The 120,423-nt window shown below is 43.0% G+C and overlaps 2 protein-coding genes across 4 annotated transcripts; one reads left to right on the top strand and one right to left on the bottom strand.

Moving 5' to 3' along the window:
• Nucleotides 1-8,724: 8,724 nt before the first annotated feature.
• LOC138749273 (hyaluronan and proteoglycan link protein 3-like) lies at nucleotides 8,725-34,356 on the top strand. The gene is made up of 5 exons (XM_069910450.1): nucleotides 8,725-8,810; nucleotides 21,256-21,390; nucleotides 22,474-22,839; nucleotides 26,661-26,963; nucleotides 30,266-34,356. The coding sequence occupies exons 2-5, from the start codon at nucleotides 21,285-21,287 to the stop codon at nucleotides 30,550-30,552; spliced, it is 1,062 nt and encodes a 353-aa protein (XP_069766551.1). The 5' UTR covers nucleotides 8,725-8,810; nucleotides 21,256-21,284; the 3' UTR covers nucleotides 30,553-34,356.
• Nucleotides 34,357-42,046: 7,690 nt separating this feature from the next.
• Nucleotides 42,047-96,330, bottom strand: acana (aggrecan a). 3 transcript variants are annotated; one of them, XM_069910219.1, is made up of 17 exons: nucleotides 96,258-96,330; nucleotides 94,108-94,494; nucleotides 92,788-92,962; nucleotides 91,237-91,364; nucleotides 88,915-89,208; nucleotides 84,694-85,323; nucleotides 78,270-78,444; nucleotides 76,087-76,214; nucleotides 73,448-73,741; nucleotides 71,734-72,033; nucleotides 67,358-69,190; nucleotides 54,024-54,137; nucleotides 48,519-48,677; nucleotides 46,966-47,048; nucleotides 45,832-45,976; nucleotides 44,851-45,033; nucleotides 42,047-42,809 (listed from the first exon to the last, which is right to left on the bottom strand). In XM_069910219.1, the coding sequence occupies exons 1-17, from the start codon at nucleotides 96,325-96,327 to the stop codon at nucleotides 42,715-42,717; spliced, it is 5,193 nt and encodes a 1,730-aa protein (XP_069766320.1). In that variant the 5' UTR covers nucleotides 96,328-96,330; the 3' UTR covers nucleotides 42,047-42,714. The 3 variants fall into 3 exon arrangements, with proteins under 3 accessions (XP_069766320.1, XP_069766321.1, XP_069766322.1); XM_069910220.1 differs by lacking the exon at nucleotides 54,024-54,137; XM_069910221.1 differs by lacking the exons at nucleotides 42,047-42,809; nucleotides 44,851-45,033; nucleotides 45,832-45,976; ... (1 more) ...; nucleotides 48,519-48,677; nucleotides 54,024-54,137 and adding an exon at nucleotides 59,054-59,234.
• Nucleotides 96,331-120,423: the final 24,093 nt, after the last annotated feature.

Below are 120,423 nucleotides of genomic sequence, written 5' to 3'. Positions count from 1 at the left end.
CAGACAGAGATTCTCCGGAGCATGCAAACTTCTTAAATCTTCCAGTCATTATAGTTTTCTATGAATGGGCCCCACATCTTTTCAAATTGAAATTTTCTGTCTTTAATATTGTATCTAATTTTCTCCAAACTTATGTAGGACATTACATTGTGTAACCACTGGGTATGGGTAGGTGAAGAGCCATCTTTTCATTTCAGATTTCTCCTGTGATGTGAACACAAAAATATCCGGTTCATGAGAAAAACCAAACAAAGCAACTAAACAGCATGGGTCTATTTTGATCTTAAAATGTTTTAGTGAGATCCCCCCCCCACCTTATTTTCCTAAATTCCAACAAAAACATGAGCCATCAAACATTCCTAACCCTTTCATTCCCGGAATCATACTTGTAAACCTCTTCTGAACTCTTTCTAACATCCGCACATCATTTCTTAAATGAGGGGCCAAAAACTGCTCACAATACTCCACGTGAGGTTTCACCAGTGCCTGATGTAGCTTCTGCATCACATCCCTGCTCTTATATTCTATTCCTCTTGAAATGAAGGTCAGCATTGCATTTGGCTTCTTCACCACCAACTCAACCTAAAAGTTTACCTTCAGGCGATCCTCCATGAGGACTCCCAGGTCCCTCTGCATCTGGGAATTTTCAAAGAAAGAATGGCATTTTGTAGCTCCTTTCATGATGTTGGAATGTCCCAATGTTGCTACCTGTTATTGAAGATATTGAGAAAAACCCAGCAGCCAAATTGCACACAAGATCTCATCAATAGCAATGTGTGAGTGACTTTGTGCTTAATGTAGTGGTGACAATTATTGGTCTGAACATCAGATGGAACTCCTGCTGTTTTATACTTGATATGTTGGAGACCCTTCCTCCACCTTTGAGAGGAAATGGTTTAATGTCGCAACCAAAAAATGGATGAAAGTGCCATAATTTCTGAGTTATTTGACTTTAAATTTCATTGTAATACCAAAACATTCTCAGCTTTGAGATGAGTAAATCTGTCATTATATGGGTTGATCAGAAGCTGGGCAACTCTTCACACAAAGAGACCTACCTTACCCTCATTAACAAACCAAGCTCCAAGTTCTTGGAGGAGTAACCTGGAGAGAACAGCTCAAATGTCCAACCGGGCAGGGGATATTTGAAATATACAAGAGGAACCCATTTAATTTCAAACCCATAATCAAATACAAAAAACAGAGCCTTAACCTATATCATAAAACAAAAAGGGCCAAGTGTTGTTTCATCTCATCTGTGACCATTAGTAGAATTCATTGCATGCCACATAAAAAAAGTCTAAGCATTGAATTATTCCGCCTGTTGGACTTGGCCCAATTTTTGCTTAAAATTGAGTTTACTTCAAATGACTGAAACATCAATTGCACGTTAAAAAAAATCATACACTAAAAAAAGATAAGCACGAGACCCAAAGCAACATCCTGGCATCCTTCATTTAGTTGAGTTCCCACTATACTCTGAATTAGCTCAGAGTGAACCTTAAAGAGTACAAAATATGGTCCCATTTCCCTGCACAGTTTACGTCCAGAACTTCCATTAGAACTGGTGAATTCTTATGAAGCAACTTGAAATGATAATGATTTATCTCTGCACAGGCACTGTTTCCACCATTGAGAAATAGGCCATTCAGCCCATCGAGTCTGCCCATCATTCAATCATGAGTTGAACCATTTCCCCACTCAGCCCCACTGCCCGGCCTTCTCCCCTAATCAAGAACCTATCAATCTCTGCCTTAAATACACCCAATGACCTGGCCTCCACAACTGCCTGCGGCAACAAATTCCACAAAATCAAACCCTCTGGTTGAAGAAATTCCAACACATCTCTGTTCCAAGTAGACACCCTTTAATCCTGAACTTGTGCCCTCTTGAGGGCACAACTTGAGCTACTGGGATTGTTGTGTGAAGAGGGTGCGCAAAATCATTGAGGACCCCTTCTACCCTGCACACAGGGTAGCTGCTCCCATCAGGGAAGAGATACAGGAGGATCAAAGCCAGCACCACCAGGCTGAGGAATAGCTTCTTCCCACGGGCAGTGAGAATGTTGAACGACCAAAGGAACTAACCATGTGAGACTCTCAAATTCACAAAACAATTTATTTATATAGGTGAATACTTGTCCTGCATGTGTATTGTTTGTGTGTGTGTGTTATGTCTGGTTGTGTGTCTGTGTGTTTTGCACTGAGGACTGGAGAATGCTTTTTCGTCAGGTTGTACTTGTGCAATCAGATGACAATAAACTTTACTTGTCCTAGAGACTTTCCCACCATGGATCAGGTCAAGTATAGCAAGGATAAAACATAGTTAACCTTTACTGTAGACCAATCTCTAACAGTCTGATAAATTTATTGTCATACAATGTACATAGGCCGGGAATTCTCATGTGCTGAAACTGAAGTAATACTTGTGAAGAAAAGCTATAATAAGTAATTAAAAACGATAATAATACTAGTCCACTGGTCTCGTGCAAATTTACTGAGACAACTATTCTCATCAATTTCCTCAGTGAAATCAGAAATCAGACAGTTTGAGTTTTGAGGCATTGCTGCTATACTTTACAGTTTGACGGACTGACATGGTGAGCCATTACATGGTGTCCAGTGGGACTGAGCTGTTATAAACTGAATTTGGCAGCAGGGATTTTTGCAGTGCCAAAATGGAAACTGAGAACAGCAGAGATCTTCAATGAACGAATCACACTTACAGCCTTCAGACAATAACATTGCAAACGCTGCACTTCCTGAGAAGGCTGAGGTGGGCAAGGCTACCGGCCACCAACCTGTCAACTTTCTGCAGGAGAGTCCGGTGTGGGTACGGTTGCTGCAGAGAAATGGATTGGAGGCCAATCTACAGGACCATAAGAGCGGCAGAGAGGATCACTGGGGCCTCCCTTTCCCCCATCGACATGATCTACTGGGATTGTTGTTTGAAGAGAGCTTGCAAGATCACTGAGAATCCCTTCCACCCCGCACACAGCATCTTTCAGCTGCTCCTGTTGGTGAAGAGATAGAGGAGGATCAGACCCAGTCCCACCAGGCTGAGGAACAGCTTTTTCCCACGGGCAGTGAGAATGCAGAAATGAACTGCTCATGCACACCCTCTGAGACTACTATTGTTAAACAATGTTTATTTGTGTACACATACTGAATATATGATGTTTGTCTGGATATGTGTTTGCCAGAGAATGCTGTTTCATCGGGTTGTTCTTATACAACCGAATGATAGTAAACTTGAACTTGAAGATACACAGAGTGAAACACAAAAGTCTGCAGATGCTGTGATTGTCATAAGAACCCACTGAAATGCTGCAGGAACTCAGATGGACTTTCAGAGGTGCACAGACGAGTAGATATAATTCTGGTTGTGGATCTGTGTGAGTGAGACGTAGATGATAGGGAACACCAGCCAAGGTATATGACTTTCTAAGACCACACATCATATCCACACAACCTTGCTTTAGGGGAAGTTATTTATGACCTGGGGCAAATTTGGTTCCCTTTCCTAATCCAGGGACTGCTTGATCTGAGGGATATTTAAGCAAATCCTCTAGGAAAATTACTACATTTCTTTCAAGCATTTGAAAAAGAATTGAATGAAGTTAACTTTTATTTTGCAAGATTCATAATCCTTCAATATGGCTCACGATTGGTATCTGGAATGAACTGCCAGAGGAGGTGGCGGCGGCAGGAACAGTAACAACATTTGACCATTACTTAAGTGAGCAAGGTGTAAAGGAATATGGAAGTAATGCAAGGCAAGTGGGGTTAATAGAGATAGGCCAAACACAATGGGCTAAAGGGCCTGTTTCTATGCTGTACAACTGTAGGACTAGTCTATGGACCTCAATGTGTGCTCCTCAGATGTGAGAACACACATCAGGACCAAATGTTAACTCATACCATTTTAATTAGTGTCAAAAGAAATCACAAACTTGGCTTAGCTTGAATGCTTGTTTTGAAATACTTATTCCCCACATTTGGGATCCAGATGTTGCTCCAGTTTAAGCACAGAGGTGAAGGAAAGGTTTCTAAGCTTGCATCATCTGCTTCAAGGAAAGAATTCTTCAAGCTCTGAGTAAAACACAGAAGTCTGCAAACACCGTGGTTGAAGTAAAAACCCAACGCTGGAGAAATTCAGCAGGTCAAACCATGTCCTTTAAAGAGCAAAGGTAAAGATACAGAACTAATGTCTCAGGGTTGAGCCCTTCATCAAGATATGAACAAAATGTGGGCAGGCATCCGAACAAAATGGTGGGTGTCTAGGCAATGTGGCCCAAGTCATCGAATTCATGAGGTAGGTTTTGCGCTGCGATTTACACTTCCCCCGAAAAGTAGTCGGGGCCCTGCAGGATGAATTGCGGTGCACGAATTGACTAGAAGTTCCTGCACTTTCCTTTTTAGACTGCCCACGTAACGACAAATTTCGTTGATTGTGCCGTGACATACCTACAGTCTAAAAACTCTTAAGTGTTTCCATGTTGCCTATACCTACTCTATACCTCCCTCTTCTTTTGAACCAGATCCCCAATATCCATCAAAAACCAACATTCCCTGTGCCTGCTAACCTTGCCTTTAATCCTGACAGGAATATACAAACTCTGTACTCTTAAAATTTCATCTTTGAAGGTCTCCCACTTACCTCGCACGTCCTTGCCCAAAAACAACTTATCCCAATCCACACATTCTAGATCCTTTCTCATTTCCTCGAAATTTGGCCTTTCTCCAGTTTAGAATCTCAATTCAAGGTCCAGACCTATCCTTTTCCATAATTAACAAAGCCAACGGCATTATGATCACTTGGCTCAAATTGACCTCTACACATACTTCTGTCAAGTGTCCTGTCTTGTTCCCTAATAGGAGATCCAGTATTGCACTCTCTCCAGTTGGTACCTCCATATATTGATTTAGAAAACTTTCTTAAACACATTTGACAAACTCCAAGCCATCCAGTCCTTTTACACTATGGGTGTCCCAGTCAATATGTGGAAAATTAAAATCCTCTACTATCACAACCTTATGTTTCCTTCAGCTGTCTATTGTCTCCCTACAGATTTGCTCCTCCAATTCTTGTTGACTATTGGGTGGTCTATAATACAACCTGATGAGTGTGGTCATGCCTTTACCATTCCACAGCTCCACCCATATAGCCCCAGTAGGCGAGCGCTCTGGTCTGAGTGAAACTCAATAGGCTGCAGACGCTGTGATTGTAGTAAAACACTCTGAAATACTGGAGGAACCCGGCCGTCTATTCAGCATCTAAAGGAGACAAAGATATATTGCCCTCTGGTCTGTCCTGCCTGAGCACAGCTGTGATATTTTCACTGACAAGCAATGCCACTCCTCCCCTTGCATCCCTCTGTTCTATTGCGTCTAAAGCAACAGAAACCTGGAACTTTGAGCTGCCAGTCCTGCCCCTCCTGCAACCAAGTTTCATTAATCGCCACAATTTCCCAATTGCTCATCTACAATACTCCGTGGATTGAAATAGATGCTCCTGAGAACAGTTCTCCCATGTACAACCTGTTGACTTCTAACAGTGCATGCAATTTTCACATCACCCTTTCCCTCCACCACTACTCTATTTGATCTGGCACTCCGTCCCCCGCAAATCAGAATCAAAATTTATTGTCATGAACAAGGCAGCATCACAGTACAAACATTCATATTATCACCATCTTATAACATTACCTTAAAAAAATTAAAATAACAGTGCACGAAAAATAAGTCCGTTTCTTTGGTTCATTGATCATTCAGGAATCTGATGGCAGAGGGGAAGATGCTGTCCTTGTGCCGCTGAGTGCTCATCTTCAGGCTCCTGTACCTTTTCCCCGATGGTAGCAGAGTGAAGAGGGTATGGCCTGGATGTTGGGATCTTTGAGGATAGAGGCTGTTTTTAAGACACTGTCTCACTTAGATGTCCTCAGTGGAGTGAAGTCTGGTGCCTGTGATGTCACTGGCCAAGTTAACAACCCTCTGGAGTTTATTCTTGTCCTGAGAGTAGGTACCTCCATACCAGGCAGTGATGCAACTAGCCAGAATGCTCTCCATGGTACACCTAGAGGTTTTTGAAAGATTTTGATGATGTACCAAATCTCCTCAGACACCTCCCTAAGTATAGCTATTGGCGAGCCTTCTTTGTGATTGCATCAACTTGGAGGTTCCAGGACAGATCCTCAGAGATGTTGACACCCAAGAATTTGAAGTCTTGATCCTCTCCACTACTGAGCCCTCGATGAGGACTGGGTCGTGTTCCCCTAACTTCCTCCTGCAGTCCACAATCATCTCCTTGGTTTTGCTGATGTTGGGTGCAAGGTGGTTGTTGTTACACCATTCAAGGAGCTGATCTATCTCCCTCCTGTACACTTCCTCATGGCCGTTTGTGATTCTACTGACAACTGTGGTGTCATCGGCAAACTTGTAGATGGCATTGGAATTGTGCCTGGCCAAACAGTCATGGGTGTATAATGAGTAGAGCAGTGGGCTAAGCCCACATCCTTGGGGTGTGCCTGTGTTGATAATCACTGAGGAGAAGACATCTTTTCCAATTTATACAGGTATACAATCCTTTATCCAGAACCCTTGGGGGAAAGTGTGTTCTGAATTTCGGATTTCAGAACAAAAGCCTGCTGCCCCAGATTTAAGCCCATCCGAATTGTGCTGCCGTATCCACCCCCTTCCAGTTGTACTAGCATCTCTCTCCCCCTCGCCCACCCGAGTCGTAATGCTGTCTCTCTCCCTCTGCTGTACCGACACCAGGAAAAAAAAACCCAGTTTTTGGAACTTTCCGGATTTTAGATGTCCGGATAAAGGATTGTGTACCTGTACTGACTGTGACTTGATGAGAAAGTCAAGGATCCAAGTTGCAGAGGGGGTACAGAGTCCAGGGTTTGGAGCTTCTTGACTAGCACTGAGGGAATAATGGTGTTGAAGGCTGAGCTGTAGTCGATGAAGAGTAGGCATATTTATGAGTTGCTGTTTTCGAAGTAATCCAGAGCTGAGTGGAGAGCCAGTGATATTGCATCTGCTGTGAAGCGATTGTGGCGATAGGCAAATTGCAGCGGGTCCAGATCTTTGCTTAGGTTTGTTAATTCTGGCCATGACCAGCCTCTCAAAGCATTTCATCACAGTAGAAGTTAGTGCTACTGGGCGTTAGTCATTGAGGCAGCTCACATTACTCTTCCTGGGTACCAGGATGATTGATGCCCTTTTGAATCCGGTGGGAACCTCTGACTGCAGCAATGAGAGGTTGAAAATGTACGTGAACCCTCCGGCTAGTTGGTTGGCGCAATTTTTCAGTACCCTGCCAGGTACACTGTCAGGGCCTGACGCCTTGCAAGGGTTCACCCTCTTGAATCCTCATTCTGACATCATCCTCAAGGACAGATATCACAGGTTCCTCAGCGTTTTCAGGAATTCTAGAAGCACTGTTTGGTTCTTCTTCCTAAAGCTGGCATAGAAGGTGTTCAGCTCATCACAATCTAATTTAAACCACTGGAGCAGCACCAGCAAACCTTCCCACAAGATTAGTTCCCTTCCAATTCAGATGTCCGTCTGGGACTGTACACTTTGAGATGAGCTTGGGACTGCGCACTTTGTGCCTGGGACTGCGCACTTTGGGAATGGGTCTGTGCACTTTGGGAATGGGTCTGCGCACTTTGGGCATGGGACTGCACACTTTGTGTCTGGGACTGCGCACTTTGTGTCTGGGACTGCGCACTTTGGGAATGGGGAGTCATGATTGTGCCTGGGATTGTACAATTTCAGGATGTTTTTTAGACTGCAGTTTTTGGGAACTCTGAGATGTATGTTGTACTGTACCTTGGGCAGCTCAGTCTGGAACTGCGGATTGGAAAATTATTGCAAAGCTCTGTCTGGGATCCTGGAATCATTAGTGCCACCTTGTATAAACGGGTCCACAAAACGGGATGATGAAGACTGAAGCTGCAGATTTTGGAATCTTGAGCAAACAAAGACATTGTCAAGGTACGCCCACTTTGAATAGGTTTTGTTGCTCTCTCCAAAGGGAATTCTGTGAAGCTCTCTTGACAGGACTGACCATTTTTACCCTTGGATGCTGTCTGACCTGCTCAATGCCTCCAGCGATTCTTTGCTGACTGAACAGGATGTGTGGGCTACAACATTAGAAATCAGAAAAACTAACCAGTAGGTTGACAAATAACTAGGGATGGATGGGAAAATAGGGGGGTGGGGGGAGGGAGTCAGAGAGGGGAAATAGAGAGAGGGGAGGGATGGAGGAAGAGAGAAATTAATTAGTAATTATACAATTGCTAAGAATTTCTTGTTCTTGACGATAAATTCTCATCCTGAGAGAGATACATTAATTAGCAACTAAGCCGTGATTAAATCCAGGCATATTTTACACAAGGGACCCCTCAAGGGGAGGGTTGTTGAAAAGACACACCAGACTTTAGTCTCTGGATCAGATTGAGGGAAGGTACTTGGTGTTTGATGGGAGTGGATAATCGAGGTACATACGAGGCCCTGAAGCGGACAGACTGACGCGAAGTCTCCTCTGAACACGAGGGAACAGCAGAGTCCGGCCAGGGTGAGTTCAGAGGAGCTGACTAAAAGTTGGAGCGTCACTGGACTGACTGGTGACGTCGAGTTACTTTACCCCCCCCACCCTTTTTTTTATATATAAAGTACAGTTATTGGGTTGAAGCAAGGATTTACTCCAAGCTCTGGGATACAAAGGAACAACTGCATTTGCCAAGGAATTTGGACCCAAAGTTTGCAGAAACTTGAAGCAGGGGAGAAAACTTCAACCTCGTGAGTAACAGGATATTGTCTGCTCGAAGATGCAATTGTGAATTAGTGCTATTTCGGTGCACGATGCTTTTTAGAGGAGCATAAATATCAAATGTATCCGATTTCATCTGAAATTTATGGAAACAAAAATTAATTGGCAATTTCCTTTTCAAGGCCTGCTGCAGATAATAGAGAGAGGAAGGGAGTTGGGCAATGAGGGCAGAGCTGAGTGGAGTTAGCGCAACATTCAGTCAGGTCCAGGGACCACCGTGTTTTGGGGGCAGATAAATTGTGATCTCGTTTTTTAATGTGTGAATTAATGGGAAAATGTTAGCTTCAAGTGAGATCCTTACAAATTCAGAAAACAGAGGGCTGCCTTTTCTAAACAAAATTACAGCCAATATGGGATTAAGACAAGACATTTTTTAAAACGTAACCTCTCTGATCAACCGAGCGTCAATTAGATTGTGTTTGAATTTCGAAATTGCCCTATACTTGTTACTGGGATAAAATTATTGTGAAGCAAACTTCAGATTATAGAGTAAAAGGGAGCACAGGAAGAAAACAAATGCCCTCATTGATCACTGGTGAGCGATGCCACTCAGAGGTTTGTGCGGAAGCGAAATCTCTGAAGTTTCTCAAATTCCCCAAAACTTTACTGGGTAAAGTTTGAAAGAAGCGAACTACTGTCTGCAGCGCCATCTCGTGGCGGCGCAGCGGCGCTGCAGCGGACCCCGCACTGAAAGATGGGGGGGGGGGGGGGTGGAAACTGATACAAGGATGTTAAAAGTAAACTTCACAATCCACCTAGAATTGGCATTTCCAAGAAAATCAACCAATTCTAGGTGCATTCAGGATCCCGGCGTTAATTGATGCACGGGTGGGTGTGTGTGTTTGTGTGTGTATGTGTGTATGTGTGTTTGTGTGTGTATGTGTGTTTGTGTGTGTATGTGTTTTTGTGTGTATGTGTGTTTTTGTGTTTGTGTGTAATGCGTGTGTTTGTGTGTAATGCGTGTGTTTGTGCGTAATGCGTGTGTTTGTGCGTAATGCGTGTGTTTGTGCGTAATGCGTGTGTTTGTGCGTAATGCGTGTGTTTGTGTGTAATGCGTGTGTTTGTGTGTAATGCGTGTGTTTGTGTGTAATGTGTGTGTTTGTGTGTAATGCGTGTGTTTGTGTGTAATGTGTGTGTGTAATGCATGTTTGTGTGTGTATGTGTTTGTGTGTGTATGTGTTTGTGTGTGTATGTGTTTGTGTGTGTATGTGTTTTGTGTGTATGTGTGTGTTTGTATTTGTGTTTGTGTGTAATGCGTGTGTTTATGTGTAATGCGTGTGTTTGTGTGTATGCGAGTGTGTTTGTATGCGTGTGTGTTTGTGTGTATGCGTGTGTGTTTGTGTATGCGTGTGTGTTTGTGTATGCGTGTGTGTAATGTGTGTATATGCGAGTGTGTGTTTGTGTAATGTGTGTATGTGTTTGTGTATGTGTGTATGTATGCGTGCATGCATGCATTTGTGCCTGTGTGTTTGTTTGTGTGTGCGTGCACGTTGTGTATGCGTACATGTGGCATGGGCGTAATTTGCTATTTTAGCTGTGTTGAAATTTGCTGCATTTTGATGTCTGCTATTTTCTCCCAATTGCTCTTGCTGCTGGGTTCCCAATCCACATCGACAAATTGAGAATCTCCCCCCAGTGCAGCATCTTTGTTGGGTTCCACAGTGCACATGCTGACAGCGCGAACAGCGACTTGCAATGAATGACATTAGTGCCTTTAATTTTGCAAAATCCCTCCAGGTATTTTCAAAGAGACGAACAAACAAAAGTTAACCGAGCCAGAATAGAGGGCAAAAGGACAGTGAACATCTGGGAATGATACCAGCAGATTAGCTCTTAATTTGAGTAGGTATGAAAATGCAAATAATACATCATGGGGACAAAAGCAAAGACCAACGAGTGCTAATAAACACCCATCGTAACGGGTGTTGGACTTGAGGTTTTCGCATTATCTGAACTGTCCATCTTGCTGAGAATTTCGGTGCGAACCGGAGACAGAGGCACCCTGTGAGGGGTGAGGGGGAGGGGGGGGGGGCGGCTCCAGAATGCAGGGCGGTGGGTTTTCCAAGCAGACCTCCCGCACGTAACGCAGACTGATGTTGTGAGGGGTGGCAGCCCTCAGAGCTGTGGGCAAGGAAGAGGTTTCGTGATGAGGTGGGGTGTCCCGGAGCCAACTCACCCACTCATCCAGTAAATCCATCCACTAGCTGCTCCATGGACGATGCTCCGCAGAAACGGCGGTGAGTTCCCAACAGGACTAGATGGTAACATTCTTGCAGTAGTGACAGTATTGCTTTCATACACAACTTTATTTCTCTTGCCTTTTATTTTCTCCAGAAATTAGACTTTATTTACAATAAATTATTTACAAAATACAACATGTGGACAGAGTTGCAAAGAAAGCTTTTGGTATAAATTAAAATATTGAGTTCCGGAGTTGGGATATTATGGGGAAGTTGTTTAAGATATTGATGAGGCCAAATTTGAAGTATTGTGTACAGTTCTGGCCACCAGACAGGAAGGATATCAGTAAGATTTGAAAGAGTGCAGAGAAGATTTACTAGGATGTTGCCGAGTCTTCAGGAGTCGAGTTACAGGGAAAGATTAAACGGGTTAGGACTTTATTCCTTGGAGTGTAGAAGAACGAGGGGAGATTTGATTGAGATTTACAAGATTTGGAGATGTATCGACAGAGTAAATGCAAGTAGGCTTTTTCCACTTAGATTGGGGGAGTTAAATATGAGAGGTCACAGGATAAAGCTGAAAGGGGAAGGTTTAAGGGGGAACATTAGGGGGAAGTTCTTCACTCAGAGGGTGGTGGGAGTGTGGAGTGAGCTTCCAGCTGATGTGGTGATCCAGGCTTCATTGTGTTTTAAGAATAAATTGGATAGATACATGGATAGGAGAGGTCTGGAGGGTTATGAAGTGGGAGCAGGTCAGTGGGACTATGGAGATGATGGTCGGCACAGACTAGAGGGGCCGAATGGCCTGTTTTCTGTGCTACGGTTTTAAAAGAGAAAACTATTCAAAGTCTTTTCACACCCATAGTGTCAGTCATATCAAAACATTCCCAACAATGTACGTTGTTGCATTTGTTTTCTAAATATCCCATTACCACCCCTGTCGTTACTTCCCCTCTGTTGTTTGAGGGACTTCCCTTTGGTCTCAGCCTCTCGATGCTGGTAGTGGAATGACTCTAGACTTGGCTGCACCAAGCCTCAGGACGTACCCCTGCAGCCTAGAATGTGCCAGTCAGCAGCGTTCCCTCACCGACATCTCCGTATCCTGAGAGACCAACAGGTTTTAGTCAGACCAAAGTGCATCTTTCACTGACCGAGTTGATGGTCTTCCAGCTGTTCTGGACGTCTAACTCTGTGGGTGTCCCCAGGAACAACCCGTAGATCAGAGAGTCTCTGACACACTGCTGGTGGTGAACTACTAAGTCCTTCTCCACATCCTCTCAGCGAATCTGCATTCAGCAAAGAGGTGTTCACTCCACCGTAGATATCTTGAGGACAATGTGCAAGGTCAATGATATTCTGGTTGTACAGGAAGATTCTGACTGCGAGGTCTCCACTCACCACCAGTCAGGCCAAGTCCTGGTGCTTGTTTCTGTGCCATATTCCGCCAGATGACTTGGACGGTCTGCTCAGGGAACCACCCCACCAGGTCCATCTAGTGTGTGCAAGACATTCTGTGCTGACCACAGCCTGATGGCCTTGTGGTCAAAGGTGAAGGACTGGAAAAACCTTTGCATGAAGGATAGGTGGTGTGGCAAATTCCAGCTGACTGGGACATTGCGTAGCAATGAGATCAGGCCCATCCTTCACAACATCTGGGACAGGTAGAGCCCCATCACATAGCAACACTTGGTGGCCTTGCCTTCTCTCTGGCCTTGTGATGGGGATTATCTGTGGCATTTGTCATAACTTGCTGATATAGACCAACCTTGGGGATGGACATAGACTGGAGAGAGTGCACGTGCTGGGTGAGGCCAAGGGATGATGGGTCCATTGAGGTTGGTATGTTCAAAGGGCAGGATCCAAGGCAACAAATGGGACCATTTCATCATGTTAAATCCAGGGCTTTTTTTTGAGCTAAGGGCTAATCAAGAATTATGGGAATTGGACAGAAACATGGAGGCACAAAATTGCTTTGGCCCTCTGTTTTCTGCCCTCATCCCTGCTCACCTTCTGCTATCTCCATCCATAGCTCCCCTCCCTGACAATCAGTTCCTTCCCACCTAGACTCACCAGTCCTTGCTCCTCCATTCCCCCTCTCCTCTTTACACTGGCTCAAGTTTATTGCCACCTGATTACAAAAGTACAACCCGACGAAACAGTGTTCTCTGGTCCTCGGTGCACAACACACAACCAGACATGACACACATAGAGACACACAATACATGTGCAGGACAAGTATTTTAGGGTGACATGGTTAGTGCAGGGGTTAGTGCTAGGCTGTTACAGCGCCAGCGATCGGGACCGGGGTTCGAATCCTGCGGTGTCTGCAAAGAATTTATATGTTCTCCCCGTGACTGTGTGGGTTTTCTCCGGGTGCTTCAGTTTCCTCCCACCATTCAAAACATAGGAGGGGGTGCATGTTAATTGGGTGTAAATTGGCGGTACGGACTCATGGGCCAAAATGACCTGTTACTGTGCTGTTTGTCTAAATTTATAAAACTTTAACATTTTTCTCTACAAAGAAACAAATAAATAATGATTGTTTTGTATAACTGAGTCCATTCCCCTCCAAGGATGCAGCTTTGACTCACTGAATCACCCCAGCAGTGTATTGTTTGCACTGGTCTCTATTAATTATGTTTTTTTACACAGCCATTTTCCCAGAACAAAGCCTGTGTAAAAAGATTGGAAAGGGATTAAGAAGAAATTTCCTTTCCGATATTTGACCTCCTTGACCTCTAGTAAATTTCTCAGAAAGTTCAAAGTTAACTGCAGGCATTCCGTGAACAATGGGCTAATGAATAGCCCGTATCGCTGACGCACGATTCATGACACACTCGATGTCGCTGCTGTAGTGCTGTACGTCCCACGTATGTCCCACATTGAAGTTGACATTGTTGCAGCGATGTTGGGATTCTAGCCTCCTTAATTACCGCACTTCTGGCATTCTGATTAAACGCGTGATGTCATACGGACATTTCCAGTTTTGGTCGTTCCTGTGTGAACAGCCACTCCCGTAAGGTAGGGAGACACTTCAGAACAGAACAATCATGTAAGTTCTATGTAAAAAAAAAAAATAATAATTGAATGGTGGAACAGACTTGAGGACAGAATGACTTCCCTTTCTCCCTTCTCCAAGGTTCCCCTCAATTGAAATTAACCTCTTCTTATTGTTTGTTCTTTCAGGGGGCGCATGTGCCACAGGCAAGGCCAGCAATCTTTGTCCCCACCCTGCCATTCTCTTGAACTGCTGCGGTCCTTTAGATGAAGGTGTTCTCACAGTTGCACAGGGAGATCACAGGTAGATCACAGCAAGGAATTTCCATCAGGGTGGAGTGTGAGGTAGAACACAAGTCTGCAGACACCGTGGTTTTTTTTTTTTTTTTTTTTTAAATTTTTTTATTTTTCACACCATAAATCACATTAGCCATGATATACACTATTTCTTTTTCACACATATACAGTGACTTTTTCTCCCCCCCCACCTTTCCTCCCAAACCACCCCCCCACCCCCCCCTCTCATCCATTTTAGGTATACAATCTAGGTTGCATTAAGCCAGTCAGACAATGTTGTCATTCAACAAAATTACACCAGAAATTCTACTGAGTCCATTCTTTTCTTTCCTTCTCCTTCCATCAACTTAGGTAATGTTTGTCCCCGGTAGGTTTTCGCTATTGTATTTAATGTAAGGCTCCTATACTTGTTCGAATATTTCAATATTATTTCTTAACCAATATGTTATTTTTTCTAATGGAATACATTTATTCATTTAAATTTGGTAGTTTCTTCCTTTTAATTTGGTTATGTATTCCATTAATATTTAAAGACATATAGTTCAGCGTAGCCCTTTTATATTTTGTTTATCTTCTCTTTCCGTTTTTCCATCATTACCTTTCCTCCTTTTCCATTTCTGTTTTCTTATTTTCAACTCTTTATAAGACAACATTCCTACAACATCTAACATTTTCCTTATTCTCCTATTTCTATCTTATTTATCCCCAATCTCCCCTTCACCTCCTGAGTTGTCCTTTATCCCTTGTCGGACAACCACATCTCCCCTCTCCATTTGGATTTGCGAATCCACTCGCAAGCGTCCACTGATTTTGCAGTGACCGCTATTTCCCCCCACCCCGCCTCCCCCAGAAAAGATTTCACTTTTCATATGTCACAAAGGTCCCTCTTTTAATTCCCTCCTTATTCTCTCTATTCCATTACCTTCCCTTATTAATTCTTGTCTATACTATCTATATTTTCCTCTAAGTACAGATACATTCACGTATGCACATTGTCTCTATTCACTCTTATACCTCTTTACCTGCATACATATCAATCGTGATCATTTTTACTCTCATTACCCGTCTTCATCCCTCAGTCTATTTTTGTCTTTACCCACATACATATCAGTCGTGATCATTTTAACTCTCATTACCCGTCTTCCTCCCTCAGTCTATTTTTGTAATTGTTCTGCAAATTTTCGTGCTTCTTCTGGATCCGAGAATAGTCTGTTTTGTTGTCCTGGAATAAATATTTTCAATACCGCTGGATGCTTTAGTATAAATTTATACCCTTTCTTCCATAAAATCGCCTTTGCTGTATTGAACTCTTTTCTCTTCTTTAGGAGTTCAAAACTTATATCTGGATAAATGAAGATTTTTTGCCCTTTATACTCCAGTGGTTTGTTGCCCTCTCTTACTTTTTCCATTGTCTTCTCCAGTACCTTTTCTCTTGTAGTATATCTTAGGAATTTTACTACAATAGATCTTGGTTTTTGTTGTGGTTGCAGACACCGTGGTTGAAGTAAAAACACAATGCTGGACAGTTTACCTGAGTGTATTTTATAGAGCAAAGATAAAAATACATCACCAAAGTTTTGGCTTCAGCCCTTCATCAAGGTGTGGAAAAATGCCTGAATAAAAGGGTAAAAGGCAGGAGCTAATAGATGGAGACGAGAGGGAGGGCACAGCAGTGAACAAGGGGAAGAGGGATGGCTGGGTAAGAGGGTGGAGAGCTAAAGGGGGGGAGGGGGAAGAGCGGAGCAGGTTAGCAGAAACCGGAAAAGTCATTGTTAATGCCATCTGGATGGAGAGAGCCCAGACGGAAAATCAGTCAGAAAGAGGTAGAAATGTGCCCTGATGGTGGAGGGGTAGCAGCTGTTCCCGAACCTGGTGATGCGAGTCTTGTGGCACCGACACCTCTTTCCTGATGGCAGCAGCGAGAACAGAGTATGTGCTGGGTGGTGTGGATCCTTGATTATTGTTGCTGCTATCCGACGCCAGCATTTCCTGTAGATATTCTCCATAATGGGGAGGGTTTTGCCTGTGATGCCTTGGGCTGTTTCCACTGCCTGTGGTAGGGCTTTACGCTCATGGTGTCCCCAGACCAGATCATGATAAAGCCAGTCAGCACATTTTCCTCCACACCTCTGTAGAAATTTGCCAGGGTTTCTGGTGTCAGGAGAAACCTCTGTAAACTCCTGAGTAGAGGTGCTGACGTGCTTTCTCCATGATGCCATTGGTGTGTTGGGTCTAGAAAAGATCCTCCAAAATAATGATTCCGAAGAACTTAAATTTGCTCACCTTCTCCACCTCTGATTTCCCCCAATGATCACTGGATTGTACACCTCTCTTTTCCTGATCAACAATCAGATCCTTAGTTTTGGTGACATTGAGTGCAAGGTTGTCATTGGTTGCACCATTCAGCCATCCTGCATGCTTTATACAACCCACCTCCATGATATCGTCAGCAAATTTGTAGATGGTGCTGTTGTTGTACTGACCCACGCAGTCATAGATGTAAAGTGAGTAGAGCAGGAGGCGAAGAACACAGATTGTGGGGAAGTTCTTACCAAACCTCACAGATTGTGGTCTGAAGGTGAGGAAATCCAGGATCCAATTACACAGTGGGGTATTGAGTCCCAGGTCTTGGAGTTTGCTGATCAGTTGTGAGGGGATAATGGTGTTAAATGCTGAACTGTGGTTGATAAAGAGCATCTTGATCTAAGCATCTTTGCTGTCCAGGTGTTCCAGGACTTTGTGTAGAGCCAGTGAGATGGTGTTCGCCGTAGACCAGTTACTACGATTTTGTGCGCCCTCTTCAGACAATTAATTGTGGGGCTCGGTGGTGTGTAGGGAATAGAGTTTGTACATTTTCCCCACTCCATTCCAGCGGGAAGGAACCTTGCAGTCAGTGTAGTAAAGTTTTAGAGGGAATCCCCATTCTCATTGGGAGCTGTGATGTATTTCAAGTTCATGGCCCTGGTATCTGCTGCCACCTGCAGTTATAGGGTAGACACAACACCTGCAGCAGCTGGAACGAGCTGACTCGTTAATTGGATGGTTCTGGACACTGGGACTGCAGATTGTCATTTGTCCAAGTGAAAAACGTTCATTTCTTGTTGGTCTAGTTTTGGGCCATTTGTTCTATTGCTGTTGAAGGAACTCCCAACCTGCGCCTCCTGTCCAGGAACCTACTGCTGGCAGGCATCAGTCACAAAGTTCACACTCTCCAATGCTAATTCAGCCTTTAGTCAAATGAGGTAAACACTCGGGTTAGTTACATGACCCTGACCTTGCCTTCCTTCCCTCTCCAACTCTCATTGCAAGTTAAAACTCAGTTCTGAGACGCTAACAGTGTATTTCTTTCTACAATCAATGATCTACTGCAGTGATTTTCAAACTGCCCCCCTAAACTCACATTCCATCTTAAGAATTCCCTACGCCATCAGTGCTCTGTGATTAGTAAGGGATTGCTTAAGGGGGTGTGTGAGTGGGAAGAACAGGTTTGAAACCCACTGTTTTAATCATTGAATTGTTATGTGCAGTTTCAGAACTCCAAAGGAAATGGGCCAAGGACAATTTTTCTCAAGCAAAATATTTCAGTAACAATTGGGTCTAGAACAGTGGTTCTCAACCTTCCCTTCCCACTCACATACCCCCTTAAGCAATCCCTTAATCCTAATCACAGAGCACTGATGGCCTAGGGATTACTGAAGGTGGAATGTGAGTTTGAAAACCACTGATCTACTGTAATACTTATTAACTGAACAAGAGGTTTATATTTTCAAAAATACTACATGTACAGTAAATATTAGCATAAAAATACTACATGCCCAGTAAATATTACCTATCATAAGTATTATGCACATGCCTGTGATACAACAAAAAACACTTGTATTTTTGTGGCAATTTCAAGCGGCAAATATTTGTGCTTCAGAGAACCGTATCAGTGAAAAATCTACACTGAACAATGAGCGTGGGTTAACAGCATCTGATCCAGGGGTCCTTACTCTCAATGCACAGATGATAGAACCGTACAATATCTGTGCTGGACACAATTAAACTAAATCTCTTCTGTCCGTATATGATCCCTCCATTCCCTGTCTGCATCTTTCCAGAAGCTTCTCAGATATTACCATCACAGCCTTTGGAAAGGCTGAGTCAGCAAGTAAGGCAGAAGACGTATAGGGAAGGATTGTACTTAGCCTTTCAGACCAATGAACTTGTGTTAAAATCAGTAGTGAAGAGTCATCATGCAAGAGGCATGCTGAACAACAACTTTCCATTCAACGTCACCAAAACCAAAGAGCTGATTGGGGAGTTCAGGAAGGGAAAACCAGAGGTGTACAATCCAGAGATTATTGGGGGAATCAGAGGGGGAGTTTTAAAATGTAAATGTAGGCACACAACACAGTAACAGGCCATTTTGGCCCACAAGTCCACACTGCCAAATTTAATCTACACCCCCGGGGTGTTTTGGACGGTGGGAGAAAACTGGACCTACCAGGGAAAATCCACGCAGACACGGGGAGAAAGTATAAACTCCTTACAGACAGCGCGGGATTTGAACCCTGGTCCCGATCGCTGGTGCTGTAAAGGCGTTGCGCTACTGCTACATTAACTGTGCCACCCAGAGAGAGCGAGTGAGGCAGTGAGCAAATTTAAATTCCTGGGAGTCACTATCTCGGAGGAAATTTCCTGGACCCAACACACTAATGGCATCATGAAGAAAGCACGTCAGCGCCTCTACTTCCTCAGGAGTTTGCAGAGGTTTGGCATGACACCAGAAACCTTGGCAAACTTTTTCAGAAATATGGTGGAAAGTGTGTTGACTGGCTGCATCACAGCCTCATGTGGGAACACCAATACCTCTGAGCAGAAAACCCTGCAAAAGGTAGTGGACACAGCCCAAGACATCATGGGCAAAACTCTCCTCACTATTGAGAAAATCTATATGGAACACTGCCGTCAGGGAGCAGCAGCAATCATCGAAGACCCACACTACTCAGCACGCGCTCTGTTCTCGCTGCTGCCATCAGGAAAGAGGTGTAGATGCTACAAGACACGCACCACCAGGTTCAGGAACAGCTGCTACCATCAGACTCCTCAACAACAAACTCAATCAGGGATACATTTAAGACTCTTACTTTTGCACTATTTATTACTAAATTTTTTTCTATATTTGTTTATATTTCTTTCTTTGTTTAAATTTTCTTGAGTACAGTGTGCACAGCCAATAAGTAGAAATTCTGTTGCATGTGATGTGGAGTTTGTACTCTTGACAATAAATCTGAACTTTGAATTTGAACTTGATACTTGAAAAATTAGAGACAGAGTAAGTTTTAAAAAGCAAAGGGAAGACCAGGGAGATAACGTTGAGAAAGGGAGTGATAAAGTATCTTTAATAATTCTACCACCAAAGTATTCTTTCTATTGTAAATGAGATTAAGGCTCTCAGCAGCACCACTTGGTGGCTAGAACTAGGCATTACAACAATGCTGAGAGGGCACTCTGGCGCCGCCACCTGGTGAATGTGAGTTCATACAACCACAGGGAAAAGTGGCTTGTCAAATTGCTCAGCCGCAGAGTCCCCGACTTCCGACTGTAATTGGGACCAACAGGTTGGTCGTAACTTGGTGACCCCAAGCTGCCGCTGGGAGCAGGGAGTTCAAAAACAAAATATGTACTTGTACAGAAGTTTTATTTTAAAAAATCAGTCGTATGTGCGGGTGGACGTCTCGTGTAGGTCGGAAGTCTAGGACTATCTGTATATTGTTTTATGAACTAGTTGAAGGAAAGTTGCATTAATAACATGGTAAAATAATCTGAAAGATCCAGCAATATTAGTTGATGCCAACCATATGAAGCTGGAGAGATTCAGGCAGCTTCCATGGAGAGAAATGGTCAGTTACGCTTTGTAGAAGGGATCCCGTACCCCGGCCTGAAATGTTCACTGCCCATTTCTATTCACGGACACGACCTGACCTGCTGAGCACTTCCTCCTCCTCACAGTTTGGGCAAGATTCCAGCACTTACAGGTTATGCAGACTTTCAGGTATCGTTCATTCCAACTACCGTATGTGCCCGTGTAATGGTCAGATTTTGTTGACCGGTTTTTAGGGTAAAATTTAGGGTTTTGACTGTTACACGCATACTACATTTGCTGCAGTAAGTGTCTGCGTCGTTTAGGCATCGGGAGTTCCGATGGGCGTGCGGGACTGGGTGGTAAGTCCATGTTCAGGGCGACAGAAGCTCGGATGGGCAGGTGGCCTGGACCAAAACTTTGCCTTCAAAGTATTTTCCAGCCAATAAAGTAAAGCACAAAACTCCCAAGTGATGTGGACCAGATAAGGAGGTGGCAGAACTGTACAACAAAGGAACAGGCCATTGGTCTGTGATGTCCGTGCAGAAAGTTTTGTGCAGCTCAACCGATTCCATTTATCTGCATTAGGTTCGTAACTTCTGTCCTGGGGATTCAAGTGCCTATTCAGATGCTTCATTGATGTGAGTTCCAGGTGCTGGGTGTGAAAAATTCCACCTCAGATCGCTGCTACCTGCTTTCCTCTCACCTTAAGCCCTTGGCCTTTTGCTGTAGGCACCCTCAACATTGTGGGGAAAATTGAAATATTTGTCAGGACACCAGGGAACCCTGCCCTTTTTTGAAAGAGTCCCAGGGATATTGGAGAGATTGGCGAGTAGGGCAGAGCTTCAGATTAATATCACAGTCAGCAGGCAGCGTCTTGGATCACGCGGAACTCCCTGAGCAATGCAAAAGGACGTCAATCGGGATTTTAGTGGTCGGGATCTGATTTGTGATTGGTGACTGGGTCGGTGGGGGGTTAGAGTGCCACCTACTCAGTTGTGCCTGGATCTTGGATGTGGGTTTCCCAAAAGGCTCCTGAACCCGCGCTTTGTGTCATTCTATCTTTTGGAGCCAGCTGTTTTCTTTCTGTTGCAGGTGGCTGAATCTCACGGGCGCATTCAGCAATGAACCTTGCTCTGTTGGTGGTGCTGCCCCTACAGTTGGCCTGCCTGGCCCTGTGTCTGCCACAGAATGGGGCCTTCTATGTTAACGGTAATGGGAACGGAGAGTGTAAGTATTGCCGCTTTGTTACTGGTAGTATAAGAGTAATGCATTAGCCGCTTTGCTAATGGTTCGATGATATACCTTTACCTCCTCTGGATGCTGTGAGACTGGCTGGGTTCCTCCAGAATTTCTGTGTTTGGACTCTAATCACATCAGCTGCAGACTTCTGTGTTTCACTTCATTGGTATGGTATGGTATGGATGGTGTCCCAGTTGTCCCAGGCTGAGCAGTTTCGATGCATCCATTGAGAGGTGCAGGAATTTGTCGGTACAGATCCACTGAGCTTTCACTGAACCGGACTGGGGGAAACCTCTATTGGCACTAGGTGGAACTTGAATTCACAACAGCTTTGGAATCCCAGGGTCCAACAAGAAACTACTGCATTTGATGTGGACGTTGTTGCGGAGAAAGAATCAACTACCGACACCAGGGGGTTGCTTCGGAAGAGTTTTATTAACAAGATATCTTGGAGAGCATGCCCAGCACCCAGCCTGAGCTTGCTCTGCCCACAGCCAGTTTTAACACTGTTTATATACAATAAATGGCAGTGCATTCCTGGATGTGGACTTCCAGTTGCGGTCAACCTGACAATAGTTTATCATGGTCAACATTGTTTCATAGAATTCCAAAGCTTATCATGTCTGCAGATAAGCAGATAAATCTCAACCTTGAGGTTCCCTGCCTCCTCTTAAGCAATATGCAACTGACTCTTGTATGTTCTTGTAAGCAACTTATGGGTGAACCCTTAATCCTTTGTGTTCAGATTTTCCTCCACATATGTACATGTATTTCTTAATATTTATGTAAAGTTTTTGTAACAAAATGTGCATGTAAGAGTAAATACGTGTAATATTTTTTGATTTCTTGTGGCTTTCAAACATCTGAAGTTTATCATATGTGGCTCTTGCATTAAGCTAGTTTGACCACCCCTAGTGTAGAGGGATAAGGGGAGGCAAATGGAAGTAGGCCATGTAGACAATATGGATGAGTTGGGTTGAAAAACTTCCTTCTGCTCTGTCAAGGACTACGCTTCTCAGCTTGGACTGGGCTTACACGAGAGATGAGTACATTTTGTTGTTTGTTTCACAGATCAGAACGGCATCAAGCTTCACATCGAGGCCCAACAAGACCATCTCTTTGCATACCGAGGCGACAACGTGACCCTGAGCTGCCGCTACCATTATGAGCCGGCGGTCAACACAACTCGGAAGGTCAGGGTGAAATGGTCCAAACTCCACATGGATTCATCCAAAGAGAGCAATGTCATCGTGGCCATTGGGCTGCGCCACCGCAGTTTCGGGGAGTTCAAGGGGCGCGTCTACCTGCAGCAGGGTGACGAGCGAGAGGTGTCGCTGGTCATCACAGATGTCCGGCTGGAGGATTATGGGAAATACAAGTGTGAAGTGATTGATGGCTTGGAAGACGAGAGCAGCATCGTGGAGCTAGAGTTACGGGGTAAATACCAGTGTTAACAGACAAGCTACAATGGCCTCATTGGCCACCATGTTGTGAGTGACCTGGGAACAGAAGCTCCTGTAGGCTCCCAACGCAACCTGCTGCAAGGACAGCATGGTCGGCGTAGCGGTTAGCACAATGCCTTTACAGCAATCGGGACTGAGGTTCAAATCTCGCGCTGTCTGTAAGGAGTTTGTAAATTCTTCCCGTGACTGCGTGGGTTTTACCCGGGGCTTCAATTTCCTCCCACCCTTCAAAATATACCGGGAGTGTAGATCAATTGGGTGTGATATGGTGGCACAGACTGTTGGGCTGAAAGGGCCTGTTACCGTGCTGTGGGTCTAAGTTTAAATTTAAACTCAGCTGGCCAAGCAGCAACGGTGGAGGGAGAGGGATGGGCGACATTTTGGTTTGAGACCCTGAACGAGGATCCATCTGTTCGTCCCTCGCTACCTGTCTCTCTGAGTTCCTCCAGCAGTTGGTTCTTTGATCCAAAGATTCCAACCTCCTGTGTCTCCCTGGAGGCACATCTCCTGATATCATTGATGTCCGATTACGCCGAGAAATCGGCTCCCTGAAGGACAATAAAAACAAGGGATTGGTCAATTGACAAGGGAGTAGTCAACAGATTTTTTTTTGTGTTGGGAAGGAAACCATGATTCCAACCTCCTACATCTCACAGGAGGCTCAACTCCTGATCTCTCTGATGGCCGATTACTCCAATCTAATAGAATGGGGGAGGGGTGGTGGGGGGTGTCTACACAGGTTTTTAAAACTCGGGGAGTAAATAGGCCATATTGGATCCTTGGATAGGACAGGAGGGAAAGAGGATGTACAGTAAAACCCCTGGTATCTGGCACCTATGGGCATTGCTAGATGCCAGATAAGTGCTTGAGATTTACTCTTACAATGTCTAACTAATTAATACACCTGTATTAAGAATAAACAGTTTAAAAGTCAAAAATACTAGACTGTACTTACACTAAACAAACTTCACTTGCAGGAATAAATAAACCGTAAAGCATTTTACTTTATTTTCAGACACATTCTTTGAAAACCTTTAACAGTCGCTGCATCTGCAGGTTCCTCCCCCTCCATGGAGCCATCCAAAGGGTGAACAATAACCTTCTAGGTAATTAATCTGCCCCCACCCCCAAGTTTACAGATAAAGCTTCTGACCGGGGTGACTCTTACTAAGCAGGGATAAGGAGACACTTTAAGAGAGTCACCCCAACATCAAGCGGCGTCAACCAGCTTTTCATCCTGGGTGACGCCATTGCTGTTTCACACAACTTTATTCAAACAGCTGCTACAAGCAAAGCCCGGCCAAGGCCCTCCCTAGGTTGGCTGAATATTTGCTCCCATCTTCATGTGTTACTTCAGAGAACATAATTTTAAACATGTACTTTTTACCTATTATTTCATTTATAGAACATAGAACACTGCAGCAAAGTATAGGCCCTTCAGCCCTTAATGTTGTGCCGAATTATATATTCCTATCAAAAGAAAAGAATCAAAACCCTTCCTGCCTTGTAACCCTCTCTTTATTTCATCTATGTGGCTGTCTAAGAGACTCTTAAATGCCCCCAATATTTCAGCCTCCGCCGCCACCCCTGGAAATTCATTCCAGGCCCCCACAACTCTCTTGTGTAAAACAAAAAAAAAACTTGCCCCTAAACTTCTCTCCCTTCACTTTGTGCAGATGTCCCCTGGTGTTTGCTATTCCTGCCCTGGGAAAAAGGCACTGGGTGTCCACCTTATCCATGCCTCTCAGAATCTTGTAGACATCTATTATTTCTCCACTCATCCTTCGCTCCCAGCTCTGCTCACCTTGCCTCATAAGTCTTATTTTCCAATCCAGGCAATATCCTGGTAAATCTCCTCTCCACCCTCTCCACAGCTTCCACATCCTTCCTATAAAGAGGTGAATATGAGGCTCTAAGTGTGGTTTCAACAGAGATTTGAGGAGTTGCAACATGACCTCTTGATTCTCAAACTCAATTCCACTATTAATGAAGCCCAGCATCCCATAGGCTTTCTTAACTATCCTATCAAGCTGTGCGGCGACCTTGAGAGATGTATGGATTTGAACCCCAAGGTCCCTCTGTTCCTCCACACTGTTAAGTATCCGACCATTAACCCTGTACTCAGCCTTCTGGTTTGACCTTCCAAAATGCATCATCTCACACTTATCTGGATTGAACTACAACTGCCACTTTTCTGTCCAACTCTGCATTCTGTCTATATCGTAAACGACAACCTTCAATGCCATCTACAACTCCTCCAACCTTCCTATCATCTGCAAACTTGTTGACCCATCTTTCTTCATCCGGTATTTTATAAGAATCACAAAGAACCAGAACCTGATCCCTTCAGTGACTTTCCTTCCACTACTTTCTACTTGCAAGCCAATTTTTTTCTGAACAAGCCTCTCATGGGAGGACCTTGTCAAATGCCATACTAAAATCCATATAGACCACATCTACTGCCCTACCCTCATCAATTTCCTTTGTTTACTCCTGAAAAAAACTTAGTAAGGCTTGTGAGGCACGACCTTCCCTTTGTAAAGCCATACTGACTATCCTTGAGTGGACTGTTCTTTTCTAAATGCTCACAAATCCTATCCTAAGAATCATCTTCAATAATTTGCACGTAAAACTAACCAGTCTATAATTCCCAGGATTCTCCCTATAAACTTTTTTAAACACGAGGACGACATTTGCCATTCTCCACTCCTCCTACACCTCTCCTGTGGCCAAGGAGGACTCAAAGATCATAGCCCTATCTCCTGCCTCCCTCAGAAACTTAGGGTACATCGCGTCTGGCCCAGGGACTTGGCAATTTTAATATTTGTAAGAAGATCCAACAGTTCCTTAATCTCATCATTGTCCAGCCATACAGGCCTGTTCTATTGTGACCTCACCCTGATCAAGGTCCTTTTCTCTTGTAAATATTGAAGCAGTATTCATTTAGGACCTCCCCAACCTCCTCCTACAGGCACATGCTGCCTCCCTTATTCTTTAGGGCCCCACCTTCATTCTCATAATCCTTCTATTCACATACACAGAGAACACCTTGCAGTTAACCTTAATCCTACTTGACAAAGCCCTCTCATGCCCCCTTCGAGCTCTCCTACGTCCTTCTTTCCTGGCTACCATATAAGCCCTTCCTGTTTCCAGCTTCCTAAATCTAATGTATGCTTCCTTCTTCCTCTTAATGATTTCCCTCACCTGTTTAGGCAACTACAGTTCCCTTTTCCATGATTCAGTGGGACAAACCCTATCCTGAATCTGGGGCAAGTAGCCCCTAAGCATCCTCCACTTTACTTCTATGTTTTCTCTCATGAAAATCCGTTCGCCATTTACTCTCTCCAGTTCCTGCTTCATCCCTTCCCCAGATGAACACTTTCTTATTTTGTTTGTTATTTATTTTAATTCCCTTGAGTGTTTTGGCCAGTTACCAGGGGTTTCACTGTATTTCTACAGCTCAAATGGCTGAATTCCGCGTGTGGACCTTGTTGAGAGATTAAACAGGGACTTGCTTACCCTTTGCCTCCAGTAATGTGGGAGGTGATCAGGACTTGCCTTCCAATATCAATTGGAGTCCTAGTTTGAAGTAAGTGGAATCAGCTAGGATTTGGGGCGGAGGGGAGGTTGGGTTGATGCTCTAGGATGTAGTGCCTTATTTATCTGATGGTCTAGTTAAGTCACAGCTTCCATTACCTGGTGGCTTTATGGAGGGTATGTGAGCCCATGCAAAGACAATGGAGGTGAAGAGCTGCAGTTCCATGATCCTCAGGTGTGCTGGGCTTTGTCTTTCAGGCGTGGTCTTCCCTTACCAGCCGCATCATGGCCGGTACCAGCTGAACTTCCACGCAGGCAAACGAGCCTGTGAGCAGCAGGATGCCATGATCGCTTCCTTCGAGCAGCTCTTCCAGGCATGGGAGGAGGGGCTGGACTGGTGTAATGCCGGCTGGCTGATGGACGGATCTGTCCAGTACCCCATCACAGCTCCCCGGGGCCCTTGCGGAGGCGAGGACAACTTGGCGGGGTTACGCAGCTACGGCCAGCGCCACAAGGACCTCCACCGATACGACGTCTTCTGCTTTGCCTCCACTCTGAAAGGTGGGGATTCTTGAGGGCCGGGGGTGGGGCGGGGGGGGAACGTGCGGTGGATCGAGCAGATCTTGTCATTGGGAGTAATGCTTTGCCATTGGGTTATATGGAGGACATTGGTGTGGGGGGGGGTGGTGAGGGGCACTGATGGGAGAGTGCAGGGCACTGGTGGAAGGCCACTGGTGGGAGGTAGTGGGGAGCCCAGGAGGAGGAGGGGGTGTGTGGTGTGGCGTGATGGTCTGAGCTGCGTTTGTGTCTGAGCGACAATAACAGAGGCTGGAGTGAAACACTGCGTGAAGTAAAAACACAAAGCTGGAGAAACTCAGCAGGTCAAACAGAGTCCTTTATAAAGAATCATAACCAATGTTACAGGCTGGAGCCCTTCATCAAGGTATGTGGGCAGGCACCCGAACTAAATGGTGGGGGGAAGGGTCGGGGGAGGAGCACAGTCCCACAGGCAGGAGGTAATAGGTGGATAAGGGAGGGAATAGGAAGGCAATGTGGAAGCGAGTCTGAGTGAATACATGGTCATAAATCTTGAGAGCAGCAGAAAGGAACAGAACTCCCTTCCCTCCCTCCCTCCCTCATCCACCTATTATCTCCTGCCTGTGGGACTGTGCTCCTTCACCCTGCCCCTCTCCCTTACCATTTTTTTTTCAGGCTCCTGTCCACATTTTTCTCATACACTGACGAAGAGCTCAAACCCAAAACGTTGGTTATGGACTTTTATCATTGCTACATAAAGTACACGGTTTAACCTGCTGAGTTTCTCCAGCGTCGTGGTTTTAATTCCAGGGGCTGCCTCTGTTCTAAGCTCATGAACTCTTGTGCTGGACTTTTTTTTCCATAACTTTATTTATTCGTTCAACAAAGTTATTACATACAATAAGAAAAATGCATGTTATGAACGATAAAGTTTTTTTCAAAATGAACCCCCCCCCCTCCCTGTAGGAGAGCCAAAGAAAGAAAAAAGAAAACTGAAATATATTTACTAAAATCTAATCAAGGTAAATCTAAATGTAAATATTCTAAATATAAAGATCACTTATTAAAAAAAAGAATAATGATCATGTAAAACATACATGATTTTTTTCCATTACCAAACAAGTTTTCATCTCATTGTGCCATCTATTAATATCAATCAATTAGCATTTTTCCATGTACTTGCTACACATTTTTTTGCAACAGATAAAGCTAAATGTACGAAACAAATCTGAAATTTATCTAATCCTAAATCTTTCAAAGGATTCAACTCACCCAACAAAAATATTGTCGGATCCAGAGATGTTTTGATCTTGTACAAATGTTCCAAAAACAATTGAATTGCTCTCCAAAAAGATTGTATATGTCACATAACCAAAAAGCATGAAAAAAAGTTCCAACCGAATTACCACATCTAAAACAAGTCTGATTCACTAAAACCATGTTTTTAAAAAACTTTTCAGGTGTTAAATACAAATGATGTAAAAAATTGTAATTAACCATTGCATAATAGACAATAGACAATAGGAGCTGGAGTAGGCAATTTGGCCCGTCGGGCCAGCACTGCCATTTTAGATCATGGCTGATCATTACCATCAGTACCCCTTTTCCAGCCTTATCCCCATAACCCTTAACTCCGTTACCCACAAGAGTCTTATCTAACTCTCTTTTGAACATAGTCAGCGAATCCGCCTCTACCACCCTCTGTGGCAGAGCATTCCACAGATTCACACTCCTCTGGGTAAAAAAATGCTTTCTCATCTCCGTCCTAAAGGGCCTACCGTGTATTCTTAAACTATGCCCTCTAGTCCTTGTCTCCCCCATCATTGGGAACAAGTAATCAGACTTCACCTTGTCTATCCCCCTGATGATTTTGTATACCTCAATCATGTCCCCCCTCATCCTTCTAAACTCCATCGGATACAAGTCCAGTTTTTCTAGCCTTGCTGCATATGTCAACCCCGCCATCCCTGGAACTAACCTTGTAAATCTGCGCTGCACACCCTCTATAGCTAGTATGTCCTTCCTCAAGTTTGGAGACCAGAACTGGACGCAATACTCCAGGTGGGGTCTCACCAGGGCCCTGTACAACTGCAGAAGGGCGTCTCTGTTCCTATACTCCAATCCCCTCTTTATGAAAGCCAACATTCCATTTGCCTTCTTCACAGCTTTCTGAACCTGCATGCTAGTCTTCAGTGACCGGTGAACAAGTACTCCCAGATCCATTTGCACTTCCCCACTCCCTAGCTTGTCTCCATTTAAATAATACTCAGCTTTCCTATTACTTCCCCCAAAATGAATAACCTCACATTTGTTCACATTGAAATTCATCTTCCATTTAGCCGCCCACTCCTCCAGCCTGTCCAAGTCCCTCTGCATTTTCCTGACATCCTCCTCACACCCCACACCACCACCCAGTTTAGTGTCATCTGCAAATTTGCTCATGTTATTTATAATCCCCTCATCCAAATCATTAACATAAATTACAAACGTTTATCAATCTTGTAACACGATCACGACAAATATCTAACCAATCACCTTCGGAAAAAGTAAAGTTGATATCTCTTTCCCAATTAATCTTAGATCTATTCCATCCCTTTTTTTCCATACTTTCCTGTAATATTTGATACATCATTGCTGGTCTTAACATAGCTTGGAATGAGATGTTGAACTCGTGGCTTCTTCCCAGAGTCACACACGGGGCTCAGAGGAGCTTGAGAAGCCACTGTCCTGTGGGAGATTATGCTTTTAGCCTCTTCAGGTTGAGAGGTCAGTACAGTAAAACCCTGGAATCCAGCACCTATGGGGATTGGTAGTTGCCAGATAAGTGTATTTTCTGGTTGCTTGAGACTTGCTCTAAAAATGCCTAACTAAAACTTGTCAGCTGCCTCATAATCCACTGATTTCTTCTCACCAGACAAGTCTAATGTATGGATTTTTTTTTGCCGATTGCTTGAGACTGTCAGTTGCTTGAATTTTGGATACCAGGGGATTTACTGTACAGGTTTACTCTTATGAGATCAGCCTAACTTGCCGAATATTGCCTCATATTCCTTGTGTCTCGCTTACAATATTAGGCAAGTTACTGAAATAAAAACAGAAAATGCCGGGAACACTCAAAAGGTCAAGTAACATCTGCAGAAGGAGAAACAGCAAACTATTTTGATCCAGAGGATCATTCCTTGTTCTGACAAAGGGATTGGATCTTAAATATTAACTGATTATCTTTCTACATGTACTCCCTGGGACACCAGACTTGAGCATTGTCAGGTTGGGCAGCTCCTGAGCTGACTGCAGCCCCTCATAAACTTCCTTGTGTCTTGCTCCAGGTGAACTTTACTTCCGACGCCACCCATTGAAGTTCAACTTTGAGGGAGCGGTGAAGGCATGCCAAGACGATGGAGCCAAGATAGCCAAGGTGGGACAGCTCTATGCCGCCTGGAAGTTCCTCAAGTTCGACCGCTGCGAGGCCGGCTGGGTAGCTGACGGCAGCGTCCGCTACCCTATCGCCTTCCCCCGGCCCAAGTGCGGCCCACCCGAGCCTGGGGTCCGTACCTTTGGATTCCCCAGCAAGGAGAGCGGGAGGTTTGGTGTCTTTTGCTTTAAGATGGACTAAAAACTCAAGGGCAGGTGCTGTGTTGATCACAGGAGGACCTTCCTTGTTGTTCATTGAGCCAATGTCATCTTTAAAGGTGAAATCATTTTATTTAAAGCAAAATTAAAAGATGACCTCCCTTGTTACTATCCCAGATATAGAACCATAGAACACTGCAGCACAGAAACAGGCCCTTCAGCCCTTTCAGTCTGTGCTGAACTATTATTCAGCCTAGACCCACTGACCTGCACCCATTCCCTACCCCTCCACATCCATGTACCTGTCCAATTTTTTCTTAAATGTTAAAATTGAGCCTGCATTCACCACCTCAGCTGGCAGCTGGTTCCACACTCCCATCACTCTCTGTGTGAAGAAATTCTCCCTAATTTTCCCTTTAAACTTTTCCCCTTTCACCCTTGTCATCTAGTTTTTAATCTCACATAAACTCAGTGGAAAAAGCATACTTGAATTTACTCTGTCGGTACCCATCATGATTTTGTATACCTCTATCAAATATCCCCTCGTTCTTAAATGCAGCACAGAAGCAGATCGTTTGGTCCACACTCCAACACCCATTTATGCTGTTCACATTTTAACTTCCTCACATTCTCCTCCATTACTCTCTCCCATCATAGATCCTACCACTCACCTATACATGGCCAATTGACCTACCAAGCTGCATATCTTTGTGACGAGGGAGGAAACTGGAGTCCACGAAGGAAACTGATGCAGTCTCAGGGAGAATGTGCAAACTCCACACTGAGAGCACCAGAAGATCTGGATTGAACGAGGCCCCCAGAGCTGTGGAGCAGTAGTCCTGTGCCATCCCTTGCTCTAATCAGAAAGACTGCTTACTGTTAGACCATAAGACACAGGAGCATAAATAGGCCATTCAGCTCATCGAGTCTGCCCCACCATTCAGTCATGAGCTGATCCATTTCCCCACAGCCTAGCCTTCTCCCCATAACCTTTCACGCCCTGGCTAAGCAAGAATCTCTCAATCTCTGCCTTAAAAACACCCAATGATTTGGCCTCCACAACCGCCTGTGGCAACACATTTTTGAGATAAAACAGTGCCTCTGGTATTTAATACTTAAGAGATTTAAAAAAAAAATATCCCAAAACATGTATTGTTCCTTTATTTAGACATACAGCACGGTAACAGGCCATTTCAGCCCACGAGTCTGTGCTGTCCAATTACACCTAACAATTCCTCGTATGTTTTGAATGGTGGGAGAAAACCGGAACCCTTGGGGAAGACCCACGCATCCACAGGGAGAACATACAGACTCCTTACAGACAACGCGGAATTTGAACCTCGGTCCCGATCGCTGGTGCTGTAACAGTGTTCTAACCACTACACCAACCGTGCCGCTCATGAACATGTCCTACACCTTATCTTGGGTCCATTATCAGAACTCATTTCCATTTCCTCCCTTTGCTTCACCAACCCTTGCCCCTTGTTCGTTCAGTCAACAATGAAGGGCCTAGAGCAATACATGCATTGATCCCAGGGAGAGTGATCAATGGGCTGAGATGTCGGCCTCAGAATTGGCAGGGAGTTGTGCCATGCAGGGCATTGAGAGTGAATGTATCAAATTAGCCCAAGAGGTTAGGATCCAAACCATGACAACCAAATTAATTTAAAATTTACAGGATTATTAGCATATAATGCGCAGCTGTGCAATTGACATGTCTCAAAAGTCAGACAAAAGAAATTAGGTCTAGGCAATGGATGTGGGTACAACAGCGGCCTGATTCGAAGACTCATTGAGAAGCTGATAAATCTTAGCAATGATATTGGTTTCCTTCTGGGAGTTAAAAGGTTAAAGGTCCCATTATTGTTACATAAGAACTACGTTTAGAATGTAACAAAAATGTAATTTAACTTTTGTCCACCGTAAGGTCGCCACTTTGTCCAGCGTCCCCCCCACAGGAATGAGGCCCCAGCAAGGAATGAACTTGCGACCCCTGGTTTACAAGACCAGTGCTCTTATCCCTGAGCTATTGGAGCCTAGTAATTCTAAATTACCCCACCACGTCAAGGGAATGCTAGATCAGACTCCAAGAACCTCCCAATCCAAAATTATTGCACCCATCAAAAGCAAATGGCCAAACAGGAATAGTGGAGAGTCTTGTTTAATGGGACGATGAAGGATCACTTCCCAATAGTTCCATGGGGCAGATTGGCACAAGAGGCTGTCTAGAGGCACATGGCGAGGAAAACTACAAACCATGCACATGTGGGCATGCATGGTGTATGGGAGACGATATGTGTCGATGTATTCATCCAGGGTCACATGTTCATTCAGTAGTCTCTGATGTTGTGGTTGTCAATCTAACACATTGTTAGTCATCTTGGACCTGGTTACATTTTCATTGATCAACCTGAGACTCCAAATCTGATGAAATTTGGGTCCAGAGTTTCCATTATAGCTACCATTGAGACAAATCCTATTCTCATCCAATCTTCATTGCAACAATAGTCCAACACTGTCCGAATCTCTGAGGTGAGGAGCAGTGACCCCATTGTTGACACCCTCATTGTCTACCTTGCTCGACCGGGACTCAAACCTGGAATGCCCTCAGCTGGGGTGACCTATCTCCTTCACGAGGCTCGAGTATCCAATATTTACTTTGTGTTCCAGGTGCTTGATAAACATGGGAGCCAAGGAGTTGTTTACATTCAATGATTTCCCAGAGATATTTGCATGATTTCACCTTTGAAGAAATGAGCCATTTGACCACCTGAGAAACGATGCTTCTTTTAACCTTTATCCAGCAATTGTAATGACTGGATATTTGGAGGGACGGCAACAAACTTGCTTACACAAAGCTTGTGAGGCTGGGGTGGGCGTGGGGTGGAGAGGGAGGGAGGAAAGTGGGGCATTAATTTTTTTTTACCACATTTTATAGATATTTAATTACATTTTATTAGTTCAAAGCAGACTAGTATAGCTCAAATCTATTTAGATGTGCGAGTCAAACACCATGTGGAGATGATGTTGAAGAGGACAATGTTATCTGATACTTCAACACGTGCTCTATCCAGCAAAGCCGAGACATGTCCAGCAGAAGAAATCCCACCTGAGATTTCAATAATCCCGTCTAGACATACTGAGACCAGTTGACAGCTATGTTGAACTGTCCAACTGGAGAGTGTGGGAGTGGCAGACAGGTATCTCAGCACAGTGTGGGAGCGAGGTGGGGGGGTGAAGGCGGAGGGGCAAAATTGTTCATGCAGAGTGAGAGACTGTCACAGCAGAGTGGGGGAGCAGGGAGAACTGTTCCAACAGAGAAAATGGGAGGGGGAACTCACAGCAGAGAATATTTGAGCAAGGTGAACTGTCCCAGCACAGTTTGGAGTAGGGTGAACTGTACCAGTAGAGAGCATGGGAGGAGGGGAGCAATCCCAGCAGAGTGTGGGTGCAGGGCAAACTGTCCTAGCCCAGCATGGAGACAGAGGGGGTCTGTCCCAGCAGAGAGTGTGGGAGCAGGGTGAACTGTCCCAGTAGAGAGTATGGGAGCAGGCTGAACTATCCCAGTAGGGAGTAGGGGAGCAGGGGTGGGGGAGGTGCTGATCTAGCAGGGAATGTGGGAGGTTCCGAGAAGTAAACAGAAATCTTGGAAGTGACGCGTCTCAGTGATAATTTGCCGAATGAGATGATTTAAAAATGCATTTATGCTCAATATTTCAATCTGCTTTGTGATATCTATTTTATTGCTGAAATGGATCTCATGGAAAATTTTAAAGTTTCATTCCTTCTAAACTGTGACAGAGATTGAGTGTTACAGCACTGCATCAAGAAATTTCCAGGATCTGAGGCTGTTAATAAAATATATATATTTTACTCTAATGTGAAAGGCTCTTTCTCCACTTTGGCTGTTGTCCCTCTGTTTTAATTTCCAACAGTGATTCCCTTTTATCGAGTTTAATCCGGGTAAGTGTGAAGCAATGTACTTTGGAAGGTCGGACATGACGGGGGAGTACCTGGTTAAAGTCAGGATTCTTAACAGTGTGGGTTTATAACTGTATAACCATTTACGGAGCGAAACAGGCCATGTTGGCCTTTCGAGTCCGCACCGGGTCACTGATTTTGTGCGCCCTCTTCAGGCATTGATCCCGGTAGATCTTCATTCAATAACGATGGAAGAATTCAATGCAGGTGGAATGAGTCGTAGAATTGTTTGATAATGAACCTCATTCCTTTATTCTTTCACCCTCAAATTTCCAATTTTTCTTTGATTCAAAATTCTTCTAAACCTCCCTCTTATTTCACAGAATATTTCAAATTTATGCAAATCACTGACCAGTAGAACAAAAACTCAACAATTCAAAGATGCATATTTTCCAAAAGAGGAGTGAATTTAAAAGGTGGGATTTGTGATTCCTAGTGCAGGATTCCCTGAAGGTTAACTTGCTGATTGAGCCAGTAATATGAAATCATTTCTTTGACCAGTGTAATTGGAATTTAAACCTGAGCTTTTTCTTTGCCATTGAGTTCAAGAGACGAAAGAAATATTAACCGTAGCAGTGATTTAGGTGTGGAGAAGGTTTGATAGCAGAGTGTCTTTCCTCAGTGCAAGTGAAAAGATTCCAAACTTAAGTGGACATTTTAGTCCCTTATCCAGTTCAACAAGAAAATCTTCAGATACTGGAGTTAAGTGCAAAACAGAGAAACTTGGCAGGTCATACAGTATCCAAAGAAAGTAAAAAGCAATCAATCAAGCCTTTTGTCAGGAATGTTTTAGACCAGGGGTGGCCAATCTTTTAATTTTTAACTCAGACATGCAGCACGGTGACAGGTAAGTTAATTGGCCAGCATGGACTTGTGGGCCAAAATGGCCTGTTACTGTATTTATGTCTAAATTAAAAATTAAAAGGTTAGTCACCCCTATTTTAGACCCTTATCCTTCTGCAAGTGTCATTCCATCTTCTCAATGAAAAGGGCTCTTTGAATTCAATGAAAAGGGCTCTTTGAATTCAGTGACACTTCACAATCGTCGTCGTTCAACAGATGTTCTTAATTTAAAGCAAGTTGATAATATCTCATCTCTGCTACCAACCCATCAAAACACTTCTTTTAAAACCCAGTCACTAGAACCCTCAGAGAACATTTCTTTTGTATAAGAGTAGCCTTGAGCCCATTCCTTCAGTTATTACCAGTAACTCAATCGTGAAATATATGCGTACCCCTTTGAGAATTTAAAAAGTGGTCTGTGATTCTGTTTAATTGACACAGGGACTTGATAAAATAGTGCAAATTAGAGTCAATTTCCTGTTCTATATTTCTTCCAGTAAATTGGGGAGAAATAAAAATTAGGTGCACTCTTGTACCTGTCCCACGATGTTCTGCAGGTCACATGGGTGCAGAAATTGAATTTTCAATGACAGATTTTTACTTCAGGATTTTGCATGCTGGATGTATGTTAAAAATATGACAGGAAATCACAAAAATCGGCTATATCTAAAAAGCGGTGAATGAAAGGAAGATTTTAAGGCAGGTTTCATGATCAAGAACCCAAAATCAATAAAATACACCCAAAAGTGTTCAGGATGCAAAAATCCTCGTTGTCCAGTGTATCAGAGAAAAGACCACTTTGTTGGAAGAGACAGGTTGAATCAAATGCTAAGTATTTCTGCCACTGTAACCTGGATTGATGGAATCTTTGGCATAACATACAGTACAAAATGACAACTGCAACATTTACATTCAAGGGTCTCTTGCCTGAATTCTCATGCAAGGTGATTTAAACATTGTTGGACTTGTGGCGATTGTGAAGAGTAAACTGGCTTTATTTTAATATGAAACAATAGGGATGGGATCCACATTAAAAACGGAAGTGCTAACAGCTACACACATTGAGCAACAGTGCACACCAATTCATGAGGGGTTCTGTATCTTTATCTTTGGTACATAAAGGACACCGCTTGACCTGCTGAGTTTCTCCAGCATTGTCTTTTTATTTCAACCCCGGTGTCTGCAGACTTTCATGTTTTACTCAGCTTGGAAAATGGATCAGTTCAACCCATTGCTCCACTCTACATAAAGTCGTTGCCTGTTCAGATCAGACTGGTTCAACAGCAGGAGTCATTTCCAGGGGCTAAATTTGAGCACCCATATTCTCCTAGGTAAAAGAATTTAGTTATTGATTCCATAAATGTATGAATTAGATTGAAAAATTATCTGAGGCTGATAATTATTATCACTGAAGGGCATCTCAGAATGACGTTGATCAACAAATGGCAGTTAACCAAGAGAAGGGTCAAGGTTTGCAGCTGTGAGGGTACATTTGAATTGTATCCTTCCAAACAGAGGAGTTAATTTGGACAGCAAACTCACATAAATGCAATAATGAGCAGATAATCTGCATTAGGTCATGTTACTCGCCCTTAAATGGTCTCATTCATGCCTACATGAAAAAGTCTCAGTTTAAATCACATCCAAAAAAGGCTGGTTCCTCAGTACGTCACCACATCTCTGCTCTCATCTCTGAAGACTTGAATCTGCAGTCCTTGACCTCTGAAGCATTAATTCATGGCCGACACACAGGAAAAATGCCAAAAAATTAATTCCTGATTGGGAGTACTAAATGCTTTAAATAATTTTGCTGTGAATTGTAGTCTGGTATTGAAATTGAAGTCAATGGAATTCATTTCATCAAATTTGGTGTAACTGACTGAAGACACATTTCTGTGCAGACGTTATTCATCCAAGAGGATTAAAGTACAATTTTATTGCGGATTAAACGTAAACAGTTCATGAGTCATTACTGTTTTATTGTCTTGCATGAGTCAATCTTAAAAGCAAAACATTTTGGAAGTCTTTCCTTTCACTGTTGAGGTCCAATGGGTTTTGCAATGAAATGTTCCTTGGTTATAATATCAGTGCTTAGCAAAGGCTCCAATGTTCAGGTAACCTGTGCAGTTATTCTAGACATACAGCACAGTAACAAGCTCTTTTAATCATATAACCATTTACAGAGCGGAAACAGGCCATGTTGGCCTTTCGAGTCTGCACCGGGTCACTGATTTTGTGCACCCTCTTCAGGCATTGGTCCCGGTAGATCTTCATTCAATAACGATGGGCGAATTCAATGCAGGTGGAATCTTACTGAAATTGAAAGCAAGATTGTTGTCCTGGCACCGCACAACCAGATTCTTGATCTTTCTCCATCTGGTCAATTGTGTCAAACAGTCTCTTCACGGAGGTCTCAACCAAACACATCTGTCATGGTCACACCCCCTAAACTTCTTATTCTTAATCCAGGTTAGTTTGACCCATAAATCCACGCTGCCTAATTACAACCAATTAACCTACAACCCTGGTACATTTTGAATGGTGGGAGGAAGCCGGAGCACCCGGAGGAAACCCACTCAAGCACAGGGAGAACGTACAAACTCCTTACAGACAGCACCGGATTTGAACCTGGGTCGCTGGTGCTGTAACATCGCTGTATTAAACGCTACATTAACCGTGCTGCCCTCAGCAAAGCCTTTCCTGACACCTTTAGAATATAAACCAAGCTCTGGTTTCTGTTGTTTCTTTCAGCAAGAATTCATAAGAATGAAAATGACTGGACAGAGAACTTTAAAATATTGGATGTGTTGGTCGGCTCTGCCTTGTGAAGATGTGTAAGAGGTCTTTGCATGAATATTAAGATCGTGTCTTTTGTGGGTTCATCAAAGGATTGTTGCTAAATCAACAACGTGTTTGTGTACCTGGGAGTTTTGGGAAAGATCTTGAACCTGCAAATGTTAACTTGTCTGTCTGATCTGCTCAGAATTTCCACGAGCTTTTTTTTTTGGTTTTTTTCCCTTGTTTTCACCATCACTTGTGTTTTTTTTGCTTTCAAATTGGGTGTTTTTTGGGAAATGGGAAATCACCAAACTTCTGAAGTTGGATATGGGATTTAGCTATTAGACCGAAACCTTTGCAGCAAGTGAGGTCCTTGTTTGAAAGTGAAGCCCCTTGATGACCAATAACTTGTGAAAACACCCAAACTCACAGAGAAATGCAGCAGGCCTCGCAGCATCCAAAGGAGGTAAAGCTATCTTACCAATGTTTCGGGCCTGGGGCCTTCTTCAAGGAATAAGCAAAGAACAGGAAAAGTGTTAGAATAAAGACTGAAGACTGGAAGGGGGAGGAGTCCAGACCAACAAAAGATGCTAATTAGATCAGATGAAAGGTGAGAATTGATTTTGCTCTGTGAAAGGAGATCGAGGGAAAAGGGAAGAGATTGAGAGAGGCAGCTGGGGGCAAGGAGAAAGGGGAAGGGGGGCATTGGTTTAATGGAAACCAGAGAAGTCAATGTTAATCCATTCGGTTGGAGGGTGCCCAGTTGGAAGATGAGGTGTTGTTCCTCCAATTTGCAGGTGGTCTCAGTCTGGCAGTGCACGAGGCCGTGGACAGTCATGTCAGCAAGGGAATGGGTTGGGGAATTGAAATGGGTGGCCACTGAGAGATCCACGCTATTGCAGTGGACAGAGCCAAGGTGCTGAACAAAGTGATCTCCCAGTCTGCGCCCAGTCTCACCGATGTAGAGGAGTCCTCTATGATCAATATCCAGTGAAACATTCAGCTCTAAATTCACTTCTTGTCATCAAAAGTGCAGAGTTAAGTCTTGTTACAGCCACCCCTGTTCAGTGACATGATCAGAAACTGAGAAAGGGCGTTTATCAACACTACACAGTTAACCCGTGGTCTAATAAAGAAGTCAAAACTTGCATGGCTATGCTCTCAGAGCTTCCAGTCTGTGACAGTGACTTTATTTAAATACATGTGCGCACAGCCACAAGGTACATTAGTAACATAGTTTCACTGTTTTGAGGTTCAGCAGGCAAAATGAATAGATGCTGAACCCTTCTTTGAAAGGCAACAATACACATGCATTACATGGACACATGCTCCCAATAGCTCCCCCTCTCTCTTCAGCCAAGTTACCAGGATAGTTGAGAGACAGTGTAACATGGGATACCGTTTATTGTACACAATTCATTTTATGTGGATGGGTTCCTCATCTTAACACAGGGCCTTGCTTGAATGAACACCTGCGTTTGTGGGCTTGTTTTAAATAAAATGACAAATGTTACAAATGCAGAACATACAGGGTTTGGTACAATCCTCTCATGCAGGGTGTACAATCAGTTCCTCGTTTACAGCAAATACAATGCTCCAACTACAACATTTAGAAGCGCTCATTTCAGGCTTGCTTAGAATGTACATAAGAACAAATTAAAACAATGTGCACATACCCATTTCTCTCCTAGCGTTTGTGGGAGAAATGATCTAAATCATTTCAAAAGCAGTTTTACAAATTTGAAATTGCCATAAACTAAAATTAATCAGATTGTTTGAATACCATCCTTTCTTTCTCACAGAACTTGAACTGCTAAATGGTGAAATGAATGATGCAATATTACTATTCAGAATCATGCAACTAAAAGCCCCAAACTATTGGGTTTAGGATTGGTATGTGGTTGCCGGTGATTGGCATTTCTATTTCAGAAAGGAATGATCACAGAAAGATGATTTGCATCAAATGCCTCCTTTAATCAGTTGCCCTCTGTGATGTTAAAACAACTACCTACAGGAATTCCTTTGCAGCGTTAAGTCCACCCCAGGTGTATAGCTCCTGGTAAAAGCACAAGAAACAGGTCAGATATGTTGCAAGGTGCTGCACCTGTTCCAGCAGTTTTGGCCACCATATTCAGTAAAGTCAGACTCCATAACATCTCAGAGCTGTTTGAATTGGGTTTCTCCAGGGTTTGAATTGATGGAAAAGAATCATTTTTTTTAACCGAATAAAAGGAAGTAAAAATGTGAGAGAGGCACTGAAGAATGCAACGATTTGCAGAATGAAGAGGTTTCATGTGCTATGTAATCCGGAAAACAAACACGCAGGGTAAGAAATGACCATTGCTTTACAACTTCCTTTCTTCTTGCATCTTTACCCCAAACTGTTAACTGAGGAACTGGCACCGACTATCTTAAGATACCTTGTTCCTCTGTTTGCTTTCCAGTTAATTTTAACCTGGATTTGGGTGTGCCGGTGGGGAGAACTTTTTCCACTGTGGGCAAGTTGATCCAGCAACCAATCACAGTACTTGCTACAGGGGGTCTTGGAGTAAGGTGCCATTCAGAGGGTCTCTCAAATGAACCGTTGACTGAATGAACTAACTTGCAGAGAACGAATAAGGGGCTTGGATTCTGCAATCATTGTGGAGCATTGAAGAACAATCCAGCAAAACTGTGCATCAGGGTCAGGTGAACTTCAATCTCCTGCATTTATAATTGGTATGGAACCAAACCACTCAACATTGGAGGTACATTTGTAACACGGTTGACGTAGCAGTTAGCTCAATGCCTTTAAAGCACCAGCAATTGGGACTGGGTTTCAAATCCCGCCCTGTCTGAAAGGAGTTTGTATGTTCTCCCCGTGTCTGCATGGGTTTCCTCCGGGGGCTCCGGTTTCCTCCCACCATTTGAAACATACCAGGCATAGTAGGTTAATTGGGTGTAATTGGGCGCCACGGACTTGTGGGCCAAAATGGCCTGTTACTGTGCTGTATGTCTAAATTTATACATTTAAAAACGTTAAATTTCAATTTCAGTTTAAAATTAAAAAAAAGGTTCTTTTTAGGCTGTGGTAATCTGACATTTAGAATAGTGAAGAAATTACATTTAGGGCGAATGAGTGTCAGAAGAAAAGGCAATTTTTCACTCTGTCCCACTCACACAGTCCCGACGTTGGAATTGTTTTGTGTTCAGTGACATTTGTGCTGTAATGTGGATCCCTCTCTCACTTGCTGTAGATGGTACTTCTACAATCGGCATATCAGAGTCTGCCGTTCTTTTTTTTAAACAGCCCTAACATTCCCTATTTATATCAGGGTGATATTTCTGTTTCTCAGGGAGCAGCCTGGGTGTAGGGGCCTTCTAGGATGGCCAACCATGGAGGGTTTGAGCAGAGAGCTGAGAATCATCCCAGAAACTGGCATCAGGGTTCCAGGCAGTTGCAAGTATTAGAAGGGATTTGCTTAATTTCCATTCTCCGGCAGAACATTAGATGTAGGCTATGAATTTTCTGCACCTTAAAGGATTTATTTTTTTTTAAACTAAAGGGAAACATTTTCATGGCTGCAAGTAGAGGATTTTCCCTTTAAAACAAAAGAAATTCTCTGAGTTTAAGGTTCAATTTGGGAATATTATTCCATAGGTTTCTACAAGATTCTAAACTGGTTTCTGGTTTCCAGGTCCCCCCTTTACAATGACCTAAAATTTAATAAAAGCAAAACTTCTTTTTTGGTACTTTTTCAGGGCTGCATACGCTTCGTCTCTCAAACATTCACAGTTTCATTAAAATGAACACGCCCCCCCCCCCCCACACATGCACGCGCACACACACACACACATACACATACACACACATACACTTGCACGCACGCGCGCGCGCACCCACGCACACCACTGAAATATTTTTAAAGCTGCTCTTGTTTACTCAGGACAAAATATAACACGGCTTATATTTTATTTTGCACGTACAAGGACATATTTTGTCAAAGTATTTATTCCCCTCGAAAAATAAACCAAATCCATCTTTTTTTTGCTCGTTTTCTAGTTCCGCAGGCTAGGAAATGCAAGGCTTTTATGCAACAGACCTTGTGATTGGATAATGGGGCAAGCACTGTATTTTCTACTATGCACTTCACCAGTTGGCTCTCACACCATGCACTGCATGGAGCCAGTTGAATAACATCAAAACAGTCATTCTGTTGCTTTTGTGTTCATAGCAAAGAAACCATATTTCTTTCTCATTTGAAAATAATTAAAGTGGTGAATGTATTGCATCTTTGAATTATTCAGTTTGCATGTTACATTCCAACATTGTTTTAACCTGGGGTTGATGCAGCTCCAGCTCACACTGTCCAGCTGTTAAGTTGGTCCGAGACTTCTTGTGACATGTCACAGGTTGAAAATAAGATCTTCGGAATCTCATCCCAAAGGCACAATGACTAATGATTATGCTTGACTTGAAATCGAGAAAAAAAAGGCACTGGATCTTGGGATGCTTTGGTGTTTTATATATTGGCTGGGAAAACAAATCTCTTATTTGACAAAATTTTTTTTTTTCTTAATATAAATGTTCTGAAATAGAATTATATCTTTTATTTTTTTTCACTTAAGGATCAGAGCTGTTTGAAGCACCTAATACATTTGGAGCATGTGGCCTACTTGAATCAACCCTCTTCTGAGGCCTGCGGTTATATGTGGCAGCTGGAAAAAAATAAATAAAAGTTAGTGGTTTATCTTTATATTTCGCTGATGAGAATTATTCATGATTTGCTTTATCTTTGGAATTTGCCGATGGTTTGTGGCAGATTTCACAATTGGACGAAATTTATCAGAAATCACCCAAATCATGGCAAGGGATGAAAGGTTTCAAGGACTGTTTTGTCCAGTGTAGATTAATCTTCCACAATCTTTTGCTTTTGAAGATTCACCAGCCAGAGGGCGATGAATCTGTGAAATTCATTGCCACAGATGGCTGTGGAGGCCAAGTTACTGGGTAGATTTAAAGCAGAGGTTGATAGGTTCTTGATCAGTAAGGTGTTGAAGATTACGGAGAGAAAGCTGGACAATGGGGTTGAGGATACATTAGCCACGATTCAAATGGCAGAGAAGACTCGATGGGCCAAATGGCCTAATTTGGTCCCTTGTCTTATGGTCCCCTGAAGTTTAACGCTTCCACAAAACTGGCCCCATCCCTGGATTTGATTCATCAAATGGAAAATTTTAATGAAATGCAGACGTCTGAGATATTTTAGATTCAAAAAATAGCATTTTCATTTGGCATTGGGCATGAGGTAGTCATCGCTGTCTCAGTGGACCAAAGGGTCCTTTTCTACGCTGCACCCATTTGTGATTCTACCACATTTATCCAAGGCATTTTGCCTTACCAACCAGGACCATGACAGGAAAGATGTGGAAGCTATGGAGAGGGTGCAGAGGAGATTCACCAGGATATTGCCTGGATTGGAAAATATCTCTTACGAGGCAAGGTTAGCAGAGCTAGGACTTCTCTCTTTGAAGGGAAGAAAGATGAGAGGTGCCTTATAGAGGTTTACAGGATTATGAGAGGCATCTTTTTCCCAGCGTAAGAATAGCAAACACCAGAGGACATCTGTACAAAGTGAAGGGAGGGAAGGTTAGGGGAGACATTTGGGGTAAGGCTTTTGCACAGAGAGTTTGAGTGTGTGAAATGCATTGCCAGGGATGGTGGTGAAGGCTAGAAAAATAGGGGCATTTAAGAGACTCTTAGACAGGCACATGGATGAATGAGAGGGCTATGTAGGGAGGGTTTAGTGTTTGGTTGGTCAGTATATATGGGTGAAAGGGCCTGCACTATACTGTAATGTTCCATGACTTGCTGAGTGAAATAATTTATTTTGCAACATGAGAGGAGAAGGGTGGGAAGAGACCTTAAAACGTTTTCCTTTTGTAAATCATTTATTGTGAATAAAGTCTATTTTTGTTCATAAAAAAAATATAGAGGTGGCAGTGAATCTTGCATTATGTGTCAGTGAACACCATGGCACATACACTCCATGCAGGAGTGAGTCGCGAAGCCGCCCAAAAAAGTCGTAAGGCATGTGCCTTGCAAGCTACGATGCTGTTCCACAAGCACTGCTGCCCCTTCGATTATACCCCAGCGGCAGTATCGCAGTAACGGATCATGCTCCTGGACTTCCTGTCTGCTCTTCCTTTTTGGAAGAGAAGGAATTCCAAAATGATTTGCTGTATTTGCACAAATCATTCAGTAAGTTAACTTGGAGGAACTGCAACCAGTATGAGACTGTACAATCCATTGAAGAGATTTGTGTTTTTCAGTGACCAGAGGTTCTATGCCTATCTGGTGATATATTGCAGTGGATCCTTCTGCCTCCAATGTGAAGTAGGTTCATAAGGTTACAAGATATTATTAAAAGAAGGTTTAAAGAAGGTTTAAAGAAGGTTACAAGATATTATTAAAAGTAGGTTCATAAGGTTACAAGATATTATTAAAAGAAGTTCGAGCATAGGGTGTTGGGAGCAATAAATAGTCCTTCAGTCCATTTGATCTCATCCTTCCATAAAACCAACTGTGATGTCCCCTCTTTACAACATGCATTGTTGTTACCTCCAACTGGTAGATTTGCTTGCTCTAACTGGACTAATTGGAAGCCGTGCTTTGAAAGATGGAGGGCAGTGTGGGATAAGTGTCAAATGAAAAGAGAAAATTAAAAAAAATCAAAGAGCAATTTAAACCTGTACTTACGGTCTATGCAAACTATCCGTGGCTGTTCCCACTGGCCGTTTGGCTGACATTTGATGTTGGGGAAATGGCGCTGTAAGAACCCATGTTTACACTGATACCGTACCAAGGAATTGATTTCAAAACGGGTTTTCTTCTTTCCAAAGGGTTTGGCATGTTCCACCTCTGGAGGATGGCCACAGGCAACTGGTTAAAGGGAAGGGAAGGGGAAAAAGGAAGTTACTATTTAAACTGATGCAGATTGAGAGCAATGAGAGGTAATGTCATGTCCATCAATGGTGCACTGGTGTACAGGTGCACTGAAGTTCCTCCTTGTTGCAAGTACTCAGTAAAACATACTAACCATCAGTAAGTACTAAATAAATTAATGCAATTCAACATAAGAGAGGAAAAATTTAAAAACAAAAGGATAAATTCCACAGATTCACCACCCTCTGGGAAAAGCAGTTCCTCCTCTTCTCCATCCTAAATCTACTGCCCTGAATCTTGAGGCTACATCCCCCAGTTCCAGCCTTCCCCACCAATGGGAACAATTTACTCACCTCTATCTAGTCTATGATTTTCTTCATTTTATACATTTCTATAAGATCCCCTCTCATTCTTCTAAATGCCAGCAAGTACAGTCCCAGATGACTCAATCTCTCCTCATAGGCTAAATTTTTAAATTTAGACATACAGCACAATACCAGGCCCTTTTGGTCTACAAGCTCGTGCTGCCCATTTACACTCAATTGACCTTCAAACCCCAGTAAGTTTTGAAGGGTGGGAGGAAACTGAAGCACCCAGAGAAAACCCACACCAACATACAAACTCCTTACAGACAGCCCAGGATTCAAACTCTGGTCCAGATCGCTGGCGCCGTAACTGCTTCACCTACCGTGCCGCCCCATCATCTCTGGAATCAATCCAGTGAACCTCCTCTGCACTGATACCACATCTGTATTACCCTTAAAGATGCCACAGGACATGTACAAAGCAACTTACCTGTTCCCTTCTTGCAGGTGTAGGGCAAGTGGTAATTACAGGGAACATCATTCCATTCGCCATTCTCGTGCCATATCATGACTGCACAATCTTCTCCAGTGCTGAAGAAACTATCAGGTTGATTGGGCCGCCAGTTCTCATATAACTATTTGAGAGAAAGAAGGATTTATTTCATCTCAAGTGACTAATACCATTCCACTGAAGTGTAGGACAAAAATGAACAAAACTATGGACTGTTGACGATACCGCGGTAGTGGGTTGTATAAAGGAAGGGGATGAGTCAGCCTACAGGAGGGAGATTGAAAACTTGGCTGAATGATGCACCAACAACAACCTCACGCTCAATGTCACCAAAACCAAGGAGCTGATTCTTGACTTCAGGAAAGGAAAGCCAGAGGTCTACGATCCAGTGATCATTGGGGGATCAGAGGTGGAGAGGGTGAGCAAATTTAGGTTCTTCGGAGTCACTATCTCAGACGATCTTTCCTGGACCCAACACACCAATAGCATCGTGAAGAAAGCATGTCAGCGCCTCTACTTCCTCAGGAGTTTGCGAAGGTTTGGTATGACATTGGAAACCCTGGAAAATTTCTACAGACGTGTGGTGGAAAGTGTGCTGACTGGCTGCATCATGGTTTGGTATAGGGACACCAATACCCCTGTGCATAAAACCCTCCAAAAGGTAGTGGACACAGCCCAGAACATCATAGGCAAAACTCTCCCCACTATTGAGTACATCTACAGGGAACGCTGCCGATGGAGGGCAGCAGCCATCATCAAGGATCCACACCACCCATCACATGCTCTGTTCTCGCTGCTACCGTCAGGAAAGAGGTATCGGTGCCCCAAAACTCGCACCACCAGGTTCAGGAACAGCTGCTCCCCCTTCACCATCAGACTCCTCAACAACAAACTCAATCAGGGTCTCATTGAAGGGCTCTTACTTGTGGACTTTATGGATTTTCCTTTTTGTTCTCTCTTTATTTGCACAGTCAGTTTGTTTAACATTCATTATTTGTTCACAGTTCTGTGTTTATGCTGTGTATAAGTTTATTTCTCATGTACTAACTTTTTTCAGATGAGTTTTAGTTACTTTTGAAAACAACAGCTCGGTAACCTGAGGCTATAGCTCACCAGTGGGCTGGAATCGGACCAGCGGAAATCCCCCTCTATAGCCTTGTCATTCAATCCAATCCATTGATAATCCTGGGCATAACCTACAAAAAGGCAGCATAAGGATTAGCCTCACTGGTGACAACATTTCATGGTTTGTGCACGGATATTTGAGCTGGCATTTTCAACGGTCATTACCAGGTACCCTAATATCTCTGGAGTTTTGGGTGTTGTGAGACCCAGTGAGTGCTGACCCAAATGAGCAGAACATCAAAGTTCAAAGGAGTAAGAGGACTGTCATATCATGTTAGCAGTTGATAAATGCTCTGTGTGTTTTATCACTAAATGAATGGAGGATTGGGTAGATTATGTTGAACTTTCTCAACCGGACACAATAAACTGCAGCTACTCGAATATATATTTTAATTGTGTGATACAGCACAGTAACAGAGCCCACATTTTCCCAAATACATTTATTGAGGGGGAGGACGTGGACCTGTCCTCGGGCCTGCGCAAAGGAGCTTTTAGGTGGAGTGCAGTGTGCGCAGTACTGGCCCCACCCTTTACACCCATGGTTCGTGTGCCGTGGCCAAGCAAGCTGGGACGTGGCAGCGAGGTCCTTGGGTCGTAGGTTTTATATTGGAGTGGCCTTCTCCTATTCAGGTTTCTTACCCGGGCTGGAGAGGCCTGCCTCCCCTCCTAGGTCGGACCATACTGCCCGGACCGGGGCCGGGGCCGCCGCTGCTTTCCCTGTGCCCGGACCGGGGCCGCCGTCTCCTTCTTTCTGTACAACCAATTAAACTAGCAACCCTGTACATCTTTGGAACATGGGTGGAACCTGGAGCCCTCGGGGAAGATCGTACAAACTCCTCATGGACAGCAGTGGATCCAAACCTGGGTTTCTGACGCTGTAACAGCATTGTGCTAACCTTCCCACTCCCAAATCACGTAGAAGAAAATAATCAAAGTGTTGGAGGACCACAGCAGATCTTGAACCAAAATATCAACAATATTTATTCCCCAGAGATACTAAGTTCGTCCAGCAGTTAGCTTTTAGCTGAGCCCACTGTGTCAACTTGGCAGACATGAAGATGCAACATTTGTGAAATAATTAACAAATTACAACAATCAAGGTTTGTCAATTTGTATCAATGGAAATAAACAGGAGGAGAGGAAAATCAACACTGGGAAGTTGTGTCGACCATGAACCTCAGTCACCCGCTCCTCTTCAGTATTCAGAGCATTGACCAAATCAACATGGTCAAAATAGAAGACTGAGGGGAAATAAGGAAAATAATCCATGTTCTCCTTAAAAATGGCAATGAAGAACTGGAACAGCCTACATTCACACGCATGGATTTTGGATGGCTCCAGCAGAGTTATCTCTTTTTAGGAATCACGCATTGTTGATGGATGGGATGGAAAACTCAAGCCTGTTGGAAGCCAGTTCAATGACAAAAGAAAATGGGGCATTTCCTCGGAGTTCCGAGGTCATTAAAAGGCGGGAACGATCCCAAGGTGAATGTGATGGAAGAAGACAAGTTGAAGCGGGATGAATGAATTAGAACACTCACTGTTAACAAACGCCTGCTCCTCTGGAGTGTTGAGGCTGGCCAGGTGAGCTTTGTACTTCCTGCAGTGCTGTTCTGCTTCTTCCCAGGTCTGTCTTTCGATGAAATGATTATAACAGTGCCCCTGAAACTTAGCCCAACCAACTTCACACTTCTCCAGATCTACGGAACAAAATCCTTCCATTACACACTGTACAGTGTTACAATCCTTTACTAATGGCGTTCTGAAACATCATTTGGGAATTTGCTTTCATAAACCATTATAACAAAACAGTACATTTAAAGATTTCATAAAATCATTCCCTAAATCCAGGAAGATTTAAAACCGTGCTTTGAACAAAACCTTGCCACTAATTGCTGTGAGTGCATGTGTGGTAAAGTTTGGGCACTGGATGCCCCTTTCCTTATTTGGTATGTGAATTGTGCCATGTTAATTTGAGGTTTTTTTGACCGTGACTCATCTCGGACCACTGCAATCACAGCTCATACTGGAAAGAACTTCGAGAGGCTTTAGCACATTTCTGATAGACTGGCACTATTCTGCAAAATGCTGAGTCTTTATAGTGCTCTTGACCTCACAGCTCCCCCCACCAAAACATTTTAGAGGAAATACACTTGCTATGCCAAGAACTGGTGCAAATCCCTGGTCTCTGTTGGAAAACCTCCAGCAAAGCATGACCCCAGCATTCTCTGTGGAGAAGTTCCTCATGAGACCCGGTGTTGGGTGCTGGAAGCAAGTGATCTGGCTGTTTAACTACACGTGGAGCTCAAGGCCAGACCTCAGCATGCTTAGTGATTGCGACTCATTGCTGGAAAGTGGCAGCTCCTGTTCCCTGCTCCACCACTGGGCATGTTATTATGGAGACATCCCTGGGCTGGGGAGAGCTGTGCTGACAAACAAAGGGAGGGGTAGTCGGCAGCTTCCATCACAGCCCCGATGGACAGTAGCATCTGGATGCAGAGCAGATGCTGCCAATCCCATGTGATGCTGAGTGTCTACGCTTCCTGTTCCAGCCTGACCAGCACCAAAACCCATTGGCAGCCTCTCCACACCGAGCTCCCAGCACTCAGCTCGATCAGGCATGCATAATGCTACATGCATTGCTTCAATCGTACTTTTCAAGGTTGATTCCATTAGTTTCCTCCTTCCTGTAAACTCAGTTTGAAAGCTAAACAAAGTATAAGTGTATCACATTTCCCAGAATAATCTTCATAATTATTTTAGTCAGTGTATAAAATGATACAATCCAACACGGAACAGAACCTGCAAAGAACCAGAGTCAACGAAGGGAATGACTTTAACACTTCAATAATCAGATCTACGGATAATTAATGAATATTCAGTTAGCACTGTAAACCAAGCAAATCTGCAAAATTTGTCAAGATTAATGGCAGAATTTTCACCTTGATGTGGCAAGAATTCATGTTTGGAGTCACGAACAGCATTGATTAATGTCCTTGAAACCTGCAGAGATTATTGATGTTACCTGATGTAATTTGGTCATGAGAAGGCTGCACTAAAACATTCATTTTGCCTCCACATCATTGCTACACAGATCACCTGACAAGTCACAATTGAGCTGGAAGATCAATTGAGTAGACAGAAAACTGGAGACAGCATCAAAAGTAACCTGAGTTGCTATCAGTTATAATGATATTTACAAACTGTTGAAACATTAATTCTTATAAACAACACTGTGGCAAGTGGACATGGAAAGTTTCTTGTAACATCAGGGATAGATGCCTTTTATCTTCAAATGTAAATGCCAACTTTCTATCCATACAATAACCCAGTACCAGTTCACAAATGGAATTATTCATATATTTGCTGGTTTTAAAGAAATGGAGGTAACTCTCAAATCCGTCAGCACATTTTCCGACCTGCTTAGCGAGACTCCCAGTATCTCAGGGCAGCATTGGGGGAGACCAAGGCATTACTTCAGTCAGTGCTGGAGGAGGAGGATTGACACCAGGCTCAGAAATGCAGTGACAGGGTGCAACTGCATGTCATTCAGTATTTGTGCGAGAGAGAAACAGTACTCAGGAAAAGGTATCAACCTGAAATGTTAATTTTGTTCCACAGGTTCAGCATTTCTGTTTTTATTCCCCATCTCCCGTGTCTCCAGTGTTTTGCTTCTCAGAGATTAAAAAATAAAATCAGTGCCATTGAATCATGGTGAAAATTTTGCCAAAGAGTCTACAAGCAAAGTTAGATGGAAAAAAAAAAGACCAATTATAAAGTTTTGAATTTTAAATAGCATTTCAAAGATATCAGTGATCTATAATAGTTTGTTCACAACACGTGAAGTGGAACAAGGGAATATTTATGCTGTTGAGTTTGGAGATTTAACCCTTTGCCTCAGATCAGCTTAAAACAGACTGAAAATAACAGTAACTTGATATTTTTATCTAACTAATTTTCAGTATTTCTTGTCAAGTGTAAATTTTACATTTGGTGATTACATCACCATAACAGGCCATTTCAGCCCATGAGCCTGTGGCGCCCAAACACACCCAATGAACCTACAACCCCCCCCACCCCCCCAGCACTTTTGGAACGGTGGGATGAAACCAGAGCCCCTGGGGAAATCTCACATAGACACGGGGACAACGTTCAAGCTCCTTACAGACAGCGTGGGATTCGAACCCCGCTCCCAATTACTGGTGCTGTAACCGCTACACGATGGTTCGTGTAGCAATGATCAGTTAATCAAGCAGTGAATGTGGGCTCAGTTAATTTAGGGAACAAAGTAAGGATTCTAGATCATATCATGAGCAAGTCAATTCAAGAGTTGAAATGACAGGGTATTGTATTGTTGGGAAAAAAAATCCTGGTTCACATCTTATGAATTCCAGAGCAAAATGAACGAGAACTTTGAAATACCAAAAGTGACAAAAGGCATGAGGCTGGGTAAAATTTTACATTGGAATTCAATGAATCATTGCTACCATCTTGCAAAACTTTTCTTCTGAACATACTTATCCATGACAACCAGGTGGCCATTCTTCATGTACAGTAGCTTTTTGACAGAAGGGGTATCTTAGCTGAGCCCAACCTTACAACACATGGCCATGAAATTTTCGATGTGCGCTTTAAGAATATTAACTTGTAACCGGCTGTGGAACAGGCTTGGTAATTATGGTGGTTGGCAAGAGTGGAAAGATGCCTCTCTCGCTGCTCGTGAGATCTTTTGTGTAATGACATACTATGTTGATATGAGTCGCTGATAATATTCCAGTACTTTCAGGAGGTCACCTTGTTCTTCATCCAATTTGAACCTTTCGCTACTGCAAGGTCACTTGATAAAGAAATGAATTTGTAATGTCCTGTTCCTCACTCAAATTTGTAGAGGGTAATGATATTGCCCAATTTGTTGCAATTTAATAAATGTTTCCAAGCTCATCTACTCTCTATCCGCAAGGCTGTTATAAGCTCCCATCTCTTGAGCCAAGGTTTAAGGCTTGATGGTTTACATTGCGGAGACCCAGTGACTAAGATTGTCACCTTAGAGACAGAAAAGATCAAACCAAAAGCAGGACAGCAGTTGAGAAAAGCTTGATTTTTACCCATCAAAGCTGAACGACCAGTGAATTTTCTTGATCAGGTGTAACACAGATAAGAAACAAAGGAAAATTAGAGAAAAAAAAACATTTTCATTCAGATAAGTAAATCAATCATGTGGCCATACACTTCATAACTATTCTATAATCCAATCAATTTTGCTGCAGATATGTTTGGGCAATATCACTGACCATTTTGTCTATCCAAGACAAAGATTTTTTTTCTTCTTCAAAGGAGAATCTGATTCAGAACCTGAAATGGCAGTGGGTAGTCATCTAGAGCAGCCATTCTCAACCCTTTTTTTTTGGCAATGGTACCCTTTTGTCTCTGCTCAAAGTTTATGAGCCCCCTTCCCTGTGAAGCAATCAAGTTTAGTTGGTTTCTTCCGTACTTCTACCGACTACATAACAAATATTTTATGATTACAGTCCATGGCCTCCCTTAAATGCGCTGTGGCTCTCAAGGGATTCCCCTCAGGTCCCCTTGAGAATGACTGGTCTGGACTGATTTCAATAAAGACTAGTTGAATATTGGACAATATTGCATATAACTAGGCAATCTGAGGGAAATGGTTTGTTATACAGAATTCCTAGCTTTATTGTCATGGGAATTTTATATATATATATATATCCAAATATACTTTAGGATGGTTTGCTCTTTTAAGATGAACAAAAAGAGTCTTTGTTCCAGCCAGATCAGAAATGTAGTGGTCCTCCATGTAACCTAACAGGTAAGAAATGTAGAACAACGTGGAAACATGAACTTCAATACAATTCAAGATTTTATTTGCTGATCTTTTTCCATCTTCGTTGATCTCAAGTTAGACACTTCTGGAGAAGATGGGCATTAGAAATGGCTCAGTGCCTGGGGTCAAAAAGGGAAAAGACAGAAATTAAGAAGCATGAAGAATGGTCACCATAGGAAATAGAAGGATAAAGAATCAAATGTGAATCAACATCTTCAGGAGAGAGTGGGGTAAATGTATATTGGAACTGAGCTGAGTGGAGATATTGTCTCAGGGTACATTCACTCATCTCCTTGTCTCTTCACTCATGTTGGACAAATTTACCAGTAAGATTGTCAGAAATTTATGAATCATGGAGGCCAACCATGTCTCTTCAACTTAACACCACACCAATGCTTGAACTCTGGATAACATGACAATCTGGAGTTGCCCTTATTTATCACTGCACAGAATTTTACAAGTTCAAATTTAGTCATTAATCTAGAACAATGTTTTAAAGTGAAACATCTCTTTTGGCTAGAGCAGAGTTCCACAGAATAGTCTAAGAGAGAGATCCTCAACCATTTTTCACTCAAGTATTCCTGTACTTACCATCACTATCTATATAACAAACCCACACACCACTAGTGAGGGAGAGAAGAGCTGAGCCCCTTCCCAGACCACCGACAAGTCTTTTGCTTTGCTTTGGTGGGAAAGCTTTTTGAGAACTTTTGTTTCCTGTCATCATATTTACAAACTTATTTCAAGTGTTACTTATTTATTATATCAGAAATATGCTTCCTTGTTGTGTTTTCATGGAACAGCTATAACGAACCCACAGACCACAGAAATCCACAGACCATAGGTTGAAAAATGCTAATCTAAGGTATCTGTATAGGCCTATCTTTTTGCAAGTCAGGTCTTCATGGGGCAGAGAGGATGATTTCCTTACCAGGAAGTGTACCATCTAATAAACTGAGAAAGTCCAGTAAATAACCATAGGACATAGAACCAAAAAATAGGCCTTATTGCCTGCCGTTGTTTATTGTCAATTGTGCACAAACTATCAAGATCACAGTTGAGTCTCTAAGAACCAAAGAAAATGTTAATCAGAAACAAAAAGAAATACAATGAAAGTCAAACCCAGGACCAATTGCCCACAGAAAGGTGGACGAGTGTTTTTTAGCTGTTAGTAGAATTAGCTGAAGCCTCTCTCTCGTACCAATTTCACAGAGGTCCCCTCCATAGCTGGGCAGGCACAAGCATTTGAAAGAGTCGATGCCATCGAAACAGGTAGCTCCATTCAGACAAGGGCTCGAGTGGCACTCGTCAATGTCTGCAAGAAATCAAGTTCTGCCATTAGGATTTCGAGCAGGAAATCATTGTCAGGATTGGGAGAAAGAGAAATGGCGTCCCTCTGGGCGCTTATTCTGGAGGCAGCCATTTGATGCCATGAATGATTACATAAAACACAGTCTTTGAAGAGAGACATGCTGAATAGTTTAAACCTTACTGGTTCCTCATTATCATCTTTTAATTATTTTTTCTATTAATCTTTATTTCTAATCTTCCTAAAATTGTCCTCATCTCCCTTGGGTTGTGTTTGCCTGCTCAGTTCATCGCTTGAGAATTTGAACTAGGGATTTGCATAGACAAGTAGTTGATATGGGAATTATTGCCAGGGAAAAACAGTATTCCTACCTTTCTCCTCAGAATATTTATTTCCAATTATTTCTTCCCAGATCTGTTGCAATCAGCAGGTGAAGTGACTTCGTACTATTAACTCCACATTTTTGAGCCCACTAATTAAATAAGTGTGGATTTCATCTGATTTAAAGAAACCTGTTCAATCTAGATACCAAATGGATTTTGTAATTTTTTTATTGAACATAAGATTCTTTAAATTCAAAAGAATTGAGGAGGAATGGGTGACAGAGGTGGAGGAGGAGGAGATGGAGGAAGTAGGGTGGGAAGGAGATGGTGATGGAGGGGAGGAGGAGGAGGATGAGGAGGAAGGGTAGGTGGGGGTGGAGGGGAGGAGGTGGTGGTGGTGCAGAAAGGGGAGGGGGAGGAGAAAGGGGTGGTGGGGATGAGGGGAGGAGGGGAAGGAGGTGGTGGTGGAGGAAGGGGGAGGTGGGGGTGGGGGGTGGAGGGGGGAGAAGGTGGTGATTGTGGAGGTGGAATCCAATCCAATCATTATGTTCAAGTGACCACCTGGATAGACACTGACTAGGCGCTAAAGGATACAATGGAAAATGGAATTCAGACGGGCAAAAACTGTGGGTGTGGATGTGGACAGTTGAAGGGTCCATTTCTGTACTGTACAACTCCGACAATGCTCATGAACCCAAACCACACGTAAAATCCTAATATGCATTGTTCAGTGTTGTACAAAAAGTGAGAGAATTACCATCAAGGCCAATAAAAATCTAGGGAAAAAATTGGATATGCAATAAACTTTTTGAAACTGTTTTTAAGTTCACTTGTCATGGTGGAGTTGTGTTCCATATTTGGCCATTATTGATGGGAAGTAACTTGGATGAAAAAAAAAATCTGTTCTGGCCACTTTAAAAATATTAACAGGAGAACATTTACCATAATTTGACCAATTTTAATTCCTCATGGTTTTGTTGCATCTACCTTTCAAATAGTTCATACTTCACCGAGGGTTTCAACATGCTCAGTGAATGAAGAACTAATTTTTACAGAGTCAGAATTTGATTGGTGTATTTGACCGATGAGATTCATTGTCATTAGACAACTCGAAGCTGTATGTTGTTGAGATGTTGTGAAGAAGTAATGAAGGAAATGAGGATGGGGGGTGGGGGTGGGGAGATGGTAAATATAATGAAGGAAATGAGGATGGGGTGGTAAATATAATGAAGGAAATAAGGATGGTGGGGGTAAGTATTTTGCCAGGCTGAACTGACATCTGTAGGAACTGGATGTGTGACGTAAACATATCTTCACGTCGGTATGCAGGTTTGAATCTTGCCTCTGATGTCATGGCACCAAGATCAGAGACTTATTTAACGAACCTGTTTTTATGCACATGTTCCTATTGCCACACGTGGCTTGCAGTTGAAATTACCTAATTTTCATCTTGTTTCCGTCCTTAAAGCTGCATTCAGCATGCATCTCTTCAGCAGTGGAATCAAACATGGCTCAGAATGGAAGCCAAAAGAAAAGCATATACGTGTTTCCCTTTCATTAGTACTGACTAAAAGCAGAGTGTTACTGTTTTGCAAGAGTTTAGGAATGAAGAATAGGTCAGGAGCATATTTAGCATCAAAATGCCATCTAGTTTGTTCAAATTTAATGGCACTGAGGAGGGAAAGCGATAGCTGACACGAGCTTGTAGCAGAGCAACTTTGATTCTGTAAAACCTCAGTGACTTACTGAAGCAAACCTCCAAGAGTGAATGCAAGGGCTTAGTAAAGATACAAAAATAGTTATTGAGCAAACTTGAGTAACTAATGAAATAGGTGATCTTTTGGAACAATACAATATTCTTCACAAAATGCGATGAAGTGTCAAATGGTTCAATCACCAGTACTCTTCTTGCGTGACATTTGCATTAGATTTTGATTGACAACATCACAGAATCTGATATTTACAGCAGTACATATTGTGGGCAACCTGTATCTCCATTTCACGCAAAACCTTTGTGTTTATCCTGTAAAGCAACTCTTCAGATGCAAATGTTAAGCATTTTGACGTAAATGGACTGCAGTGAGCTATCCCCATCTTATCTCAATGCAACAAGACAGAGGTTGGACGTTCATTCTTCACCCTGGTTCTAGTCTCCAGCTGCTTTTTCAGCCTTTCACTGATGCATCTTTATAAAAGCACGGGCTTGTACAAAAGGTGGAGATGCTGAGTGACTTTACATTAACCCTCCCCTTCATGTAACTCAAACAAAAGCCTTGCTGAACATCACATCATGAGGTAACATTCCAGATTTCTCAATACAACAGGTCAGATCGTCCAGAGAGAATCCTAGAATTATTTAAATTCTTGGCATTCATGCCTTGCTGACCAGTGGTTTGATATCACAATCTGCAATATGCTCTGATTTAATTTTTGAAAACTATAACACTCAAGTTGAAATTTTACTTGTTTTCTTATGTGGGTGAATCCATCCAAAATAATCAAAATGAATAAGGGCAGTTGAGCATCCAATTGCATGAAAGCAGGATTAGTTTTCCTATTAATGCACTCTTGTTGAAGTCAGATATCTTAAACCCTTTCCATTTAATTTCAATTTCATATTTTGTGATTTCAGAAACTTACAAAAACAATGGATTTTTACCAAGCCTTAGACTGCAGTTTAGCAATTTGAACCTTATTGTCAGATGTTCTTCTATTGTCTTGGGTGCAGTCTGCTATGTCTTTAAAGGTGTTGGCAAAATTGGAAGTGCCTCCACTGGAACCTTTAGAACTTGAGATCAGTTATTTAGTAGAGCACACAAGGAAGCCACTTGACCCACAGGTCCAGTCCAGCTGCCCACAGAGGAATTCTACTAGTCCCATTATCCCTTCTTATTTCCACAGCACAGAAACATTTGGGCCATCTAATCCATTCCAAACGATCATTCTGCCTAGTTACATTGACCTGCAGCTGGACCATAGCCCTCCATATTCCTCCCATCCATGTATCCAACCAAACTTCTCTTAAGGATCAAAATCGAAGCCACATCCATCACCTCAGCTGGTGGCTTAGCCCACATTTTCTCCTCACCCTCTGTGAAGTTCTAATACTTTAGACTTTGATTTATGAAGCCGAATGTGGCAAAAACTCTAGTTATGACCCTGTCTATCTGTGACGCCACTTTCATGAAATGAGGTATCTGTATACCCAGATGCCTCTGTTCCACAGTCCTCTGCAATTCCATGTTGTACTCTACCCTGATGTTTCCTCCCAAAGTGCAACATCTCACCCTTGTCTGCATTTAACACCATCTGCCATTTTGCAGCTCATTTTTCAAGCCTTCCTCACTGTCCCAATGCCCCTAATCTTTATGTCAAATTTGCTGATCCAATTAAAAACACAATGCTGGAAAAAAACTCAGCAGATCAAACAGTGTTCTTTATTAAGCAAAGATAAAGATACATAACCAATATTTTGGACTTGAGTCCTTCATCAATCATGATGTCTACAGACTTTTGCCTTTTATTTATGTATCTTTATCTTTGCTATATAAAGGACACTGCTTGACCCGATGAGTTTCTCCAGCATCACGTTTTTACTTCATTCATGGTGTCTGCAGACGTTCATGTTATATGCCACTTGCCGATCTAATTGACCATATTATCATCCAATTTCCTTACAATTTATTCTTGCTCACATCCCCTTCATCTCCCCACGTCATCCTTCTGTTATTTACTATACCAAAGGATACATTATGGAAACCAATTCAAAGACAAACACATCTTTGGGATGCAGGGAGAAAACAGCATCTTGGAGAAATCCACATGGTCAGAGGGAGAATGGACAAATTCCACACAGTTAGCACTAGAGGTCAGTATTCAGTCCAGCTCTCTGGAGCAATGAGGCAGCAAATCCATTTACTGTGCACTTTGTTGTCCCTTTTGTAAAGTCCACACAGAAACGCTGGAGGTCCAGATTGAACTTAGGTCTCTGGAACAGATAGACAGCAGGGCCAACTGTTCTACCACTGTGTCACCTTTTAATGCTTGGTCGCCTAAACCGTGTAGTTTCTGCAGATGAGATCATGTCACCTTGTTAATTGCCATAAAAAAAACTTGACATCCGTGGTTTCAATAAATTTGATTAATTCTTACAGTATTTCTTCTCCATTTAGTGTTGATTCTTGAGTGAAATGTTTCCTAAAGAACCAATGGAACAATGTCAGTCAGTGGACACGTTGAAATTTCCATTTCTGAGAATCTTATGAAAGATTCTCACCCTGGGCCAAATCTTGAGCATGCAGTCCGATCCCTTCAGGTGTGGTAGAATGTTCTTCCAAACAGACTGTTAATTTGCAAACCCAATCAACTGTGGGTTGTTCAAGATGCAATGGCCTATTTACTCATCCACAATTCTGCAGGGAATAAAAGAATTAGTGATAAGAGCATGAGAGGTATGAAATTTAAACTGTCCAAGACAAAGAAGTAGATGTTGACAGTGTCGCTGGACAGCAACATGCCACGGATAACAGAAACACTGCTCACCTTATTGGTGTTCATTGACAAACTTGCTTCCAACCTCATCATGTTTTCATGTGTTGGCCTCAGTGGGAGGAAGGGATTGGAACAATTGTAATGGGAAAGAATGGTAAGCGAATACTTACCAATGTTGATGAGCTATCATAATGTGAACAGGTATCTTTGAACAATGCTGAGTCAGCGTACAGAGATGAGGTGCAGTTGGTAACGAACTGGTGCAGAGCCAACAACCTGTATCTGAACGCTAAAAAGAAAGAGATGGTTGTCGATTTCAGGAGGGCCCAGGGGGACCATGCTCTGCTGACCATTGACAGCTCCACTGTTGAGTTTGTCAAGAGTATCAAGTTCCTTGGAGTGCACTTGGTGGAGAATCCCTTAACACTAGCTCCAGAGTCAAGAAAGCCCAGTAGGGCCTCTACTTCCTGTGAAGGCTGAGCAAAGTTCATCTCCCACCCTCCATCCTCACTACATTCTACAGAGGATGTATCAAGACCTTCCTGTGCAATTGCATCACTGCCTGGTTTGAAAGCTGTATCTCCTCACACCATAAGACCCTGCAGAGGACAGTGAAGTCTGCGGAATTGATAATTGGGGGCTCCTTTCCCGCCAGGAAGGACATCTACAGGCAAAAGGCAATAAACATTGTGAAGGACTCCACTCACCCCTCATGTAAACTGTTCTCCTTCTGCCATCTGGTAGAAGGTACCATAGCACTCAGGCCCTTACGTCCAGATCGGGCAACAGTTTTTTTCCCCCAAGCCATCACACTCGTGAATTCCCAGAACATTTGTGGATAGGGAACCGTGGACTGTTACTATATATGTCAATGTGTTTAATATTTCAATGTGTTTAATTTCTAACATATCTATGTAAATATACTCCGTGGTCCTGGAGAAACGCTATCTCATCTTTACAGTGCGAGCATGGAATGAGCGGTAAATAAAGGGGACTTGACTTGATCTTTGAATAATATACCTCCTGAGGCAGAATTGAATCAGTTAAAAATTGCATCGAACTGTATAATCCATGAATTGCTTCTGCTTCAAACCATGAGAAAAGTAAATGATCAAACTTTGGTAATATGTTGGTAAATATTCATTGAAGAGGACAGATACATCTATGCAGAAACAGAATAATGTATTATTTAATACACCAAACAAAATTCTGCCCCTTTGAACAGAGATAAATAGAAAAACACAAACACAAAAAAAGGTTGGGAAAAATAATTTATTTTCACATATTTTCTTCCGATTGTTTTGGTTTTCCTTTCTTTGCTTCATATCTCGTAGTGGTCCCAATGTTTATAACATAATAATTGTTGAGAATTAAAGGTGTCATCTCACTTCAACCCAGCCGGGGCTTGGCACAAGGCTTCATGCAAATCCAGTACTCAAGAATTCTCTACTCTAGTTTTAGTTTCCATGTCTACTGACTTTCTCACCAAGTAACATAATTTTACAATAATTAATTTTATTTTGATCTCTGTGAGATATTCTTTAACAATAAAGCAAGATGAACTGTGTTTGAGCAATCTCTTGGTATTTGCAAAGGGCATTTCAGGAGTAGGTCAGTAGGGTTGGAAAATGCCTACAGTTGACAGCAGAGAAGGTTCAAAAAATAGAAATGTGTACATTCAAGTCCTCTGCCTTCCCTCTCACTCTATTCCTCCACATGGTCTGGAGATATAGCATAAAATCTGAAGTAACTGCCAAACATTGGAGGCCACTTGAATGGAGTGAATTTTCTTTATGATAAATGGAAGTTGGTAGCTCTGGATCACTGCCCTGTGGTTCAGGTAAGAACCAGTGGAGATTATTATACAGTATGTTTCCCCTTATCTGAAGTTCTGTAACCAAAATGATTCATTAACCAAACTTTTTTTGCAGGGCTGACATGACATCAGAAGTTGGAAAACATGTTTCAGCCAACTTGACCGTGTGGGGCTCTGATGCTCCGTTGGCGCCATTCTGATAACAAAGGAGCTCCCGTGTACTGTACAAAGATATAGTTGCAAATGACAAAAAAAGGTCTACAGATAGCACCATGGATGTCAGTGAAAAGAAAAGGAGGAAGCACTTACATTTGTCTATAGAACAGAAAGTCAAGCTGTTGGCGAAACTGGACAGAGGCATAAGTGTGAGATGTCTTACGACCACAATCTAGTGTTTGGCCCTGCATTTCTTTGGTATGAAAAAGCCTGCTGTTATTGTTGCTGTTGTTTACCCGCTGGTACAAGTATTCTGTTGATACTACCGAGCAGCTTAAAGCCATTGTTCCATTAACTGAAAAAAACAACCCAATAGCCGAAAACTGTCCGGTCCCAAGCTTTTCAGATACAGGGAAATGTACTGTCCTTGTAAAATGGAACATTTCAACACCAGTCAGCCATCTCCTCCAGTCCTGAGCTTTCCAGCAAGCTGATGATCCTTCAATTCAGCATTTTAATAATTACTGAATGAAATTGTTATGACCTTTGGTGCCCTTTGGCTGTTAAAACCTCATACACCCATTGGTTTACTGCATCTCTTTCCTCTTTTAAAGCTTTCTTTAAAATCTGCCCATTTGACTATGACTTTGTGCCACATGTGGATAAGTGTGATGGACTGCTTTTATCTAACACTATTATATAAGCTGTTGTTGTATCTTTTCTAATCAGTCCTCTTCTTTCAAGAGCCAGCTTTTTTTAAAGCTTAAATCCCTGAACACCTTCAGGGATTCAGAGAATCTCTGTGTTATGATGTCCAGGAGTGGTCATGAAGCACAAAAGTCTTCAGATGCTGTGATTATAGAAGTACTGGAGGAGCCCAGCAGGTCTCACAGCATCCATAGGAGATAAAGATATATTACCGATACTTGGGGCCTGAGCAAGGTATGAGCAAAAAACAGGAGGGTGTCTGAATTAAAAGGCTGGGGAGGGAAGAATGGGCAGGTTCAGACAAACAGAGAAAGGATGTTAATTGGATATGGATGGGAGGACAGGAACAAGGATGCTGTAAAAACACCAAAATGCTGGAGGAATGCAGTAGATACATTTTTACATGATAGAGGAATTAGGGGATATGGGGAGAAGGCAGGTAGGTGGAGTTAGGTCATAAATTAGATCAGCCATGATCGTATTGAACGGCGGAGCAGGCTCGATGGGCCATTTTTGGCCTTCTCCTGTTCCTACTTCCTATGTTCCTATGCTCCTATCATAGATCCAGGGGATATATTCTTGATGATTTTGGCCTGAGCCTTTCTTCAAGGTACGAGAAAAAGCAGACAGGGACCTGAATAAAAGAAGCAGCAGGGAAGGGCTATAGACCAACAAACAGAAGGTGATAATTGGCTGTGGAGAGAGGAAAGGTGAAAATTCACAGGGAGGGGGGAGGTTTGGCTCTCTGAATGTAGAGCTGGGATAAAGGAGACAGGGGGAGAGAGAGAGGGAGGGAAAGAGAGAGAGAGAAAGTCAAAGCTACAGGAAAGGAGACAGAGAGAAAGATGAGGGTGCTGAGGTCATCCGGTTGAAAGGTGCCAGATGGAATGTGAGGTGTTGTTCCTCCAATTTGTGGGTGGGCTTGGCAGATGGAATAGGAATATGAAATATAGTCTATACACTGCACTCAGATGAGACACCATGATATCTGCAATCAATAAGCTGAATCAACCTCCACAACTGAAGCTGACATTGCGTCCATGCTACCTATTACATCTAGCTACACAAATCCCACGCACCACATGTTGGACTTGCCACTGCAATAAGGAAGGATCAATATTAGTGACAAGTCATCCTCCATGGGATTGAGCAGACTTCCCTCTTGACTCCACAATATATAATGATTGGCTCACGTACCTAATTCACATTGTTCACCTATCCATCCAATTGGGCATTTACAAACCAAGCTGCCATCTCTCCCCACACATGTTCCTCGACCACAGGGGCTGTCTTGACATGGGTCAGGGACAACTACGGAGAAATCAGTGAAATCACAGACCATGTTGAATTAAATGGAAATGGAAAAGCAAAGGAACTGCAGACACAGAGCATCTAATGCTGTTAGAACTACCCAGTAGGTTGCCTGTGGCATTTCTACCCTACCACAGACATTCGTTTCATTCTATTCCTCTCCTTCTCTAGAAGATGTGATTATTTCCCCACCCCACACACAAACCCCATTTGCACCAACCCCCCACACAAACCCCATACACACCAACCCACCTCACACTAACCGTTCACACACCAACCCCATAGAAAAACCCACCACACACAAACCCATTGAGCAATCTAAAATCAAGCAGCATAATCTCTTCACAACAGTGGACTATACACTTGAGAAAAATCCAAATGAACCTACTTTGTTATTCACAGTTTCAGATTTAGTTGTTCCCTAATGTTTAAGCCACTGACGATATATAAGGGTCCATCTCACCCAGATCAGCCAATTTCCACACAGTGAACTTCCATACCAGCAAAGTGCTAATGATCATGGTTTTATTACAGAGATGTTGATTGAGGACTAAATATTGCCCAAGAAGTAGAGGGATGAGATCTGTTAAGAGATAGAGGGTCACTGCTTAAGGCCAGTGGCAGCTGTCTCAGGATGGGATTTCTGTGTCAACAAAGTGGAATGGGCCTTGAACCCACATATTTCTGACTCAGACGTGGATGTACAGCACATTGAGTACAGATCAATTAATAGAAGCCTGATTAGGGTAAAGGTTTCTTTCCCTAAAGGACATTAGTGAACCAGCTGAATGTTTACAATCAAACAACTTTACATTTACTGACACCATATCATATCTCTGGAATGGAGGACCATCGCCTTCCCAAGATCGTGTTATATGGCGAGCTCTCCACTGGCCACCGAGACAGAGGTGCACCAAAGGAGAGGTACAAGGACTGCCTAAAGAAATCTCTTGATGCCTGCCACATTGACTACCGCCAGTGGGCTGATATCCCCTCAAACCGTGCATCTTGGCACCTCTCAGTTTGGCGGGCAGCAACCTCCTTTGAAGAAGACCGCAGAGCCCACCTCACTGACAAAAGGCAAAGGAGGAAAAACCCAACACCCAACCCCAACCCACCAATTTTCCCTTGCAACCGCTGCAACCGTGCCTGCCTGTCCCACATCGGACTTGTCAGCCACAAACGAGCCTGCAGCTGACGCGGACATTACCCCTCCATAAATCTTCGTCCACGAAGCCAAGCCAAATCAATCATCTTTCCTTGTTTTTAAATCTGCATTCCAGTTCTCTGACTCACCTCATTCTCAAACAGACCAGATTTGAACATCACTATGATTTCCCAGTTGATAACTAACTCATCCATCTTGATGAAAAGAGAATTTAGAGGTTGTTTAATAAAAGAGAACTGAAAGGAATCAGGGCATTATTATATTAGATACCGAATCCTCCTTATATTTCTGAAATTTTTTCTTCCTGAACACTTTTCAGTGTATTTTATGGATTTTGGGCTGATCATGGAAATCATCTTTAAAATTTCCTATCATGCACTTTTTTTTAAGATATAACCTATTTTTGTAATTTTCTGTCCTATTTTAAGTTTACTTCAAGCATTCAAAACTATGAAGTGCAACGTGTCGTTGAAAATTCATTCTCTGCATTCGCACTTGGACGTCTTCCCTGCTGAACTTGATGCAGTCACTGAAGAACATGGCGAAAGGTTTCACCAGGACCTTGTTTATTATAATCCCAAATTTATTTTTTTTATCAAGGAAGCAAACCTTTTGAAAGAGAATTGTTCAGTTTAATGGACTGATTAGGAAGAAAATGCTTAAAGATTTGCTCTTTTATGAACAAAACTGGCATTAGTTCATGGATCATTTATTAAGTCATGTTGACAGAGAACTGAATGTCTGGATTTCCCTTTAACCCACAAAGATGGATAGAGACTCCAGATTTTACTTTTTTACAAGGTCTCTTTTTATCTCTCTGTGTCTCGGAACAAATAGCCATCTTAAATATGCTGTATATTTCGGAGGATAAGACAACCTCCAGATGAGTCGAGATCCAATTTCAGTCTGAATTTCATGGTTTTAGCTCATATCAGTGGTATAAGGACAACCCCCAATTTTTTTAAAAATCAAATTGTCATCATGGAGCCACCAGCAAAATGAAGAAATTATAGAGCAAATTTTAGGTTAAAAGTCTTTAGTGCAATGAATCTATGATGGTATGGAGGATGATATTTTGTGGGACACTGAGACTGGGACCAATATGATGATGTGAAAACAGTGAGAGTCCGGATGTTCTTGTTGAGGTCTTTACCTCAGACAATGAGTCTATTGATTTTCAAGGATTTTAAATGAGTGTGATGTGCTTTTTTTATTTTACAATTCTTTTATTGGTTCAACACCACATTTAATATACTAGTAGCTTAAAAAATTTGTTATAGGGTGGAGTCTGGGTGGGCTATGGAACTGATCAAGTGGTACTTTGAGTAGAATTTTAAGGTCACTGTTTTTGTATCTGACCTTTAGGATGACCCTTTTTTTTGTTTTTTTTTGGGGTGCATCGTGTGTCATTTTATCTGCCAAAATATATGGTTCAGGGACTAGTGAAGCAGTTCAAAGTTTAGATCATAAGACCATAAGACATAGCAGTAGAAATAGGGAATTCAGCCCAACAAGTCTGCCCCACCATTCAATCATGAGCTGACCAATTTCCCCACTCAGCCCCACAGCCCGGCCTTCTCCCCATAACCTTTCATGCCCTGCCTAATCAAGAACCGATCAATAAATACACCCAGTAACTTGGCCTCCACAACTGGCTGAGGCAAGAAATTTCAGATTCTCCACCCTCTGGATAAAAATAAAATCTCCACCCTTCAATACTGAAGTTGTGCCCTTTTGTCCTAGACTCTTCCACAATGGGAAACAAACTTTCTACATTTACTCTGTCCATGTCTTTCAACATCCCAAATGTTTCAATCCCCCTTCATTCTCCTAAATTCCAATGAGGACAAGCCAAGAGCCTGTCAAATACACCTCATGATAACCCTTTCATTTCCAGAATCATCCTTGTGAACCTTCTCCTCCACCATCAGCATATCCTTTCTTAAATGAGGAGGCCAAAACTGCTCACAGTACTCCAGTTTAAGATGTAACAGTCAGATGTAAGCAGCATCTCCCCAGATCAATGCACTAAAAAAAAGCTTCAGTGGAACTGAGTTTTTGGTTGATTTCAATGCCCTTGGACTTATATGTTGAACACTTTTCTCTGTGTTTGAGGATGAATTTAAATTCTGTGGCAAGTAGAAGCTCTCACATATAAATGTGAGAGCTTTGATGACTGAACTTTCTTATATTCACACATTGAGTTCAAGGAACTTAATGTCAGGGCAGCAGTAAAACCAATATAGTTGCTACTGGTGACAACATTTACCTCTTGATCTGCCTCTCACCACAAAGCAAGCTTGAGGACAATGATATCTGACCTGTTGTACTCTCATCAGGAGGTGGACAGCAAAATATATGTTGCCAATCTGCCAGCGTCCCTCAGCAGATGCCCACTGACCTCTGTGGACTTAGAGCACACAGCTTCCCCATCCTTAAAACCACAGGTGATCTCAAAAACTACAGAATACAGTAAATCCCCTGGTATCCAGAATTCAAGCAACCGGCAACTCAAGCAACTGTCAAGAAATATTGAGGAAAATAAGTGAGTTTAAAAAAAAACCGAATAAAATAAAAGGTAAAAAATACACAAGTTTAAAATTGTAAATGTTCTCTCAAGTACCACATCAACCTTTGGTGAAGATGGCAACAAATATTCAGCCAGTGGAGGGGGGCCTTGGTTGGGCTTTGCTTGTAGCACCTGTTTGAATAAAGTTGTATGAAACAGCGATGGCGTCGACGCCAGGATGAAGAGCTGGTTGATGCCGCTCGCCGTTGGGGTGACTCTCTTAAAGTGTCTCCTTATCTCTGCTTAGTAAGAGTCGCCCCGATCAGAGGCTTTAATCTGTAAACCTGGGGGTTGGGAGGGGGGTAATTAGTTATAATGTTACTGTTCATCTCCGTTGAGGGGGAGGAACCTGCTGATGCAGCATCAGTTAAATGTTTTCAAAGAATGCTACTGAAAACGAAATAAAATGCTTTAAGGTTTATATATTCATTCAAGTGAAGTTTGTTCATTGGAACTACAGTCTAGGATTTTTGACTTTTAAACTTTATTCTTAATGCAGGTGTATTAGTTAGACATTTTAAAAGTGAGTCTCAAGCAACTGGAAAATACCATTATTCAACATCTACCAATCCTCATAGGTGTTGGATACCAGGGGTTTTACTATCCCCTAATATATATTATAGTCTCCAGTTTTTATAACGATCACCACTGATAACGGAGAATACGAGTCATAACATTTTGTACCTTCTGTTGTCACAGGTTGATCCACAGTTGTCACAACTTCAGGTGAGATTTGAGGAGGAACTATTGTGAGAAGTGGAGCGGTTGGAGTAACCTCTGGCATTTCTACAATCCTAGGCTCTTCTCTCACTCCTGTCCTATCTGTTGATACAGAAGGAACCTCATCCCTTTTATGTTGAGATTGTTCTGTTGCTTTCATTTCTACATGGCTTATCCCAACGTCCGCATGTCTTGTAATCATGACCACGTCAGATAATGAAGCATCTGTAACTCCAAGTTTAATAGGTAGGGACACCACTGGAACTGCGGTGGTAACTTCTGGAGCTCCTGAAGGCTCTTCAATTACTTTTGGTTCTTTACTTATATCTATAATTTTTGATGTAATAGTAGTTTGGGAGAATCCAGAAGGTTCACCACTTGTATCAGATATACCAGAAGGTTCACCACTTGTATCAGATATACCAGAAGGTTCACCACTTGTATCAGATATACCAGAAGGTTCACCACTTGTATCAGATATTCCAGAAGGTTCACCACTTGCATCGAGTATACCAGAAGGTTCACCACTTGTATCAGATATACCAGAAGGTTCACCACTTGTATCAGATATACCAGATGGTTCTCCACTTATATCAGATATACCAGATGGTTCTCCACTTAGAGCAGGTATTCCAGAAGGTTCTCCACTTGCATCGAGTATACCAGATGGTTCACCACTTATATCAGATATACCAGATGGTTCTCCACTTATAGCAGGTATTCCAGAGGGTTCTCCACTTGCATCGAGTATACCAGAAGGTTCTCCACTTATATCAGATATACCAGATGGTTCTCCACTTATATCAGATATACCAGATGGTTCTCCACTTAGAGCAGGTATTCCAGAAGGTTCTCCACTTGCATCGAGTATACCAGATGGTTCACCACTTATATCAGATATACCAGATGGTTCTCCACTTATAGCAGGTATTCCAGAAGGTTCTCCACTTGCATCGAGTATACCAGATGGTTCACCACTTATATCAGATATACCAGATGGTTCTCCACTTATAGCAGGTATTCCAGAAGGTTCTCCACTTGCATCGAGTATACCAGATGGCTCACCACTTATATCAGATATACCAGATGGTTCTCCACTTATAGCAGGTATTCCAGAAGGTTCACCACTTGTATCAGATATACCAGAAGGTTCACCACTTGTATCAGATATACCAGAAGGTTCACCACTTGTATCAGATATACCAGAAGGTTCACCACTTGTATCAGATATACCAGATGGTTCTCCACTTAGAGCAGGTATTCCAGAAGGTTCTCCACTTGCATCGAGTATACCAGAAGGTTCTCCACTTATATCAGGTATTCCAGAAGGTTCTCCACTTATAGCAGGTATTCCAGAAGGTTCTCCACTTATAGCAGGTATTCCAGAAGATTCTCCACTTGTATCGGATATACCAGATGGTTCACCACTTATATCAGATATACCAGATGGTTCTCCACTTATAGCAGGTATTCCAGAAGGTTCTCCACTTGCATCGAGTATACCAGAAGGTTCTCCACTTATATCAGGTATTCCAGAAGGTTCTCCACTTATAGCAGGTATTCCAGAAGGTTCTCCACTTATAGCAGGTATTCCAGAAGGTTCTCCACTTATATCAGGTATTCTAGAAGGTTCTCCACTTACATTGGGTATACCAGAAGGTTCTCCACAAAAGTCAGGTATTTCGGAAATTTCTCCACTGACATCAGATATTCCTGAACGTTCTTCACTGACATCAGCTATTGTAGAAGGTACTTCACTCACTTTAACTTCTGGCAGATGTGTTGTCTCAGCAGGATCTGAAAGGAAAGGCAAAGGGAAATTTAAATCTCAGTTAAAATATACCGTGAGCATTCCTCAGTCAGACAGCACTCTGAAGAACATTCTCTCATGCCACAAATCCCATATCCTTAAACTCTTAGTTATTTCAAAATAAGGATTGCCTGAATAGAATTCCACAGAACAAAACCAACTTTATCTCTTCTGCCCCAAGATTTCTGAATGACAATGGACACCTCATCACTTTCTCTCTTCTTTGCACTAGTTATTTATATTTTTATCTCTTCTCTCTTCCCTTTTCTCTCTATCTCCTTTCACAGAACCATATTTAAAATATATTTTAAAAAATCTTGCATTTACATAATTGTAATTTTATAGTGATTTTGCACCTTGTCCTGAGCCATACCACTGCAGCAGTAACAATGATTTCATGATGTGTTCATGATTCTGATTTGAATTCTGATTGGCATGTTGAACAATGAACTGCCACTGACCCATCTGTTCTACATTATACCTTCCAACGACCCATCAGAGCGGCACCCATTGCAAAACAAAGAACAAGAAAAGGTTAGCCAATGTTCAACGTGTTTCTTACCATGTGCTCAGATGTGCAGAATTCTTCCAGAAGGTGGCTATCTGAACCACTATTACCAAGCTAGGAAAAATCAGACTGTAAATCCAATCAGCCATTTCTTGGCCCAGAGGTTAGAGCACACCAAATGCTCCTATTAAATATGGAGAGGGTTTCTGCCCTTCCTAGTGAGTCGTCTTCCCTCAGTGTCTAGACAGACCTACCTCCCTTATCACCAATGACACCAACTTCCGTCTGGGCACCCTCCAACTGGATGGCATTAACATCGACTTCCGGTTTCTGTTTGACCCCTGAGCCCATCTTTGTCTCCCTGTGGTCTTTCCCCAGCTCTCTTCTCTCTTCCCTTTTCTCTCTGTCTCCTTTCACAGAACCATAATCAGTTCTCACCTCTCCTCTTATCATATCTAATTAACACCTTTTGTTTGTTAGTCTGGACTCCTTCCCCTTTACTTCTCCCAATCTTTACTGAGATGCCTGCCTGGTTTTTGCTTATACCTTGAAGAAGGCCTCAGGCCCAAAATGTCAGTAATATATCTTTACCACTTATGGTCGCTGTGAGACCAGTTGAGTTCCTCCAGCATTTCTGTGTGTTTTGACTCTAATCACAGCGTTTGCAGACTTCGGTGTTTCACCCCACCTTAAATCTGTTGCCTAGAGATACAGTGTTCTCTGTAAATAAAATGGGTCCTTCCTGATATATCTGCTGAGGCCTCTCATAATTTAATGCACATTTTTCACAGGCACCTTCAGAAATGAAGGGGTACATTCGGAAATAGATAACTTGCAGCTTCTTAGTGGTAGAACGTTCTGTTCCATTCCTTGTCACGGCTTATTTCCCTGCTATAAAACTTCATGATTCGTCCTGTTGAAGAGGGAAGGCAGCCAGCATTTTGAAGGACACATCACATCGCCAATCAGGGTGATTGAGTGTGAAATCGCACATAAAGACTTACTCGTAGCCATTAAGCTCCTGAATGAACCCCCCCCCCCCCACCCCCCCACATTCCAACAGTGTTCTCATATTGCCCTTGCTACACACTGCTCTTTCCCTTTGTAACTCTAAACACTGTAAATGTGCTCCTGCCTTTGCTACTTTACAGCTGCGTGAGTGTTAGAGTTGACCTGTTAGGCTGCTTGCAGAGGAACTCTTCTCTCTCTATCAGGTACAACGTAAGAACATCAGAAATAGGAGCAGGAGTCGGCCATCCGGCCCGTTGAGCATGCTCTGCCATTCAATGTAATCATGGCTGATCTGATGATCGGCTCATCTCCACCCACCTGCCTTTTCCCCCGATCCCTTAATCCCCCTACTATGTAAAAATCTATCCAACCTTGTCTTAAATATATTTACTGAGTTAACCTCATTGCTTCAAGGACAGTGCATTCCATAGATTCACCACCCTCTGGGAAAAGTAGGTCCTCCTCATCTCAGTCCTATATTAAATTTAAAAAAAAATTAATATACACATAAAGCACAGTATCAATCCACTTTCACTTAATTAACCTACACCACTGGTATGTTTCGAATGGTGGGAGGACACCAGAGCCTCTGGGGAAAACCTATGCCAACACGAGGAGAATGCACAATCTCATTACAGACAGCACCGGAATTGAACCCTGGACCCGATCGCTTGCGCTGTAAAGGCATTGTGCTATGGTAACCTGGCATCCCTACTAGGGGACTTAGTCTCTACCCTGAATATTGAATCTAGATCAAACCTCCTCCAACAATGAAAACAAATTCTGAGCCTCTAGTATGCCTTTCATAACTTTATATGATCCCCTCTTATTCTTCTAAGTTCCAGTGAGTACAGTCCCAGACGACTCAAGCTCTCTTCTTAGCCTAACCCTTTAATCTCTGGAAACAACCTGGCAAACTTCCTCTACACCACCTCCAAAACCAGTCCATCAAGAGTCCAGTCCATCAAGAGACCAGTCCATCAAGAGAAAGAGTCTCCTCAGCAAACTCACCAGGCTCTGCTGTGGGTGTTGCGGTGACCTCTTCGGTTGTGAAGTCCACAGTGGGGATGACTTCAGGAGCCTGAGGTACCTTCTCTTGGGTTGCCACAGTCGCTTCAGTCCAACCTGCTGTAATGGTGGGCTGCTCGGTAGTTTCTTTGACAAAGATATCGGTTTTGCCTTGTTCGGCTTCCTCTGGTCTCACTGTCTTGGCCACTTCCACCTCGACCTCAGACGTCAATGTGGCCTCATCCACGAGGATCACAGGTATTATCAGCTGTGTCACTTCAGTCACAATGGATGCAAGGTCTTCTAAAATAAAAAGGCCAGATGGTTAGTGTAGTGGTTAGAGTTAGAGGGGGTTGAACCTGGTGATATCTGTAAGGAGTTTGCACGGTCTCCCCGAGTCTGTGTGGGTTTCTCCTGGCTGTTCCAGTTTCTGCCCACCCTTCAAAATGCACAAGGGTTGTAGACCAATTGGCTCATGGGTTGGAAGGGCCTGTTACCATGCAGTACGTCTACATTTAAAATTTAAAAACGACAATGAAAAATTAATTTTGAAGATTCAAAGATAAAATATTACAATTAAAAATGTCAGAAAATCCCAGAATAGAAATTTTCCAAGGCAATTTCCCAACCTCATACAATCTCGTTCTGAAATGGGTGTCAAGTGTTACTTATGCCTTATCTCTGGGACCTCTGGCAAAGATGGGTAAAACTTTGGGTACATTTCTGGTGAACAAAATTAGTCACCAATAATGAACAATGACTAGTATGGACGAGATGGGCTGAAGGGCCTATTCTGTGTTGTAGTGTTTATGGTTCCATGGTTCTGAGTACGCGTTCTCAATTTGTTTATATATACCTAATTTGTTTCAATCCAGACAGCTTCCCCACTCCAGTTTCTTTTTAGATTTATAAAACAAAAGTTTACAGAAAGCCACAACAGATAGCAAGATTAATCTTGAAAATGGTCGTATTTAATAGAAACGTAAGAGGGAAATCAATTTATCAATTTTAAAATTTAAATCAAAATCCACAGTGGATTCCTGAGGGGAGCCCAGGAAGGCTGTGGAGAAGCCATTCTCAACCTTTTTGTGGCTATGGCACCCCCCGCACCCCCCCCCCCCCACTTCCCTGTGAAGCAGTCATGTTTGGTTTCTTCTGCACTTTTGCTGCTTTAAAAAAAATATTTTTTATGTTACCTGAGGTGAAAAGAAAACAAAGCTTTTACTTAAATGTGCTGTGATCCCCATTTCTCACAGCATCTGCTCTTAGGGGGGAGGGGAGGGGTGGGACGGTTGACATAGTGGTTAGCGCAACACTGTTAATGCCAGCAACCTGGGTTTGAATCCGGAGCTGTCTGTAAAGAGTTTGTATGTTCTCCCTGTGTCTGTGGGTTTCCTCCAGGCATTCCGCTTTCCTCCCACTTTTCAAAACGTACTGGAGGCTGTAGGTCATTTGTGTATAATTGAGCAGCACGGACTCAAGGGCCCAAAGGGCCTGTTACCTTGCTGTATGTCTAAACAAAAATTAAATATAGGTTCCCCTGAGCCTTTTTGCAATTTATCTTTTGGGAACAGATTCAGACCGAGCCAATCTGTGTCAGCGCATTAGAGATGGATTTTCATTTAATGTTAGGTTATAATGCATTCATCCCACAGTCCCTTCATCTTCCCGAAGCCTTCATTCTGGGCACAGGGAATGGCACTCCCCTCTTGCTCACCTCGAAAGCAGTAAACATCGTAGCGTGACTCAAGGTCAGGGTATCCAGTCTGATCCAGGTTGAGGTACACCGTTATCACTCCAGTTTTCCCACTGCCGCAATACGGTCTGGGAGTCTGGATGGGGTATCTAACACTGCCATCAGACAGCCAACCTGCTCGACACCTGTCCATGCCCTGTTTCCAGGCTGCGTAGAGCTGGCCAGTGGTTGCAATATTGGCATTGTGGCTGAGGCAGTAGTCAACTGCTTCATTGTAACTGAATCCATCTGCCACAGTTGCATGGAATACCTTTCCTGTAAAAAGCATTGCAGAAACAGGCAAACTTAACAACATCATTTTATTTGCATTGGCATTTATTCCACCTTTCTGAAATATTTACCATATTGTCTCATTTTGCAAAAATCAAGCAATTCTTTTTGCAAAACTGAATGGACAGACTATATTATAATTTTACTGAAAGAACTATGAATTTCTTGCCATTGCCCTTACAATTTCTTCATAGAGATTGCTATAATTTATGATCCATGCAATAAAATTGTTGTGGCACCTTATTATAATCTGTCTAGTTACCATTGGAAAACTTCATTGTGCGTTTCACATTGGGTGTTGTCTGTCACCAGCCATGTTACCTCAACCAGCAGGTAGCATTGATCTTGGTGCTGAGGAGAATAACTTAACCCTTCATTTCCTGAGTGAAGGAACATCTGCTGAATCTAAAATATTACATCTGGCAACATCTCATGAATGGCCTCAACCATACTCTGAGTTTTCTTGTTTTGAGTTCCTTCACCACCACTGGGCCAAGATCCTGGAACTCACACCCTAGCCGTGAACTACAACCTGTTAGAAGAACTTATCGGGTCAAGCAGCATCAGTGGGAGAAAGGAAAAGGTGGACTTTATGGGTCGGAACCTTTCATTAAGATCGAATTTACACACGGTCCCACTTGGGCTACTCCAAAATTACCTCCCAAACATGTGCCTCTGTCTCCAAGAAAGATAAGATTAGCAGGGACCACCAACTCTTGCAGATTCCTCTCCATGTTACTCATTGTTCTGGTTTGGAATTCGATCACAGTTCCTTCAATGCCCTTACGTCTAAACTTTGAACCTATGCAACATTGACGCACCTCACTCAGGAGACAGTAGGAGTTGAAGAGAGTGGCTTATTGGCATTTTTTTAAAGGAATTAGGTTTGGGTAACATAGATTTGCTGGAAGGAACAGAAGAGAATAAAGAGATGCCAAATGAACAAATTTATCAGAGCTGGAGAAACCGAGGGATAGCGTTCCTAACAGAGGGTGAGAGTTCGTAGGCATGGACGTTGGTCACCCACCTATCCCTTGTGATGGAGATGGAGACATTGAGAAAGGGAAGGGAGACATTAGAGGTTGAGACTGGGCAGCAGAGATGAGATAGATTGTATAGAGTAGGAAGCGACACTGATAGAGTTGAAAGAGGTGAGGAGGTGAGCCTAAATAGAGGGCTGTTTCCTTAATTCACAAAGAGACAGGCATAACTTGGGCACATCTGGATTAATGAAGCTACTCCTTTGAACTGGTGAAAGTGAGTGAAATTAAAGGAGCAGGTTGAGCAATGCAAGAACAAAATTGAACCACACCAGACCACCAGCCCTTTCACTTGGTGTCAGAGCACCCTGGATCTGGTGTAAAATAAGAGAACGTTGGAGTGTTCCACATGTAATCTGCTGCCTTGCTTGCAGAGATGCAGAACTGGACTTTCAGATAAATGAATATTGGCTGGGTACGTTGCCTCATTTCACCCCTTTGTAGATACAACCCAACCTGCTGCACATTTTCACTATTTTACATTTTTGTTTCAGGTTACCGGCATCTGCAGATTTTTGTTCTTCATCCCTGGCCAGTTTTGATTTGTTCAGCTTTTCCTCTTTACGAACCTTGCCAGACTTTGCTGCAACTTTCCTACATTCTTCTTTATTTCAGATTTCCAGTAACTGCTGTGTTTACATTTTGAACAGTTGATTTTGTTTATCTCTCCTCTCTACATTTATACCTGGACAGATTAACTGCCATTAACAAGCCTTCAGCACCTTCTTTGATCAGCACCAACTTGTGGCATTGCACCTTTACATGGTCTCCAACCTATCATGGATATTCCCTATATTTCCCCATATCTCCCCCTTCTCCAACAGTTTAATTGTGCCAATTTTCTATATTTTCCCTTCTGAAGAATAGCCCTTTTCTCTCTCCACAGATGCTGCCTGACATGTTAAGTGTTTCCAGCGGTTCTTGTTCACTTTTAAGATTTACAGCATCTGCTGTCTTTGCTTTTAGGTATTAAGTAAAAATCCCTGTTATCTGGAATTCAAGCAACCATCAGCCTCAAGCCACTGGTTAAAACAAATGGTTGCGCTTTGCAGTTAGTGCTCCATTCACACAACATGCAGTGTCATGCAAATAGGAAATTAACTTATCCGGCATCTACAAATCTCTGCAGGTGCTGAATACCAGAGATTTTACGAGTTTCTTATGTTCCGGTATGGATTAGTGGGGCCAAACTGGCTTGTTCTGTGTTGTATATGGTTATATGGTTATAAAGATGAGGCCAAATAGGTGGATTAAATGACTGTGACTCCCAGGCATATCTGCACACTGTACCGTTTAGAGCATCAATGGAGCAGTAGACATCATAAGTTTCTTCAGGATTGCGGACCCCATAGCTCCTTATGCTGGGAAGGCCATCTTTGTCACCAAAGCAATGCTCTTGAGGGTCCACAACTGGGTACCTAGTCACAAGGAGTTTGAGATGTGAAAACTTTACAAAATTAACACCTGACCACTGATGGTTCTGTGGACAAAGAAAGTGCAGTTGGCCAGTTATTTCAGTGCATCCTTTGATTGAGAATTCCTGCTCTGAAAGTTACGAACTGCTTGAGCAGATGAAGCTGGGAGGAGAATAGATGCAGGAAATTGAAATACAAGGTCTATGGAATTCGTATTGTGAACAGCAAGGACGCAAGAAGGAGGCTCAGAACTGGCTTCCCAAGGGCAATGAAGGATGGGAAATAAATGCTAGCCTTGCTCTCAGTGACCATACGCTGGAGCAGAATTGAGGAAGGATACCCAATGTAAATAGGAAAGCTAATTAAACCCGTCTAAGGGATGGGCACAATTGATTGAAGGCCCTTTTTGCGTTCTTCAGATTTCTACAGATCTTTGGATGCCCAATGAGACTGATTCCAAAAGGATGTGCTTAAGTTTTGACCAATGGTTCTCTTTAAGTGATCCCTAGGCCATCGGTGCTCTGTGATTAGTAAGGGATTGCTTAAGGTGGGTTGTGGGTGGAAAGAAGTTTGAATACCAATCATCCCTCATTGACTCATTATGTGCAGGGTTTCAGAACTCCAAAGGAAATGGGCCAATGACAATTTTTCTCAAGCAAAATATTTCAGTAACAATTGGATCTAGAGTGGTGTTTCTCAACCTTCCCTTTCCACTCACATCCCACCTTGAGCAATCCCTTACTAATCACAGAGCACCGATGGCCTAGGGATGACTTAAAGTGGGATGTGAGTGGAAAGAAAAAGATTGAGAACCACTGGTTTAGACTTTTGGCTGCCACCTGACCTATTGCTGGGACACCAGTTCACTGATTCAGGGGGAGTTCACTGTTTGCATTATCAAAGTGATTTAAAGCACCTGCAGGCAAGGAAAGGATGCAGCAACATGCCAAAGAAGACATGGAAATCACTGGACATTTGGAGACAATTACATTTTGCGTACTGTAGTTTGAGAAGAAAATGTTCCTTATTCATTTGCACCTTTTACAGCAGGGATATCACAGAGCATTTTAGATTGATTTTCTTATAAAGTATTACAATGTTCAATACACAGCAATCAATCTATGAATAATATGCTCCCACAGTCTATAATCTGGTAGGAAGCAGATGTTCTGTTTTTATTTAATTGACTTTGGTTGAGTTATAAATATATACTGGGATCTGGTGACAATTCTTCTGATGTTACCATAAATGCTGGAAAACATCTATCAGAGGGAAGAAATCTTGGAGTCAGAAAGGGGTAGCTCAGGAGGGACTCTGTCCGGGGAAGTTAAATCTCCATTTCCTTTCAAAAGAACTGATGCAAGAGCAGAATCAGGAAATCTTTTTCACATAACGAGAAGTAAAAGCCTTGCCGGGGTGGTGGTAGAGGTTAAAACATTTAGGGCATATAAGAGATTTTTAGATAGGCACACGGATGAAAGGAAAATAGAGGGTTATGAGGTTGGAAAGGTTTAGTTTTTTTGTTAGGAATATATAGGTCGGAACAGCATGGAGGGCCAAAGGGCCTGCACTGTGCTATGTTCTTCTAAGTTCTATAAAAGTTTTGAACCAAAATCCGATTACCTGGAAAAGTGAGATAAGATAATATCAAAGGTTGTGCAATTACGGTTCAAAAATGGAGACCAGATCAGCCATGATCTAATTCAATGTCTGACCAGATGTGAGGGACTGTGGATAGATTTTTGGACAGAAGGGGGATTAAAGGCAGGTAGATGGACCCGAGTCCATGGCCAGATCAACCTGATCATATTGAAAGACAGACCAGCCTAGACGGGACAGATGGTCACCTCCTGCTGCTAGATCCTCATGTTTTAAGATCTTATGAATAACATCCCTCCAGTTGCTATTGCTATGTATCACATTAGAATCTGTAAGCAAAGGTTTAATTGTAATATCAGCCCTTGGGATATCTTCAATAAGCCAGTTTTATAAGATTGTATTGCCACTGGGACCAGGATAACATTTGATCCAAAGGAAATTGGAAAGCGGAGGTTTTACCTGACGGTCTGGTCAGAGAGCCAGCCTGCATCACACTGGTTGTATCCTTGCTTGTAGGCTGCTTGAAGCTGCTCAGGAGTGGCGATAACGGCATTGTTTTCCAAACATGCAATCTGGGCCTCGGTGAAGTTAAGGCTATACCTGCTTGAAATGGCCCGATAATGGAAAACAATCCCTGTTAAGGAACAATTAGGGAATTGAGCAAAGCCACATTAAACACATTGCAATAAAAAGACAGAATACTCCAAATACTCAACAAGTCAGCCAGCATCTATGAAGGGTGAAACGCAGATAACATTTCAGATAGTTGCAATATTATCTGTTTCTCTGTCCAGAGATGTTGCTTAACCTGCTCAATGTTTTTAAAAATTTTTTATTTTTCACACCTTGAACCATATTGACCAAAATACACACAAACATTTCCCTCTTGAATATACACAGTGTCATTTTCTCCCCTTTCCCCCCCTCCCTTCCCTCCCTCCTTCAACCCCCTCCCCATCCACTCAACGTTCAACACATATGATACATTAAACCCATTAAACAATGTCATCACACAATGAAAATAAACAAGAAATTTGTGTCATCTACTTTTACACACTGGGTCAGTTCATTTTGTCTTCTCATTCTGTCATTTTAGGGGGTGGAGGTCCGCAGTAGGCCCTCTCTGTTGTGTTCTGTGTACGGTTCCCAAATTTGTTCGAATACTGTGATGTTATATCTTAAATTATGTTATTTTTTCCAATGGAATACATTTATTCATTTCGATGTACCATTGCGGTATTCTCAGGCTATCTTCTAATTTCCAGGTTGACATAATACATTTTTTTGCTACAGCTAAGGCTATCATAATAAATCTTTTTTGTGCTCCATCCAAATCGAGGCCAAGTTCTTTACTTCTTATATTACTTAGAAGAAAGATCTCTGGATTTTTTGGTATGTTGCTTTTTGTGATTTTATTTAATACCTGGTTTAGATCTTCCCAAAACTTTTCCACTTTCTCTCATGCCCAAATTGCATGTACTGTTGTTCCCGCTTCCTTCTTACAGCGAAAACTGTCTGATACTGTTGGGTCCCATTTATTTAACTTTTGGGGCGTGGTGTATAGCCTGTATAACCAAATATATTGTATCATGCGTAACCTCGTGTTTATTGTATTTCTCGTAGTTCCGGAGCAACCTGCTCAATGTTTTCAGCACTTTCTGGTTTTGTTATAGATTTCTATCAGGTACAGATTTTTTTGCTTTGAAACCTTACCTTTCCATACACTCTAATATAGTGTATCTTAGCTCTTAGTTATCGACTGCAGACATATCTTACACTCTATCCCATGTCATCAAATGTGGCTCATAAATACCCATTGCATAAAACATTTTGCAATACTTATCACTCCAAATTGGGCTCCATACTTTGGGCCTGAGCTCTTTGTAAGAGCGAAAACCAGGCTGGGTCCTGAATGGAGAGGGAACAGGATGGGGGAGTTGGAGGAAGGAGACAGAGAGATCGGGAAAGAAAGAGACTTGGGGTAGGGGCCAAATGAAAACTGGAGGTCAATATTAATGCCACTTGATTGGAGTGTGCCCAGATAGAATACTCGGTGTTGTTCCTTTAATTTGCGATTAGCCTCTGTTTGGCAGACAATGGACAGGCATGCAGGAGTGGAATTAAAATGGTTGGCCACTAGGAGGTCTCGGTTATTGTAGTGGGAGGGTGGGCCTTTCCGGGCATTGGGGAGGTGCTGCGCCCCCCATACGCTCGCAGCCATCGCTCGCCGTCAGACCCACCCCCGCCCCCCACCCAAGTCACTAGCGTGCCTCAAGCATCACTGGTGTCTAGCTTGAGGCATGCTAGTGACTCCATGCAAAAAAAGCAGCGCTTTCAGCTGCTACATCAGAGGGATGAAGGAGGTTTACGTCCTTCGGCAATTAGGCCACAACTAACACCCACCACAACCACCCCCCCCCCCGACTATTTCCGACTGTCGGACTGTGCCCCCCCCCCCCCCCCCCCAGGTTACTCTAATGCCTCCCTCTAGCACTTGTTCTAGCACTGACCCTGTGCTTAATGGAATGACCTCCCACTCTGCGTCCAGTCTCTCCGATATAGAGGCCGCAATAATGTAGAGGAGGCTGGTACTGATTTTATTTCAGATTTTCAGCAGCTGTGGTGGTTTTTTTTCCCACAATTTTCAGAAGTATTTTCTTTATTAACAATTAAGTAGAAATCCAAGAAGGCAGAAGTCAGGGAATTGGGTGACTGTGAGGAAAGGAGGGAGAGCGCCAGTGCAGAGTACCCCTGTGGAAGTGCCCCTCAGCAACATGTATTCGGCTTTGGATACTGCTGGGGGGAACAGCCTATCAGGGACGAGTCGTGGGGGTCAGGTCTCTGGCACGGGGGGGCTGCCCCTGAGGTTCAGAAGGGAAGGAGAGATAAGAACAGGATTCTTGTAGTTGGGGACTCATTAGTCAGAGAGAAGGTTTGTGGGACAAGATCGGGGATCCAGGTTGGTCTGTTGCCTCCCTGGTGCCAGGGTCAGGGATATCTCTGATCGAGTTCATAGCATTCTGCAAGGGGAAGGAGAACAGCCAGAAGTCGTGGTCTATGTGGGGACCAATGACTTAGTTAGAAGTGGGGATGAGGTCCTGAAACAGGATTATGTAGAATTTGGTAGGAAGTTAAAAAACAGGACCTCCAAGGTAGTAATCTCTGGATTGCTGCCCGTGCCACGAGCTAGTGAGGGTAGAAATAGGAGGATGTGGAGGATGAATGCGTGGCTAAAGAGATGGTGCAGGGGGCAAGGGATAAGATTTCTGGATCATTGGGATCTCTTCTGGGGGAGGTCGGACCTGTACAAGAGGGACGGACTCCACTTGAACTGGAGGGGGACCAATGTGCTGGCAAGTAGATTTGCTAGAGCTGTGGGGGAAGGTTTAAACTAGTTTGGCAGGGGGGTGGGGAACAGAGGGTGAGAGCAGTGTCCAGGGAGTATGGCCACCTAGCTAGGAATAAAAAAGATAACAAAGGTAGGATGGGGATTAGGGTAGAAGGTAAAAAAGAGAATATATGTGAGGGTCATTCTCTGAGATATTTTAATGCAAGAAGCATAGTGAACAAGGTAGATGAGCTGAGAGCATGGAGAGATACTTGGGGTCACGATATTGTGGCAATTAGTGAGACCTGGCTACAGGAGGCGCAGGACTGGCAACTTAATGTTCCGGGATACATTTGTTTTAGATGTGATAGATTAGGGGGTAAAAAAGGAGGAGGAGTTGCTCTGCTTATTAGGGAGGACATTACTGCCGTGAGGTGGCAGGATGGTATGGAGGGATCGACCAGTGAGGCTGTTTGGGTGGAATTGAGGGGTGGAGGAGGCAAGAGGGTGCTAATAGGGGTGTATTACAGACCACCAAATGGGCCAAGGGAATTAGAGGAACAAATTTGTAGCGAGATAACGTATATGTGTGAAAATCATAGGGTAGTGATCATGGGAGATTTTAACTTCCCACACATTGATTGGGATACCCATTCGGTTAGAGGGCTGGATGGGCTGGAGTTCGTTAAATGTGTTCAGGATTGTTTTCTAAATCAGTTAGTAGAAGAACTGACTCGAGATGGTGTAATACTGGATCTCCTGTTAGGGAATGAGCTAGGTCAGGTAGCAGACATTAATGTTGGAGAACCAATTGGGTCTAGTGATCATAATTCTGTTAGTTTTAGGGTAGTTTTAAGGAAGAGCAAGGAGAGGCCTAAAGTTGAGGTTCTGGATTGGAAAAGAGCAAATTTCGAAGGAATAAGAAGGGCTTTGGGGAGTATTGAGTGGGACAGGATATTTTCAGGTAAGGATGTTAATGAAAAATGGAGGATATTCAAAAAAGAAATTTTGAGGGTACAGAGTAGTTATGTCCCAGTCTGGATCAAAGGAAAGGCTGGAAGTCATAGGGAGGCTTGGTTTTCGAGGAATATTGGAAATTTGGTTAGGAGAAAGAGGGAGGTGTACAAGAGGTATAAAGAGCAGGGAGCTGAGAAGTTGAAGGAGGACGACAAGGAGTGTAGAAGGAATCTTAAGAAAGAAATTAGAAAGGCCAAAAAAAGGCATGAAGAGGCTTTGGCTGACAGAATAAAAATAAATCCAAAGGGTTTCAATAAGTACATTAAAAGTAAAAGATTAGTGAGAGATAAAATTGGACCCCTTGTAGATAGCGAGGGTAGGTTGAGTGAGAAGTCTGAGGAAATGGGGGAAATTTTGAATGATTTCTTTGCCTCGGTATTCACTAGGGAAAAAAAATGTTGAACCAGTTGAAGTAAAGAAAAATAGTGGGGAGGTCATGAAGCATATAAGGATAACCGAGGAGGTAGTGATGGCTGTGTTAAAAAAGATAAAGGTGGATAAATCTCCCGGACCAGACAAAATATTCCCTAGGACACTCAGGGAGGCTAGTGGACAGTTAGTGGGGCCATTAACAGAGATATTTAGGATGTCACTGGCCACGGGGGTGGTACCAAAGGATTGGAGGGTGGCGCATGTGGTTCCTCTGTTTAAGAAAGGGTCCAAATGCAAACCTGGGAATTATAGGCCTGTAAGTCTGACGTCTGTGGTGGGCAAGTTGATGGAAAGTGTTCTGAGGGATGCTATTTACAAATTTTTGGAGGTACAGGGATTGATAGGGAGTAATCAGCATGGTTTTGTCAGGGGTAGATCATGCTTGACAAACTTGATTGAGTTCTTCGAGGGGGTTACAGAAAAGGTTGATGAAGGGAAAGCTGTGGATGTTGTCTATTTGGACTTTAGTAAAGCTTTTGACAAAGTTCCCCACAGGAGGTTAGGGAAAAAGGTGGAGTCATTAGGTATAAATAAGGAGGTAGTGAAATGGATTCAGCAGTGGTTGGATGGAAGGTGTCAGAGAGTAGTGGTAGAAGATTGTTTGTCCAATTGGAGGCCGGTGACTAGTGGAGTTCCTCAGGGTTCGGTCCTGGGTCCACTATTATTTGTTATATATATTAACGATCTGGATGTAGGGGTAGAGAATTGGATAAGCAAGTTTGCGGATGACACAAAGATTGGTGGTGTTGTGGACAATGAGGTAGATTACCGTAGATTAAAAGGTGATTTAGGAAGGCTGGAGGTGTGGGCTGAGAAATGGCTGATGGAATTTAATACAGATAAATGTGAGGTGCTACATTTTGGAAAGGCAAATTTAAATAGGTCATATACATTGAATGGTAGACAATTGAGGAGTGTAGAGCAACAAAGGGATTTAGGAGTTATCGTAAATAGTACCCTCAAGGCTGATAATCAGGTAGATGATGTGGTGAAGAACGCATTTGGAATGTTGGCCTTCATAAATCGGAGTATTGAATTCAAGAGTAGGGAGGTTATGATGAAATTGTACAAGGCATTGGTGAGGCCAAATTTGGAGTACTGTGTACAGTTTTGGTTACCAAATTATAGGAAAGATATAAACAAAATAGAGAGAGTGCAGGGAAGGTTCATGAGAATGTTGACAGGATTTCAGGGTCTGAGTTACAGGGAAAGGTTGTACAGACTGGGGCTTTTTTCTCTGGAGCGTAGAAGATTGAGAGGGGACTTGATAGAGGTGTTTAAGATTTTAAAAGGGACAGAGAGTAAATGTGGATAGGCTTTTTCAATTAAGAAAGGGGGAGATTCAAACTAGAGGACATGGTTTAAGATTGAAGGGATAAAATTATAAGGGGAATATGAGGGGAAATTTCTTTACGCAGAGGGTGGTGGGGATGTGGAATGAGCTTCCGGCAGACGTGGTCGAGGCGGGATCATTGGTTACATTTAAGGAAAGACTGGATCGTTACATGGATAGGAGGGGACTAGAGGGGTATGGACTGGGTGCTGGTCAGTGGGACTAGGAGGGTGGGGATTTGCTACGGCATGGACTAGTAGGGCCGAACTGGCCTGTTCTGTGCTGTAAGTGGTTATATGGTTATATGGTTATTATATGGTTAAGTGTTGAAGAAGAGTTGATCTTCAAATCATCGCTCTCCCGGCTGGAGACAAGAAAGTTAGCGGGGAATTTTGAGAGGGATTGGAATGGAAAATTGGTGTTCAGCGAGTTTATAAGTCGAGAACAGGATTCAAATTTAGGATCAGTGTGAGAACCTCAGAAAGTAACATCAGATAGGACATCCAGCCATCATATTCACAGATCAGAGAGGGCATTGCAACAAATTACACAGCACAACACATAAGGCAGAGTGAAGAAAAAAGGCCATTGTGATTAAACCAGTGGTTCTCAACCTTTTTTTCCACATGAATACCTAAGTAACCCCTTACTAACCCCAGAGTATAGGATGCTATAGGTGCTCTGTGGTTAGTAAGGGATTACTTAAGGTGGTAGGTGTGTGGGAAAAGAAAATTGAGAACCACTGGCTTGCAATGTGAACCATTTTAACGTACCAGTTGGAGCCAATGGGCTGATGGGACATAACACTGAACTCTCTTCCACGTCAATTGATTTTGGAGTGACTTCTATGACTGGGGTTCCTGTCTCAGGTGGACCTATTGTTAGTCCCTCCAGCAGTGTGGCCAGGACATTTGGAGTAGCCGTTACCTTTTGAACAAACTCTTTAATGGTGGCTAGCGTGTGAGGTGGAACCTCTGTGACTCCTGGTCTCAATGTTACTTCTTCAGTCGCGGCCACAGATACTGGCACTTCTGGACTGGAAATCTCCTCAGTAATGGCTGATAGTTCTTCAGGCAGGCCTGTAATGTTAGAAAGGGTAATTCCCTCTGTAACGGGTTCTTCGGGAGTTGGTGTTCTGTCGGTCTCTTGGGTGAGAACTGGTGGAATCATGGTCAACTCAAGAGTTTCCTCAGTGGAGGGCAGACTTATTGGAGTGAAAGGGCTAAGTGTAAAAACATTTCCCTGTACTTCTCCCTCTTCAGTAGTCCTTGTGAAGAATTCTTCCTCCTTTTCAGATATGGTTTGGATGGTGAAGATGGTTCCTTCAACAGTAGTCACCTCTTCCGGCTCTGTGGCTGGGAAGGCAAGGGGCGTTTCTGTGACTACTTCTATACCAGGCTTTGCTGTGGAGAAAAATCAGCATGTTACGGAGATTATCAATGAGGAGAAGATTACAGAGAAGACAAAGAGCACATAGAACACAGAAGAGCACACACAGGAAAAGGCCCTAAGACCCCACCATGTCTGTGCTGAACAGAAGGCCGAATTAAACTCAATTTTCACACAGAGGGTGGTTGGCATGTGGAACAAGCCCCCAGAGGAAGTGGTAAAGGCAACATTTAAGACACAGATTGGAATGGTTTTATCGGGACATGACCCACAAACCCTCATTTCCCTGCATGTTCGTGCACCTGCCCAATTTATATGTCAATACCCTATTGATGCCTCTCATAAGTTTATAAGCATCCTTCTGGCCACCTCTCCACTTGAATCAAATTGAACTCTCTATCTTGGTTCATCCCACAGTGATTTTCCTCATGGACTGTTAGCTCTTCCTATTGAGGAAGATAAACAGGCTAAGCTGAGTGTATTTGGGATCACGGCGGTGGTGTGTGTGTGTGTGTGTGTGTGTGTGTGTGTGTGTGTGTGTGTGTGTGTGTGTGTGTGTGTGTGTGTGTGTGTGTGTGTGTGTGTGTGTGTGTGTGTGTGTGGGAATGACATGGCTAATATAGTCATTAGCGCAATGATGTTTCAGCGCCAGCGACTGTGACAGGTGTTTGAATCCCACACTGTCTGTCAGGAGTTTGTATGTTCTCTCTGTGTCTGTGTGGATTTCATCTGAAGGCTCTGGATTCATTCCACTGTTCAAAATGTACTGTGGGTTGCAGGTTACTGATTGGCTTCCCATTGGCTTTTGAGCCGAAATAGCTTGTTGCTGTGCTGTATGTCTAAATTAAAAACAAATCCATTTGGAGTCATTGGATGTACATCGTTAGTCTTAAATGGTGGGACCAACAGTGGGCGATTGCCAGTCTTGGGAGACACAACAGAGTCCATGAAGCTGAAGGTTCGGGTTGTGGTGGAGCTGTGGAAGAATTCTGGTTCCCTTGAATTGTAACTTTTCCTTTGGCTGGTGGTGTATGTCTGGGTTGCAATGATCATTACTGCATTCATGTGTTCTTGAGTAGCCAGGCCATCAGAGGTTATGGAGAGAAGGCCGGGCAGTGGGGCTGAGTGGGAGAATGGATCAGCTCATGAATGAATGGCAGGGCAGCCCTGATGGGCTGAATGGTCTATTTCTTCTCCTATGTCTTATGGTCTTAATACAAGAGAATCAAGCCTTAACCTGGTCCAATCATCCAATGGATGGAATGGTTAGTGTAGCAGTTAGCGCAATGCTATTACAGCCCCAGTGACCAGGGTTCGAATCCGGCACTCTCTGTAAGGAGTTTGTACATTCTCCCCATGTCTGCGTGGGTTTCCTCTGGGTACTCCAGTTTCCTCCCATCTTCAAAATGTATGGCAATTGGGTGTAATTGGGCGGCACAAGCTCTTGGGCTGGAAAGGGCCTGTTACTGTACTGAATGTCTAAATTTAAAAATCAATAATCTTACTAATTAATAATTAAAATCTACGTGGATTGCTTTATACAGTTAGCTCAATTCACCTTACATGCAAATTTATTTTAGTTTCTAGCTTTCATCTAGTTTTTATGAAATCATAGTTTGCAGAGAGTTGTGAATATGGCTCAGGTCATGATGCAGGCTGACTGCCCCTCCTTCATCTCAGGCCATGATACAGACCGACTGCCCCTCCTTCATCTCAGGCCATGATACAGACCGACTGCCCCTCTTTCATCTCAGGCCATGATACAGACCGACTGCCCCTCCTTCATCTCAGGCCATGATACAGACCGACTGCCCCTCCTTCATCTCAGGCCATGATACAGGCCGACTGCCCCTCCTTCATCTCAGGCCATGATACAGGCCGACTGCCCCTCCTTCATCTCAGGCCATGATACAGACCGACTGCCCTTCTTCATGTCTGTCAGTGGTTCCTGCTGACTTGGGAAAGCTGCTAACAAACTAAAGGACCCACAGTCACACTCTCTTCTTCCCCTCTCCCCTCTCATTAGGCAGAAGGCATTTGACCTCGAAAACATGAACCTCTAGATTCCTTCCAGCTGTAAAATTTAAGTAGATCTTAAATAAACCTCACATTGGTGAAAGATGATTGCAGTGTTTTGACTGCACTGTTCTCTAGACTCTGCAATATTGCTGTAATATGTACCTTGCACTCTTTCAATTACTTTTACATGACTCCCTACAGTTGCTGTAGCTAAATATGGGATCACTTGCAAAACAAAGCTTATCACTGCATCTTTGCCCATGTGGCTATAAATACTTATCCCATTAAATGCATGGCAACAATCTCTGAATTTTCTTTCTGTCCCATGAGCCTTTTCCCCGTTATTTTGTATTCTAGGGATTATCCAATTCCTTTGTGAGAAACACATTTAACTCCCGAGGAATTCAATCCAAACCATCACCACTCACTCCCTGAGATTTTCCTTTTATTTCCACAAGTTCTGCTGCCAGTCACCCTTAACCTATGGCTTTGGTTCTTGAATGTTCTGCCAATAGAGAGGACCACACAGAGAGAAGCTCTTCCCAGGGTGTGTTTCGCCAAAAATTTAAGGGCAGGAGGACCTTTGAGGAGCAACTTCTTTAAGAGGCAAATGGTTAGGATTTGGAAAGTGTGGAGGTGGCTGGAGGTTTTGAGGATGTGCTGCCACTCCCCACCATCTCCTTCACCTCCACAGCAGCCCTTGTAGCCGCTCAGGATAGGCCTAGGAAAGGGCTTCTCTGAGGCAGCACCAATTTTCCCACTCTCTCCAATAGCAACTCCCTGGCAGTTGCCACTGGACCCCACAGCAGTGATGTTTTTACACAGGCATCAGGGTAAAAGGCTCTCTAATGGTTTCAACTGGGGGTTCACAAATCTCCCGATATTTGTGGGTCCACACATCACCTGTTTAAAGCATAAAGGATGAACTCCCATTTCTGTGTGTCCAGTTGAAAAGTAGAGGAGCGAGTCTATCTTCCAAACTGTTAGGGGAACTCAACTGAGCAGGTAGCATCTGTAGAGGGAAAGATGTGGTTCTTCTTTCAGTTTGAACCCCTGCTTTATCTGGGCTTCACTCAGCTTCTGGATTGCGTATCGAATTCTCCAACTCTAGGTAGCTCATTCGTTCTTTCCACGGGCATCAGAACCGACTATTTCTGCCTTTGTTCTGGTTCATTCCCCCTCCTGTTATTTATCACCTGACTCATGGGGATGCCCCATGGTCTATCTCTTCACAATACCTGGCTTAGACAAAGCAGAACCATTTATCCCATTAGCTCTCTCTCTATCAAAGTGATTCTACCAAATCCACATCTTCTCTGGTACTGGGAACCAATTTGAGAAATGATCTTGTCATAAACACTGACCTGAAACAGTCAGCGTGTGTGACATCAACTCTTTGGTCTCACTTTATCACTGTTTTTCTATTCCTCTCCTTTTGCCCTCCCAAAACAAACTTTTCTCTTTCCCAGTTCTGCTGAAGGGTCCTGGATAACAATAGGTTAACTGTTTTTCTTTACTCAGATGCCACCTGACCCGTTGAGGGTTTCCAGCCTTTTATGATTCTGCTGAAGTTCTTTGTTACCTACCACTGAAGCAGTAAGCATCATGGAGAGTGATGGGATCGGGATAGCCAGTCTGGTTGGGGTACCGGTACACGGTTCGAACACCCAACAGGTTGCCGCCACAGTTAGGTCTTTGCTTCGAGATCGGATATCGAACACTGCCATCAGCGAGCCAGCCAGTATTGCACTGATCCATGCCATCTTTCCAGGCCATGTATAACTGTCCTGTGGTGGCTAACTGGGCACCTTTGTCAAGGCAAGCTTCCATTGCTCCCTTGAAAGTATATCTTCCAGTGGTGGTTGTGTAGAAGACTTTTCCTAGAAACATAAAAAAAATTAAAGACCACGTCAATTATTCCAGAACTCCAGAAAATTCTTTGCACGCAGGCTAAGCACACGAAAAAAACAAGAGTCCAGAAACTTGGATAGGGTCAATTATAACAGTGTGTCTGTGTGACATGAAAATGCATAAGGGATTTTGGGGTTGAGAGAGAGAGACAGAGAGAGATGGGGGGTGGTGATGGTGGGGAGTTGGGGTTAGAGATTGGATCAGAAATGATTACTGTGTAGAAAAGGTGAGGCAAGGTTTGGTTCATGGCAATGGTAGGCCAGGGTAGTTGTTGGCAAAATGAATGCAGTAAGGTTTTGGGGAGAGGTGGTGAAACCAGCATTGGTGGGATGTGGTAGGGGAAGGGCAGTCAGTAGCTTGTGGTGAAATTAGAGTTTCCAGAGGCACTGGAATGGCGGGTGTGGAATGGAGAGGGTCTCAAAGGATGGAGAGTAAATCTAAATTTATTAAAGTTGCGCTGTCAATAGCCAGGAAATGTATCGCAGTAATGTGGAAATCCGATTCCCTACTACACATTGATTGTTGGAACATGGATGTGTAAAGTTGTATTCCCCTTGAGAAGATTACTTATAGTCTTAGGAATAGATATAGTACATTCGTTGCAATTTGGCAACATTTTTAGATTACTTAAATGCCCAGAATGGAGAATTTATTTTGAAATTTGATAATTAGTTGACTCCTTATCAGAAATGTAATACTTTTAAAAAAATGATCTGACTCTGAGATGTTGAACCTTGCTCCTGTTGCTTTTTCCTTTCTATTTTCTTTATCTTTATCTCCACTATTTCCTGCTGTCTGTCCCCTTTTCTTTTGAATCTGGGAAGGGGGTGCTAAGAGAAGAGCAATTCTCCTTTCTTTTTTTTGGACCTTATGAATGTTTTTCTATGATTTTATATTCAGTGTATTGTTGTTAAATTTTATTTGAGTCCTATAGTCTGTATTTTCTTAAATAAAATATTCAAAAAGGATTTTCAGAATCTTCCATTGGGTACATTCAGATTTCTGAATAATGGGTTAAGACTAACATCAAGGATTACACTGGACAACTAAGATTTTGCTTCCTCAACAATTTTGGGTGTATTTTATGGATTCTGGGCTGTTGATCACAAAAACTCACCGTAAAATTTCCCTATCGGATATCTTTTTTTAGATATAACCTTACTTTTGTGATTTCCCATCAAATTTTGTCTACTTCAAGCATACAAAACCATGAAGTGCCACATGCGGATGAAAATGCATTTTCTGCACTTGGACGTCTTCCCTGCTGATCTTGGTGCAGTCAGTGACGAACATGGTGAAAGGTTTCACCAGGACGTTGCGACCTTGGAAAAGTGGTATAGGACAACTGGAACCCATCAATGTCGGCCATCATTGTTGGACACTGAGAGGCATCAGATGCTGAGTACAAATGAAAATCAGTGGCAAACATTTTTAGGTCAGTTGAACTAACGCAACGTATTATGCGATTAAACATGCTGAAGTCAATAAAAGTTAATTTTATGTTTATCCAACTTCATGATACAGGAAATGTGAAATGATCTTTGTGTTCAGTTTGAAGTTGTCTATCATAATCCCCAATTTATTTTAGGAAGCAAATCTTTTAAAAAAAATTGTTGTCCGATGTTATATCCTTACTCTGAGGAGGGTTTGGCAGATAGAATTCATTGTCTTGTGGATGAATGAGCCCATGAGGGTTAGCCAGACCTCATGTTGAGATGATGGCATGTGGTAGCTGGGAAACATACAGGTTGAATTGGATGGGCAACCTTGTTTATTTAATCTCCGCCACTGATCCTGCCTTCTTCCTCTTCACGAGAACATGCCCAAATCAATGATAACCAGAACATTTCCAGCACTTGGCAAAATCCCTTCTCCTCACAAACCAAAGTTTCCAACAACCCTTGTCTGCATTCACCCAAAGTTCTCTACTTATACCCTGTCCTGCATGCTGCATTGTAGATCTCACAGCAGATATTTCTAGAAAAAGTACACCTTACCTTGTAGATCTTTTGCAAAGCAATAAACATCATAAGTTTCATTGGTGTCTCTAATGCCATATGATCTGATGCCTGGGTACTCATCCAAATTACCATAGCATCCCACTCGCGGTTTTTGAATTGGATACCTGAGAAAAGCATTTCAGAAATGTGTCTTTATATTAATTGTAAACATTGGACTTCACTGTAAAAGGTTTAAAAAGGACAAAACAGGAAGTAACAGTCTGAGTACAGACCAACGTCTTTGTACATCTGTCTCATTTTCGGTTTTGGATCAAGTCTGTGCTTTGAATGGGATACAGCAACCAGATGACCACAAGCTCCCTCCCACAGTAAATACTGGCTCCATCCGACTCAGCTGAACCTACCCAAACCAGCCCCACCAGAGATCTTGTACCTTTTTTAAACATACATGCAGCATGTTAACAGGCTCTTTCGGCTCATGAGGCCTTGCTCCCCAATAACCCCCTCTTCTTCCCCGTCATCTCTCCTTTCCCTGTCTCCTTTCGCCCAGACATGAGAAATTTTAATGCATTTCCTTATCATATTCAATTCACACCTTTTGTTGGTCTGGATTCCTCCCCCATTGGTTGAATTCTGACACTTTCTGATTGTAGAGCGCGTCAAAAGAACCATAGACTTGTTGATCCAAACCAAGGCTTTTATTAACTAAAAGACTGGAGCCTATCACAAGTAGGTCGACCAGTCCAGAATGACCTGGTCTGGCTAGGAGCAATCCTTTAAGACCTGCCAGTAGGTGGTGCTACACTCTCAGCCAATCACAGCCATCCTACACGACCATCTGTACATAGACACATTGGTGATAGAATCTGTACTAACACACTGATATCTCCTGCTTCTGCATTTCCTTGAAGAAGGGCTCAGGCCCGAAACGTTGACAATATATCTTTGTCTCCTGTTGAGTTGAAAAGACTGGCTGAGTTCCTCCAGCATTTTAGTGTGTTTGCCCAATGACACCCAATTGACCTGCAGCCTCGATACATTTTGAACTTTGGGAGGAAAGCAGAGCACCCGGAGGAAACCCGCGCAGACACGGAGGGGGGGGGGGGGCACGTATAAAGTCTGTACAGAAAGCGCCAGGTTGAAACCCGGTCGCTGCTACTGTGACAGTAATGCACTAACTGTGCTGCCCTCATCTTGTGTCCAGGATGGGGAGTGAAACAAGGTCACAAAAATGAAACCCTGCCTCTTGAACGTCTCTTACCTTTCATCATTGAAAGGAGGGAAAAAGATCATCTTGCGATTTAATCATTCAATAAATTTAAAAAAATATAAATGTAACCACACATTTTCACCAAATGCTTGAGGATGAGTTTCTGTTCATCAGACAGACCAGGAAAACTTCACCCAAAACACAATCTGCGGAAAATTGCGCCAAGTGCCTTCGGTTTTTGTGCACCCTCAAAATACATTGACTGACTGGTTCTACGGAAATTTGCTTCATGTTATAGGTCCTTCGATCACATGGAGCCTGGCGTTTCCCTGTTCCCCAAGGGTCATAATGGGACAACATGTGGGATTGGTCCAGACCTTACTGTTTGATCAGCTATCCAACCTGCGTCGCACTGATCATATCCATCATCGTAAGCTGCCTGTAGTTGCTCCAGGGTGGCGATGGTGGCAGTGTTGTCAATACAAGCCTGCTGAGCTTTGTAGAAGTCAAGGGTATACCTGGTGGAGATGGCACGATAGTGGAAGACAACACCTGGAAGCAGAAAAGAAAGGTAGGTAAGAGTCACCTTCCTGATCTAAGCAACTGCATTGATATCAAGTTGCCTTCTGTTGACTACGATGCTACAAAGTGTACCATCATGCACTTTGGTAGAAGAAACTTTGGGCAAACTATTACTTAGCTGGAGAGAACATTCAAAATTCAGAGGTGCAAAGGGACTAGGGAGTACTTGTGTAGGATACCCTAACGATTAACCTCCAGGTTGAGTTGTGGTGAAGAAGGTGAATGCAATGTTCACTTTCATTTCTAGAGGAATAGGATATTAAAACAGGGATGTGATGTTGAGTGTCTATCGGGCATTGGTGAGACCTCGCTTGGAGTGCTGTGTACAGTTTTGGGCTCCCTATTTGAGAAAGGATGTGCTGGCATTGGAAAGGGATCAGAGAAGATTTACTGGAATGAAATGAAAGAGTTAGTATATGAGGAAGATTTGCAGCTCTTGAACTGTACTCATTAGAGTTAAGAAGTGACCTCATAGAGACATTTTGAATGCCTGGACAGAGTAAATGTGGCAAGGATGTTTCCCATGGTCAGGGAGTCTCGGATAAGAGGGCACAACTTCAGAATAAAAGGGCGTCAATTTAACATAGAAATTTCTTTAGCCAGAGGGTCGTGAGTCTGTGGAACTTGTTGCCACAGGCGGCCGTGGAAGCGAGGCTGATGGTGTATTTAAGGCAGAGATTGACTGGGCACCAAGGGCTGCGGGGAGAAAGCCGGGGAGTGGGGCTGACTGGGGGGAATGGATCAGCTCATGAGCAGACTCGAAGGGCCGATGGGTCTCCTTGTCAGAGGGGTGTTTTATACTTGGTCCATTATGTCAGTATGCACGTCAAACACCTGCAATAATATAAAAGCCCAGTCGCACAAAGACACGGGCTCATTATAACCGCTGTTTGCCATTATTTTCTGAAAATACCAAAGGTATTTCTTGAGAGGAGGAAGGGCTAGCATTCAGATGAAGATTACTGGGAGTGATCATTGGGAGCCAATCTCACTGCTTCTGGAACACAGACAGGAATTTTCCAGCACAGGTGACCCAACTGGAATGGTAAAGGCAAAATGACTAAAATGTAGGGAAGGATAGCAGTAACGGAGAACTGTAATATATCAACATTTACCTTCAACATGCAGCTTTACAATATCCTGGCTGTCTTCAATCCCATGCATCACCTCACAGCGGTACATTCCAGAATCACTTGACAATAGTTTATTCAGCTCCAAGGTGGCATCGCTGGGTATTTCATGGTAACCTGGAAGCTTGACTCGACCTTTGTACTCTTGGCTGATCTTCACCTTTCCCAAAGTAGCAACTACGATGACTGTCTCTTTCCCGCCTTCTGCCATTTTGGTCCATTTGATTCTTGGGGCTAGCAGAGATTCCAGGGGAGAGTCCGGAGAGAGTGGCATGGAAGTGATGAAGTAGCAGGGGATAGTCACAGAGCTTGCAAGCTCAGCTTTGACTGGTGTCTGTGCAGAAATCTTCACATTCAGTGCCTTAGCATCATCTGTCAAACAAGGATCGTAAAGGCACCTTCTTACTCTCCACCACACCAAACCATCACTGCTTTCGTTTATCACCAGAGCATCCACCCACTCCCACACAGCAGCGGAAGAACACGTCAATGCCCATCCTGCTGTGGAAGTATATCTCCATTCACCTCTTCTTGCTGGGTTAAAATCCTGCAAGTTCCCTCCCAACAAAACTGGGAACACTTTCACCACCCGGGGTATAACCATTTGAGGAGTCGCCATCACCTTCTCGACGGCAGTCAGTGAAGGCCAATACGTGCCAGCTTCATTGTCGATGAAGATACAGTCTGATAAAAATCCCAGTCCCTGCTTATATCCAAATCACAAATTATTTGGGACATCCTGTTATAGCTTACACCAGCATGAGGCAGACACTTCCTTACCATGCAATGAAGTTTGCAGACCCAAGTTCTACCGTTGATGTCCAAGTTCAGAAATGGCTTTTACAGCCATTCCCCAACTTTTATATTTGGCTAAGGCCCCTTTATGACTCTGCTCAAAGTTTATGGCCCCCCTTCCTCGTGAAGTGGTCAAGTATTTGTTTCTACCGTACTTCTCTCCAACTGATTACCATATGTAATTGATACCATGAAAAATTCAATCCCCCTCTTTTCAGCCCCGGCCGCCTGCCCAACAAAGTTCCCGACGCACATTCCGTCGTGTCTCTCCCAGGCCTCAGCCGCCCACTCATCAGACTTCCAACACCCTGACCGCGGATCATCACCCCAGCTGCCCACCTACTGGAATTCACGATGCACTAACCGCGAATCCCTGCCCCGGCTGCCTGCCCAATGGAGTTCCAGATGTCCTGACCGTGAACCCTCATCTGGGCCCTGGGCAACCGCCCATCCAACTTCTCAATGTCCCTACCATGGATCCTTTTTTTTAAAAAAATTTTTTATTTTTCACACCATAAATCACATTAGCCATGATATACACTTTTTCACACATATACAGTGACTTTTTCTCCCCCCCCTCCCTCTTCCCAAGCCACCCCCCCAGCCCCCCCTCTCATCCATTTTAGGTATACAATCTAGGTTGCATTAAGCCAGTCAGACAATGTTGTCATTCAACAAAAATACACCAGAAATTCTACTGAGTCCATTCTTTTCTTTCCTTCTCCTTCCATCAACTTAGGTAATGTTTGTTCCCCCTACCATGGATCCTTGACCCGGCCTCCACCCACCCCAGCTCCCGACATCCTGACCATAGATCCTCACCTAGGCCCCAGTCACCCTCCTACCCAACCACCCGATGCCTTGAACGACACAGGTACTTACCGTGGTCAAAAATAATATGCATGTAATATTCGACCCCTTACATTTTACCCTGAAAATTAGTTCCCAAAACTTGACTATCACACGAGTATAAACAGTACATCAAAAAAAATTAAAATATTTTTGTTACGTGAAGTGAAAAGAAAACTAGGCTTTTACTTAAATGTCCTGTATCCACAGAGCCCCCGTTGAGAATGATTGGTTAAGGTCAGAGGTAACTTGGCACCAATTAATTATCTATTGTGGCTCAAGACTGACTTGACATTAACCCACGTAAACTAAGCTTAAAAGTACAGAGACTAAATTGAAAAACCCCTTGAGACGTGAAGCGTAGGTGGTCTGTGAGGTGGTCACAGTGACTGTTTGAATTTCAGTCAACAGGGTTGGATTTATTACAGACTGAGTTAAAGCAATCGTCTAAAACTTAGGTAATAATGTGTAATCATTAATCCATGACTTACCGAAAACTTCTAAAGAAATAGCTGCTGCGATCACTTGCAAACACACAAACACTAATAACAGAGTGGTCATAATTTACCTGGAGGAAAGAAAGTTACAAAGTGAGTCAATGTCATTGGTGCTGAACAGAGGTGGTGAATGTGAAAGAAAGGTGATGTGGAGCAGGGAGAAATAAAAAAGTGCTGGCTACTTTTAAATTTTACACTTAAATTTAAAGGTTACATTTTAAAATTTAGACATACAGCACAGTAACAGGCCCTTCTGGCCCACGAGTCCGTGCCGTGCAAATATTCAAATGAACCTATAACCCTGGTACGTTTTTAAGAGCGGGAGGCAACCGGAGGCCCCGGAGGAAACCCATGCAGACACGGGGAGAAGGTACCATCTCCTTACAGACAGCGCAGGATTCGAACCCGGGTCTGTAACACCATTGTGCTAACCTCTACGTTAACCATGTTGCTCTTCGTGAAGACCGCCCGTCAACAATCTACATCAAAATGGAGTTCTGAGCTTGGAATAAGATTCAAGGGAACCTTGATTGAAGAAATAATGGTAGAATAATAAAATAGGGGTGCAGGAAAAGGGTGTTCAGCTACAAGCCTGCACCACCATTAAATACGACTGTGGCTGATCACGCAACCTCAGTACCCTGATCCTGCTCTCTCTCCATATCCTTTAATCCCTTTAACCATAAGGGCCACATTCAACTTCCCTTTGAATATTATTTTTAGACATATAGCACAGTAACAGTCCCTTCCAACCCATGAGCTCATGCCACCCAATGACCTATAATCTCCGTATGTTTTGAAGGATGGGAGGAAACCTCAGCACCCGGTGGAAACTGGTGTTATAGACAGCACTGGATTCGAACCCAGCTCACTGGCACTCCAACAGTGTTGCACTAACTGGTACACTAACCATGCCGCCTCACGACAAAATCTAATGAACTAGCCTCAACAACCTTCTGTGATAGGGAGTTTCGCAAGTTCACAACTTTGGGTAAAGAACTTTATCCTCATCTCAGTCCTAAATGGCTCAACCCTGTCTCTAGTTTGATACAGTTTTCACCATCTGAATTTAGGCATTGTCTCCCTCTAGTGGCCGTCTATCTACCTAACAGGCAAGGTGTTCTCAACTCTTGATCAAGTTAGCAGTTTTGAAGTGGAAAGGCTAAATTCAGCCTCATGCTTCTGGGCTTAACAGGAAGGAGAAACACAAGCTGCCACAGTTCATGCTTCTGATCATGTGGTGGTGACAATTTCCATGATGAAAGGTTGAGCTTTTCTGAATCTTGGTCAGTGCTGCTATTCTTACACTGCTTACCTTAAGTTTCCAACGGTTGCACATTTGGGTTAAATGCAGATTACTTTGGGGTTGTATAAAGGAAAGGGATGTGTCAGCATACAGAATGGAGATTGAAAACGTGGCTGAATGGAGCACCAACAACAACCTCGCACTCAATGTCACCAAAACTAAGGAGCTGATTGTTGACTTCAGGAAGGGAAAACCAGAGGTCATTGGGGGATCAAAGATGGAGAGAGTGAGCTAATTTTCTTGGGAGTCACTATCTCAGAAGATCTTTCCTGGACCCAACACACTAATGGTGTCATGAAGAAAGCCCGTCAGTTTGCAGAGGTTTGGCATGACATTGCAAATTTCTACAGAGGTGTGGTGAAGAGTGTGCTGACCAGCTGCATCACCGTCTGGTCTGGGAACACCAATACCCCTGAGGATTAAGCTCTCCAAAAGGTAGTGGACACAGCTCAGGATTCCACGGGCAAAACCCTCCCCACCATCGAGCAAATCTACAGGGAACACTGCCGTCGGAGAGCAGCATCAATCACCGAGGATCCACACCACCCAGCACACGCTCTGTTCTCGCTGCTGCCATCAGGAAAGTGGTAGCGGTGCCCCAAGACTCACACCAGCAGGTTCAGGAACAGCTGCTACCCCTCCACCATCAGACTCCTCAACAACAAACTCAATCAGGGACTCGTTTACCGACTCTTACTTGTGCACTTTATTAATTTTTTTATTCTCTCTGTGCTGCACAGTCAGTTTGTTTACATTCATTATCAGTATACAGATCTTTGTTGACTGTGTAATTTTTCTTTGCACATTATGTGATGTCATGTATGTTCTCTGACAATAATTGAAATCTGGATGTGAATCTGAAATCTGAAAATGTTGGAAAAACTCAGCAGGTTGCAGCTGTGAGAGAGAAACAGAGTTAACATTTTAGGTTGAAGACCCCTCATGGGAAGGGTCCTTTAAGCTGCGGGGGGTGGGGGGGGGAAGGGGAGATGTCTCTCATTGAGTGACCACGGGGATGAGTTGCCAATGAGTGATACATTGAACTTGATTTTTCCCAGAGTAAGTGATATGGTGAACTAGGAAATTAAAGGTATTTTAGATAGGGTGGCACTGAGGGGCCTCTGCAGTGATAACTTGTGTAATTGAATCATCATAAATTTGAATTTGAACTTATCCCAATCGACACTGAGATTTAGTGCCGCAAAGCTTCAATTTAAAATTTTTGTTTTCAGATCCTTCAATCGCTTTGATCAGCCTAAGTCCTTCCAAGTAAAGCAATACTTCATTTGTGAACCTGCCAGAGTTAACTACTGCATCCAGTGATCCCATTGAGGCCTTCTCTACATCGGAGAGACTGGATGCGGACTGAGAGATCACTTCGCTGAAGACCTTCGCTCTGTCTGCTTTAGTGACAGGGATCTCCCAGTGGCCACCCATTTCAGTTCGGCTCCCCACTCTCATGCTGACATGTCTGTCTATGGCCCTCATGTAGTGTCCCACCAAGACCACCTGTAAATTTAAATTGTAACACTTAATTTTCCCTCTGGGCACTCTCCAACTGGATGGTGTTAACATCGACTTCTCCGGTTTCTGTGAGACCACTCCCCGTTCTCCTCTTCCCCATCCCTTCTTTCCTCCAGCTCTCCTCCCCCTCTCTCTCCATTCACAGAGCCATCTCCCTCTCCCCCTCTTTGTTGGTGTGCCCTCCCTCTCTTCTCCACCTATTGTCTCCTACCTCTGGGACTGTGCTCCTCCCCTATCCCTCCCTCCCATCATTTTGTTCAGATATCTGCCTACATTTTGTTGAAGCTCAAAATGGTAGTTTTGTATCTTTAACTTTTCTAAATTAAGAATGCTGCCTAACCTGCTCAGATTTTACTTGCATTGTGTTTTTACTTGTCCCTTGCTCCTAGTTATCTCCTCGTCTGAGAATTCCAAGCTCCAAACTCCTCTTTTTCTGACCTGCTGTGCCCCTCCTATTTTCATTTGTTCTCCCATTGATACCTTCACTTCCAGCTGCCTGGTGCCACACACTTGACATTCAAAATTAAACCACAGTGCTGGAAACTCTCAGCTGGTCAGACAGGATTGGAGGAGAAATAGACAGGATTCTTTGGCTGAACAGAAATCCATTCGGTGCATCCTTCCCTTTTGTTCTCTCCTCCCTTTGGGTGTTCCAGTGCCAGGTTTACTTGAAAAACACAGCTCTGAAGTGCCATGGGGCATTAACTATGTCGAGCATGATATATAACTGCAATTGCTGTTTGTGAAGTGAATATGGATTGTATCTAAGTGGTGTTTGCCCATTGTTGGTGAAGAGCATCCTTCAGCTTGGCCTGGTGCCTCTGAGAAAATCTGTAGCTTCTCTGCTTGCTGCTGGTAAGGGTCAAGGACATCGTAAGCGACTCCCAGTCTGATTTCTGAATGAAGTGAGCACTGCCCCACTCACTCCTGCTGTCTGGCTGTAAAACCTCTCGTGTACAATCATACGCACAAAAAGACCCAGGAATTTCTTCTTCTGCTACTGAATACATCACAGACTCATAAAAATGTGAGGCTCCACTGGAATTTTCCATCTGTTTTGGCCATCCTCTCAGTTTATTTCAATAAATAAAAGCAAAATGTTGGAAACACTCAGCTAGTCAGGAAGCATCTGCGGAAGGAAAAACAGTTGATGTTTCAAATCCGGGAATTTTTTTTTCTGTACCAGTAAAATGATCAGATTTTCAGGAAAAAAAATCTATCATGGTTCTCTGTGGCCCGTCACAGAATGTACCCTAACCCCAGAACTTTCCTCCCCTCTGTGAGTCTGACAAAGTATCTAGAACTTGTGATGTTTCTTTTATTGTAGTAAAGAAAGTTGCCCTCTTTTGTATTAATAAAATTTTATTAACAAGTCATGACCTTGTGAGGCATCCATTTTGCATTTAACTGGAGGTGGAACATTTGTCTCTGACACCCTCTAGTGGTCAGGAGGATCACTAACTCCCAAACACCACAGAACTGAAATGCAAACACTTTCTCTCCCCACAGATGTGCCCTGATCAGGTTTTTTGTTTGTGTTCTTATTTCAAAGTTTGAGCATCCATGTATTTTTGATTTCATTCTCAGCTTATTGCCACAAATGGAAAAAAAAAGATGATTGGGTGCCCACACTGTGGTGAGTGACACAAACTATATGTCATGACTTAGCTGGTCTCAGCTGGCAGCATCACTGGAAGGGAATAAATGTGGCAGTATTCCCATGTCTGGTCAGTTTGCAGGTCTTTCTGTTGGAAGGGTAGCATGGTTAGCTTAGCGGTTACAGCGCCACTGTTGTCTGTAAGGAGTTTGTACGTTCTCCTTGTGTCTGCGGGAGTTTCCTCCGGGTGCTCCGGTTTCCTCCCATGTTCCAAAGACATACGGAGTCTTCTGGTTAGCTGGTCACATGGGTGTATTTGGGCGGCACAGGCTTGTGTGCAGGAAGGGGCTGTATCTCCAAGAGAAAAATTTTTTAAAATCCTGTATCTCCAGCTGATCTTAGTCAGGGTCCAATGGATGATTTTAACGTGGCCTCGTTGTCTCTATCCCATTCCTCTTGGGAATCTTTTCAAGTGTATGAGAGCTGGGACCATAAAAAAATTACACCACAGAAAACAGGCCCTTTGGCCCTTCTAGTCTCATTGAACTGTTCCCAGGTCATACCCCTCCCATTCATGTACAAGTCCAAGCTGCCCGAATTCACCACTCCAGCTGGCAGCTTGCTCCAAACTCCCACTACTCTCTGTGTTTCCATGACTAGGTTAAGCCCTTGATGCCTACAGAAAATAACATGGAGCTCACAGGCTATTCAATAGCAAGGAACATGGGATCAATAAACCCTGTCCATGCAGATGCACATGTGGCATGTGAGGAGGAGGAGACAAGGCTTCTAACCTGGGAGGTTGCAGCTTTGAGATTGCCACTCTCCTTAGGGTCAGTCAGTTCAGCAGTGTGTGGAACTTGGCTCTGGGATCTTCCTCTTCTCTCCCATTCAGATCCAAAGAACCAACACTTTCCACAGTACCCTTCACACCCCCAGGACATTTCAAAGCCAGTTCAGGACATTCGACACATCATTACTGTAGCCAGGGCAAAGATCGTGGTGTCCTATCTGATGAGACGACCAGACAGTCAGATTTCAGAAAGGTTGGTTCACGGATAGATATTGGTCAGGATACTGGGGACAAGTTCCTGGTCCTCACTGAAAGAGTAGCACCGAGCCTTTAGAACCAAAAATAAGCTGAAATAAAAACTGAAAATATTAGACCCCTCAGCGGGTTGGGCAAAAAGAAATGAAGATAATGTTTCAGATCGAAGACAATGTGTCTGCATGGATGGTCCCTGATCTGATGAGAGTTTCCAACTCTTTTTCTGCTTATATTTGAGCCCAACTGGAGAGTAAATGATGTCTCTAACAGGGAAAGATGACAGAGCTGTGAATTTGGCCAGCACTGTTACGGGCATCAGTCTTCACTCCATCAAGGAGTGGTGTCTTAAGGAAGCAGCCTCTATTGTCAAGGACTCTCCCCACCCAGGCCTTGCCCTCTTCTCACTGCTACCATCAGAAAGGAGATGAACACCCAATGGTTGCTTCCCCTCCGCCATCAGATTTTTGAATAGACAATGAACCACAGACGTGACCTCACTTGAAATTTAATTTTAAAATTCATACATACAGTACGATAGCAGGTCCTTCTGGCCCACGAGCCCATGCTGTCCAATTACACTCAGTTAACCTACAACCCCGGTACGTGAACAGGAGCACCTGGAGGAAACCCTCGCAGACACAGGAGAACGTACAAACTCCTTACGGACGGTGCGGGGATTCAAACCTGGGTCGCTGGTGTCGTGCTAACCATGTTTCCCTTTCTATGCTTTTGCACGAATTCATTAATTTTTAAAAAATGTACTTTATAGCAATTTTGCACCTGCAATGATGTGGCAGAACAATGACATGTTGATGACAATGTGTTCTGATTCTGATTCTCATCTGAAGGGCAACATCCCTAACAGGGCATTGGAGTTAATGGTCTCGTCTCTGCACATTCTCACTTCGAGGCTGAGGTATCACCTACTATTTTAATGAAGAGCTGAAGGTTTATCATCACCGTAACGGGCCACTGGAGGATTGGGAAATAAAACAGAGATGCCCCTTTGCCCACTGGAGATGGTGAGAGAGATGGGCTCTCCAGTTCAAATGTTACCTTCACATATGAAGGCTTCATATCCTTACCCAGAATGAGCATGGCAAAATAAATATTTGATGGGGCTACTGACAGCTCCATTTCTGTACCCTGATAGACTCGGACCTGCAAGGGGAAAAGAGGTCTCAGGCTGGTGGAGAGAAGGGCTGGCATCACAGGAATCTAAATAAATACTTCTGTGTACTTTGTATTTTTCCAGCTGTTATAGGTGAAAAATTCCATTAAATCCTTATTCAGTTTTGGTTGCTTTTTAAATACTGGGCCTTTATGCAATTTGTTTATTGTTCAAACCTCTGGCCAGAAGTATAAAATAAGAATTTAATGGTAAATGGATTGCATTTAATAGGGAATAAGGAACAGAGTAGTTCATTCAACTCTGTAGGATCTAACAGTGAGTCACTGATGCCTGGTACTAATAGCCCAGATGTGAGGTTGCCTTTATCTGTTCCTTCATTCCTATCCGAAACATGCTGAGGTGTGGTTCTGTGGAACTTGGTACTGGATTTTGCGACTATCCAGTCAGGAAAATCTTTTCTCTTTCCTAAGCCCTCGTCACTCATCTGTCACATACACTTCTCAACAAGGGTTTTTGGAGAATGGAGGGCAGAATTTTATCCATCTCAGTTCTCTCTCTCCCCCCCCCTCTCTTTCTCTCTTCTCTGTCTGTCTGTCTCTCTCTTTCTCCCTTCCTCTCTCTCTTCTCTCTCTCTCACTAGCCCAAGGGGCATTGATGCTTGTGGTAACACGCAAAATGCCCTGGTGGTTGGGATCATCCAACTCACCACGAACCAAGAATTCCAACTGGAATGGTTTACTCTAGATGGGTTAGAAGAGCTCCAGCTGATAAATTTAGAATTAACATCAGTATCAGAATTTATTTTCATAAATATTTGTTACAAAATTAATTGTTTTGCAACAGCAATAGATGTGTAAAAATTGCTATAAATAACATTAAAATGAATTAGTGCAAAAAAAGAGAAAAAATGACGTAGTGTCTGTGATTCAATGTCCATTCAGAAATCTGATGGCGGAGGGGACTGATAGGTGCTCATCATCAGACTCTTGTACCTCCTTCCTGATGGTAGCAGTGAGAAGGGGCATGGCCTAGATGGTGAAGGTCCTTGAGGATAGAGACAGCTTCCTTGAAACCCCACCTCTTGTGGATGTCCTTAATGGAGGTTGTGATGGGGCTGGCTGAGTTCACAACTCCCTGTAGTCTTTTCCTGTCCAGTACGTCGGCTCCTCCATGTGATGCAACCAGCCAGAGGTGCTCTCCACAGTATACTGTTTTGAAACTGATTTTTAAAATTTGAGAACAAAGGGCAAATGGTAAATCACCAAACTCTCACCAAGCGAGAGTGGATCTGTTTCTGGGAGAGGCACGGGCTACCACAAGCTAAACTGAGGCATTGAGGAGGATCCAAACTCCTCCGCCACCAGAATTTCCCAATAATTTCCCTGTAAATGACCCTGGACAATTTCCTCTCAAAGTGCTGTCTCACAGTGCCAGAGAGCTGGGTTCGATCTTGACTGTGGGTGCTGTCCGTGTGCAGCTTGCCACGGTGCCCTATGATCCACGTTGGCTTTCTCCCTGTGCTCGTTTCCACTCCACATGCCAAAGAAGTGTGGCTTAGTCAGTGAATTAGCCATTATAAATTGTCCCTCGTCTGTACGTGAATGGTAGAATCTGGGGGAGCTGATGAGAATGCTTCAAAAATTAAAAAAAGGTTAATGAGGGATTCATGTGGATGGGCGGTTGATGGTCAGTGTGGACCTGCCAGACTAAAGGAACATTCCTAATTTTTAAAATTAAATGTTTAATATTTAGACAGATAGTACAGTAACAGGCTCTTCTGGCTCATGCTGCCTGATTACACCCAATTAACCTACAATCCCTGTCAGTTTTGAAAGGTGGGAGGAAACAGGAACAGCCTGAAGAAACCCATGCAGACACGGAGAGAACGTTCAAACAGACAGGGCCGGATTCAAAACCCGGTTGCTGGCACCGAACAGCATTGAGCTAACCGCTACGTATTTTTCTCCATGACATACCTTTCTGCAGGATGGAGGGGGAATATGTCATGGTATAAATCAGGTGGTCTTTCCCTGTCCAGTGTAGTTTGTGTACTCATGATCTGGAAACTTAGACAGCTGCTGTCCTTCTGATGTACCACTGGTCAACACAACCCTTTTACATCACTGATTTTCATCTGCAATAACATTTAAATTTAGACATACAGCATGGTGACTTCAGGCTCACAAGCCCAATTGTCCTACAACTCACGTACATCTTGAAGGGTGGGAGGAAATCAGAGGTCTCAGTGAAACCCCACGATGACACGGGGAAAACTATCACAGACAGCACTGGATTCGGACCCAGGTCGCTGGCGCTGTAACAGCGTTGCACTAACCGCTATTAATCTGACAGAATTCTGTAATTAATTTTGAAAGCGACGTCGATTATGCTGACATCAGTTGTTGGAATGATATCTAACTTAATTTATGGGCCTGGAACTTTGATCCCGAGATATGAATTTAAAATTTAATCCTACAACTGGAAATTAAAGCTAGCAAATAAAATAAACTGGGAATAAAGAAGTGAACATCTATGCCATTGATCAAACGAGCATAAGATATCTCCCTTCCACCCCAACCCCCGTATTTGATACTGGACAACCACAAATACACAGGACACTAAAGGCATTCACAACAAAGGGTTGTGCACTGAGTTAGCAGCTGAAGGGCCAGTTGATGAAGTCGACAAAGACGATGCGGTCAAACAATAATCATGGCTTTTATTACCAGAAACTCATGGTACAATAATGAAAGACAATAGGTGCATCTACAGTTAGACCCAAAGGGAGTGTCCTTAACAGTAGAGATAATGCACAGCCAATGTTAGTACAGCAAGTCTCGCCAGAGGGGAGACAGGCAGCTTGGCAGGCATTCACCACAGTCTCCCCCTGGCAGAAGAAGGGTTAAAATCAAAAGGACAGCTGCTAGGAAAGACTGAAGCAAGCGATACATGGATACCATGTTTGGCATTGAGATACTCTAACAGCCAAAATATGCCAGTATCTAGCAAGAAATCGAAATATAATGAGATGTTTTATGAATATGTCAGCCTATCAGGTTGTTTATGAATTCTGGTGCTTCGTCTCAAAACAGGTGGCTCCTTTGCAACCTTGGGAACTGGTACAGGTCCTGGGTCTGTAGTGTGGGAAGGAATGACTTCTGGACCCGCTCCAGAATCGCCAGCATGAGGCAGTGGAGCCTCAGCATGGCCATCTGAAAGCTTAATAGGGGTCACAGGCTGGGGGTGGGGGGGTGGTGTGAGTCCAACTTCTCAGGCTCACTCTGAGAAGGGTGCGAGGAAGGGGCGAACCAGGCAAGGCCAGATCTCTTAGGGGTACAGTGTCAGCACTCCCGTCTGGGAATTTGACATGAGCGTAGTTGGGGTTAGTATGCAGTAGCTGAACTGGTTGGATTAGGGGGTCTGTTTTACGTGCCCGAGCGTGGCTCTTCAGCAGCACGGTTCCAGGCTCAGATAAACAGGCTGGCCAGTCCATCACAGTCCCTGATTTCCTAGGAAAGGCAAACGTATATTCGTGAGGTGTTTGATTTGTTGCAGTACACAATAAAGACGGAGTAGAATGTAGTGCCTCAGGCAGCACCTCCTGCCACCGGGTAACAGGGTAACCTGTGGTTTTAAAGCAAGATTAACAGTCTTCCAGACTGTAGCATTAGCTCTTTCAACCTGCCCATTGCCTTGCGGGTTGAAGCTTGTGGTACGTCTGGTGGGAATCCCCTTTCGTAGCAGGGCTCGCTGTAGTTCAGTGCTCATGAATGCTGAGCCTCTATCGGTATGAATGTAATTGTGAAAACCAAAAATGCTGAAAATTCTGTCAAGTGACTTAATGACAGACGCTGACGAGACGTCAGGGCAGGGTATCACAAAGGGAAACCTGGAATATTCGTCAATTACAGTAAGGAAATATACATTTTTGTTGTTGGAAGGTAACGGCCCTTTAAAATCTAAGCTAATCCTCTCAAAAGGTCAGGTTGCCTTGATGAGATTGGTCTCTGGAGCTTTGAGGTATTGCGGTTTGCATTCTGTGCAAACAGGACAGCTTTTAGTCAGTTTCCTGAATTCTTCCAGAGAGTAAGGAAGGTTGTTAGCTCTTGTGTAGTGGAAGAATCTCGTGATTCCTGGGTGGCACCGTTTGCTATGGATCTCTTTTAGCCCCTCCAGCTGAGCACCAGCAGCAGATCATGACAATGCGTCAGAGGGGTCATTTAACCTGCCCGGTCTGTAATGGATCATATAATTATAAGTTGAGAGTTCTATTCGCCAGCGTGCCATCTTATTATTCTTGATTTTACTTTTGTGTTTAGTACTGAACATGTCGGCTACAGATTTCTGATCAGTGACAAGAGTAAGTTTTCTGCCAGCTAGAAAATGTCTACAGTAGAGAGCAGCTTCAATAATAGCCTGGGCTTCTTTTTCAATGGCAGGATGTTTAAGTTCAGGTCGGTGTAATGTGCGGGAGAAGAATGCCACAGGAAAAGATTTAGTGTCAAACAGAGGGCGTGCCTTCGTGGCCTAGTCCCGAACCCATTTGCAGTAGTAGGAAAAGAATCCCATACACCTTTTAAGGGATTAAAGATCAAAGCTCCCCCCCTTTTCAGTGATTTATCCCCCGAGTGTCGGCCAATTGCCACTAAGAGCCGTTCTTACAGCAAAGAGGATCGTGAGTTTATCAAAGCTGAGACCCAGATATTGCTTAAAGAGGGAGTAATTGAACCCAGTAAGAGTCCGTGGTGAGCCCAGGTGGCAGTTGTGAAAAATCACACTAAGAAATGACTGGCTATTGACTATAGCCAGACAATCAACCGTTACACTAACCTGGATGCCCACCCCCTGCCACGCATCATTGAAATGATTAATCAGACAGCGCAATACAAAGTGTACTCCACTATCAACCTCAAAGCAACCTCTGTCGGATGTAACTGGAGTCAATCCCATTGACTAAAGCATCCAACTTCAAGGCATTGCGGTGTTGTTCCACATTGACTGCCCTGACATCACATTCATTTGTGAGTGAGCCGAGAGCCAGTGCATAGGCAGCATCACTTTCCCCGGGTTTCTGGCGTCTAGTCAACAACTGGTGTCGAGCAAGCACCACATTCCGTGGCGCTGCACAGTAACCAGTCAGACGTTCCCAGGCTATAGTCAGAGTGGTAGCTCCTTGCGTTACGGCGAAAGGGACCTCACCCAGCAGAGAGTTCAGGTGGCCCCACTGTATCGCCTCATCGACCACGTTGGTTCGAGCCATGTAGTAATCAAAACAAGCAATCCAGTGGTTGAAAATTTCTCTGGCCCTCGGGGCAGACTGGTCGATTATCAGCTGTTCTGGCTTGAGGGCTGCATCCATTTCTGCTCGTAAAATTGAAGTGCCAGTTGATGAAGTCGACAAAGACGATGTGGTCAAACAATAATCATGGCTTTTATTAGCAGAAACTCATGGTACAATAATGAAAGACAATAGGTGCAGACACAGTTATACCCAAGGGGAGTGTCCTTAATGCATAGCCAATGTTAGTACAGCAAGGCTCGCCAGAGGGGAGACAGGCAGCTTGGCAGACATTCACCACACAAGCACAAACAAAACTCAAAAGACTGTACAACAGGCTTTATCCCAGTAAAAATCTGAACACCTGTTCAAGCCTTGGTGGCTCCCCTGTGTGAATGGTTCAGGAGGGGCCGGCTCAGGTTTATATTCAGGTTGGCTGATTGACAGCCGGCCAGGTGGAGTCAGCCCCTTAGGTGGTCTTCCTGCAGGCACAGAGATCGACCCCTGCAGTCGGCTGGTGGTCGTATCACCACGGAAACATATGGGAGGATTTGGTGGGTTTGTCATTGCGGTCAGAGCGCAGGCTGTTTCATTTTCTTGACTTTGTCTAGTTGGGTTGAGTTGGACACCCTTATGTCCCCACCCCTAAGCAGTGGCGGGGTGGGCAGGTGAGGCAGGACAGCAAAACTCCATGGAAACTGTAAAATGTGGAAAATTGTAAATAGTTGTCAATGCTGAGCATGTTAACATTGGTGCTGTTTGAGTTCAAGACTGGAAAATCATAAAGAAAATACTCAAAAGAAAAGATCATAAAATATGTCCTTCAGCAATATCAAAAGGAGAAAATGTGTTATCTGATTGAAGGGATTGTAATGAAATTGATCTTCACTGTGTGGGTGACCTTTCCTCAATCATCCTCTGAAATGGCTGAACAAGCTGTAAGATTTCAAGGGGGGGGGGGGGTTGGACCTTGCTAGTAAAGTCCACATCATGGTAATGAATCACTAAATTATCTTTACTGTGCACATCTGCAATTATTGATTTACTTTGGTGAATGAAATGACAGTTAGCATACCTCATGCTTTTTACAGTGCCAGGGATCAGGACTTGGAATCCCACGCTGTCTGTAAGTTCTCCTCGTGTCTGCGTGGGTTTTCCCCAGATGCTCCAGCTTTCTCCCACCATTCGAGACATACCAGGGGTGTAGGTTAATGGGGTGTAAATTGGGCAGCACGAACTCGTGGGCCGGAATGGCCTGTTCCTGTGCTGTATGTATGATTAAATTAAAACATTTAAATTAAAAAATGGCACATCTAGATTTATGGACATGTGGAAGAATTAATGGTAGAGTAAGATGGTAGAGTTTCACATGGTAGAATTTTGCATTTGGTTTGAGGCTGACAAACTTGGTGTCATCAATTTAAATAAAAGGACAACGACCAGGTCTTGAGGACAGCATTGGTCAATGAGGACGAGGGTGAGATTTGGGTGAGATAGCAGATGAGCAGTTGGAGACATTTAAGGAAGTGATTCATAAATTTCAGCGAGGAAAAAAAATTGCTGAAATGATGTGGCTTGCAAAGGAAGCTAAATTCGGTATCAAACAGAAATGAGAGACTGAGAAATGCTGCAAAGATTAGGAGAGGATTGAAACATGTTTAGGAACTGGTTAAAGATTACTAAAATGTGATTGTGGAGAGATGAATAAATAGTATAAACAGACCATGGCAGCTACAATTACTCACTTTATTTTTATAGAATGCTATATAAAAAAGGAAATAAGTAGCTTGGAGATTGAGTAATAGGAAATAGAGAAATTACAGAGATCCTAATCTGTCTTCCTGGTAGCAGATAGTAAAAATATCCCAACTAGTAGAGGGAAGAACTTTGAATGATCTCCATCTCTAGCAAGTACAAGGCAAGCCTATACGTTGAATTATCATCTTTGACCTGTAGTCTTAAAAGAGTGTGATTGCAAAGACAGTGAATAAGTAGATATGATAATCCTTGGATCTTTGAAAGATCCCAAAGGAGCGCCAAAAACTTTGAATGCCACACCACGGCTCAAGGAAGGAAGGAATCAGAAAGCAGGAAAATAGAGACTGGTTAGACTAAGACCTGTCATTGGAGAAATGGTGTAGTCCACTATTAGAACGTCATCGGATAACCAAGCCAAGTTAACATTGTGTGAGGGAAGGGAAATCACGGTCAACTATTTTATGACACTTCCTTGAAGATGTAACAAGCAAGAACCAGTAGATTTAGTGCGTTTGGACATCCCGAAGACATTCAATAAGGAGTACAAAAAAGGAACACGATAAGGATACTCAGTGAAGGACTCATTTAAGGACTCTTCCTTTGCAAATTATTGATCATTGATTTTTTTTCTGCATTGCCGTCAGTTTGTTTTCATTTCTTTCTTTGTTTACGTTTCCCACTTTTGTATACGTACTGTATCTTTCTTCTTCTGTGTTAAGTAGAAACTCTGCCTGGCCCACAGGAAAAAGAATCTCTGGGTTGTATGTGAGGTCATGTACATCCTCTGACAATAAATTTGAACTTTGAACTTTGTAACGAGAATACGAGTTCCTGCAAGTTGGTTTGCATTTGTGGGCATAGTTGACAGCTGAAGTATGTACAGGAAGATTTGAGGTTATCTATTATTATTTAAGTGGAATAAGATTACAGTATACTGCAGTAACAAAGAATATAGGCTGGGGCAGTCAGCACATGAGACTGTTGAATTGACTGATACCATATGTCAGCTTCATTATACGATTAAAAATGCTAAATTCAATAAAAGGTCATTTACTGTTTCTCCAACTTCCTACGTGATACAGCAAATCTGAAATGATCTTTGTATTCAGCCTGAAGTTGTCTATCACAATCCCAATTTTTTTTCAGGAAATAAACTTTTTGAAGTCAGGTTTTATACAATATTTGACCTTTCTTTTGTTCAGGAACTTAGCTGTTGCATGAGGGAGCTTATCTACCTGTTTTCTAAAACTGCACAAGACTGATGTCAATTCAATCAGTTTTTAGCTAACCATTCATCCTGCCTGCCATAAGAAGTCTGATTGAACAAGAACAAAATGGGTTTGGGATTGTTTCCCTTGTATGTTTTAAAATATTTAAAAAATATCTTGAGTTCTATTTGATTTCAAGAAGTGTCCATGATTTAAGATTTGACTTTGGGAATTATAACATGTTGACTCTCAAAGAGTACCAAAAATCTTCCCAAAATGACCTGACCTGCATTTTTAGACACTTTTACTAGTATAGTTAGTTCTCCATTATCTGGAATTCAAGCATCTGGCAAAAAATAATCACGGAAAATAAATAGGTAAAAAATGCGAAAGTTTAGAATGGGCACCCGCTAACTGTTAGTTCGCCAATCACGCAACATGGAATCTCAAGCGACAAGAATATTCACTTATCCCTATAGGTGCTGGATTCTAGGGGTGTTACTGTATCTAGAAAATCTTACACTCAGGAAATATAACATTGATCTAAATTCTCATGAAATTGATCACTTTATACAAATGTGAGGATGAACTGTACAAATGGATTGGAGTTTATGACCCAACCTCGATAGTTCAACAATTTGAATTTAATTTCAAATTCAAGTGACTGCAGAGATTTGAGTGAGGTCAGAGAGTTGAGACATGTTAATTTTAGAATACTTAAATCAGTAACAATTACAGCACTCTGATGTTGTAAAATTCAATTCAATTCATGCTTAAGCCAACGAATTGCTAATAAATTCCTGCACTATTAAGTGTAATCCATGGTCTTTGGTACTTAAATGACCTGCTGAAACATAGGATTCTGGAGGCCTGGACCAGATGGATGCTGAAGGAGAGGTTCCCCTGGAGAGTGAGAGTAACTTTAAGGGTCGTCTCATATAATGAGACAGTTAAGGGCAACACAGTTAGCGAAGTGGTTATCGCAACACTGTTACAGCACCAGGTACTCCAGGTTTGAATCCAGTGCTGTTTGTAAGGAGTTTGTACGTTTTCCCCGAGATTACATTGGTTTTCCCTGAGTGCTCCAGTTTCCTCCCACCTCCAAAACGCACAGGGTGTAGGTTAATTGGGGCAAAATTGGGTGGCAAGGTTGAAATGGCCGGAATCACCTTCTAAAATTTAAATTTAATGAAGGCCACCTTCTAAAATTTAAATTTAATGAAGGCCACCTTCTAAAATTTAAAGTTAATGAAGGCTCAGAATGAGGTGGAATTCTTTCGCCCAAAAGCTGTGTTTCCTTGGACTTCTCTTTTTGTAGACATTGAATTTTTCAGAATATCCAAAACTGCAGGAAAAACAAGGGGTGTGGGGGTGAGTTGAAAAAAAAAGTTTTGATTGAAATCCAACCAATCCCGTTTTATTGATCACTGGAGCGGGCTTGGGGATTAAACGGACAAATTCTACTCCTGTTTTGAAGTTCAGCAATGTGAGCAGAGGTTCCCAACACACATATTGTCAAAGCATCACTCCAAGTCATAGAGAACAAAATCCTTCAATGCTTCATAGAGCAGAGGCCATTCAGCCCATCTCACTCATGCGACCAAGTTGTCAGACCGAGTTATTGCCATTTGGCTATGTTTGGCCCATCTCCCTCAAAAAATGTTTCTTTTTAAAAAATCCTTGTTCCTGTCCAAATTGTGGCCACCATGACAGCTTCCTCTGGTCGTAAAAAAACTGAAATGGTGGAGGATGTATCCTGCTTTTGTTTATTCTGATTTTTCGTTGAAGAAGGGCTCAGGCTCAAACACCAGCAACATATCTTTGTATCCTATAGACCGGTTGAGTTCCTCCAGCCTTTTGGTGTGTTTACTACAATCACAACATCTCCAGCCCATTGTGCTTCACTCAGCTTCCTCTAGTAGTAGCTTGTTCCACATGGACACCATGCTACGGGTGAAAAAGTTGCAACTATAGTATTGGATTCTACAACTTATTGGCTTCCTTTTACCAGCTGAACTGTACTTCATGGATGGTCCCCACATGGAGTCAATTCCATCGAGAGAGTCACAGTGTCAGTGAGTCCAATCTGCAAACTTTTGCCATGTCTGACCTGGCACAGGTCTTGGGAGAGGGATGGCAGCATGTAACCAATTAAATATTTCAACTGATTTCAAACATTGTAGGTTTTATTAATTTTGACTGACACACTTTTAGTTGGCTTGGATTGGTCCTGAACATCAAAGTTCTCAACAGTTTTGACTCATGTGATTTATCTGGTAGCCAATGGAATTTCTATGTGTTTCATGGTCATTTAGCTTTGCTCCTTCCCTCTTTCCCTCCTCCCCAATATGCTGGCATTTATGCACAAGGGGTGGGCTCTGCCAGTCATGATTGAGAAGGCTTCAGGCAGGAAGTTGACATTGGCCAATCCACAGATCTCTCATCGACCACACTTGCCAGTGATGGGTGGGCACAGAGTGCTGCTAGCAGCAATTTCTGGGTGGTTTTTGCTCCATCCATTCGGTAATAGTATCCAAAATGTCCCTGTTTGGTAAATAATATCTTCATTCAGAATAATTGGGGCATACATCTCGGTAACCGAAATCAAGCTGAGATTTATGATATTGGTTTCAGCTATCCCTTTTATAGCTTTTATCCGCCTTGTCCTTGGATATTGGTTTTATAGTCCATAATTTAGTCTAATTATCCTGCCGATTTTAAAATAAATGACATTACAGCAGAAGTCCAAAAATTTGGATGCCAGAAGACTGGATCACCCGAGAATTCTGACTTTTCAAAAACTCTCTCAGTTTTTAAATTTAGCGGGATTTTTTAAGTGCCACAGATGCCCCAATGCCCCAGGCGACCACACTTGTTGGCTTTATTTTTCTTTAAAACTGCTCGCTTTGATAAATGAAGCATGCTGTATTTGTTAATGAATAAACTAGCAAAACTTTCCTGTTCATCTCTTCTCTATTCCTTCTTAAATTTTAATTTTAAAAGTACTCTCCGAAAATTCAGAAAATCCAGAAGTTCGGACAGATCCAATCTCCGAGCAGTGCGGATTTTTGAACTTCTACTGCAGTTTTAGGCCAGGCGCGGTACTCTTCTATTGAAAAACATCTGGATAGATCTGGCAGCCAGACGTCCACGTATATTACTGTTGTCACAAAGCGAAGAGAGTAAAGATGCAGTGGGAGAAACTCTAGGGATTAAAAGCTTGATTCTGAATCACATATAATCTTGAGTAACAATTAGAGACGGCATACTTTCAAAATGACGGCTTTTTAAAAATCAAATTTGACGTGCTTAATGTGAAATGTGGCAAAATATATCTTCTCTTCTTTGCTTTTAGAATCGTGAGCAAAATTTTTATGTCCAATCATCAGAAAACAGATACGTAAATCCAATTTAATGACGGCCAGGGAAATGTACAGGAAAGGATTTTCCACTTTCAAGCATATAGTTTGCAAAGCAAATCTAACTTAAATATCTCATCTTTGAAAATTCGATTGAGAACTAGATTATCACACTGTCATAAATCCCAACGTGTTTTACAGTGAATGAAGACATTTTCAACTGTAATTTGGAGCCCTAAATTGTTCCTCCCATCAAAGTCTGAAGCTAAAGTACACACAGGTGATGAAAAAAAATTATTCATAGGGCAGAAAAGATAACCACATAAGTGTGACCCTCATAGCATTTGTATTCGAAATCGCCAAACCATTCCCTGACTTGTTCATTTTTATTGATTCGATTCTTATATTTAAATTTTAAATATAGACATAAATTTATTAGGCCCTCCTAGCCCACAAGCCCACAGTAAAACATGAAAGTCTGCAGACACCGTGGTGAAGTAAAAACCCAACGCTGGAGAAACTCAGCAGGTCAAACAGTGTCCTTTATAAAGCAAAGACATTACTGACATTTCTTAGTCCATGTACCTGTGTCACTCAATTACACCAATCGACCTACAACCCTGGTACAATTTTGAAGGGTGGCAGGAAACTGGAGCACCTGGAGGAAACCCATGCAGAGATGGGGAGAACATGCAAACTCCTTACAGACAGCGCAGGATTCGAACCCAGGGTGCTGGTGCCGTAACAACATTGCGCTAGCCAATACACCAACCATGCTGCCCACTTTGTCAATAATTAAACCAATTCTCATCTCTCAATAGTCTTCTGACTCAATATAAGAGGTTTATGGTCATCTGAAAATCTACCTTTGAGGCCTGATGCATAGCCATTGACTCTGTTTCTCTCTCCACAGATGCTGCCTGTCTCAGTGGATATGTAAAGAATTTTCTGTTTTTATAGAAACCTATTTTTATCTTTTCTGACCAATTTTAGAAATACTGCATGTACTACTACTATGGGAAGTTGTGGGAGGATGTAATTCATTATGCCATATGAAAACACAAACATGTTGAAGTAAATGGGATAAACATGGAAAAGTTAGGCCAATGTTGTTCCCAAGCTGCATTGAAGTAAATGGAGTGTTTGGCAATGGCATCAATCCCATACACAACCAAAACATAAATATCTGCTTATAGCAAGGAACATTTATAGCCTATTTTAAAGTTTAATTTTCCCTGCATGCAAATAAACCAGGCAGTAGATTACACAGAGGGATTAAACTGTGGATCTATAAATACATTGCTAATGTTTCTTCTCATGGTACTGTACCGTCAGATCCTCTGATGACATCCCACCCTTGTTCAGTGATAAGGGAGGACACATATCTATTTTAAAAAGAATCGATTTAGCTGCAGCTGAAGAATCATTTGTAACAGCTTCCCTTCTTATGCATGTACTGTTCCCTCCAGTGCATCCCAGGGACCGACGCTTGACTGCATTATATTTCCATCACTGGGGTACCAGTTCTCAGCAACAACACTGTTTAGCTATTTAACGAGGCTCAACTTTATGTCACCACGAGCTCTCCAGATAACCTCTGGCATCCATTATCAGAGAAGAATGACCTTCCTTCAGCTAATTATTGGGAAGACCGAAGCCACTGACTTTGGTGTTTCGGTGGCCCTCATCACTGGCACCACCTATCTCCCTGAAGCTGAAGCACAGAAGGAGCTGCGGCCTACATATTGGTGCTATTCTCTTAATACCATTTGACTCACTCCCCACCTCCACCTTAACTTAATGTCTGCTGAAACTTTCATCCATGCCTCCGCTATGTCCAAACATAACAATTCCAGCCCCATCTCTGTTGATTCTGCTGCCCGCGTCAAAGCTCTCAATAGACACCCATTATCTGTGGACTTGCTGAATTACCTTGACTTCTGGTTAAGTGATGACTTCATTTTTAAAACGCTCACCCTCTTTTTCAAATCTCCTCATTCCTCCCTATCTCTCCAAATTCCTTCAGACCTACGGCCCTCCGAGACGTCAGCACTCTTTGAAAGTCTGAGCTCTTATCCATAACAGTTCATTCAATTGTGCAGTAAGTATTTTGCCAGAAAGACCAGGAAGGTCAGACAGCAGCTGTGGTCTATTATAAATTTATTGATCTCAGGGATGGGATACATTTTGCCCAAGTAACACTGAGGGTAAATTTGACCATTATGCTAATTATCTGTTGGATGTATGTGGACGGTAGCCAAGGATATGGATATGCCCAGTTCATTAATTCAAAAAAGTCTGCACTCATTCTGTCTTGGTTCACAGGGTGAGAGACAAGTGCAGGGGGTAGAGGTGGTAGGGGGAGTGGAATACTCTGTACTTTCCATTCCAAAGGGAGGCACCAAGAAATGAGAGGGGGAAAATTTAGGGAAAGTATAGAGCAATTGTTTTGTTAATTTATTTATGAATTTCTGGTAAAGCTGGCTTTCATCACCCAATCCTTGCTGGCCTTGTGCACGCAGAGTAATTTCAGAAAGCAATTAAGAATCAACTTTATTGGTCTCACGGGGAGGTGGGGAAGAGCAGAGGGAGGAGACTTCTACAATTATAGTAGCAGGAACATGCACAGGATTTCCAGAACGTGCAAACAGGATTTAGCATCGTGGTCAGTGCGGAGCTGTTGGCAGCGCCAGCAATTGGGGTTCAAATCCACCATTGTCTGTAAGGAGTTTGTCCTGTCTCCCTGTGTTTGCATGGATTTTCTCCGGGTGCTCTGGTTTCCTTCAACAAAAATACCGGGGGGTTGGAGATTAATTGGGTGTAACTCACAGCAACATGGAGCCGTAAGGGCCTGTCACTGTGCTGTAGGTCTAAATTAAAAATGAAATTAAACATGAGAACATATACATTCAAAATCTGACAAATTGAAACCTCTGAGTTTTCTCCTGTAGAAACCAAACTGGTGAAAGATGGTTTTGCTTCCATTCATTAAGGACAACAGTGAACTTCGTTGGGTTTTAGTCTCGATTGGTTCACAGCCACCGTGACTGACCCCAGCATTAAAACAAGAAATGTATTCTATTTTCTCTGTCACCAGAAGGTGCTGAATAATCCCAAGATCCTTCTCATGGTTCATTTTATTCTACCCCGCTTACCAGCTGATGTAATCAATGAACATTTACAGGGTTGAAATTTCTGACAGTTTAGCAACCTAACAAAAAGTCCCTTCAAGAAGATGTTCATTTCCAAAGAGACCAATCCTGGGTAGCAAGATGATGTGTGAAAAAAAGGAATGACTAATTTTTTTTCAAAAGTAAACTTAAAGTTTCCATTTCAACTTTGGATTCAGGTTTGGGGTATTTTCCCGCTGAAAAAAACCTCTCTTTTTCTAGACCTTCATTTTCCTGGCTTCTGCAATCAGTCCCTGGTCTGTATGTGGTCCAAAAGCTCACATGAAAACGACTTCTGTTACTTGCTGTGAGCCTTGCCGGTGTGACATAGAGACCAGTGTGTTTATGGAGGGAAGCTTGGCGTCATCTTGTGGCTGAACTACTCACAGCTACTGGAGAGTGGGAAATGGATAACTTGGCTAGGAAGAACCAGGAGGAGCACTAAGCAAATCACACATTCCCTCTTCTCCGAGGTGCATTTACAGCGGGAAATACATCAAAGCATTTACTGAGACACGGTTTTCATTTTAGTAGCTAAATAAATGGATGTAAAGTAAACTGATTATGTTATTCTTTCATTTCTTGCTTGTTACCTTCTAAAACTATTTTTTTTAAAAAAAGACTTGCTTTTCTTTTTGTGTTTAAAGCTCATACAGGCAAATTCAACATCTCAAGCAAAAATCATACACTGGTCTATCAGCCACATGCTGTATTGATTTCATCCTGCAATATTTGAACATCTGTCTGAGGGCAGCACTTCACGTTGCTCCCTGGTGCACACCACAGCAAACACTGCCTCAACTGTATCCTTAGCATTTGCACAGGAATTTCAGACTACACTGACCGGCCAGCCTATTCCTTCCTTTCTGCATCTTTTACAATATTAAAGAATCGGATTGTGGAAACAATAATCTTGCCAGGAACATTCAAATACTTCATTCATCGATGTTGAATATCCTGAAGTTAGCCACTGACAGTCAAACAACATCTTAAGTTTTCTGTAACAATTCAGCAATAGTGAAAGCTGGTTTGCTTTAAAATCCACAGTTAGATATTTCAATAAGTAGAGTTGATTCATAGCTTTTCTCTGGCATAAAATCTTGACTATATTCTTTTCTACAGAAACATTTCCAGCATTCAGTGAAATAGCTAGCACATGTTGACTCTAAAGCCCAGCACAGTTTCTCAAACATAAGAAAATTGATTTAAAAAAAAAATTCTCTCTCTCGTTCTTAAAATGACAATTACCTTGTACAGGTCAGTGCCGTTGTTCACAAATGTGAAAAGTACCATACACCTTGCAGAGAAACTAACTTTGTTTTAGATCGTGGATCCTGATGTTGGCGGTCACACTCCTGGGTTCATTTGTTCCTTTGTTCCTTCCTTTTTTTTGTGTGTGTGTTTTCTTTTGCTTGTCCGTCTGATAGATTATCCTCGCCCTGATAGACAGGATCCTTGAGAGAGGCAGAGAGGGAGCTAGAGCAGACTTCTCCAAGCCTAGATCAGCAGCCACAGAATGGGTAGTGCTTGAGAACTGCCAGTTCGTGGGTATCACCCCTCTGCTGGGAAATGACCAAATTTGTGGATCCGCCTCTTGTCGATCTCAGGGTCTGGTCTAGGGGGTGACAGCTGTCAGTAAGCTGCAGATCAGACACTGGAGGAGGTGCTGGTAGAGTCAGACAGTGGTGCGGGGGTTGGGGAGGGGGGGGGGGGGAGGGAGGTAGATGCATTCATGAGGACAGGAGAGACCTGAGTATTAGAGACATTGAGCCAGCAACCACAATGAATAATGCTGGATAAAACTGTCTTGAATCTTCACGAACATTTCATTTAAAATGATGTCTTTTTCCAACTAAATGAAGGAATTTAATCAAACTCTTAGGTAATGTTCACATTAGAATTCATTGTTAATGAAGAAAAAGTGGCAATAACTCATGATAATTACAAGTCAGGAAGAATCTCAACAGCAGATTTTACTCCCCGTTAGAGAGCAATTACTGTGCACTTTAATCTTTGGAAAAGAACATTGAAAACTGCAAATCGTGGAGAAAAATTGAATCTGTGAACAAGTGGATGGGAATCAACAGTGTGGATTGTGAAATCTGCTGAAGGTTGAAAAGTGAGGTGATAAAGAGGCTGGAAGAAAGCGAGGGAGGGAAAGGAAGTGTGAATTGAGAAGTCAAATTAGGGCTGTGGAGTGGAGTGGTGACCAGAGTGCGTGTGTGTGTGTGTGTGTGTGCGTGTGTGTGTGTGTGTGTGTGCGTGTGTGTGTGTGTGTGCGTGTGTGTGTGTGCGTGTGTGTGTGTGTGTGCGTGTGTGTGCGTGTGTGTGTGTGCGTGTGTGTGTGTGCGTGTGTGCGTGTGTGTGTGTGTGTGTGTGCGTGTGTGTGTGTGTGTGTGGGGTTGTGTGTGATTGTGTGTGGGTGTGTGCGTGTGTGCGCGTGTGTGTGTGTGTGTGTGTGTGTGGGGTTGTGTGTGATTGTGTGTGGGTGTGTGTGTGTGTGTGCGTGTGTGTGTGTGTGTGTGTGTGTGTGTGTGTGGGGTTGTCTCTGATTGTGTGTGGGTGTGTGTGTGTGTGTGTGTGTGTAGGATAAGATTGCCTTACCTTTGGCGGTGGGGCTTGGAGTTGAGTGAGCTCTTTACTTTGAGCTGAAACCATTTGCTGAAAGCCATCAGTCATAGTGACGTTCGAAGCCCGTGAAGCATAGAGGGATAATTCATGAAAGCAGAGTCCCAGCACATTATCAATCTGGGCTTCTGCTACTTTTACCAGTGAGTGTC

This window comes from Narcine bancroftii, chromosome 14, assembly GCF_036971445.1.
Source record: "Narcine bancroftii isolate sNarBan1 chromosome 14, sNarBan1.hap1, whole genome shotgun sequence".
Lineage (NCBI taxonomy): Eukaryota > Metazoa > Chordata > Chondrichthyes > Torpediniformes > Narcinidae > Narcine > Narcine bancroftii.
Note: the sequence above shows the minus strand (reverse complement) of the source record. Positions and strands in the feature narration are given on the sequence as shown.

Excerpts from the sequence above, each read along its gene's own strand:
- LOC138749273 (XM_069910450.1), top strand. The coding sequence starts at position 21,285 with ATGAACCTTGCTCTGTTGGTGGTGCTGCCCCTACAGTTGGCCTGCCTG. Across the intron at positions 21,391-22,473 it reads CGGTAATGGGAACGGAGAGT|ATCAGAACGGCATCAAGCTT; the intron begins GTAAGTATTGCC and ends TTTGTTTCACAG. Across the intron at positions 22,840-26,660 it reads CGTGGAGCTAGAGTTACGGG|GCGTGGTCTTCCCTTACCAG; the intron begins GTAAATACCAGT and ends TTTGTCTTTCAG.
- acana (XM_069910219.1), bottom strand. The coding sequence starts at position 96,327 with ATGACCACTCTGTTATTAGTGTTTGTGTGTTTGCAAGTGATCGCAGCA. Across the intron at positions 73,742-76,086 it reads CTCCATTGATGCTCTAAACG|GAAAGGTATTCCATGCAACT; the intron begins GTACAGTGTGCA and ends TGCTTTTTACAG. Across the intron at positions 69,191-71,733 it reads AACACCCACAGCAGAGCCTG|ATCCTGCTGAGACAACACAT; the intron begins GTGAGTTTGCTG and ends CTTTCCTTTCAG.